This window comes from Rhineura floridana, chromosome 2 (assembly GCF_030035675.1).
Source record: "Rhineura floridana isolate rRhiFlo1 chromosome 2, rRhiFlo1.hap2, whole genome shotgun sequence".
Classification (NCBI taxonomy): Eukaryota; Metazoa; Chordata; class Lepidosauria; order Squamata; family Rhineuridae; genus Rhineura; species Rhineura floridana.
In genome coordinates, this window is record NC_084481.1 from 152,177,047 (window position 1) to 152,310,880 (window position 133,834).

Below are 133,834 nucleotides of genomic sequence, written 5' to 3' on the forward strand. Positions count from 1 at the left end.
TTTGTGGATGAAAATCATGTGCCTCAAATTGGGCTTCTGTGCAGTGTCGCTCTTTCCTCATGCTCTGTGGATGGGTAGGAGGTGATGAGGGAGGAAGCGGAGAGTGAGACGGGGTGGAGGGGAGAAAACGATTGTTTAAAAAAACAGATGGTGGTGAAGAATGGAGTGGAGGGAAAAAGGATCCTGAGGTCAAGAACATAGATAAAGGAGAAGGAGACAGCAGCAGAATGGAGATAAAGAACTGTGGAGGTGAAAGATGACAACATGTTTTCGCACACAAAGTGGTCTCCACCACCCTCTCTGGCTACTGTACTGCATTTGCAGTATTTTAACTTTTTTGCATCTCAGGGGAAAATGTTTACTTGAGTGAGTGTCCCTTAGTTGGTGGCATGGCAGGGTTTGGGAGGTGGTTAAGTGAGAGAGATTATGCTGGCTGGCTAAATGGGGGGGGGGGTTGCACTTTGTTTGACATGCAAAGATCTGAGTAGTGGCCTCAGCTTCCCTCCCCACCACCCTTACCAGCGGAGAGACCATCATTGCTATCTAATGAATAAAAATAATCTACTACCTCTGTATGTGTTTATTTTTAATGTTGTTTTAGGCTACTTAGATGTGAAGCCAAGGCCAGCACCTTGTAGGCATTTTTTAAAAGTAACAAATGTAATTGTAGTGATTACTTTGGAGGAAAAGTAATCAGTTACTTTCAGAGCAATTGTAATTGTAATGGTAAATTACTACTTTTTTGGGCCATGTAACTGTAACTTATTACTTTTTAAAAGTAATCTTCCAAGCTCTGCTGCTAAGCTACTCTGGCCACTGGAGCTCTGTCAGGGAAATAGAATTCTCCTATCAGCTCTCAGCACCCTTCACAAACTACACTTCCCAGGATTCTCTTGGGGAAGCTATGACTGTTTAAAGTGGGGGGGAAAGACTGGTGTGGGTGTGGCCCTCTGATTAGCCAAGCCAAAAGCTGTGAGTCTGGCTTTTAGAACACTGACAGGTGGTTCTTACTGAGCTTGCCTGTTAAACCAGAACTATCACTAGAAGCTACAATGATGAAACTGAGGTAATCATACTTTGGACACATAATAAGAAGACATGATTGACTAGAAAAGACAATAATGCTGAGAAAAATGGAATAGAAAAAGAGGAAGACCAAACAAGAGATGGATTGATTCCATAAAGGAAGCCACAAACCTGAACTTACGAGATCTGAACAGGGTGGTTTATATCAGATGCTGTTGGAGGTTGCTGATTCATAGGGTTGCCATAAATTGAAATTGACTTGAAGGCATACAACATCATCATCGTTGAATTAAATGTTAAATTTCTTAAATTAATAAAAATCAGCCAGGCATTTTTTAAATGCAGAAGATGAAGGTTGGAGTATGGGACAAGGTCAGTAATAGAATTACAGGTACTCTGTGAACATGGCTGATTTTTAATTAATTTCAACAAATTATGAGACCACTGATAGCCAGAAGTCCAACAGGGCTGCATTTTTTTCTCTTGTTTTACACTTTGAACTCTGAATTCTCTCTGAGGGTTTTGTGTATTGCCATGAAAACCTAGAAGGTTGTTAAACAAGCTTTTCTGAATTCAGGATTATAGGTTTAGTTTTGAAATGAGCTTATGGGAAGCAGCAGAATGGCATGGGGTATTTTCAATTTAACATTGCAGAATGCGAAAAACCCATGATTGCTATAATACACAACTCCTCTCATGGCTGTATAAACTACAAGGTGAAATCGTGAAGCTGATTCATTTAAAAAAGGACCCATTGCTTATTGCTTTAATAGCAGCAGAGGAAAGAGCATGAGTAATCTATTCAGTTTTCCTCAGCAGAGCACAACATTCAACTATGTATCAGCTGAACTGCATAAAAAAGGATGAAGTAGGTTCTGGAGAATCTCCCGATTTATGAAATCTTATGTTGTGTAGCAAGTGCTTCACAGATGTGTGTTCACTTGAAGCAGGGTTGGAGCACCTTTTCTGGCCCAAGGACTGAATTGCCTCATGGCAAATCCTCTGGGGGCTGCATGGTTAGGCGGATACAGTTAAATAGTTTATAGTGCATGCCCTGATTTAACAATGCCTTTAAAGTTGCTTTTTAATTTTGTTTCTATAGCTGCTGGCCTCTGTATGTCTCTCCAATCAGTCCGATCAGGAGCACCCTTCTTGCTGCCGATTAACATCACCTGAAGCCAGCCATACAGAAGTGGTTGTGGTGTATGGTGGAGTTGTGATAGAGTTAGATCTTATTGGGGAAAAATATTAAAAATCATGGAGGACATGATTCAACCATTAAAAACTATACAAATATTGTTGGGATACTTGGGAAACATTCAGCCAAATCCTATTCCTTTAATTGGAAATTTATTAAGAGTGATAAAAATATTGCTAGCTGCAAAGTGTCAATCTGTTGAAATTCCCACCAAAAGAAAATGGTTCAGTAAGGTGTGATAGATTACAAATATGGCAAGATTTACAGAACTAGTGAAATTAAGTGATAGAAGACAGAAAAGAGAGCAATTTGTAGTAATATGGCCCCCTTTTGTCAGCTACATGAAACAAACATTTAGTTTGGAAATATTTGATCATCTTTCTCTACTAAAATAATGGAAATTAATATAACATACAATGTAAATAAAGAGATACTATAAATGTTTAAAATACTGATGGGAAGAGATTATAAGCTTATATGAAAAACATGTATGATTTTGAACATGTAGAATGTAACATATGATGTATGCTATTTTGTATGTTTGTAAGAAAATAATAAAAAAATTAAGTTGCTCTTTAAAGTTCACTATGTCCTGATCACAATGAACTGAAAGGAATTTTCCATGTCTGTAAGGTTGATGGATTACCTGTCCTGTATGGGGCTGCATTACTCAAGATATGCAATTTGGGGGTACTCTTCAATTCAGCCCTTTCACCAGCTTTAGTTAGTCAGCTGCAGCCTTTCCTGAGTAGGCTTAGGCAGGCCATACTAATCTGTACTCAGGCTGAATTACTCTGTGTTCTCAAGGGCTGCCCTTGAAAACAGTTCAACAGCTTCAATTTGTACAGAATTATGAATTTTTTAGCTGATTGTCTAATTTCTCTTAATTTTTGTTTGTTTGTGTTACTATGATTTTTAATTTTAAGTTTCTTTCTGTATGCCCTGAACTCTATTTAAAAATAAAACTGCCAGTATCATGCTGTTATAAAAATCTATCATTTAACCACACTTGGAATACTGTGTAGTTCTGATTGTCTCGCCTCAAAAAGGATATTGTAGAACCAGAAAAGATTCAGAGAAGGACCAAGAGGTTGGAACAACTCCCTCTGAGGAACAGTTAGAACATTTGGGACTTCTTAGTTTAGAGATAAGGTGAGTAAAGGGGGGCGGGGAGAGATGATAGATATGTATAAAATTATGCATGGTGTGGGGAGAGTTTTACTCCTTTCATATTAGAACATGGGGCTATCCAATAAAGCAGAATGTTGGAAGACCCTGTCTGATATATAATGGCAGGGAGTTCCAAAGCAAAGGGGCTGTTACTCTGAAGGCCTGATTGTATGGAATGAACCTTCTGATGAGATGGTATCTGCATACTCATAACGTTTACAAGAAAGTTATATTTTTTGTACTGAAATGTAACAATATAGATACACATTACTGTAATGTGCTCGATGTGGGGCTGCCATTGAGGTTGGTCTCGAAGCTGCAGCTGGTGCAAAATGTGGTGGCACGACTGCTCACTGGGGTTAAGAATTTGGGAGGATTGTGAGTGTTAGGCAATTCACACGAACGGTTCTGAAAATGTCTGTACACTACAAATCTAACACAAGAAACCACTTTCTCCCTTGCACAATATATAATTTACCCTGCGGTAGTTATATCTGATATTAGGCGAACCAATCAGTTTTCCTAACTAGTACACAAAGCCTGCTTGCATAACCGTTTACTGGGTGATGATTTCATTTCTTAAGTTTTGCACTAAGCCAGAAAAATATAGACTTGAATACAACCACACACATCCAAGCGCACAAATATTCAAGCATAGTGAAAAAGAATACAACGGGCAGCGTTCACAGCTATGCACATCTCCGCGGGGCAGCCTCTTCCCATAATAGAAGCAACGTTCAGGCATGAGTATCCCACGAGCTTCTTCTCATGATCTTTCTAGGCTGGGTAGACTTTGCCTCCTGCATCATTTCCTGGACATTGGACTCCACCATGCACTGGGTCGTCCGATGCCTTCAATTTAGCCGCCCAAAACGGCACCACCTAGTCACAACGTGGCCTCTAAATAAATGAAGAAGCCCTCAGCCAATAGGAGACAGAAAAATAAGCTCCACCAGATGGGGCGTTAATAATTATGTATACACGCGCGGAGGCGTCTAGGAAGGGACGGACGCACTTAATCTGTTCGGAAGAAAGGCAAATGGTGGCACGCCTCATTCTAGCATAGGACTCCGCAAGCGTGGTCGGTGTGCAGCACAACATCCAATAGAGAGCGTGTGTTGGATGGAGGCAACCAATGGCTGCCCCGAAGGGGCGGGGCTGTTCTGCAGGACTGGTCCGGCGGAAGCCGGGAAGGATCAGTCTTGCAGTGTCTCGTCGTTGTAATCGCGGGACTGGTAACGCCATGGGGGGCTCCGAATCATTTTTATCCTCCTATACTGACTTCTTCTATTGGGCCGGAGTGTTGAGCGTTGCTTACTTCGTTTGCCTGTTCCTTTACCGCATAGCTCATGCCGTCCTCCTGTGGGTGGTGGGAAACCCGACGGCAGTGGGCCCGCACCTGGGCGCATGGGCAGGTGAGTCCGCTCCGCTGTGTTCCTTCAGTGTAACTTGCCCAGGTTCTTTAGTTTGGCTCTTGTCGGCCAGCCCGCTCCCTTTGCTCTTTCGAGGCCTCTCCACGGTCTAGAGCTAGTGCCTTCTCTTTCTAGGCCTCTGTCCCGCCCCATAGTTCTCGGTTGGCTTCGTTTCTTCTGATACGCCCCTCTTGTCAAGCTCACACACTCGTTTCTCCTCAACTGTTCCTGCGCAGGGGCCTTTCTCTAGCCCGTGCATGTCCCGGTGTTATTTGTGTAATGTTTCCAGTCTTGAGTGGAGCCCTCTTTGCTGCCGCCTCTTTCTTGTTAGTGTTTGACAGAAATCAAGAGCGGTACACTGTCAAGGTCACTTATCACGACTTCATATGCTGACCTTCTGTAAATCGCTGCTCTGGCAGCTTGAAAAAAGGGTAAGACTATGTTTAATAGCTTAAAATCCTCTATCCTTGAGGGTTTTAAATAAAGATTAATAACGAGATTAGTTATTCCTGTTATACTAGTTAGTTGTTGCTTTTTAATTACTTTACATCTTTCCTAATATTTACTCCTAGGTGTAATGTTTTTAGTGATGTTGGTTATTGATGTGAGTGACATTTTGGCCGATGCATTAAAAAATGCATGATTCTGTTCCACCATAGTACTTGAGAGTTCAGAAACAGGAACTGATAGTCATTCTAGATTTTCTGATCTGAGGAAAAGGGGGATAATCCTATGTGTCTGCCTTTTCCGTCTTCCACGAAAAATTCATTGTAGGATGTTGCTTAAGTTCATGTAAGATATCTTAGTGATAGAGTGGAGCCTGCTTATAGCCGCCCTCGGCTCCTCTTGGGAGGAAGGGTGGGTTATAAATCAAATAATACATACAGACATACATACTAGGCTTGTTTGCTAGGTTCCTGTGCTCTTAGTCTTAGGCATAAGATTTCAAAGCCCATAATATTGAGATGATAAAGTACTTACTTTAAACCCCACTCTTCTACACTCAACATGTATTCCATATGGCTTGCAAGCTTTGTTAAAGAAAAAGGAACAATAAAGCCAAGGCATCAGAAATGGTAGTTTAAACCAGTATAAATTGAACAGGAAACAAGTCGTTTTTTCTTTAGAGCCAGTGGGATTTTAAAATTGGAGATATAATTGTTCGACATATGTAATTCTTCTTTATAATGTGGTATTCCATTAAGAGCTGAGTAAAAAGATTAGGTGAGTTGTGCTTTTATTTGGTTGCTGTGCAACTGACTTCCATGGGCTTTTGAAAAATGTAATCAGTAGATTTCAGTATTGGCCACTGTAAACTGCCAATGTGTTGTAATATATGCATCATAGGGTCATTGAATAATGTAGCGCTTTTTCATTAAGAAATTAGAAAACAAAGTAAAATTGGTTTTATTGAGCCAGTATCTGTGGTTGTAGGGATATGTCAGCTTGTAGCTCTTCATTTACTCTGAATTCTTCACCAAATAGAACAGGGGTGGCCAAACCGCGGCTTGCGAGCCACATGCATGTATGTATTTGACATACAATGTGCGGCTCCCAGATCAGTGCTGATGTTGCAGGCAAAATGCTTTAAAGAATTCCCTTGCATTCAGCTTTGCTCTTGACGAATCTACAGATTTTGAAAACATTTGGTATATATATGACACGTGTACTTTGTGATTATTGAAACTAATACAAATTAACAGTTTAAAATCTACATACATGAATTAATATTATTACGTACATATATTTCTTAATATTTATATAAAGTTTTGGAACAAAATGTGCATGTAACAATAAAAACGTGTGTGTAATATTTGTTCATGCCTTCCGGCTCTCAAACGTCTGAGGTTTATTGTATGTGGCTCTTACGTTAAGTAAGTTTGGCCACCCCTGAAATAGAACTTGAAAAACTATATCTAATTATTTGGAATTAACAGCTTAATGCTATTCCATGTGTTGGTTTTTATGGGATGGGGTAAGAACAGATCCCTGTGCTGCAGTAGCTAGAATAGCATCCTGTGAGGCAAGCAGGCCTGACCTGTTTAATCATGCCGCATTTGCCAGTGTGGTGTAGTGGTTAGAGTGTTGGACTATGACCTGGGAGACCAGGGTTCAAATCCTGAAACAGCCCTGAAGCTCACTGGGTGACCTGGGGCCAGTCTGCCTCACAACCTCAGAGGAAGGCAATGGTAAACCACCTCTGAATACAGCTTACCATGAAAACCCTATTCATAGGGTCGCCTAAGTCAGGACTGACTTGAAGGCAGTCCATTTTCATTTCATGCCCTCGATTTACAGTCTTGCTGTCATATTTTTCTCTTGCTATATATTTGGGACTGATCCCATTTAGAGTCTGTTGTTAGCCTTTCTTTTTTCATACCTCTATAATACTCTTGTGCTGACACAGCAACCCAGATGGCAGCACTTGCTGCAGAGAACTGGGGTAGTTTTTATTGCCAGATAAGAGCTGAAGTTTTTCTGGCACTGGGAGTTTAAATACCCAACCCAATACTCTTGTGCAGTGATGCATAGAATCATACACTTAACACAATCATGGTAGTTTATACTAAGTGAATTTGTTCTCATTTGTTGCAGAATATACATTTGCCTAATATCACTTGTCATTCTGAAACAAAAAGTTACGGCTTTTGAAATTTCTAGAAGAGGCCCCCAACTGGGTACCAGCAGCATATCTGGATATCAAGTTAAACTCTATAATAACTTTTAAAGCATATGTCTGTTCTATGCATCTATGGTATAATAGGAATTTTCATTTTGCTACACTTTCCTATGTAGATTCTTGCATTAAAAAAATCCTACTGTACATTTTGAGTAAGTAAAAAACCCTTATCTCAAAAAAAGCATTCCACTCATTTCAAAAGAGAAGATTTTGTGAGAGATTTCTTCAGTATTTCTCAAAATTTCCAATTTCCCCTTCAGAAAAGTCCTCTACCAGTCCTCCATATGTCTGGGTATACCATTTCCAGATGTAGAGGTTCATTTAACTGTTAATGGACTGTCATCAGTGAAATTTTTCCGCTTCTTTAGAGCCATCTAAGTTATTGGCAATCATTTTGTTGTAGTGAATTCCATTTTCATGTTTTTTGCAGTACTTTTATATTTTCTGAACTCCCTACTGATCAACTTCATTGGGTAGCTCCCAAATTCTAATATTTTGAAAAATGGGAAAAATTTCTCCAAAAAGGTTTAGAACCTTCTTGTATTTTCCTTCCTACATTAATCTTCATTAGAGATGCTGCAACCCCTTGATCATACTGGTTGCCTTTGTCTGTGTCTTTTCCAGTCTTATGATATCCTCTTCTTTTTCTTTTTCTTTTTGAGATAGAGTGGCCAGAACTGCAGACAGTATTTCATATATGGCTTGTATAAAAGCAATATGATATTTTTGTTTTATTTTAATTCCTTACCTAATTATCAAAACTAAATGCTTTTGGAGTCTTTTTTCCAGCCATGTGAAAATAGGCAAATTCCACATTAGAGATTATTGGAAAAATTTCTGGAGTTTTCCTTTTGGCCATATGGAGCAAGGGGGAGAACACAAGCTCGAGGCTCCCTGCAGTTCAGGGATATCACAATAAGCCATGGTTTGACTTGCTACCAGTGTTGTGGACACCAAACCTTCGACTCCTCTATTTTTCTACTGTCCGACTCCACCCAAAATTGCTTCCAACTCCACAGAGCTGGAAAGCGCTGTAAATGTCTTTTTAAATTGAAGGCTCTCGTAGGAGCATTTTTACCGCTGCCTGAATATGCGCTGATCTTGGAATCACAGCATTTGTCTTCATCTGGGTCCTGTGTCATACACTGAAACACAAAATGTTTTCCATCTTGAGTTATGGTGACATGCTCAAATACAGCTCACTTCATGGGAAGCTTCTTTGACATTTTGAATTTTGACTGACATTTTTTTTAAAATATAAATTTATTTTGAAGTCAGAGTCGGTACATTTTTACCGACTCTGACTCCACCCAAAATTGCTTCTGACTCCACAACTCCGACTCCACAGCCCTGCTTGCTACCATAACCCCAAGATCTTTGGAGTAGTCACATTAAGTTCCTGTAAAATTAGGGTTTCTTGCCCCTTGTGCATTTTATTCTTGGTCTCATCTTCCATTGTGTTGACTACTTTGGAATGATTCTTTTGGAATATCATGAACCTTGGTCTTCCAGAAACATGGTTACCTCTCTGCATAACCCCCTTTCTCCTTTCTGCATCGCGTAGTGTTCGTTCTTGTCTTTCTCCATCCCTATCTTATCCCCCTCCTGTTTTTTTGCTTCTCTCCCCACCTCTTTATTTCTTGAGTTCAGCAGCAGAAGCATCACAACTGACTTCCACTATTCCAGCAGTACTCACTGTCTCATCTGCAGGTAGGTAGTCAGCCAAACTAGTCAGACTGCAACTGGATGGAAAAACCAGTCTTGACTCCACCAATTGCTTCTGAATTCAGGGAGAGAAGAAGCAACACAGAACATAATGCAAGCATATTCCTATCTCTTTACCTCACTTCACATCCCGTACTCTACTGCTGGTCAGCCTGTGTGGCCTGAAGGTTTGCACAAAGATAGGAAAGGGCTGCAAATGGCTAGAGCTGCAAATAGTTAGGGAGAGTACAATGGTCTGTCCCTGGGCCTTATCTTGAAAAGGGCTGTGTTAGTGTAATCTTTTTGTTGTTGTACAGTAAAGGATCCAAATAAAAATATATCCTAGATACTCAAATTTTTCATAGATACCTGATTGGGACAAGAAAGGGGGCATGGTAAATTTTAAAGTAACACTGAGATATTACTGCAAAAGTACAAAATTTAAAATATAAATTTTAACTACATAATTATCATCTTAACATAACTCTAGGACTCAGATGAACCACTTTTTACTCAACTCTGATATCTTTTATAGTATAACTACTATTTCTTTTTTAAAAGTTTAAAGATAAGTTTCTGGAAACAAAATGTACAGCTTAAAGGCTGAGTATAAGAAAACTAATTACATTATCCGTTCCATTGGGCAACTTTTGAAAGCTTTCCAACTTTCACGATAAGTCCATGACTACTTTTCTGCTATACTACCAAAAGCAAATTTCATACTACTAAAAACAGCTTTCATCCTGTTATCACGGATGTGATCTTTCTATCAACCTTTCAAATGTATGTGTCTGTGTTCCATATGTGCCCTGGTCTGTTTCTGTTCCTCTGTCAAGGAACTGCATATAATGAAAATAGTAGTACCTTAGGTGAGTGATTATCTGTGAGAATTGAAACATGGGCATATTGTGTTCAGGGGATACACTACACATCTTATTTCTAGATTTCACTCATGCTGTTAGCAATCCACAAGTTGCTTTTCACTTTTCAAAGAATGTGATAAATTCAATGCCTTAGGCCAGTTGCTCATTCTACCCATGTAATTCCATGCTTGCCTCTTACAGTTGAGAGCAACATAGCATAAAATAAAGAACTCTTCCAAGTAAACCCTCAGAGTATATGACTTTTACCATATAGTGGCCATTACTCTCGAGCACAGTTCTACAACTGAATTAGTTCTTGGTGGAAAACCCTATTCTTACGAAGGAAAACAGGAATTTTCCTCCCTGCTTCCAGCCTGCTTTATTAAAAGGCATGGGGCAACATCCAGTGATGTCCACAAGCTTGCATAATGGCTTTCAATTTCTCTTCTCCTCTGCTAGAACAGATTTGAGGGTCACACTGCCAGCGGAAGGACAGAAGAAGCCTGGTTGTGCAAGTGGACACTTGCTTGCACTATTCGATGTCACTTATAGACTAAAAATTTCCTCCTCCCATTATATCTGAGCCAGGTTTAAAGATGGCAGCAATATCATGGTTAGTGTTCTAAACAGTACATAGACATCTGAGCATGGATTACTTGTTTGGGTTACTATGTAGATTGCTGAGCTCAATTGGGCGTGTGAAAAACCAAACGTGGGTAGTTCTGCCTTTGATGATTTTAAATCATCAAAGGCTGCTTCTCCTAGTTAAATAGCAACCTAGAAAGTATGTGGTCAGTTTTCAACAAAGTTTCTCTGTTTTTCATTCTCTCCTCCACCATCTCAGTTTCTGAATATAGTACATAGTCTTTTAAAATAACTCAATTTTAAGTAATGTACTGTATGAAAAATCCTTATTTTGGTGTTATATTTTTAAAGAGGATTTGACTTTCTATGAGCGCTAAGGCAAATGTTCTATCAGTGCAAGGATTTTTCTTTGCTAAATGGAACATTTCCCCCCCTCCTCCTGTGTGCCCCTACATTTGTTCTGGAGTTTCCCCCAACTCTCCAAAGCAGATTTGAGGATGGAATTGCATATGTGCAAGGAAAGGATCTACTGCATAAGTGGAAATCCTTGCAGTGGCACAATTATTATGTTGAATACTGCTCTTAGATCCTTTGGCTGTAGTCTTAGGCTTAGTAGTAGTGTCACTTCCATAAGATGGAAACTGAGTGCCTACCTCCTCCCATATTTTATGCTTTCAGGTGGTTTTGCGCAGTGTACAAGATGCTACCTATTGCTTTGGCAATTGTGAGATTTTAAATTCAATTACAGGATTATAATATTTTTGCTGTGGCATTTGGAATTAAGTTTAAATTATGTCATTTCAGCCTTTCATGCTCTGCATTCCCCATTATAGGATACAGAAGACTAATTCCTCTTCTATTCCTGATGATGAGCAGAGAAGGAATGAGGGGTGAGGAAGGGGTGGTCTCTTATCAGCCATCAAAGGTCCTCAGGGTTACTTTTACATTTAGCAACCATAACAGCAAAAACTTATCAGACAACTATATTAAAATTCAAACTTGTAAGAATTACTTTGGTCAGAGTCATCCTATCCACATCCCTCTCCCAGTATTTAAGATAGGGTCATGAACCCATTTTTGTTTCTCATAAAACTGTGGTTTGCCTTAGTCCATATAGATGAGCTACGATTTCACTCCTTTAATGAATGCCTTGAGGTGGTTCTGATTTATACTGCATTGAAACACATTTAGTTTGGAAACTTGTTGCATTATATGTACCTGTCTTCCACAAAAAGTAGCCCTCAGTTTTAACAGATGCTTAAGTAAGGAATATGAAAAGCCATTTCAGTTTGTCTTCATCCTCAGAATATGGCACTGAGAACTGGAAATGATAGTCCAGATGAGGAAGAGTGAAATAAAAAGTCAGCCTCGTCTACTCAGCACAATATACAAAACCATCCTTGACATCTCATCCAGAGAGTCTGCTGTGCAGCGCACAGGAAGAACCCCGTCTGTATTGAGACCCAAGCACAGGATACATAAGGGGAAATTATGCACCTCTGGGGGAAATTCATTCACAGGTAAAGACCTTTATATCAGATCTTCCAATCTCACCACAGCAATTGTACATGGAGAGATTCTCTGAGGTACATGGAACCCAGGCCCTGAAGGACTTTAAAGGATAGACTCCAGCACTTTGATTGAGCTCAGAAAGCATACTGGCATCCAGTACAGTTACTGCAGCCCTGCTCTTATCTCCTTGTCCAAGATGTGGTGGAGCCTTTTCAGCAAGAAAGCTGATAGAAAGTGCTTCTGCCTAGCTACTGCAGCTACCTGCTTATCAAAACAAAAATTATTTAGGTGATAAAATATTTGTGTTATTTGGCCATCTGTAATCTTAGGCAGACTCCCTCCAGACATTTCTAATTTGCTTATTTAGGAAAATACCCTTTCTAGGCAAAACACCCTTTCAAACAGTATGGGAAACAAGTCTTATGAGGAAAGTTTGAAGAAGGAAGTAGGTATGCTTAGTCTGGAGAAGCAGGGCGGGGGAGAGACAGGATGGCACTTCAATTATCTGAAGGGCTGTCAGATAGAAGAAGGTGAAGATTTTTTCCTCTGCTTTCTAGACAAATATTCTACTGTTTACACAGGTGGGCACTAGAGTAGTTGAGAAAATAATGTACTCTGTAATTAGTTAAAATATTTGTTAAAAAGTGTTTTTGTAATCTTTTTCTTAGAAAATATGTTGTGTAATAACACTCTGACGTGCAATCTGGAAGGTAGTTTGCAAAGATATATTGGAAATGGGTTTTTATGACTCTTCATATTTGGAACTTTAAAAATTAATAAATGTATAAGAACAAATGTTAGTGTTGCTAAATCGTGCCTATATCTTGAAAAATGCAGAAGGAGCAGCACGGATGCAGCTGCTGTGGCTCCCACTTTTTCTTTATTAGTCTTTTGCCCTCCCACTCTCCAGTACAGTAGGGCCCCGCTTTACGGCTTTCCGCTTTAAGGCGTTCCGCTGATGCGGTGCCTTTCATTTTCAATTTTAAAGGGTTTCCCCCCTTTTGCGACGTTTTGCGTCGTTTTCGCGCGACGCGGCCCATGGGGTTCCGCTTTACTGCGGGGGTCCGGAATGGAACCCGCCATATAAGCGGGGTCCTACTGTATCTCCTGTAGAAATCAAACGAGTTTTTTCCCCCAAGCAGGCAAATGCTTACGGTGAGCAAGGCGGCAGGTTGTAATACAATGAACATAGGCACAATCCATTTGAACTGTCCTATGTAACTCAGTGGAATAGTACCAGTTGAGCACACAAGACTCCAGGTGCTGCAAACTGTGGATGTGGGTTCTCTGAAAAAGGCTAGAAGAAGGTACACCAGAGATAGAGCTATAGCATGGACCAGTAGGCCTGGCTCTTGCATGTCTCAAGACACCTGTGAATTTGCCCAGACTCCTTTTCTCCCCCCTCCACTTTTTGTTTGATTTCTGGGGTCTGCTGATAGTTATTAATAATAAATACTTGTAATATTATTATTATCCTGTGGAGACTTTCACAGTGGCTTATTTAAGTGGATAAAATCATATAACAAGCTCCTACTTGCCACCCTGGGCTCCTACTGGGAGGAAGAGTGGGATATTATTATTATTATTATTATTAATGATGATGATAATAATAATAATAATAGTAAGGGCCTGGGGGACAGCATTCCTCAACACGGATGCCACACCAGAAGATCCTTTCCGTGATCTTCATCCACCTCACCACAGAAGGCAGGAAGAAGCTTTGAAGGGTCTATGAAGATGGTATTTAGATGGTTTGTGTTGGGGAGGTGGCCCACCAAGTTCTTGGGTCTTAAGCTAATTGAGGCTTTAAACGGGAGAACTAGCACCTTGAGTTCTGGAAATTGGCAGTTAACCAGTGCAGTTTCAGACTTGAAAGAAAGGATTCATTTGGCAAGTCCCAGTTAGTAATCTATCTGGTTTTTTATGTTAGCTGAAGTTTCCTAGTAGACTTCAAGAAATGTAATCAGAGCATTAATAACTCTGGAAAAACTATCTCTGAGAGGTTGCAACTGGTACAGCAGATGTAGCTGCTGGAACATAATTTCAGCCACAGACTCCACTTAGGATTCCAAAGACAGGGCTGGCCTTAACAGCACTCCCATGCTGCAAACTAACCCTTTAGATGGGTGCAGAAGCAGTAGCCCATGCAGCGATACGATATGGGAGGAAAAATAGCTTGTAGCTATCAAGTGGTGATGGGGGCAACCATATTTTTTTGATACAGTGTCCATGTAAGAGCTGGTAGGTCATCATGTACTACCCCTTCCGGGGGCATTTCTGGTCCCATTTCAACCTGTGAGGCAGCTACTGTCATTTCTATTGTGCTTTCTAGCAGCCCCAACCTTGTGAACCTGTAAGTACCTGATGTTTTATTTTAAGAATCTTGCACAGCTTTTTTTTCTTCCCCCCCCTTTTTTTTAATAAATCAAGCTTTCTGGTTCAGATCAGACAGGACTGACATTATTTCGGTCATGTGTAAAATCTGCACCAAATTGAGCCCGATTTGCCCCTCCCTACTTGTACCTTCTCATACACAACCTCTCCACCCATTTTCATCCTTTAAGTCATGCCATGGTTACATCAGCAAAATGTACTGATAAAAATCCACTACAGGGGTGAGGAGCTTCCCAACCCCCTGCAGGCCACTTTGACAGGCTGGTAGGTCACCCATCTGTCAATCACCTGATGACATCAGGTGAACCAACTTCAAAGGAAAGAATTAAGAATTCTTCATTTTAGCTGCAGCTTGAAGTTTCTCATGCCAGACGTCTGGAAAGGTGGGAATGGTTTATCCAAAATGGCCTAATCAGGTCAGTGGGATTGGAGGTTTCCCACTACTGTACTACAGTGACATTATCTGTAGGTTCTGCTGGCAAAAGGACAAGTAGGCTAGCACTTGTGGCCATGCCTTGAGGAGAGAGTTACTCTGTAGGTTGTTTAGCAAGAGATGGAGTGTTGCTACTCCTGTAGCATGCCTGAGAGAAGTAGTGATTTTAGTTTCATACTACTTTCCAACATCAAGCTTTTAATATATGCTATTCCAGTACTCATCAATGTTTTGCTGTTTACAGACAGAACAGTTACAGACAGCCGCTCTGAGAGCCTTCATGGGGCACAAATGTATTCACTAATAGGCAAAAAACCTTGCGGTTTAAGAACATACCTGAGATATTGTACTTCCCTACAAATTGAATTTATTAGTCGCCCATCTGGCTGGCTGTTCAGCCACTCTGGGCGACGTACAAAATAGGGATACAATACCTAGGCATTAAAAATCTAAGAACAATGAAGATAAAATCTAGCCAACCCCAAAAGGATTCTCTGGGGGAAGCCATGACTGTCTCACAGGAAATCAAAGTCTGGTGTGGGTGTGACCCCCTGATTAGGCAAGCCAAGCAGCTGTGAGTCTGGCTTTTAGAACACTGACAGTTGATTCTTACTGATCGTGCCTGACATCATCATTCAGTTCAATGCAAAAATTATTAAATTAATTAAAAATCAGCCAGGAATTTTAATTTAAAATGCAGAAGATGAAGGTCAGAGTATGGTGCAGGGTTAGTATTAGGATTACAGGTACTCTGTGAACATGGCTGATTTTTAATTATTTTCAACAGATTATGAGAACTCTGAGAGAAAGAAGTTGAAAAGGCATCTGGGTTTTTTCTTTCTCTCTTTAGACTTTGAACTCTCAATTCTTTCTGACTGTTTGGTTTATTGCCATGAAAATTGAGAGGGTTATTAAGCAAGCGTTTTTGAGTTCAGGACTATAAGTTTTGTAAGGTTTTGTTTTGAAGTGAGCGTATGGGAAGCATCAGAATGGCATGGGGGTTATTTTCAATTTAACATTGCGGAATGTGAAAAATCCATACTGGCTATAGCATACAGCCACGCCCGTGGCTGTATAATTAAACGAATTCATTCATTTGTCTCTCGGGTATGACATTTCTTTAGTGGAGTCTGTTCCATATTGGAAATTGTTGAAAACATGGTCTTAGCAAAGAGGCCAAGAGTAGATCATTTCATTTTTTAAGAAGTGCACATTTGCTATAGGTCCCTTAAAATAAGCATCTCTTAATATGGCATGTGGTGTTTGCTCTATTTGATAGCAATAATTCTTTTAGTTCACCATACACCAGGAACTTAGATTGCCTAAGATGTTTTCCCCCAGGAGCTTGGATTTAAAGCTGGCAGGTATGCTGTTCCTCTTACACTCTTTAAGTTGATATTAATTGGTCAGATTGGGTATCATCCTGCTATTGTGTGTGTTTGTATTCACACACACACACCCCAATCCTAACCATGTGCTAGGACACTTGGGACAAGAGTAGGCTTCTGTTCTGATTGACATTAACTCAGACCTATTTCTGCACCAGGCAGTTTTGTGCATAAATTAGGTAGCTCCAGTTATTGCACACTGAGTTGTGGAGGGTGGACAAATGTGAACCAAAATTGCCATGTGTAGTTTATCTTTTCCTCCTTTGAATCTAGGTCAAGAGGAGGCAGCAGACAATCAGGAAAGCTGAATTTGGTCTCCAGGGGTCTTCCATCTGGGTTAGCATGAATGGCAACAGAGGCTTCAGCAACTTCTGTATGCGCCCCAGCTACCTATTCCCATTGGTCTGCATTTTAATTTATGCACAAGAGTCACCAGTCACTGACTCTGTTGCTGGTTCCATTAGAAGGGGATTAAACTACCACTTACTTGTACTTCACCTTGTACAAAACTGAATTAGTGGGCTGAGTTGATGTTGCTGGACCTTTAGCTCTTGCACAATTCAGACACGGTGCCTGTTAAAAATTAGCTGCTAGAATAATCCCTTAGATCATTTTTTGTTGCTGAAGCCTGCCTGTTCGGGGGGAGTCTCTTGGTGTTATGGCCTTTACATTGCATGTTCTCATGAACATTGTTGCCTTTAACTTAAATAGAAATAGTGTTGATAATCAACAGTGACTGACTGTTGAATAAATGTAAATTTTATTTTTTATTTATTTAATTTAATTTATATACCGCCCTAAGCCCGAAGGCTCTCTGGGCGGTGTACATAAAAGGTAAAAGCAGGCACAATATATAAATACAATAAATATAATAACTCAAAAAAACAAAAACACACAAACAATACGAGAACCAAACAACATCCAGAATAGAACATAGTAATAAAATACTGTAAAAATACACTTTAAAATGCCTGGGAGTATAAAAAGGTTTTCACCTGGCGCCGAAAAGATAGCAGCGTCGGCGCCAGGCGCACCTCATCGGGGAGACCATTCCACAGTTCGGGAGCCACAACCGAAAAGGCCCTATTTCTAGTCACCATCCTCCGAGCTTCTTGATGGGATGGTACTCGGAGGAGGGCCTTAGATGTTGAGCGCAGTGTCCGGGTAGTTTCATATTGGGAGAGGCGCTCCACCAGGTATTGCGGTCCCATGCCGTGTAAGGCTTTATAGGTCAAAACCAGCACTTTGAATTTAGCCCGGAAACAAACAGGAAGCCAGTGCAGACGGGCCAAAACAGGTGTTATATGAGCGGACCTTCTGGTCCGCGTCAACAATCTGGCCGCTGCATTCTGGACTAACTGTAGTTTCCGAACTATCTTAAAGGGCAGCCCAACGTAGAGCGCATTGCAGTAGTCCAATCTAGAAGTTACCAGAGCATGAACGACTGAGGCAAGGTCGTCACTGGCCAGATAGGGACGTAGCTGGGCTACCAATCGGAGATGGTAGAAAGCATTCCATGCCACTGAGGCTACCTGAGCCTCAAGAGACAGGGAAGGGTCGAAAAGAACTCCCAAGCTACGAACCTGTTCTTTCAAGGGGAGTGTAACCCCATCCAGAACAGGATGAACATCCACCATCTGGGCAGAGAAGGCACTCACTAACAGCGTCTCGGTCTTGTCTGGATTAAGTTTCAGTCTGTTAGCTCCCATCCAATCCATTATCGCGGCCAGGCAACGGTTTAGTACGTTAACAGCCTCACCTGAGGAAGATGCAAAGGAGAAATAGAGTTGCGTGTCATCAGCGTACTGGTGACAACGCACTCCAAAACTCCTGTTGACCGCACCCAGCAGCTTCATATAGATGTTGAAAAGCATGGGGGACGGTACCGATCCCTGTGGGACTCCACAATGGAGAGTCCAGGGTGTCGAGCAGTGTTCCTCAAGCACTACCTTCTGTTGACGACCCATTTGATGCATGTAAGACATATTAATAGAGATCCTGTGTAATTTTAAGCATGTTACTGAGTTTTTGCACTTGCTTCTTACCTAACAGATCCTCTTTGGCAGTTTTTCTAAGGAATTGACTAGTATAATAACAAAGTTGCTTCGTTGTTATGTATGTTGGCAAAACATTTTTGGTTTGAAATTGATTGTTCCTTTGAGAATGTTTTAGCTGTAGAATGAGGTTTTCTATATATTGCTACATGGCATCCTCTGTTGGTTAACTTGTGAAATGACTTCCCCGTTTTTATGTGTACAACTGTAGCATTCCTTTAAAGCAACAGTATTCTCTTGCTATCAGACAGTTCAACACAATAATGAAAGCTGGCATTGATATAATATATATGTCTAATGTAGGAATTTCCACTGAACAGTGCTGGAGCAATATTTTAAAAATATATTGTAACAAACATTAGTGCACCATGCTTGTGTTTCCACTGGTGTCTCATCTAAATTAACCCTGTGTGGCTCACTCTCCTATTTTGGATACACCTCCTTGAGCAGGGAGGAGCCACTCCATATATGGAAGAAAACACTGGGGGTGGGGCCTTTCTCTATTTATTGTTCTTGCACATGCTTCAGTGTTAAGCAAAGATGGCAGCAAAGTTCTCCAGAGGCAGATTAATAAAAACGCACCCCAAGCAAGAGGTACACTTTCAAAACACATTCTTTTACAGCTTACATTTTTATCTGAGCTGGAGAGAATTCTTAGCTATTATTGCTAAGGCAATGGCACTCTAGGCACAAAGCATGAGTGGGGCACACAAAAGAGAATTCTCCCAAGGGCTGTTACAGTTGTGCGCCAGCATGATGGGGAGAAAAAGAAGGGGCAAACATTCTTATGTTCTCGCTGCCCTTGCTTTGAGTGGTTGACAAAGGTGACAAGCTAGGCAGAAATGCTCCTAAAGCAGTTTTCATTTGTATGGAAATTTCCCATGGACACCAACATTAAAAAGATTAAATATTTAAACCAGCTGCGATCGATCAAAATATATGAAAACCTGCATCAAAGAAAAGAAATAACCTAACTAGCTATAAAAACATAGCATACAGCTTACAGTTCTTTGACCATAGTAAAAATGTTTTTAAGGCCTATTAGAAATTAATAAGGGGCAGGGCTTGCATGACAGCACTTGAAATTGAATTCAGAAGTACAGTAGGGCCCCGCTGATACGGCGGGTTAGGGACCAGGCCCCCGCTATAAAGTGGAACCCATAGACTATAATGGGGTCGTCGTGCGAAAATGACATGGAAACGTCGCAAAACGTCACAAAAGAGCAAAAATCAGCTTTAAAATGGAAAACGAAAGCCGCCGCATTAGCAGAACGCCGGGAAGTGAAGTGCTGTTAAGCGGGGCCTTACTGTAACTGCTCCTGAAAAGGCCCTGTGGCATGTGCCTGTTAACCTAATTCTCCCACAAGAGGCAGTGATGGCCACAAACTTGTAGTAGACAATCTACTACTACTAGCCATTATGGCTGTTCCCTGCCTCCATAGCTGGAGACAGCATGCTTCTGAAAAGCAGTTGCTGTGGGCGGCAGAAGAGGAGAGTGTTCTTGCACTCAGGTCCTGCTTGTGGGCTTCTCATGGGCATCTGGGTGGCCACATTGTGAACAGGATGCTGGACTACTTGGGCCATTACCAGCAGTCTCTTCTTATGTTCTTACATTTTTGTATTCTCCCACTCATTTGGGGCAGCAAGGTTCGGGCTAGCCATTTTGGCAGTGGATAGCTGAGTTACAAGGAGCACTTCAGCCAGTTGCTACCAAAACGACAAGCCCTTTCCACATGTGTGTGCATTGCTGTTCTCACATGTAGAAAACGTATTACATGATTATTTGGTGATTAATAATAATAATAATAATTTCATCTATATCCTGCCCTTCCTCCCAGAAGGAGCCCAGGGCGGCAACATAACTTTCATAACAACATAACAATGGCAACATAACATAACTTGGGTTATTTTACACATTATACATTTCCTCCATGGAAAGCACTTTTGTGTAGGAAATAAAATGAACTTTACATATGAAGCTGCCTTATGCTAAATCTCATAATTAGTCCATCTAGTACAGTATTGTCTATGCTGAATAACAGCAGCTCTTAGGGATCTTGGACAGAGCACTTTTCCATCACCTGCTACCTGATCCTTTAACTGAAGCCCCTGGGATTTAAATTCAAAACATTTTTCATGCAAAACATTTTCTCTGGCGTTGAGCTGTACCTTTCCCCCATGCGTATAGATAGCTGTAGAGCCAGTGTGGTGTAGTGGTTAAGGTGTTGGACTACAACCTGGGAGACCAGGGTTCGAATCCCCACATAGCCATGAAGCTCACTGGGTGACCTTGGGCCAGTCACTGCCTCTCAGCCTCATGAAAACCCTATTCATAGGGTCGCCATAAGGCGGAATCGACCTGAAGGCAGTATATTTACATTTTTTTATAGATAGCTGCATATGATAATTGACACAGGGCTATCCATTGTTTGCTTGCCTATACAGGTCTGATTTACACACCCATTAAGCTAGGGAAGCTAGACTTAGGCAAGGACCTTGAACGACTGGTTGTGGGCCAACTCCAGACACTGTTGGATGAGACCGATTATCTGGATCCATTTCAGTCGGGTTTCAGGCCTCGTTTTGGCATGGAAACAGCCTTGGTCTCCCTGTATGATGACATCTGTTGGGAGAGAGACAGGGGGAGTGTGACTATGTTGATTCTCCTTGATCTCTCAGTGGCTTTCAATACCATCAACCATGGTATCCTTCTGGGATGACTGGCTGAGTTGGGAGTGGGAGGGACTGCACGGCAGTGGTTCCGCTCCTACTTGGCAGGTCGGCCCCAGAAGGTGGTGCTTGGGGAGCATTGCTCGGCACCCTGGACTCTCCAGTTTGGAGTTCCGCAGGGATCAGTTCTGTCCCCCATGCTGTTCAACTTCTACATGAAATGGTTGGGTGTGGTCATGCAGAGCTTTGGAGTGCATTGCCATCAGTATGCTGATGACATGCAGCTCTATTTCTCCTTTTCATTTTCATCAGGTGAGGCTGTCAATGTGCTGAAACAGTGTCTGGCTGCGACAATGGACTGGATAAGGGCTAATAAACTGAGGCTCAATCCAGACAAGACTGAGATGCTGCTAGTGGGTGGTTCTTCTGACCAGATGGTGGATGTCCAACCTGTTCTGGATGGGGTTGCACTCCCCCTGAAGGAGCAGGTTTGTAGCTTGGGGGTTCTCCTAGAGCCATCTCTGTCACTTGAGGCTCAGGTAGCCTTGGTGGCACGGAGTGCCTTCTACCAACTTCGGTTGGTGGCCCAACTACGTCCCTATCTGGACAGGGATAATCTGGCTTCAGTTGTCCATGCTCTGGTAACCTCCAAGTTAGATTACTGCAGTGTACTCTATGTGGGGCTGCCTTTGAAGACGATTCAGAAACTGTAGCTTGTGCAAAATGCAGCAGCCAGATTGGTAACAGGGACCATACGGTTCGAACATATAAAACCGATTCTGGCCCGCTTGCATTGGCTGCCTGTATGTTTCCAAGCTCAATTCAAAGTGCTGCTTTTAACCTATAAAGCCTTGCGTTTGGATTACTGCAATGCGCTCTACGTAGGGCTGCCTTTGAAGACAGTTCGGAAGCTACAGCTAGTGCAAAATGTGGCTGCCAGATTGTTAACAAGGACCAAGCGGTCCAAGCACATAACACCTGTTCTGGCTCGCTTGCACTGGCTACCAATATGCTTCCGGGCCAGATTCAAAGTGTTGGTATTAACCTATAAAGCCTTATACAGCACGGGACCACGATACCTGTTGGAACGCCTCTCCCGTTACGAACCGGCCCGTACACTACATTCTGCTACGAAGGCCCTCCTCCGGGTTCCGACTCATAGAGAGGCCCGGAGGGTGGTGACAAGATCTAGGGCCTTCTCAGTGGTGGCTCCCGAACTGTGGAACAGTCTCCCTGAGGAGGTGCGCCTGGCGCTGACATTGTTATCCTTTCGGCGCCAGGTTAAAACCTTCCTCTTTTCCAAAGCATTTTAATTTAAGTTAACCTGATTTTCATATCTGTTGTACTGATTTTAGATTGTTCTTATTTTATATGTTCTTATTGTATTATATTGTGTATTTTATTGTATTCTCTGTGTTCACCGCCCAGAGAGCTATTGCTAGTCGGGCGGTATAAAAGTCTAATAAATAATAATAAAATAATAATAATAATACACGGCTTGGGACCACAATACCTGACGGAACACCTCTCCCGACACGAACCCACCCATACACTACTCTCAACATCAAAGGCCCTCCTCCGGGTGCCTATTCCGAGGAGGCTCAGAGGCTGGCAACAAGGGAGAGGGCTTTCTCAGTGGTGGCCCCCAAATTATGGAATGAATTTGCCGACGAGGTGCGCCTGGCGCCAACACTGTTACCTTATTGGCGCCAGGTCAAGACTTCCCTCTTCTCCCAGGCATTTTAGGATGTGTTTTTAATTTTTTTAAGTGTTTTTAAATTTGTATATTTGTATGTTTATTTTTAATGTTTTTAATTGTTGTAAACCGCCCAGAGAGCTTCAGCTATGGGGTGGTATACAAATGTAAATAATAATAATAATAATAATAATAATTTAAGGGTTGCTTCACACTTCACAGAAAGCCTGTCCCCACATTTGTACTGTGGATCTTTTGGCACCTTTTTCTTTTGTATGCTTTCAAACACATGTGGTGTAAACCTACCCCGGGAGATATGATTGGCTAGGACTCCTAATGGCTTGTTTATAGTGTGTTCACATTACATGTGAATGTCTTTGCAGAAAGGACACTGAATTTTAAAAACACAAATATATCTCTTGCTTTTTAACTTGTGAAGGAAACTGAATTCTTGATGTTGAGACACAAAATGAATTCAGGGGCTTTGCCTCTCTGGTTTGTGAAGAGGGAAATATTTAAAATTTGTAATTGATAGGTGTGTCATTTGGTAATCATGTCTCTTTCCCCATTGTGCTTAACTTTATCAGTAAAGTAAGCAACGTGAACTGGCCAGTCTTTTAATTCAGTCACACCATTCATCTGCTGTGTAATGAATGTGTTGTGTTTGGTGAGCAGTGGGACTCAACTGCATGTACAATGACTTAGATGTGACTCAATCTTAAAGGGAAGAACTGTCATGTGACAAGGACACTGTCAAATCCCCATGTTATTTGTCCCAGGGGAAGGGGGAGAGAGTTGTAGAAGTAGCATTTGGATCCCTAAATAGTGTCCACAGGCGCTTCCTCTTTGTTTCAGGGAGTATAAGGTACATCAAACTCTAACAGAAATGTATAAGGAAGTTTGATAATTGTTGCATTGCTGTAGCTGTATTTTTGCAGACTTTTTCAGGGCAAATAGCCTTGCTTATTGTTGCACAGCATTGAACATAACTTTAAAAAATTTTTGTAGCATCCTTCATAGCATTTCTGAGCAAAAGAAGTCAAATTACACATAGTCCATAACCACTGAACAATTCCAGAGGCTTCTTTAAGAAAGCCAAGAATACATCAGATAAGTATTATTTATCACAGTAACTCAGTTCAGACATAATGCCAAACCATGGTGAGCAAGTCTGGAGTAAGTGGATGTAACAGGCTCCCTATCTCTGGTTCTGTTCAGCAGTTTCCCCTTCCTGGTTTCCTATGGCATTGATCCTGGCAAACTAGGCATGGAGAGAAGCACAACATGCAAGGGGAGGAGCATGTGTAACAGGCCAAGGCTTATTCCAGGCTATTTTACATCATGCCAAGAGAATACTGGAATAGTACTGAGAAGATCTGACTTCAAATCTAACTAAGCCATGCTCACTGGCTCTTCATGGGCCAGTCCCTGTCTTTAACTCTAGGCACCAACTATGTGTTTGAATTTTTGCATCCCTGTTTATATAACACCCCCTCTAGGATGCACACCTTAACGTGGTGAGAGGGTTTGAGAGTGTTGAAGAAGCTAAGAGCAGTGCCTTCAGGAGTCTAGACCAAGAGGCTAGACTCGTAGCAGGGACACCGAAGGCAGAATGGTCAAAGCTGAAACACCAGATTAAGATGCATCCAAACTCAGAGGAAGGCAATGGTAAACCACCTCTGAATATCTCTTACCACGAAAACCCGATGGACAGATTATTTATTTATTTATTGCACTTCTATACCGCCCCATAGCCGAAGCTCTCTGGGCGGTTTACAGCAATCAAAAACATTAAAACAAATACACAATTTTAAAATTTAAAATCCAAAATGCAACACAAGATAGTGCTGGAAGATGATCAGAAGGCACTCACCGAGCTACTGGGGAAGAACAATGGACAAGTACGAGTAGTGCTGTGACTAATGACGCAGCTGGGTCAAAGCTGAAAGGAAGCCCAGAGGCTGATGCGCACAGATACGAAAGGAAAGTCCAGAGTTGTATGACACACACAGTGGGAACATTGAATGTGAGAAGCATGAACCAGGGAAAGTTAGAAATTGTCAAGCAAGAAATGGAACGCATCAACATCACAATACTTGGTGTGAGCGAACTAAAATGGACAGGAATGGGACATTTTCAATCAGGCAACAACAAAATATTTTATGCAGGAAAGGAGAAATTAAGAAGAAATGGGGTTGCTTTAATAGTTTTAAGCAATGTAGCAAGAGCAATTAGGAGCTACAACGCAAGGTCTGAGTGAGTTATATCAATAAGATTAAACGGGAAACCTATCAACATAACCATCATCCAAGTCTATATTCCAATGGCAAATGCAGAAGAAGAAGAATTGGAGAGATTTTATGCAGAAGTACAGGAAGAAATGGATCACAAACCAAAACAAGGTGTGCTGATAATCATGGGGGATTGGAATGCAAAAGGGAACAGAGAAGAATTAGGAATTGTGGGGAAATGGGGCCTAGGAGACAGAAATGAAGCAGTAGAAAGACTTACTGAATTCTGTGAAGCCAATAATTTGTTTTTTGCAAACACATTTTTTGAGCAACCAAAAAGACAACTGTACACATGGACTGTACAAATGGTTAATATAGGAATCAAATTGATTATATAATTGGTAGCAGAAAACAGAAGTTTCATACTTTCTGCAAAAACAAGACCAGGAGCAAACTGCGGTACAGATCATGAACTGGTTGTATCGAAAATCAGAGTAAAGCTAAACACGACCAATAAAGCAATCATAATGCCGAAATACAATTTAAATAACATCTCAGAAGCATATAAAGATCAAATAAGGAACAGGTTTGAGGCTTTACACTTAATTGACAGGGAACCAGAAGAACTATGGAATGAAGTCAGAGACGTTATCAGGGAAGAATGCAAAGAGACAATACCTCTAGTTAAAAAGAGAGAAAGATCTCAATGGATGACTGAAGAAACTCTTAAAATGGTGAAAGAGAGAAGGAAAGCAAAAGCAAAAGGACATAGAAACACAGTCAGAACCTTAAATGCAACAATACAGCGACTAGTAGGTAGGGACAAAGAGAACTATCAGAATAGTTACTGTATAGAAATAGAAGAGGACAACAAAAAGGGTAGAACAAGAGCCCTGTTCCAAAAGACAGGGGAACACACTGACTGACCGAGATGAAATAAAAGGAAGATGGAAGCAATACACTGAAGAACTCTATAAAAGTGATGCCAGGATGACAGATTCATTCATGGAGGAACCGTATGATGAACCAGAAATTTTAGAATGTGAGGTGAAAGCTACTCTTAAAGTACTTGGAAGAAACAAATCACCAGCAACAGATGGCATACCAATAGAGTTGCTACAAGCTACTGAGACTGAATCTGTCCAAATTTTGACAAAAATCTGTCAAGAAATATGGAAAATTAAATAATGGCCCACAGACTGGAAGTGTTCCATATACATCCCAATTCCAAAGAAAGGGGATCCCAGGGAATGCAATTATCAAACTATTGCCTTAATATCCCATGCAAGTGAAGTAATGCTCAAGATTCTACAACAGAGGCTCTTATCATATATGGAGCGAGAAATGCCAGATGTCCAAGCTGGATTTAGAAAGGGAACAGGTACCAGAGATCATATCGCAAACATACATTGGATAATGGAACGGAGCAAAGAATTTCAGAAGAAAATCACCCTGTGCTTTATAGATTACAGCAAAGCCTTTGACTGTGTAGATCATGAAAAAGTATGGAATGCTTTAAAAGAAATGGGGGTGCCATAGATTCTGATTGTCCTGATGCACAACCTATACTGTGGACAAGAGGCTACTGTAAGGACAGAATATGGAGAAACTGATTGGTTTGCCATGGGAAGGGGTGTGAGACGGGTGTTTTTTATCACCCTATTTATTTAATCTATATGCAGAACATATCATACGGAAAGCAGGATTGGACCAAGATGAAGGAGGTGTGAAAATTGGAGGGAGAAATATAAATAATTTAAGATTTGCAGACGATACCATACTACTAACCAAAACCAGTAATGATGTGAAACACATTCTGATGAAAGTTAAAGATGAAAGCACAAAAGCAGGACTACAGCTGAACGTCAAAAAGACTAAAGTAATGACAGCAGAAGATTTATGTAACTTTACAGTTGACAATGAGGTCATTGAACTTGTCAAGGATTATCAATACCTTGGCACAGTCATTAACCAAAAGGGAGACAATAGTCAAGAAATCAAAAGAAGGCTAGGACTGGGGAGAGCAGCTATGAGAGAACTAGAAAAGGTCCTCAAATGCAAAGATGTATCACTGAACACTAAAGTCAGGATCATTCAGAGCATGGTATTCCCGATCTCTATGTATGGATGTGAAAGTTGAATAATGGGGGGAAAGTGGATAAGAGAAAAATCAACTCATTTTAAATGTGGTGTTGGAGGAGAGCTTTGTGGGTACCATGGACTGCGAAAAAGACAAATAATTCGGTGTTAGATCAAATTAAACCAGAACTATCACTAGAAACTAAAATGATGAAAGTGAGGTTATCATACTTTGGACACATGAGAAGACATGATTCATTAGAAAAGATAATGCTGGGGAAAACAGAAGGGAGTAGAAAAAGAGGAAGGCCAAACAAGAGATGAGTTGATTCCATAAAGGAAGCCACAAACCTGAACTTACAAGATCTGAACAGGGAGGTTCATGACAGATGCCCTTGGAGGTCACTGATTCATAGGGTCGCGATAAGTCCTAGTCGACTTGGAGGCACATAACAACAACAACATTTATATAACAATAAATTGGGAATCGAAATCTGATCTGGCCAGTGGGCCAGATTCTTATCTCACCTATTCCTCAGGGTCAAATTTGACAGGTGGGTGGAACTGCCCAGATGTCAATCACTTGAGGTTTCAGTAACATCAGGTGATGATTGTCAGGACTTCAAAGAACCATGCACAGAGCCCTATGCAGTCCTTTAAAGTGCCACTGATCAGCAGGCTTGAAGTTGCTGCCTATCATCTGATGGATGGTGACTTCAAGCTGTAGAGATGTGAAGGCCCAGAAAAACAACTGGAAAAATCAGGGAAACATTTTTTACTCTTTTTTCTGTCTCTCCCCCAAGAAAACACAAAAAATTGTGGAAAATTTTTTTTCCTGAATTGTTCCAGTTTTTTCGGTCTTTCACATCCCTAATCAGTTGTGCAGTCAAGTTCCCCTTGTCAGTCGTGTAGCCAAAACATCCATTTCTGCATCTCCCCTACACCAGATGTCACATATGAAATCAGGTGTGGGGAAAGTGGGTGTGGTTTGGGAAAAATGATCTTTAGCCTGAAGGTTGGAGGTTCCCTACTCCTGATAGAAATGAATGGGATAGGTTAGAAATTTGAACAAAAATAAGACATGTTAAATACACATGTAATGTGTCTACCTTAAGGCTTGTTCAGTACTCCACATTAATAAAATGCAATGTAACTTAATATGCAAAGTGAATATATATCTGTTGAGCAAAAGAAATTAAATCATATATGTATGCAAGATGAAAGATGAACTAAAACATGGAGTTCTTAATTATGGTAGTTTTCCCTTTGTATACTGAGCTTTAATCTCTACTTTCTGTAACCATAGTATAAAATAGGAGGGACAATAGAGAGGTATAACAGGCTTATGTATTTCCTCATATAAGATACTTTTTAGGCTGCTTCTGGGAGATAGCTTCTGGATGCATTATTTAAGCTAAGAATAGATGCTTGGTGTATAAAATGGCTTACTTGCATCATGATTAGATTAAAATGATTTTCATGAAGGGTGCAATAGGAAACATTTCTCTGCATCTTAACTGTTGACTCATGAGAGAATTCTATCACAAGTTCCAGATATTAAAAATTAAGGAAAGCATTGATCTGTTGCCCAGAGTGTAAGAAGGAATTTTCCTTTGCAGTATTGGGTATCTCTGGTTGATATTAGCTTTTGTATTCTACAAAACCTAAACTAAATGCACACCACAAATCTAGATATGTGTGTATTCTTTCTTCTTGCAAATAGAATATGTACACTAAAAAATTTCCCCTGAAATTGTGAAAGCATGGTGGCAGTATATCAGCAAGGAATTGCATTGGTATTCTAGAAGCATAGCCCACCAGACAGGTCTGCAGCATACTGGTCTATTTTTAGACTATAGGTTGCCATTTTTATACTGTGAAAATATTCATCAGTGTCTGGGTGACAGGCCATCAGTTTCTGTAAATGTGTCAGAGACCACATATTCCCTTCTGCTTCTCTGTTTTATGCTTTGCGGTATGTACCTTGATGTAGGGGGAGGGGGTTACTTTGAATTTCAATTCATGCATTAAACTTCTCAGTTCACGGATCTTTAACGTCATGCACTTCATTCATCTTTTTCTATACGCAGCTGCTTACGCATCTCTGCTTATTGTCTGTTATGGCTGAACTGTTCTAGTACACAAAGGCTGCAGATATGGGAGGGGTAAATTAATGCATTTAGATGCCTTCCTATAATTTTCAATCTAGTCTCTTTCCTGACATGCTTCAACGCATTGATAGAGCACACTGAATTTAGTATTAGGATAAAGTGTTCTCTTTTCCCAAGAGCACACTAGTACAGGAGATGCTCCTGACAACCAGTGTGGGCTGGTGGATTGTGTTGAACTGTTTGTGCTCCAGCAGTGAGTCCTGAGTTCAAGTTTTTGCTTGGGAATGAAATTTCTGCGTAGCGTTGAGCAAGCTATGTCCTCATTTTCTAAGTGGTATTACATTAATGACCCAAATCACAAAGTGATTGTATAGTTGAATGTATACAGAATGGTGCTATAGGAGTCTGTGTCTGTTTTGGAATTGTTTTTAAAGATTTTTTAAAAAGTTTTTAAGACGTTTTATTTTAAAAATGTTTTGAAGATACTTTGCATTTGATGTTTTCAGATGTTTTTAGTGCTTTGTCCTTTGTTTACTGCTCTGGATTCTTTTTGTGAGGAAGGACAGGGTAGAAATTTAATAATAATAATAAATAAATAATGACCCACAGGTAATATTTTGAGGAAATCTGCAAACAACAAAGGCAAAGTAGTCAAGATAACGTGTGATGCCTGTTTTGTGATTTCCGTCCAGACTCTGAGAAAGGGCAAAGAGAATGTTATCTGTTGTATAATATGGTGTGTGCAGCAATAGAGCAGTATTTATTTTTCTTGGACAACATGCGAACTGAGTATGTTGAAATGCATGGGTAGGTAGATTGGGCGCTATATATTTAACAGTGAACTTACAGCAGGTTTGGTGAACGTCTGGCCCGCAGGCCAAACTTGTCCTACTGGGCCTCGTCATTTGGACCATCGGGCTGTTCTGCAAAAGCCATGTTGACCCAATCTACATCTGATGCCATACATGTTGGATGGGTAAGGATGGAGTTCTAAAGGGAGCTCCCCAATGGCCATTTGCTTAAAGTGGGCTCCCAACTGGTCCTTTGTTGGAGCAAGTTTCTCTCCCAACTGCCGACCTGCTGATGGGTACTAGGAGCCTGCCTTGCTCAAGGAAAGCAAAGCAGTTTCTATTCAGTGGAAACTGTTCCTCCCTCCCAGTACTGCTCTTTGAGGCTGCCCTGCACTGTTCAGAGATCGAAAGGAGCAGTGTGGGAATTTGCACTCATCCTTTCAAATTCCAAATTGGTTTCTAATTTGGAAAAATAAGCTCTACTCAATTAGATAGATACATATCATCCTGAGACATTCTAACAAAGGGTTGAAGAGGTCAAATTCCAGACACTGACAATCTTGAGAGTTTACTCCCTTTGTAAGCCCCATGGAATTGGTGAACTTTTTTCAAAACACCTTTAAAAGTCTGCGCTGTTCTTCATTTAAATTGTAGTGACAATTAAGGGGCTGTGTATTTTACTGACAATATCCAACTCTTTACATTATCACCAGTAATTTCATTACATATCTGTAAGCAAAAACTTGACAAAATTGTATTTTCTGGTCCTACACTTTTTTGTGTTAATTGTTTTCGCAACTGCATTTTTTTTTTGCAGGGCCCCCTCAAAAATAAAAATAAAGGTATTGAGATGTGTACAATTCATTGCCACAAGACATGATAGTGGTCCCTGGCATAGTTTAATGATTACTGGATAAAGGTCTACCATCAGAGTCAATCAGCTCTGGCATATTTTTTTCTTATTAATTGTAAGTATTTTTATACTGCTCTTCAACAATTTTCAGGGCAGTTTACAAAAAGGATAAAACTACTAAAATGTTAATACAAAAATATAATATAGATGTCCCAATCATCAAAGCAGCATAAAACAGCAGGATTAAAATTGTATCTAAAAACCTTGTGGGGACAAAAAGATTTTACCTGGCATTAAAACACAATAATGGTAAGTGCTAGGCAAAGGTGTCACTACCAAAGAAGGCCTGTCCTCTGGTAGGCACTCACCTTGCTGCACGTTGCCCTCTACTGAAGATCTTAATTTACTGGTAAGTACATATTGAGTCAGGCAACCCTTTAAGTACTGTGTTGCTAAACCATAAAAGGTTTTAAAAGTGTGTATGGGAGACACCTTCAGTTTGGGCCCAGGAGTAACTAGGAGCTAGTGTAGTTGGCATAGCATGGCATGATTAAAACATGTTTGGCAGGATTTTAAAAATCTGTTTATATCCATCGAAAAATTTAAAAAGCAGTCTGTAACTGTTCTGTGTTCCTTTTTTGCCTTCATGACAAGGAATCTTCAAATTAAATGTTTCCTGGCTCACTAAGGCAGGCTATACACCAGAACCTAACAAAGGCCAATCTAGTCCGGCATGCTGTTCTCCAGGTGGCCAGCCTATGCCTGTGGGAAGCCCATAAACAAAACATGAGGGCAACTACACTGTCTCCATTTGTTCCTTAGCAACTAGTATTCAGAGGTGTACTTCCTCCACTATTGGAGGTGATACACAGCCATCATGATTAGTAGCCATGGTAAGCTTTATCCTCCACGATTGTGTCTAATCCCATTTTAAAGCCATCCAAGTTGGTGATTATCAGGGCTGTGGAGTTGGTACGCCAGACCTTCGACCCCGACTCCTCTATTTTTCTACTGTCCAACTCCGACTCCTTCATAAATGGCAAATGTATATTAACTAGTAATAGCAAATTTACTGTAGTGAAATGGTAGCACAAGGCATTTCATCACCACCACGTGAATCCAGAGCTTGGAAAAGTTACTTTTTTGAACTGCAACTCCCTTCAGCCCCAGAGATTGGTACATTTCTACCGACTCCAACTCCACCCAAAATTGCTCACGACTCCGACTTGACAGGCCTGGTGATTATCACTCCATCTTGTGGTAGCAAATTCCACTCCTTAATATTGGTTTCATATTCTTTCCGTGATTGTTATAAACAAGCGTTCCGTCCTACGTGATACTGTAGATATTCTGTTGCTGATCATTTTTAAAAACAATTTCCTGCATTTTGAAACAGAGTCATTGTCAAGTGATTGAGTGCTAAAGACAATGAGTTAGATCTAGGGGCAAAAGAAAAGCGAGCATGAGAATTCTCATGCAGTGTTCCTCAGAACAATTGCCCATCCCACAATAGCGCCCTGCAGGGCTGTGGAGTCAGAGTGGTGGAGTCGGAGTCAGAAGCAATTTTGGGTGGAGTCGGAGTCAGTAGAAATGTACTGACTCCAACTTCAAAATAAAATTAATATTTTAATATTAATATTTATTAATATTAATACATTAATATACATTTGCCATTTATGAAGGAGTCAGAGTCGGAGTCAGACAGTAGAAAAATTAATACACATTTGCCATAAGGAGTCGGACAGTAGAAAAATAGAGGAGTCGGAGTCGAAGGTTTGGCATACCGACTCCACAGCCCTGGTGCCCTGTGCCCCATGCCACTCTGTTATGTAGGGTTCTTGAACCCAGAGTGGCTGGCCCAAGGTACAGCAGTGGTTAAAAAAATCCCTTGTGCAAGCATCCTTATGCTTGTGCTTCTCTGGATTCAGCTTCCTCATACTAACATTCCTATATTCTTTCATATGAAATGCATTGTATGTTGGTATCTTTTCATGATTTTGTGGTCAAGGAGAAGTGAGAACATGCAAAATCTGAAGATGTACAGTTCCAATCTGAATGAGAATGATGAGATTTAGAAGCTCATATTTGTCTCATTTCTGCATCAGATTTTATGTTTAGTAAATGTATTGTGTTCTTGCTGTCTTGTTAACTTGCAGAGTCTGCATGCTTATCTTCTTTGTTCTTGTTAAAATATGAGCTGGCATGTGTTAGACTGCATTAGCGTTCACTTCTAGGGACTTCAGTGGCTTCTAAATTTGGCATTGCTATGCTGGTGCCCTGTTTGCTTGAATCAATTGGGGTAGCTATTTTTAGCAACAAAGGGGAATTGAAATAGCAATTTTCTTTCCATGCAGTATATCCCAAGAGGAATACTGATGCAAGCTCTCTGTCATTGCATATCCTCCCCCCTCCTCAAAAACACTCAGACAAAAGGCAGCTGTCACAGTTTGCGGCAGTATTAATCTTTAATCAATTGAGTGTTTTCTGCATTCAGGTGTTCGGGGGGGGGAGAAAAAGATTATGAGGAGAACCTGCCTGCAGCTGAAAGCTCTGCTCACGGCCGGAGTTCGATTCCAACCGAAGGAGGAAGTCGAATCTCTGGTAAAAGGGGTCAAGGTCCACTCAGCCTTCCATCCATCCGTGGTTGGTAAAATGAGTACCCAGCATGTGTTGGCGGTAAAGAAAGGCCGGGGAAGGAACTGGCAATCCCACCCCATATATACGGTCTGCCTAGTAAACGTCGCAAGACGTCACCCTAAGAGTCGGAAACGACTCACACTACAAGTGCGGGGACACCTTTACCTTTTACCTGTTTGGTGGGCAACGGCAGGGAATAGGCAGAGCAGCTAAAAATAGTATTTTCTTCAAGTGTTCCTCCAGTCTATTTTTGATACTTCATTTTGATGTTGATTGGGTTCTTACTAAAAATAAGTTTCCGCCAGGTTAACACACACACACACACTCTTAACCAGCATATGCTAAAATGCTTTGTGGGCTGCAGATAATCATGGACAAAAGTGTTGGTCAAATGCTAGTGTTTATATAATCTCAATTAAATGAGGCATTCCTTGATGCCAAGCAAGGCTAGTATCTGTTCTTGCTAGTTTTTGTTTTCTTGTAGGACTAGTATGGCTTGTTTATCTTTCACAGTGTTGTGTAGTAGAAATTTCAGGATTTTTTCATCTATTATATTCACTTTCTGTTATGTGCCTTGCTTTGGAAGCCTGTTTTGTTAACTTCTGCTAAAAACTCCATTTAATACAGGCTATTATTGAATAATACAATGAGATATTGCTTGAGCATACTTACAACCAAAGAGAGAAATGCTTATTTCCCACATTCCCAGCACAAATTTTGAATTACTCTTGATTTCAGTGAAGTTACACTGCCTTGCAAAAGTACTCAGACCCCTGACCAATGCTCTCATATTACTGAAGTACAAATGGTACGTTGTAATTTCGTACTGCATGATACTTTATTTTGGAACATTGAAACTCAAAATCAATTATTGTAAGGTGACATTGGTTTTATGTTGGGAAATGTTTGTAAGAAACATAAAAAACTGAAACATGTTGCTTGCATAAGTATTCAACACCTGTGCTGTGGAAGCTTCTAGTTTACACATGAAATTGCCCTGTGGAGGACACAATTACCTTACCATTGGCCTCCACCTCTGAACCATTAAAGTTGCTGTCATATTGTCAGGATAAAAACCCCACTGTTGAAGGATCATTGGTCAGGCTATAGATCTGAAGGAAAATGAAGACCAAAGAGCATTTTACAGCATTGAGAGAAAATGACATACAAATGCATAGATTAGGAGAAGGGTACAAAATCATATCCAAGTGTTTGGATATCCCAGTGAGCAAAGTTGGATCAATAATCAGGAACTGGAAGCTGCATCACACCACCCAGGCACTGCCAAGAAAAGGCCGTCCCTCAAAACTCGGTGCTTGAACAAGAAGTCTGGTGAGAGAAGCCACAGAGAGGCCAACTATCACTTTGAAGGAGCTACAGAGTTCAGTGGCTGGGAGTGGAGTAATGGTGCACCAGTCAACCACATCAAGGGCACTGCGTAACACTGGCCTGTGTGGGAGGGTGGCAAGAAAAGCTGCTACTCAAAAAGTACCATCTGAAAGCACATCTGGAGTTTGCCAGAAAGCATGAAAGTGCCCCAGCTGTGATGTGTGAAAAGGTTTTGTGGTCAGATGAGACCAAGATAGAGCTTTTTTGCCAAAACTCAAAGTGCTATGTGTGGCACAAACCTAACACTGCCCATGCCTCAAGACACACCATCCCTGCAGTGACGTATGGTGGTGGCAGCATCTGGGCTGTGGAGTCGGAGAGTCAGAGTTGGAAGCAATTTTGGGTGGAGTCGGAGTTGGTAGAAATATACCGACTCTGGCTTCAAAATAAAAACTTACAATATTATAACAATATATGGTAAATATATCATAATCAGAGCTGTGGAGTTGGAGTCGGAAGCAATTTTGGGTGGAGTTGGACAGTAGAAAGATAGAGGAGTCGGAGTCGAAGGTTTGGCATACCAACTCCACAGCCCTGGGCAGCATCATGCTGTGGGGATGCTTCTCTTCAGCAAGGACTGGGCATCTTGTTAAAATCAAAGGAAGAATGGATGGAGCAAAATACAGGGAATTAGTGCAGGAGAACCTACTTCAGTCCATGAAAAAACTGCAGCTTGGGAGGAAATTCACTGTTCTGCAGGACAGTGATCCCAAGCACGAGGCCAAAGCAACATTGGAGTGGCTCAAGAACAAAAAGGTGAATGGCCTACAATGTCCCAGTCAAAGTCCTGATCTCAATCCCATTGAGAATCTGTGGCGCTCTTTGAAAATTGCGGTCCACAAGCAACGTCCAACCAACCTGAACGACCTGGAGTGAATCTGCCAAGAAGAATGGGCCAAAATTCCTCTAACTCTGTGTTTAAAGCTGGTACACATGTACCCCAAAAGACTTAAAGCTGTTATTGCAGTGAAAGGTGGCTCTACTAAATATAAATGTGTGTGTGTAAAATACTTCTGCAAGCAAAATGTTTCAGTTTTTATATTTCTTACAAACATTTCCCAACAGAAAACCAATATCATCTTATAATAATTGATTTTGAGTTTGATTGTTTCAAAACGTAATTACATTCTGTATGATAGTTTAATGTACCATTTGTAATTCAGTAATATGAGAGCATTGGTCAGGGTCTGATTACTTTTGCAAGGCACTGTAACATTATGATAGCTATTCAGATATATTATTCTCTGTTAGGTTTATGTGGATTAAAAATCATAGTTGTGTTTTAATTGGGGTTGCAGTGATGTGAATGCATGTGTTGGTAAGTCATTTGCACCATTGGTGGCAACTCTGTATACTAGTTAAGAATCTAAGCAAGCAAGTACATGGATGTACAGCTGCAGGAAGGACTAATCTGTGTTGGGTCATGGTAGTAGGAAAAGTTGCTGAATGTAGGCTGGTAATCAGTTAGCATATAATTGCCTCAAAAGGGAAAGGAACACACAAGATGACGCCTTTTTAACTTTGCATTCATTAATTGAAAGTAACTGATACTCACTGATACTCTCCTGTTCTTTAATTTCTTGTTAATGGTGATTAGATCCCCCATTTTATTCTTAAAGAATATGTATGATCGTTCTGGATGCTATCAGCTTAGTCTGTTGATTCCTGCATTTGCAGAATCAAAGCTCCCCGAGCCAGAACCCAAATTTTTGCTGTATGTGATGATTAATACTGAATGTTATTTTTGGTAGATAGATGGAAAATAAGTGGTAGACATGCAGCAACCACATGGTTTGTGTAATTGCCATTTATATAAATCAGATTTAGAGTAAGCCCTGCCAAGCAAGTGATCAACCTGCTTATAGCAACACCAGTATGTGTGTGTGTAAGAGAGAGAGAGAAAATACAAGCCCCAGAATGCTTTGTGTGGTTACCCACATCTCCAGTATAATGTCCTTTGAATTGGTACCGTATCAATTTCCAATCAACACTTTTATTTGTGTAGAGTAGAACACTTTCTGCAGTTTTCAAAGCTATAATTTACTTTTTTTAGAATGGTGTGTGTGTGTGTGTGTGTGACTTAGATATTCTAAAGCTCTTGGCTGTGCTAAAACCAGCATATGAAGAATTTTCAGTGCCTTCATTTTTTCATAAAATGTAATCAATGCTCAGATCATCTACTTGTCATTGGAAAAATTTCTGAGATACGTATCAAGTAAAATTAAGGCAGTGTATTCTAAAGCATTTATTTGCTGGGTATCAGGCAAACATGCTAAATTGGATCTAAATTGATAGACAGCATTAAAAAAAACTAATTTAATTTTTCCAGAAAACCCCCAGAAAACTTCTAGAAGATGAAGGATATATGATATTATGACATAAACCTTTGAAACCTTAACACACACTAATGTCTGTCCCTCCCTCCACCTTCATGTTTTGTAGTGGTCACGGGAGCTACTGATGGAATTGGAAAGGCATACGCAGAAGAGGTAAGACATGATTCGTGTAACACATCATGTACTTGAGTATTCTGACGTGCACACAACTAATTGGAGTCTGTCTGTATATCATATCTTCTTTTGCCTGAATGATAAGACAAATTTCTCTTAAACAGGCACAGTATAACCTTGCAGACACTGTTCTTCTAACACAGCTGACTTGGACTGCCCTACTAACAACACAGATGAATTTTGGGATGGGGCTGGTGCATGGTACAGTCCACATTATTCAAGTCATATGTGCATCATAACTCTGGCTTGCCCTATAAAGACATGACCTTAAGCTAAGCTTTGTAGTCTGGATATTAGGTAGGAAGTTTCAAGGGCCCTCTGTAACATTGCCAACAATTAGTCAGTGCCCTGTGTCCTTGTTTCCTGTTGCTTTGCAAGCAGGTATCCCTTTCAAGCAATACTACTAGTACTTCTCTCTTTTTTTATTCATAGTGTACACCAAAAGTAATTGGTAAACACAATTAAATGCATATCACATAGGAGGGGAAAAACCTAGTTCATTACAACTCTCAAACAGCTAAATTTTGATTGATGAAATATTATCACACCTGTTGGCTGGGTTTTATTTGCTCTTTAATATGGTAGAATTTCTTAAAGAAATCCTAAGATTTGGCAGCCAAGCCAGAGAATATGTGTACCAGTGGATACCTACAACCTTAGTTGAGGATTAACGCCTTTGTTTACAGCAGGGATGGGGAACCTCCAGCCTGTGAACACAATTTGACCCAGCATAGTCCCAATTTGGCCTTGAGGCTGTTTTCCCCAAACCACGCCCACCTGCCCCACACCTGATGTCATATGTGATGTCAGGTGTGCAGCAAGTAGAGATGCAACTGAGTTGGCTGCACAGCTAAGTTCCCTGATCCTTGCAGAAAGCAACCTTGAAGCCTCCTCCTCATCAGCACTTCAAAGCACTGTGCAGGAGGCTCTTTGCAAGCCCTGTATAGTGGTTTGAAGTCCTAGTTATGATCACCTGATGTCATTGTGACATCAGGTGATTGACAGGTGGATGGCCTCACCTACTTGTCCAATTTGGCCCACAAGGGGTAGGTAACATAAGGATGGGGCCGGATCAAGTTCCCTACTCTTGGTTTACATATTCATGAGTGATAGCTACATCAGTGGATTGGTGTCTTTGAAGAGATCTAGAAATAGCTGAATGCCTAGCTTAATTATGAATGGTAGATCTTTTCTTGAACTTGTAATGCTCAGAGTTATTAGTTTCTAGTCTTTGTGTCAAAGCTATATTTGTAATACATTTTCTCTGTTGTGTTAATCCAATATGACCCAAGTATTTCCTCCTCCTGATAAGAGGGAAGTATCTTTAGATCCAATTCTCGGATTTTATTTCTAGTATACGTAGTGATGCTGATCTATAAAATACTACCATGATGTAGCTGGACCTTTGTTGTTGTTGTTGTTACTATTATTATTATTTATTTATTTTTTAGTTAGCAAGGCGTAGAATGAAGGTGGTTCTTATCAGCAGATCTCAGGAAAAACTGGATCAGGTTGCCAGTGAAATAAGTAAGTAGTTTTCTGATCTTTTCTTATATGGAGAGCTAAAACAAGGTAGCCAACGTAATCCGATAGCGTCATGTAAATTCCAGTGCTATTATTCATAATTCTTAAAGGTCTTTAAAGATGTTAATAAGCAACTCACCATCTCAAGTTGTATTGACTTTGGTGCTCCGTGAAATAATTATTTGTGGTATAGTTTGAAAACAATGCATAGTAAATATGTCACTTTGCACTTGTTTATATGAAAACATTGAATACCCTTTCCTTCCAAATACTGCTCCTAAGTTTTAAAAACAAGATCTGAGAATAGTAATGAACACCACTCGTGGTCTGTTGCATGCTATTTAGTTACATTGAATCCAACTAAACATGCTTCATGAATACATAAAAATATGCATATTTTCACTAATACTAAGGCTTTTAAAAAATCACAATGCCTTTGAGCTTTACCAGATTTTACTATTTCTCTCAGAGGCTACCATTCAGCTCTTCTTTTTTAAAAAAGCTGTAGCAAAAATGTCAATATTTTCAAGACACGGGATAGAAAATATATGCTGAAAAACAGTGTAATTTGACTGGTGCCTGAGAATGAAGATGTCACTGTTTTAGCTCATTAAGACAAAACAAAGATTGAACTGGACAATCTAGATGGAACCACAGCTGGTTGAGCAACCATACCCAACAAATGTTTGTTAATTGTTCTGCACCATACTAGAGGGAGGTGTCAGGTAGAGTGCTGTAGGAATCTGTCCTGGACTGTGTGTCTTCAATATGGTTTTACAAACTACTTATATGAGGACATAATAGGGATACTTGTCAAATTTGTAGATGCCACAAAGCTTGGGGGAGAGAGAGCTGACACCATAGAACATAGAAGCAAAAATTATATTGACAGACTGAAACACTGGGCTGAAACCAACAAGACAAAATTCAACAGAGATAAATATAAAGTTCTGTTTTTAGATACAAAAAAATCAAAGGCATAAGTATAGGACAGGGGGAGTCCTGGATTGTACATGTCAAAAATATTTAGGTATCTTAGTCAGCAAACCACTTACAACATATATGCAAGTGAACAATTGCCAAGAATGTTCAGCACAATGACATTTGACTTTAAAAGAGGAAACTTTGGAAAAATGAGGGGACTGGTAAAAAGGAAGTTGCAAGGGAAAGTCAAGAGAGTTAAGTCTCTTCAGAATGCTGCGGGGTTATTCAAAAGCACAGTAATAGAAGCTCAGCTAAAATGCATACTGCAGATCAGGAAAGGTTCCATCAGGGCTAAGAAAATTCCAACGTTTATTTATTTATTCATTATTTGATTTATATCCCGCCCTTCCTCCCAGCAGGAGCCCAGGGCGGCAAACAGAAACGCTAAAAACGCTAAAAACGCTTTAAAAACACTTTAAAACATCATTAAAAAGACCTTAAAATACATTAAAACAAAACAATAACTTTTTTTAAAAAAGCTTTAAAACATATTTTTAAAAGGTTAAAAACATATTAAATAGCAATTTTAACACAGACGCAGACTGGGATAGGTCTCAACCTAAAAGGCTTGTTGAAAGAGGAAAGTCTTCAAAAGGCACCGAAAAGATAGTACAGATGGCGCCTGCCTAATATTCAAGGGGAGGGAATTCCACAGGGTAGGTGCCACCACATGATAAACAAAGAGTCAAGAAAGCTGTTAGAAGCAAGAAGCCTTCCTTCAGAAAATGGAAGTCTTGCCCAAATGTGGAGAACAAAAAGGAACACAAATCTTGGCAAAAGAAATGAAAGCAGACAATAAGGGATTCAAAAGTAAAAGAATTTGAGGATCACATCACTAAAAGCAGTAAAAATCAACTATAAACCTGTCTTTAAATAAGTTAGAAGTGGGGAGCTGGCTTTTGGGGGTGGATGGTTGGAGCATTGGATGACAAGGGAATTAAGGTGTGCTAAAGGAGATTACAGATAAACTACATTAATTACTTAAATCTATCTTCAATGCAGATCTTTAACTTTCTCAAGAAAGGAGTATGAGGAATTATTTATTATAATGTAATATTTATTGGCTGCCTTTCACCAGTAGGTCCCAGGGCAAGTTACAGAAATTTAAAATACAATATTAAAACAATCAAAACACATTATATTCACAGGAATAGGGTGGGTCCTAAAAATATATGTCCCAAGTACCGAAGGCCAGGATAAAGAGGTTATCTTTAGCATTCACTGAAAATTGTACAGTGAAAGTGCCAGATGCACCTTGGTAGGGAGGGAATTCCACAACAGGGGTTGCCACAGAGAATGCCCTCTCCCAGCCACCATTCCCTGAACTTCTGACGGTGGCAAAACTATCAAGAATGCCCCCTCTGCTGATCTTAACACCCAAGAGGGTCTATAGGGAAGGAGATAATATCTAAGATATTTGGGGCGTAAGTTGTGTAGGGCTTTAAACACTAACGTGAACACCTTGAATTGGGCCTGGAAATGAACTGGCCACCAATGCAACTTGCATAGAACAGGGGTTATATGAGTTCTAAAAGCAACTCCAGCAACTTGCATAGAACAGGGGTTATATGAGTTCTAAAAGCAACTCCAGCCAGTAATCTGGCCGCTGCATTTTGGACCAGTTGAAGTGCCTGAATTGTCTTCAAGGGAAGCTCCACGTAGAGCACTTTGCAATAATCCAGATATGGAGTAGTGTTGCTAGGTCATCTCTGTACAAAAGTGTGTTATGAAGTGTGCAGCTTACACTCAAACTTGCGATTCTCACATGCAGTCTGACACTCCATTTTAGGGATCTTTTGACATTGAGACCTGGACCCACTGTAGAGTTTGGCAACCGAAGAATTAGCTTTTTGTCTACAAGGGGAATTAGCACATTTAAACAAAATTAGTAAACAGTACACTTATACTAGGCTGAGTTTAGAAGACCTAAAAAACAATACCAGAGTTATTCTTAAAAAGGATTCCTAGATACACAGGAAAACGAGGATGTGGTCAGGGGAAAAGAGTGGAGGAATATGTTGGCTGAAGGGGAGAAGATAGTATCAGAAGGGGACAGAAGTAAGGGAGGTTTGGATAGTGATTTTGTGGGGCTTTGGGAAAGGTGTTAAGGCAAGAATTAAGAGTTTGGGATATGGCAAGGGGAATAAAGAGCAGGTCACTCCCAAGAAAGTGGAACCTGAAGAGGCTTGAAAAGATTGGGGGGAGGGAAAGAGTGAGTGAGTTTGACTGGCTGGTGGGTGAGAGAAAGCATGTGTTTGATTCCCTTCCATGTTTTGCGAGGCTGGGGTTCGATAGTGGGTGGCTCCGATACCCATCTCATCTCCAGTACCCATCTCATCAAGTCAACTCAGAAGGATACCATCGTCAATGGTATCAAAAGCCACCGAGAGATCGAGTAAGAATAACAGATTCCTATTCCCCCCGTCCTCCCAATAAAGGTTATCCATCAGGGCGACCAAGACCGATTCAGTCCCGTAACTAGACCCAAACCCAGATTGCAATGGATCAAGATAATCTGTTTCATCCAAGAGTATTTGCAATTGCTTTGCCACAACCCTTTAGATTACCTTCCATAAAAGGGGGGTATTTGTGACCAGGTGGTAGTTGTCACAAACCAATGTGTCCAGGGTAGGCTTTTCAGGGTGACTGGGACCACTCCCTCCCGCAAAGATGCATTGACTGCACCATAAATCCATTCAGTTATATCCCCTCAGCAAGGTTTAATAAGCTAAGAAGGGCAATGGTCAAGAGGACACATTGTTAGCAAAATCATCACAAGTACCTTGTCCATATCATCAGACTGAAACTAATCCCAAGAAGTTACAGCAAACGTCACGCTGGACACCTTGCTGGGGACTACAGTAAATGTGGATGGGGCATCAAGATTGCTACAAATGTGAGCAAGTGCCTTACAAACAATTCATAGTGGACCTGTGAAGGGTCTAAAACTCCATTTCCTAACTCTGGACAACACAAAAAAGTCTACTGGACAAATACTTGAGGATGTGATGGAAGTAGAGAAGTGGACCTTCTTTGCCACCCTTATCACCACACAGTAGGCACGGTTATGTCATTTTACTCATGCCTGGTCAGCCTCACAGCATGTCTTCACCGCTTGTGCTCTAGCTGTCATCCAGTGTGTCCATTGCCCTTAGTTCACTGGTGTACCAAGGTGCAAACCAGGTCCACAGTGTAGGAAAGATCACTCAGGGGCAACCATGTCAAGAGCCCAACATGTCTCGTTCCACAGTGTTAGAGGCTTTTTCATCAGCAAGATTTGTTCTTCTACAGTAGGGCCCTGCTTATATGGCAGGTTAGGGACCAGGCCCCCGCCGTAAAGCGGAAATCGCCGTAAAGCAGAACCCATTGACTGTAATGGGCCGCGTCGTGCGAAAATGCCATAAGATCACAAAATCGGCTTTAAAACGGGGAATTTCCCTGAATTGAAAGCCGCAAAACGGAACGCCAATAAGCGGGGCCCTACTGTATAATGCTTGGAAATTTTATCTTTAGTAGTGCTTTCCACCAGTTTTCCTGGTACGGAATTGATGCTAACTAATCTGTTATTTCCCAGATCCCCTCTGCATCCTTTTCTTTTTAAAGGTGTTAACATTGGCCACTTTCCAGTTCTTAGGAACAGGGGCTGGTCTTAGGGACAAGTTACATATTTTTGATAGAAAATCAACATGTATATGATTGCTTTAAGAATTCTTGTGTGGATACCACTCGGATCCGGTGATTTCTTAATTTGTAATCTGTCTGCAAGGACTTTGTCTCTTGTCACCAATATTTACCTTGGCCTGCAGGGGTGGGGGTATTTAGGATCCAGCCTCATGCCTGGACCCAGTTGCCCCCCCCATAATACAGCAAAACAATAGCATATACCAAGGTCCTAACACAGATACCCTGAATATGCTTGGTTGTGTGCTATTGTTTTGCAACTGGGGATCATGTTCTGGAGAGTACTGGTTTGCTCATGTCCTGCTTTTGGGCTTCCCATAGGACTACACATTTAAATTTACATCGATTTCAAATAAAAATGCTGGACTATATAAGTCTTTGGTTTGATTCATGAAGGCTTTTTAAAATTCTGTTCTTATCACAAACTGAGCATGAGCCAGCAGCTCAGTGCAGCTGCTAAAAACCCCTTTGTTGCATTAACAGAGGTTTAGTGTCCAGATCACAAGAAGTAGTAGTTCCACTCTAATCCACACTGATCAGGCCACATCTAGAGTACTATGTGTAATTCTGAAGTGACAAATTTTGGAGTGTCTAGAAGAAGGTGGGCAGGGTAACTAGCAGTTTGGAAACTGCCCTGTAAAGAACTGTTGAAAAAGCTGTGTATGTTTAATCCGGAGAAGAGAAATGTAAAGGTAGGCACGATAACTGCCTTCAAATATCTAAAGGGTTGTAATGTATAAGATGTAGCAGAGTAACACTAGAACCAGTGAGTGGAAATTCCAGGGAAGGAGTTTTCAGCTCATCATTAGGAGAAACTTTCTAGCAGCAAGAGTTGTCTGAAAGTGGAGGCTCTTGCGCTAGAGCTACTGAGGCAAAGCCCTCCCAAGGAGAATGTCAAGCACATTTTTAAAAAATCCCTCAAAATATCAAAGCCACACACTCTTTCGTGTCACACACACATTTTCCTCAGGTAGCCTGCCATCATGTGAGATATAGCGCCATCTAGCATCCGAAGGCAAGAATGGATCGAAGTCAAGACCTGGGGCATCGAGCCCCTCCCACCCCAGTTCATTCTTGCCTTCGTTCGAGGCGTTTGAATCTCTAGTATAGTGTTTTGTAGCCAAGAGTTTTTTGTGTGAGTGATAGAGTGTGTGGGTCTGATTGCATCCTTGTCGTGTCATTCCCTTCCCTCTTTCACTGTTTTTCACTGTTTTTCATTTTTGACTGGGTCGTTTGTTGAGGGGTTTTTTTCCTTGGTTGTTCCCCCCCTCCCCCAGTATCTTTGTTGGGAGTTCTGGCGGCTGCCATTCTCCTGTTGGGATTTTTTAATCTCCCGTGAAATGACCCCTGGCTGGGGACTGCAGTGGCGGTTCCCCCTTTTCAGCTTTTTTCTCCTTTTTTCCTTTAGCTGTTTCATTGGGAGCCGTGGCTGCGACTCCACGTTAAGCTTATTTTCCGTTGCCTTAGCCCGGTCTGAGGCTTCGGAGGCTACCGTTTTGTTTCCTTTTCAGTTCAGGTGTTTTGCCCGAGACATGCCTTGGCTGGGAGCACGCGGCTGCAGCTCCCCCTTGGTACTGTGCCGCTGGCTTTGTTTTTTATCCAGGCTTGGGTGACGCTTCCAGGCTTAGCTGCCTCTCCGGGAGTCTGTGGCTGCGGCTCCCCTCCTTGCTTCCTCTGCCTCCTTAGCTTCTCAGGCGGCAGCGGCGGCACTTATTATTACAGGCAGCGCTCGGAGTTCGCCCTTGTGCCTCCTCTCCTAACTGTTTGCCTGGCACCCACCGCTGCCGTTACAGGTCTGTCCCGACCATTGGAAGCACGCGGAGCCCTTTTGCCTGCCCGCCATTGCTCCTTCTCCTTCCCGGCCGCCATTTCAGTATCAAGTGTCCCGCCCTTTTTGCGGGCGCCATTTTGTTTTGCCCTCTTTTCCCGCCTTTTCTGTTCTCCCTTTGATTGCATTGACTGTACTGTTGTTTAGTCAGGTTCTCCAAGTTTTTTGATTTAAACATATTTTATAGAGAAATCCTGCAAGGCTCATCTCTACAACAGTCTCCTACAGTTCCTGGCATTTGGGCTGTACATCCCCCCCACCTGTGGGCGTGTACAGAAGTTGAAGTGGCCACATCACTGCTGCACTGTGCATTTGGGACTGTACATCCTCCCCCACCTGTGGGCGTGCACTAAAATTCCTTTCCACACCACACACCACACCTCTGTGCATGTGTTGGTGATAGTCCCTTGCCACACCGCACCCCCCACCTCTGTGCGTGTGTCGGTGATAGTCCCTCGTCACACTGCACCCCCCACCTCTGTGCGTGTGTTGGTGATATATATATGTACTGCAACTCTGGGCGTGTATAATGGCGGATCAACATCGAGAGGCACATTCGTCTGGGGCAAAGCAACCCTGCAAGACCCCGCATCACAAGTCTGTTAAGCAGAAACAACCCAGACTGCATGCCAAGTCCGTGGGGAAAATCAAACAACTGTCTAGCCACAGTGCCATCAAGCGAGCACGTTACATTTCTGTTCAGCATTCTGAGGCTGCTGGCCAAGAAAGATTGACAGCCCTCTTTCATTCCCCAGCTGAATCATCTGAGGATGACTTTGAGGGTTTCCCTGACCAGCCCGTGGTCTGCCCCCTCAATCCATTTTGCCACACCAGTCCAGTGAGCCCACTGCAGCTGCACCTCAACCGCCTGCTATGCCTCAACAAGGGCAACCGCCTGCCTCTTTACTAGGACTACAGTTATCTCCTGAATTCCTTCTGCAGTTAAAGGATATGCTGAGCTTTTTATCACAAGAGCAGTCGAGAGCCCAAACAGCTCCATTACTCCAGCACAGTGAGCAACTGCTTTCCTGTGCTCTTGCTCTGTGTGGCTGTACTGATGCGGTACCTCCCCCCTCACCCAACCCATTCGATGCTGTTAGAGGCAGGATTGGAGATGAGATTCCTGGTTTGGAGGATACAGAGTATTCTCTTCAGGCCGAGGGAGATGAGTGGAGCAATGAGGCAGAACTCGAGGAGGACACGTCATATCGCCTATTTGATGCGGGCGACTTTCTTCCCCTCGCTCGTAGAGTTCTGGGCATGCTAGGTCTTCAGACTCCACAGCCTGAATCTACCACCCCTCCTATGAAAGGGGCCAAAGTCCTCAAATCTCCAAAATCAATGAATCACTACCTTCCTGTGCCAGACCCCATCGGCAAACTGGCCAAGGAAGAGTTGGACCACCCGCTGCAGGTACACCACTTTTCTGTTATGGCTAAAGACTGTATGCACTTGCCCTGGACTTTATGAATTGTTTGCATGTCCCAGGCATTGATGAGCTGGTCTCTAGTTTGATTTCGAGATCCCTCCTACCAAAACAAGGGGACTTACAACTAAAGGACCCATTTGAACGCCGCATGGACTATGCTCTTCGTAAAAATCACGAAGCTACCGCTTTCACTATTCAGGCATCTGCTGCAGCTTCCATCTTTTCAAGAGTGTCTATGATGTGGCTGGACGAACTTTTGGATGATCCCAATCCAGACCCTGTAAAGCTTAGAAAGGGCCTGGTGAAGTTACATAAGACTGCAGCATTCATGGCTGATACCACGTTAGATGTCACTCTGCTGGGAGGTGAGCCCTAACTTCACAGGTGGTAGCTCGGCGTACGCTTTGGCTAAGGCACTGGGACGCTGATTCTACGGCCAAGGGCAACTTTTCAAGGGCGCCTTTCTCTAGGTCATTACTTTTCGGAGAGGAAGCCCTCAAGGTGGTGTTGGTAGACCCTAAGGACAGCCGACAACCAGTGTTGGCCACATCCAAGAGGGAGGATCGTAGGTGTTTAGGCATTTCACCCCTTAACCGCTCCTTCCAGCCCTTTCGGGGAGCGCAGCCTGGGGGGCGGGGCCACGATTATTGATCTTCCGAACCTGGAACAGAGAATGATTCCAAGGCAGAATCCAGAACTGTGGAAGATAAGGGGCCTCAGCTTCATCATATGGCAGAGGAGCTCGTCAACATAGACAATACTGATGCTTTCCTGGTTGGGGGCAGATTGCTACGGTTTGCAAGTCACTGGTTGCGTCTGACGGAGGTCACTTGGGTCAGAGATCTCTTCACTCACGGTTATGCTCTGGAATTTTGGCTAACCCCTCCAGACAGATTCATCCCCTCCCTCCTACCCAGAGTTTGAGACAGGCGCCGGATCATGCGGGAAGCCATCGCCCATCTTCTCGACATTGCGGCAATAGAACCAGTAATATTGGTGGAGAGAGTGCAGGGCGTTTATTATTTATTTATTTATTTAAAATATTTATACCCCACCCTTTTTCCAAAGAACCCAGGGCGGCTTACAAAAATAATCATGAAGAGTTAAAACAGTAAATATACAGAATTAAAATAGTTAAAATGAATTAAATCAAATACAAGGTAAGAGTTAATTACCAATTCAATTAAAAGCCCGTCTGAATAGGATCGTCTTCACCTTAGCATGGAAGGAAAGAAGTGAGGAAGCTAATCGTACTTCACTGGGGAGGGAATTCCACAATCTGGGGGCAGCCAGCGAAAAAGCCATATTTTGTGTCTTTACAAGAGAAACTTGTGAAAAAGAAGGAGTAGAAAGTAAGGCCTCACCGGATGATCTCAGAGTCCGGGCAGGATCATAGGGGGAGATACGATCTAGCAGATAACCTGGACCTAAGCCGTATAAGGCTTTACTCTCTCCTGTTGGCAGTTCCCAAGGGAGATCTGTCATGGAGGGCGGTGTTGGACCTCAAATTTGTCAACCGTTTCATGAAATATCGATGGTTCAAGATGGAGTCCTTGGCATCAATTATAGAGGCTCTACACGAAGGGGACTTTCTGGCTTCCATAGACCTGAAGGAAGCATATCTCCATGTGCCCATCTGCCCGGCCCACAGATGTTTCCTGCTATTTGCCTTTGGCCTCCACCACTTTCAATATCGGGCAATGCCTTTCAGACTCTAGTCAGCCCCGAGAGTCTTCACCAAAGTACTGCTCACCCTGGTGGCTTCCCTCCGCCTCCAGGGCATTCACATTTATCCTTATTTGGACGATTTGTTGATTCGGGCGGGTTCCAGGGATCTGGCCCTCTCTCACGTTCGCTCTGCCCTCACGGTTCTGGGCACCCGTGGTTGGCTTGTCAACCTCGACAAAAGTCAATTTCAACCAACTCGGCGTCTGCAACACATGGGCGCCCTTTTAGACACTGCACAGGCCATGGTCTTTTTATCACCAGATCGGATTACGGCCATCACAGAGATGGCTTTACACCTCGCGTGTCGATCAAGCGCGGACATAATGCTTCTGGCAAGGGCTCTGGGGATGTTTGTCTCGACCGTCCGCATCATACCATGGGCTCAACACCACACTCTACCATTACAGTGGGCCTTACTCCCTTTTCAACAGGACATTGCCATGTCCAACTACCGGACAGTACACCTGCATCCGTCTCTGCAAGCCTCCTTCCATTGGTGGGCAACAGTCGAAAATCTCAGACAGGGAACCCCGTTCCGAGAACCAGACAGAACTGTAATAACGACAGATGCCAGTCTGTTGGGATGGGGGGCCCACTGCAATTCCCAATTTGTTCAGGGTGTCTGGTCCACCGTAGAAGCAAGTCGGGATATCAGTTGGCTGGAATTGAGAGCAGTTCATCTGGCCCTTCGGCATTTTCAACCTATATTCCTTCTGGGCCATGTACTGATTCGCATGGACAATACCTGTGTGAAATCACATCTGAACAGGCAAGGGGGAACCAGGTCTCAGTTCCTCCAGACAGAAGCGTCTGGTCCACCGTAGAAGCAAGTCGGGATATCAGTTGGCTGGAATTGAGAGCAGTTCATCTGGCCCTTCGGCATTTTCAACCTATATTCCTTCTGGGCCATGTACTGTTGACGCAGTGGCCAGCAGGCCTCCTATATGCCTTTCCCCCAATACCGCTACTGAGCAGAACCCTGAGGAAGCTATGATGCAAAAAGGCCCATCTGGTCCTGATAGCCCTGTACTGGCCTCGCCAACCGTGGTTCTCCGATCTGCTCTCCCTTTCAGTGATGGACTCTTGGAGGTTGCCTCTCAGACCAGATCTCCTCTATCAGGGTCCGATTTGGTGTTCAGACCCCGAATGGCTCAATCTGACAGTGTGGCATTTGAATGGGGACATTTGATTAGTTCCGGACTTTCGCAGGAAGTTGTGGACACAATTCTCGCGTCTTGAAAACAGTCAACCTCTCGTATCTACCAGAGCACTTGGTTTGCCTTCTCTAACTGGTGTGACTCTCAGAACATCCTACCATCTCAGGCTAATGTTCAACAAGTGCTGCAATTTCTACATAGAGGTCTGAAGATGGGACTTAAACCAAACACCTTGCATCGCCACACCGTCACTATATCATCTATTCTCTCTGTCACATCTCCTAGTGTTCCTATGGGCTCACACCCACTCATCAAACTTTTTTGAGGGGAGCTGCCCTGTTGTCACCGGCAGTTTGTCACCATTTCCCTTCGTGGAGTTTATCGAGGGTCCTGCAAGCCCTGCAGCGGCCTCCTTTTGAGCCCCTTCGATCTGTGCCGTTATTACTTTTGTCCTTCAAAGTCCTGTTCCTTGTGGCGATCACCTCGGTGAGAAGAGTCTCAGAGTTGGGGGCACTGTCCTTGGCCCGCCATCTCTGTATTTTCCATAAGGACTCAGTGGTACTGCGTCTAGATTCCTCTTTCTGTCCCAAGGTCGATTCGGCGTTCCACTGTAACCAGGACAGTGTTCTTCCCTTGTTCTGTCCGGATCCTGTCCATCCATTGGAGAAGGCCTGGCACTCGCTAGATGTCCAGAGGGCCTTCAAGACCTACCTGTCTCAAACCCAGGACATACGCTCAACGGATTCACTATTTGTATGCTTTCACCCTTGTACTCTGGGGGAAAAGGTGCCCAGTTCTTCTATTATTGTTATTATTATTATTATTATTATTATTATTATATTGTGTTTATTAGTCGCCCATCTGGCTGGTTACCCAGCCACTCTGGGCGACGTACAAGATAAAATACATAGATAAAATACATTTGCCATTACAATTTAAAATATAAAAACCCAACAGTAAACTCTAATCAATCTCAAAAGCCTGCCTGAAGAACCAGGTCTTCAAAGTCCGGCGGAAGCTCATCATAGAAGGGGCATGGCGAAGACCATTTGAGAGGGAATTCCACAGGGTGGGGGCCACTATTGAAAAGGCCCTCCCCCTGGTCCTCACCAGTCTAGCTGCTTTAACCGGTGGGATCAAGAGGAGGTCTTCTGAGGCTGATCTTGTTGAGCAGCATCCCTGCCGATGCTGGAGGCGCTCCTTCAGATAGACTGGTCCAAAACCATATAGCGTTTTAAAGGTCAAAACCAACACCTTGAATTGGGCTCGGTAAGCAACCGGTAACCAGTGCAACTCCTTTAGCACTGGAGTGATGTGATCTCGCCCGCGGCTGCCTTTAACCAGACGAGCCACCGCATTCTGTACCAGTTGCAACTTCCGGACTGTTTTCAAGGGTAACCCCACGTAGGGCGCATTACAGTAGTCTAGGCGAGAGGTGACCAGGGCATGTACTACTGGTGGGAGCAGATGGTCGGGAAGGTAGGGGTGCAGCCTCCGTATCAGATGGAGTTGATACAGCGCTGCCTGGCTCACAGCCGAAACCTGAGCCTCCATGGACAGCTGGGAGTCAAGAATGACCTCCAGGCTGCGGACCTGGTCTTTCAGGGGCAATCGTACCCCATTAAGCACCAGGTCCACATCCCCCAGCCTTTCCTTGTCTCCCACAAACAGTACCTCGGTTTTGTCCGGATTCAGCCTCAGCTTATTCCTTCCCATCCAGCCACTCACCGACTCCAGGCACTTGGACAGGGTTTCTACAGCCATCCTCGGTGAAGATTTAAATGAGAGGTAGAGCTGCGTGTCATCCGCATACTGATGACATTGCAGCCCAAATCTCCTAATGATTGCCCCCAGCGGCTCTATATAGATGTTAAAAAGCATCGGGGAGAGGATGGACCCCTGCGGCACCCCACAAGTGAGAGGCCACGGATCCGAAACCTCCTCCTTCAATGCTACTGTTTGGTACCTACCGGAGAGGAAGGAATGGTAATACAGTGCCCCCTATACCTAACCTCTCCAGGCGGTCCAAGAGGATAACGTGGTCAACGGTATCAAAAGCCGCTGAGAGATCAAGGAGGACAAGGAAGGTGCCTTTGCTCCTATCCCACGCCCTCCTCATATCATCTACCAAGGCAACCAAGGCTGTTTCAGTCCCATGTCCAGGCCTGAAGCCCGACTGAAATGGGTCCAGATAATCTGCTTCCTCCAAGTGCGCTTGCAACTGTTTTGCCACCACCCGCTCAACCGCCTTGCCTAAGAATGGAAGATTTGAGACTGGGCGAAAGCTGTTTAAATCTCGAGGGTCCAAGGAGGGCTTCTTTAAGATTGGTTTTATTATTGTCTCCTTGAACGCTGATGGCATTACTCCCTCTTCGAGCGAAGCATTTACCACCAACTTAATCCTCTCACCCAGTCTCTCTTTACAGCTCATAATGAGCCATGATGGGCCAGGATCGAGTAAGCAGGTGGTTGGCTTTAAGGTTGTGAAAGCACCTTGTCCACTTCATCAGAAGGAAGAAGCTGGAACCGATCCCACGCCACCAAAGCAGAACTGGTCACCTCTGGCTCACTCACTGTCTCCACAGTGTGCGGAATAGCACTTTTGATACGATCAATTTTCTCCGCAAAGTGCTTCGCTAATTCGTCACAGGAGACCCTATCATGTTCCATTGGTTCCGGAGCAACTGGACCAACCAGGCTCCGGACCACTTGGAACAGTCTCCTGGGACAGCACTCTGCAGATGCAGTAGAGGTAGCAAAGAAATCTTTCTTTGCTGCCCTTATTGCCACATGATAGGCTGTCGCAGCAGCTCTAACATGTGTTCGATCGTCATCAGAGCGAGACTTCCGCCACCGGCGTTCTAGCCGTCTCACCTCCCGCCTCAGAGTTCGCAACCGTGGGGTAAACCACGGTGCCGTCTAAGCTCTATTCAGGGGGAGAGGGCGTTCCGGAGCCACCTGGTCTAATGCCCCGGTGATTGCGGTATTCCACCCCTCCACCAGGGCCTCAGCCAAGTGGCTGTGTACCTGCTTCAATGAGTCCCCAAGCACATTCAATAATCCATCAGGATTCATCAGACGCCTGGGGCGGACCATCTTAATGGGTCCTCCACCCCTGCGGAAGGGTTGTGGCACTCAAAAGTCTAACTTCACCAAGTAGTGGTCTGACTGACAAGGGGGTGATGGATGTACCCCCAATTTTCAGACCACTCCCTTCCTCTCCCGAGACAAACACAAGGTTGAGTGCATGACCAGCTACATGGGTGGGCCCCATTGAAATAAGGTGCAGCTCCCAGGAAGCCATTGTTTCCATGAAGTCCCGAGGTGCCCCCGTGAGAATGGCCTCCGAATGTACATTGAAGTCCCCCAATACCAAAAGGTTTGGGGACTGTACCCGCACATCCGAGACCATCTCTAGCACCTCGGCCAGGGAGACCGTTGTGCAGCGGGGTGGGTGGTACACGAGCAGAATCCCTAGACTGCCCTTGGGGCCCAACCTCCAGTACATGCAGTCTGCCACCTTAGTCCCACAGAGAGGAGGTCTGGTGAAAACCAAAGACCTTCGGTAAATAACCGCCACTCCCCCTCCCCGACCACCGGCCCTCGGCTGCTGTGCATACGAGAACCCAGCCGGACACATGGCAGCCAAAATAGGAGCAGCAGCAGCATCCAGCCAGGTTTCCGTAATACATGCCAGGTCCGCCCCCTCATCCAGTATCATATCATGGATGAGGGATGTTTTTTGGGCAACATTTCCACCAGCCTCTGCCGCTCAGCCTCGCTATACGTTGCCCCCCCTTCCCCCCTCACTCCCTTGACACATCCCCAATATAAGCTTCCACCACTCAGGCAGGCACCTGTTCTTAAAACAACCCTCCCAAAAGAGGGTGGTAAAGATGGAAGTGATGATCCAACAGAAACGAAACAGCAGACTCTCTTTCCTTAGGTGGTGATGTTCTCCTCTTCCTGCCAGTCTTGAATCTTCCAGGCCACCCCAGTCAGCCGGCTTTTGTGTCCCTCCAGGAGGGGCAGATGGTAAAAATCAGTCACGGTCGGCTGGGTATCTTGGGGCCAATTTTACTGGATACTCGTCTGCTAGGTAGAAATCCCACAGGGAAGGGCGATAATCCAATAGCAGCAATAATAGTAGCAGTAGCAAACTCTTTCTCTCTGTATGACAACGTTCTCCTCCCATACACTACCTGCACTGATGGAAGTCGGCCGGTCTAGCGAGGTCTACATTATCTCGTTGGTTGCGTGCCTGCATTGCATTGGCCTATGAGTCGCTTCAGCTGCCAGTGCCTCATTATATAACGGTGCACCCAACTAGGTCAGCAGCCACTACGGCTCTTTCGCAACCAACGCTCCTCTGGCAGAGATTTGCAGAGTGGCTGTGTGGTCTACCCCAAATTCCTTTATAAGGCATTACCAGATAGACTGTTACGCTTCTGCCGATGTTTCCTTTGGGAGGCATGTTTTACAACAAGTTCTTTACGACAATTAATCAAAGGGTGGTTCCTCCCTATTTGGGGCTGCTTTGGTACATCCCACATGATGGCAGGCTACCTGAGGAAAATGGACCATTGGTCTCACCTGAAGGGTGATTTTCTCAGGTAGACTGCCGTCATGGCCCTCCCTGTTGGAGGCTATTGGGGTTTTTGGTACCTTGCAAATTATCAATAATTATCAAATTATTACCCTAGCGAGGGAGCCTGCTCCACGAGCTAGAGGGAGCCCCAGCTGACAAAGCGTCAAGGCGAGTTAAGCAGCAGAGCGAGTTCGGCAGCAGGGCGAGGAGGCCAGGGCCCCCCACTCTGCCTGTCTGTTCCCTAACCTCAACTAAACCGCGGTCTCCAACCCATTGACGTAATAAACCTTAAACAAAACTATGCAGGCAAGAAGCCAGCAGGGGTGTGGGGGCTTTCCAGTGTTTTGCACCGCCTGCAGCATGTACGACTATCTGCCTGTTGGACAGAAGTCGTGGGTATGCTCTCGGTGCAATGAGCTCCTGGCTCTCCGGGAACGACTTCATTTCCTTGAGGCCAAGGTGGCGGACCTGGAAAAGCTGAGAGAGGCAGAGAGGTGTGTGGAGGAGGCCTTCAGGGACGTTATAGCTGTGTCCCACTCCAACGATGATAGCTCTCCTGCTATCATGGAGAACGATGGTCTCGGGGAAGGAGAGCATCCAGCTGAGGAAGAGGGAAACGATCCCTTAGAAGGGACCCATTCCTTGGGGGATGAGCAGCTATCCTCTCGTGCTGAGGATATATCTCCAGGGGGTGGAGGGATCCTTGTAGTGGGTGATTCGATCATTAGGAACATAGACAGTGGGTGTGTGATGGGCGTGTAGACCGCAAGGTGTTTTGCCTGCCTGGTGCGAAGGTTGCGGATATCGCCCGTCGTTTAGATAGTTTGGTAGACAGTGCTGGGAAGGAGTCAGTGGTTGTGGTGCACGTTGGCACCAACGACATGGGGAAATGCAGCCGTGAGGTTCTGGAAGCAAAATTTAGGTTGCTAGGTAGGATGCTGAAAGCCAGGACCTCCAAGGTGGCTTTCTCTGAAATGCTACCGGTTCCATGCGCAGGACCAGCCAGACAGGCCCAGCTTCGCAGTCTCAATGCGTGGATGAGACGATGGTGTCGGGTGGAAGGGTTTGGATTTGTTAGGCACTGGGGAACATTTTGGGACAAGCCGGGCCTGTACAAAAGGGACGGGCTCCACTTGAACCAGAATGGAACCAGACTGCTGGCACTTAAAATTAAAAAGGTGGCAGAGCAGCTTTTAAACTGACTGAGGGGGGAAACCCGACAGGAGCTGAGAAAGGTCCGGTTCGGAATAAACCTCCCCCCGGGATAAAAACCAAAGAAATGATGAAATTTTAAAAGGGGTAGGCCTAGAAGTAGGCATTGTGAGAGCAGGGGCACAGGATATAAATTCAGAAGAGCAAAATTACCACAGGCCTAACCACAAGTGCCAAAGACACTTGAAGAGAGACACTGCTTACAAGTGCCTGTACGCTAATGCTAGGAGCCTGCGAACCAAGATGGGAGAACTGGAGTGCTTGGTCTTAGAGGAGAGCATTGATATAGTGAGCATAACGGAGACCTGGTGGAATGGAGAAAACCAGTGGGATACGGTTATCCCTGGATATAAACTATATCGGAAGGACAGGGAAGGACGTATTGGTGGCGGAGTCGCTCTATACGTGAAAGAAGGCATTGAATCCAGCAAGCTCGAAACCCCAAAAGAGGCAGACTCCTCCACAGAATCGTTGTGGGTGGTGATACCATGCCCCAGGAGGGACTTAATACTGGGAACGATCTATCGTCCCCCTGATCAAAATGCTCAGGGAGACCTGGAGATGAGATATGAAATTGAGGAAGCATCCAAACTAGGAAATGTGGTAGTAATGGGTGACTTCAACTACCCGGACATAGACTGGCCGCATATGTGTTCCAGTCATGACAAAGAAGCAAAGTTTCTAGATATTCTAAATGACTATTCCCTAGACCAGTTGGTCATGGAACCGACCAGAGGGACAGCAACCCTGGACTTAATCCTCAGTGGGGACCGGGACCTGGTGCAAGATGTAAGTGTTGTTGAACTGATTGGGAGCTGTGACCACAGTGCTATTAAATTAAACATACATGTAACTGGCCAATTGCCAAGAAAATCCAACACGGTCACATTTGACTTCAAAAGAGGAAACTTCACAAAAATGAGGGGATTGGTAAAAAGAAAGCTGAAAAACAAAGTCCAGAGGGTCACATCACTCGAAAATGCTTGGAAGTTGTTTAAAAACACTATATTAGAAGCTCAACTGGAGTGCGTACCGCAGATCCGGAAAGGTACCGCCAGGGCCAAGAAGATGCCAGCATGGTTAACGAGCAAAGTCAAGGAAGCTCTTAGAGGCAAAAAGACTTCCTTCAAAAAATGGAAGTCTTGTCCAAATGAAGAAAATAAAAAAGAACACAAACTCTGGCAAAAGAAATGCAAGAAGACAATAAGGGATGCTAAAAAAGAATTTGAGGAGCACATTGCTAAGAACATAAAAACCAACAACAAAAAATTCTATAAATACATTCAAAGCAGGAGACCATCTAGGGAGACAATTGGACCCTTGGATGATAAGGGAGTCAAAGGTGTCCTAAAGAACGATAAGGAGATTGCAGAGAAGCTAAATGAATTCTTTGCATCTGTCTTCACAGTGGAAGATATAGGGCAGATCCCTGAACCTGAACTAACATTTGCAGGAAGGGATTCTGAGGAACTGAGACAAATAGTGGTAACGAGAGAAGAAGTTCTAAGCTTAATGGACAATATAAAAACTGACAAATCACTGGGCCCGGATGGCATCCACCCGAGAGTTCTCAAAGAACTCAAATGTGAAATTGCTGATGTGCTAACTAAAATATGTAACTTGTCCCTTGGGTCCTCCTGCGTGCCTGAGGACTGGAAAGTGGCAAATGTAACGCCAATCTTCAAAAAGGGATCCAGAGGGGATCCCGGAAATTACAGGCCAGTTAGCTTAACTTCTGTCCCTGGAAAACTGGTAGAAAGTATGATTAAAGCTAGATTAACTAAGCACATAGAAGAACAAGCCTTGCTGAAGCAGAGCCAGCATGGCTTCTGCAAGGGAAAGTCCTGTCTCAGTAACCTATTAGAATTCTTTGAGAGTGTCAACAAGCATATAGATAGAGGTGATCCAGTGGACATAGTGTACTTAGACTTTCAAAAAGCGTTTGACAAGGTACCTCACCAAAGGCTTCTGAGAAAGCTTAGCAGTCATGGAATAAGAGGAGAGGTCCTCTTGTGGATAAGAAATTGGTTAAGAAGCAGAAAGCAGAGAGTAGGAATAAACGGACAGTTCTCCCAATGGAGGGCTGTAGAAAGTGGAGTCCCTCACGGATCGGTGTTGGGACCTGTACTTTTCAACTTGTTCATTAATGACCTAGAATTAGGAGTGAGCAGTGAAGTGGCCAAGTTTGCTGATGACACTAAATTGTTCAGGGTTGTTAAAACAAAAAGGGATTGCGAAGAGCTCCAAAAAGACCTCTCCAAACTGAGTGAATGGGCAGAAAAATGGCAAATGCAATTCAATATAAACAAGTGTAAAATTATGCATATTGGAGCAAAAAATCTGAATTTCACATATACGCTCATGGGGTCTGAACTGGCGGTGACCGACCAGGAGAGAGACCTCGGGGTTGTAGTGGACAGCACGATGAAAATGTCGACCCAGTGTGCGGCAGCTGTGAAAAAGGCAAATTCCATGCTAGGGATAATTAGGAAAGGTATTGAAAATAAAACAGCCGATATCATAATGCCGTTGTATAAATCTATGGTGCGGCCGCATTTGGAATACTGTATACAGTTCTGGTCGCCTCATCTCAAAAAGGATATTATAGAGTTGGAAAAGGTTCAGAAGAGGGCAACCAGAATGATCAAGGGGATGGAGCGACTCCCTTACGAGGAAAGGTTGCAGCATTTGGGGCTTTTTAGTTTAGAGAAAAGGCGGGTCAGAGGAGACATGATAGAAGTGTATAAAATTATGCATGGCATTGAGAAAGTGGATAGAGAAAAGTTCTTCTCCCTCTCTCATAATACTAGAACTCGTGGACATTCAAAGAAGCTGAATGTTGGAAGATTCAGGACAGACAAAAGGAAGTACTTCTTTACTCAGCGCATAGTTAAACTATGGAATTTGCTCCCACAAGATGCAGTAATGGCCACCAGCTTGGACGGCTTTAAAAGAAGATTAGACAAATTCATGGAGGACAGGGCTATCAATGGCTACTAGCCATGATGGCTGTGCTCTGCCACCCTAGTCAGAGGCAGCATGCTTCTGAAAACCAGTTGCCGGAAGCCTCAGGAGGGGAGAGTGTTCTTGCACTCGGGTCCTGCTTGCGGGCTTCCCCCAGGCACCTGGTTGGCCACTGTGAGAACAGGATGCTGGACTAGATGGGCCACTGGCCTGATCCAGCAGGCTCTTCTTATGTTCTTATCACTCTTTAGAGTTATGCTGTTTAAACTATTTAGCCAAGTCAAGACCCTTTTGGAACTGTTAATATGCATGTAATCTTTGGGTTATTATTTGGGACAATGTTTCCTTGCTGGTAGGCCCGTTGGCCTATTTTGTCTTCTCAGATATATCTCACTTCAGTCTCGTCACAAATGAACTGGAGTGGGAGGGGCTCGATGCCTCCGGTCTTGACTTAGATCCATTCTTGCCTTCGGACGCTAGATGGCGCTATATCCCACATGACAGCAGTCTACCTGAGAAAATCACCCTTCAGGTGAGACCAATGGTCCATTTTATACTTCCATTCAGACTCAGTTTATTGGCCCTCATCCAGCCCACCACCGAGTCGAGGCAGCGGTCCAGGGCTTGCATAGACTCTCCCAATTCAGATGTTATGGAGAAATAGAGCTGGGCATCATCAGCATACTGCTGACACCTAGCCCCAAAGCTCCTGATGACTGCTCCCAAGGGCTTCATATAGATGTTAAACAGCATGGTGGACAAGATGGTACCCTGCAGCACCTCACAGCACAGCTGCCAGGGGGCCGAAAGACAGTCACCCAATGCTATTCTCTGAGAACGACCCTGGAGATAGGATCAGAACCACTGTAAAACAGTGCCTCCAATACCCATCTCACCTAGTCAGCCCAGAAGGATACCATGGTCAATGGTATCAAAAGCCACTGAGAGATCAAGTAAGAATAACAGAGTTGCACTCCCCCTGTCCTTCTCCCGATAAAGATTATCCATCAGGGCGACCAAGGCGGATTCAGTCCTATAACCAGGCCTGAACCCAGACTGGGATGGGTCAAGATAATCTGTTTCATCCAAGAGTACTTGTAGTTGCTGTACCACAACCGTCTCAATTACCTTCCCTAAGAAGGAGGGGGTATTTGCAACCAGGTTGACAGTTTTATTTTTATTCGCTTTCCTAATGATCTTAGCATGGAATTTGCCTTTTTCACAGCTGCTGTGCACTGGCTCAGCAAAAGTTGATGAAAGAGTTCAAGATTGCACTTCTGACAGTTTTCACTGAATAGTCTGTCTTTGTTTAACACTTCCTCTGCCAGTATCTGACAAACGTAACTTTGTCCAAGTGTTTGAGGCTGTACTTCTGATTATGCATAACAAAAGGGTTGTCTACTGTAGCTTGCAACTCTAATAGCTTCTGTCTGTATACACAAGGAATTAAATATGCACAATCACTTAATTCCACCCAACTTTTATTATGTTTTATTGTATTATATATATTGTAAATCGCTTTGGGGATGTTCATATAAAACAATGTGCAAGTCCATTTTAGTGGTGTATCAAGTGTGGCTGCTCTTAAGGCAAAATGAACTAATTATTTGCTGTCAACTGACATAGCTAAATGATTCTCTGCATTGTTCCCCATGTTGAGGCAATCCTTTCCCTGAAAAAAAAATTAATTTCCCGCTTAAAGAATTGAACTGGTATACACACTTTATTGGTTTTGCATGCTATTAAGTGTAAGTACTATGAGAAGCAAAGTTTTTGTGATACTCTTAATTTCTATAGGAGCTTTAATCCCCTAGTTCTTGTAATTGAGGGTTTTGGCATCTTATCTTTGTCACATTCTTCATCTTTTGCTCTTGCAACCTTCTGTTTTGTTCCCTTATTGCACTTTTCACCTCCCCACAACTTTAGATTGTAAGCCAGAGGACAGAAACTATTTTACTACTGATCTTGTAAGCCACTTTGGTTAAAGAACAAGGTAAAAATGCTATTAAAAATAAATAGCTATTGGGATCTTATTTGTTTGTTAGTGTATTAATAAATAAAAGTAAAGTATGCCATGTAAAAATTTTGTGCTATATAAAAATCAGATGTTTTCCCCATAGAGAAAGGCATTTGTACTGAAATATCTTATTAGGGGGAAAATTCAGTAAAGCACACTTAATGCGCTTTTAACTTTAATATTAATATTAATTCAAATACATACTTGGGAATTGTTACGATATTTGTAAATGTGTTCCTGAACATGTTTAAAATGTAAGAGTGGAAAAGAAAATGCTAACTACGGTCAACATATTGGCTTGATTTGCATGTTACTTTAAACCATAGTAAAAATTTAACTATAGTTTAAAAGTGAATACACATTGTATAGGTGCTCCAAGCTAATATCATGAGTGTCTCATGCATCCCTCATTCCTGCTGCTGGTTTGGTTTGACTTAGCGTTATGACCAAACTTGGGTTGCGATTCCTTTGTCTCTAAACAAACCCACAAGTATGGAATTATATTGTTACAATTGGTTCTATGTATGTTAATATAAAATCAATAATAATAATTAAAAAACACAATGAGATGTAACCAAGGTTTGTTCTTGGCTTACTGATTGTGAGGGGAACAAGCCGGGATTCAGACGTACCATAAGTCAAATCATGGCTTCACTCGCTGCAGGAGCAGGGGAAGAGTGAGCACCTGCAATTTTAGCCCCATACCCTATAGTATCTTGCACTTTTTCTCTTTTAAACCATAAATGTTTAACTGTATGGTTTAAAGTGACACATGAACAAGGTCATCACTTTTAGCATGCCCAAATTAGTAAGTATTAGGGAATGTACCAAGTAAATGAGAGCCAGAGTATACCCATTTAAATCAACTGACAATTTGGTCACGTCCATTGATTTCAGTGGGTCTGCTGTCACTCAGATGCAGGCTTAGGTATCTGTATGTTTTCTGGGTATAAATCCTCTTTTCATCCTGTCTGTATGTTCAATCAACACATAGAGGGGGAGCAGGATAACACCTTTTTAGGCCTTAGAGGTCTGCCCATTCAGTGAAATGTGACAATGGTTTCTATGTGCATACAACTTTATGCGTGATTGGGAATAGCAGCCCCCCCCCCAGGTATCCTGATTGCAAATAAAGACTGTGTATGCATACTTTCACTGTGGTTACATTAATATCATTAAGTAATTTTATGAAACAAGGCAGTTTTAGAAATTCTTTTGCTTCTGCCAAAAAAAAAAGCAATCTTTTTCTTGGAAGATTTCCTGCTGCTCATATTTCCATGTTGGAAAATGTTTCGTCCTGCATCACTGCAGCTGCCCCGTAGTGCCTCCTGTGATAGGACTTAGTCGCTCCCCACCCCAAGCAAGCTATTGCCGTTCCCTTAAAATCTTTTGTAAAAATCCAGTTCATTGATAAAACCATTTTTGAATGTGCATAGGCATGCATGTTCTGAACTGTCAGTTACCAGTCAGTTTTCCTTACTGCTCCTTTATCAAGCTCTGTCTTCTCTCCAACATCTTTATCCTACAAGTACTCGGGGAAGATTGACTGAAATTCTCTGTTTATATGTTATGCGTAATATATATATATATTATGCCGCCCTGAGCTCCTGCTGGGAGGGAGGACAGGATATAAATCAAATAATAAATAAATGAATTTATAATAGAAAATGGAAGAACCAGACTGGATACTCTTAGTCATAAGGTGTAAAGTAGTACAGTGACATCAAAATACATTATGGAATCTTTCTGAAATTGAGTGCGGGAAAGTTGTTGAAAAGTTAACTAAATATATGAGCATTAATAACTATAAATTGACCAACCTAAAAGCAAACAGAAATAAGTTAGAGTTGGATGATTCTGAAATAGACTTCCTAGAACAGATCTGGGGTAGATAACCCTATGGCTTAAAAACAGCAATGGCTAAATTTATGAAAGATGTTAAATGTAAGTGTACTGCCTTCAAGTCTATTCCGACTTATGGCGACCCTATGAATAGGGTTTTCATGAGGCTGAGAGGCAGTGACTAGCCCAAGGTCACCCAGTGAGCTTCATGGCTATGTGGGGATTCGAGCCCTGGTCTGCCCCATCACTGCTAGATAAATTTGTAGCCTTCCTTCTTCTCCTGTGGTGTAATATTTCTATGGTAGGAGGTGGTGGCTGACGTAGGGATAGCCTTCTACATGCAGGTTAAAAGGAGTAGTCTGAGTAGTTTACTTTTTTATTTCATGTCACACATTTTATAAATTTGGGTCAGGAAGAAATTTTTCTTTCAGTTTTGCTGGTGGTAAGGTGGTGAGTGAATGGCAAGTGGGAAATGTCTTGTAGTTTGTGTCTTTCCTAAATTGCTTGAATCAAGAGGTATGATATTTCTTGAAATAATTCTGTGATTTTTCCGTTTATATATACCCCACATCTTTGCCTGCAAGGATCCCCAAGGTGGTTTAAGTCTTACAACATTATAAAGCAATAAAACATACAGATCAAACAACAAAACAGATCAGAGGCGATGGTCAGAACTTAATCAGACAAATCACCAGAGCCCCAGAACAACAAAACCAGCAAATTCAAAGACCGTGTCAAGTATCACAAAAATACATTAGTATAATTGTAATCAAGCACATCTATTTAATGAGGTATTTCTTAGAAGAGTTCATCATCTCTGCTAAGGATTAAAAAAAAACCTAGTAACTTAGTTCACATTGTGTGTGTTCTTACTCTTCATCATCATCATCGTAGTAGTAGTATTCCCTACGATTCATTTTGACAATCTTAGTGTTAGTAAATAGCTACACATTTATTCATATCTTGTTTTGAAATTTTCTTAGACAGCTTGACTAGCCACTAATAGATTGACATTTTCAATAACTGTTACTATAAATGTTGATTTTAAAAAGCAATGTTCAAAATATAGATCCAGTTTTAAAAATGAGCTTGCAATCTACTATACTAAATATATGGTGCAATCCATGCAGGAACCTCTGGGCAGGTGTTTGCCTTTCAAGAAGGCTAAAAATAACATTCATTACCATAAGCGTGAGGAACACACGCAGGCATGAGCAGCATCACAATAACCTTGTGGGGAACTTTGAAATGAACACAGTATTTTTCTACCCAGTGCCAAATCATTCAAATGGATTCAAGCTACTTGAATGAAGTTAATTTTATCACCTGCCAGAATAAAGTTTTTTGTAGTTATTTTGCACTGGATGGAAAAGAAAAGGATCCCCCCACTTCTGTTTGGGTAGAACTACAGTCACTCTATCCTATCGTGTATGATAAAATGCAGCATAATACATATGTGGTATTAAGTGATTTTAAAAAGGGCTGCTTGTCTTGGAGTGTATTTGCTTTCTACCGCTGAAGGTGATACTTGGTGTTACTGAAGATACTTGGCATCACATTATTATTTTTATTTTATTATTATTTATTAAATTTATATACCGCCCGACTAGCGATAGCTCTCTGGGCGGTGAACATAAAATCACTGGCAGAACACAACTTCCCAATTTTTAGATTGCCAGGGTGCTTGGATAAGGTAGAGGGAGTATTCAGCAAGGTAAAAAGTAAAAAGTAGGCATTTAATTTTAATATCAGTGATGGAACACTTTGTAGAATGCAATGTTCAATATTATGGAAGATATACCAAATTAAAAATTCCAGGAACCCAGTTGCTTTATATTTATCTAAAGAATTCCATAGGCTTTTAAAAAAAAATCATAAGCATGTGCCAATGGAATAAAATGCCAGAAAAAAACACAAGGGGAGAGGAAGGTCTTCACATATGATACTATCCTTGGAAAGGAGCTATGGTCTTTGGGATGAAAGGCTTCACATTGAAAGCCTGAATCAAAAAAGGGATAGTTAAATTTCCTTTCACTGTAGTTACATCAGTGAATTTCGTACTGTGGAGCTGCAACATTTACAGTGGAGAACTTGGATGGAGCACTGTTTAATATACACCAGTTCCGCATAACTCTTCTACACCATCATGTTGCCTTTCCTTAGCATTCTGTCCCTTACAAGACAGATTGCTGGATTCCAGCATTTGTATAAAAAGCAAGCACTCATGCATGTGCGTGTCCATTCTGTGTCTACCTGCTGTCTTTTCCTATGTAGAATAAACAGCGGCGTCAGTAGCGGGAGTGCAGGGGGTGCGGACCTCCTGCGTGCGCCCTCCCAGGGGCATGGACGGGGTGGCTGGCCGTGTGTGTGTGCGCTCTCCACGCGCTCCAGGCTGATGGTGGAAGGCCCGTCCCGGCTTCACTGCCAGCGAGCGGGCGCCTACTTTCGGTGCGCACTGGACCGGGTGCTGGGGGGCCGTTGGCGAGCCACCAAATCTTGTGCTGAGCGTGCATGTGGCCAGCCCCCCCATCCATGCCCCGGGGAGGGCGCGTGCCGGAGGAGCAGGCCTGGGAATGCTGGCGCACCTCCCTCACCCCGCCAACGCTGCTCCTGGTCTCGCCTGCCCACCTGCCTGCCTCCGAGGAGGAGTTGGCTGCTCCGATGCCGACCCGGAGCGCTTCTTGGCTCGTTTGCCGGGCAACGGCGCGGGCGCCCTGCCCCACAATGGGGCGGCTCTGGGTGTCACCCTCTCATGGTGTCACCCAGGTGCGGTCTGCTAGTGACGCCCCTGAGAATAAACTCAAGTTTTAAAAATCTGAATCACAACAGTTAAATACATTTGGAACAAATATGGTTCCTTTACAAAATTATAGTGGGTAGTGTTTGTCCAGATACAAGCAAGACCATTGCGTGCAAAGGATTGCACATACTGTAATGTGTCCTTGACTCTAAATATAGATCTATCTTCAGGTTTTTTTTAAAAGGTGCTATCGAGCAATACTTTCTCATTTCAGTTTTTATTAGTTGCTACCCCTGTATTATGAACCTTTATGAAGCTATTAAATTTCCTAATCTGTTTTTCAAGATGAGTGAGGCTGAGTTGGCTGTTTGCTTGATAGCTTTTTAAACACTGAAGATCAAACAATTGTAGCTTACAGTTTGCCATTATCTGCACTTCCCTACTTCCTAGAACTACACCTTAAATCTCCTTTTCTCTATGTATTCACCTTCTCTTCCATGCAAATTCTATTTCTCCTGGCAAATGAAATGGTGGTGTCACTGGGAAATTACTGCTTAATTGAAGTCTCTGTGTCTAAAATTTGCTGCTAAGATGCATTTTGTGACAAACTGTCAAGTTTAGGGGTACATATACATTTATTGCCGTGTAGTTCCTTCAAGCCCCCTCTAGGATGCACACCTTAACGTGGTGAGGGGGCTTGAGAGTGTTGGAGAAGCTGAGAGCAATGCCATCAGGAGTCTGGACCAAGAGGCTAGACTCCTAGCAGGGGCACCCATGGCGGAATGGTCAAAGCTGAGACACCAGACTAAGATGCATCCAAACTCAGAGGAAGGCAATGGTAAACCACCTCTGAATATCTCCTACCACGAAAACCCTATGAAACCAGTTGGTTCCCCATCAGAAAGGGTGTGAGACAGGGGTGTATTTTATCACCCTATTTATTTAATTTATATACAGAACATATCATACAGAAAGCAGAATTGGACCAAGATGAAGGAGGTGTGAAAACTGGAAGGAGAAATATCAATTTCAGATATGCAGACGATACCATACTACCAGCATAAACCAGTAATGATTTGAAATGAATGCTGATTAAAGTTAAAGAGGAAACCACAAAAGCAGGACTACAGCTGAACGTCAAAAAGACTAAAGTAATGACAACAGGTTTATGTAACTTTACAGTTGACACTGAGGACATTGAACTTGTCAAGGATTATCAATACCTTGGCACAGTCATTAACCAAAATGGAGACAAGAAATTAGAAGAAGGCTAGGACTGGGGAGGGCAGCTATGAGATAACTAGAAAAGGTCCTCAAATGCAAAGATTCATCACTGAAGACTAAAGTCAGGATCATTCAGACTATGGTATTCCCGATCTCTATGTATGGATGTGAAAGTTAGACAGTGAAAAAAGTGGATAAGAGAAAAATCAACTCATTTGAAATGTGGTGTTGGAGGAGAGCTTACGGATACCATGGACTGCAAAAAAGACAAATAATTCGGTGTTAGATCAAATTAAACCAGAACTATCAGTAGAAGCTAAAATGATGAAAGTGAGGTTATCATACTTTGGACACATAATGAGAAAACATGATTCATTAGAAAAGATAATAATGCTGGGAAAACCAGAAGGGAGTAGAAAAAGAGGAGGGCCAAACAAGAGATGGATTGATTCCATAGAGGAAGCCACAAACCTGAACTTACAAGATCAGAACAGGGTCGTTCACGACAGATGTTGTTGGAGGTTGCTGATTCATAGGGTCGCCATAAGTCGTAGTCAACTTGAAGGAACATTAAAAAAAAGTTCCTTCAAGTACATGGAAGTATTCCCTACCTCTATTTGATCATTTGGGAGTGAGGAGGAGGTGGAGGGAATAAGAGATGGATGGAGGAAGGGAGGTGGAAAGTGTGGGAGGAGGAGGGGGAAGGAGGGGATTGGAAGGGGAATGGAGGGCCGAAGGAACGGGCAAAGGGGAGGTGATGGGAGGGCGGAGGGCAGGTTTGATCATTTGCATGCTTATTGAGTTCAATGGGATTTACTCCCATGCGGTCATGCTTAAGATAGCAAAAACTGACCATGAGGGATGAAGAGGGGAGGGCAGGTTTGATCATTTGCATGCTCTTTGAGTTCAGTGGGATTTATTCCCATACTTAGGATAGGTGAAACTGACGTGGTGGAGGGGCAGGGAGGGAAGGAAGGAGGGGGGGAGAGGAGGAGATTGGGGGGTGGGCACTGGGCAGAGGGGAAGGCCATTTCCTTTGCAAAAGGAAAACATTGTGAACTATCATTGGTTTTCAGCATTGCCCCCAACTTGTTATTCTGTAGCAGGTACATGTAGTCCCACCCAATTTTAAACCAAACCTGTCACTGGCCACATCCTTTATTTCACTTTTGACAGTCATGGCTTCTCCCAAAGAATCCTGGGAAGTGTAGTTAGTGAGGAATGCTGAGAGTTGCTAGGAGATGCCCTGTTCTCCTCACAGAGCTTCAATCAGAGCAGCTGAGTGTTCAATCACTCTAGCCACTGGAGCTCTGTCAGGAGAATAGGAGTCTCCTCTCAGTATTGTTCACTAACTACACTTCCCAGGATTCTTTGGGGGAAGCCATAACTGTCTCAAGTGAAATACAGTAAAGGTCTGGTGTGGGTGTAGTCCCCTGATTAGCCAAGCAGCTGTGAGTCTGTCTTTTAGAACACTGACAAGTTGGTTCTTACTGGGCATGCCCGGGTTTATAATTTACTATAATGCTAAATTTCTTAAATTAATTAAAAATCAGCTAGACATTTTTTTAACTTTTAAACTCAGAAGATGAATGTCAGAATATGGGGCAAGGTCAGTAAGAGAATTACAGGTACTCTATGAACATTGCTGATTTTTAATTAATTTCAACAGATTATGAGAACTCTGACAGAAAAAAGTCCAAAAGGCGTCCCCCCCCCTTTTTACACTTTGAACTCTCGATTGTCTCTGAGTGTGTTGTGTATCACCATGAAAATTTACAGGGTTGTTAAGCAAGCATTTCTGAGTTCAGGACTATTAAGGTTTGTAAGGTTTTGTTTTGTAATGAGCTTATGGGAAGCATCAGGATGGCAAGGGGGTATTTTCAATTTAACATTGTGCAATGCGAAAAATCCATGCTGGCTATAGTATACAGCCACTCTCATGGCTGTATAATAATGGCTCCTTGCCACTGGCTTTAGATGGCTTGAAAAGGATATTAAATAGATTTACAGCATATAGGTGTGTCAGTGGGAATGATAGCTAAATTGTATCTCTTATTCAGTGGCATGCTGCCTCTGAACATGCAGTTGCTGGAGGTTAACAGCAGAGGGAAAACTATTGCTTTCAAGCCCTGTTTGTGTTATTAGAAGCATGTAATGGTCCACTAAAGGACATGGGATCTGGATTAGATGGATCTTTGATTAAAGGAGCGGGATGGTTATGCTCCTGACCACATTATTCAGATGCCTGAAAGTGATGCTTAGGAAACACCTCTTCAGCCCTAGCATATTAGAATATTGAGCTCTTTCCAGTTAATGTTGTTTCCTTCCTTAATGAAATGCAAAATCATATCTTCAGAGGAATTGGAAACTGCCAGAAACATTGTCAGCTTTCCTCATAGCTGCAAAGTGTTACTATGCTGCACATGAAGGCTCACATTGGGAAGATGAGTTGCACTCAGCTGTTTCCAATAATACCACTTAAAAGCAGCCCAGTAGTTGTGTTTAAGTGATGTTTTACTTAATCTTATTGTGGGTTATAATCTCTTGTATTTGCACCTTCTATGCCTAATGTGAGATAATCAGGGTAGTATCCCTCATTAAGATCCTGCTTGAAGACTGCAAAGGCAGTAACTAGATTGTGGGTGAATGACTAGCAATGCAAGACTTCTAACTTTCTGCCCATATTTGTGGACTATATAAAAAGGTACACGTTTGCACACATTACATGCTGCCCTCTTCAAATGTTACTCCTTGCATTTTCTGAGAAATGGCAGTAGTGTTGTACATTAAATTGTGAAAGCAAAAGTCCTTGAGTAAAATTGAAAATTAGCTTGTGATGTTTGACTAAAAATAATTTATTACTTGCAACTGTATAGTAGAAGACTGCCACTATACTTTGATAATATACAGTTTTAACTTCTAAATGACAATTTAGTGTCTCAATGACAGCAGTAAATCAAGTATACTTTTGATTTGTAACTATCCTGCCAGAACTCAGACTCAGACACGGCTGTAGGTTTTTTTTTATTGGAGTAAGAGAAGGTTTCCGTTCAGCGCACTTCATGAATCTACATATGGCTTACTTAGAACTCAGCATCCCTCTCTAAGTAGGCACAACTTGGCAGCATAAAGTTGTTGACTCAGCAACTAACCCCCTCTCTTCACCCAGCTGAAGTAGGGCTGGCACACACACACCCCACTTGCACGTACCCTGAGTCATGGTTGGAGGCAGGCGCGTAATCACGAACTCCTGAGCTGTGTTTGTTGAATTTCCCACTGCATTCACCTCCTGGACCGGGGCAAAGGCGGAGTCTCGGCATCAGTCCCATCTTCTTCTATGGGAGAAGAGCTGTCTGGCGATGGCAATGGAGGAGCCAGGATAATGAGCCGGGCCGGGGGTCCTTCTTGGGATCGCTGGAGATGGTCTGTCAATGCCCGGAGTGGCGGTTGCTTCGACTTCCCACCCCTTACTGGGTCCATCCCAGTCCAAGTCTTCCCACCCCCATGCATCAGTCCACCCCCAGCTAGCATGGCTCCGCCAGTAACAGGATTGACAAAATAAGGAGCAGCATTGTATTAAACATCTGTAGCATAATAGGTATCTTGATAGAAATGCCAGCATACCTGTTGTCACAGACTAGGTACATGTAATAATTTAATCTGTGTTTCAATTATATAAATGGCAATAGGGTTTGCTCCACAGTTGGCATTTAACCTCATAGAAGTGCACTGTATCAAACTTGAACACTAAATTGTATCTCCATCATTAAAACCAGTTTGGCTCTATGTTGATCTAGTTTTTTTTTTAAAAAACTAAATGTTATGAAAAGCTGATCATTAATCTCTCAAAAGGTTGTGCTATTACCACAGTAGTATATACTGCAAGAGGGGGGAGAGGTTTTCTTCCTCTGCCCTGCCCCTCTATGACTGCAAGGGTTTGCTGGTCCCCACTTCTTATTTTGCAGACTGGTACCTTGTGCATATTACCATGCTGCTGGCCCATTTTGAACCAGAAAATAAGTTTTTCATGGCTTCAAAAACTATTTATTTATTTATTATTTGATTTATTTCCCACCCTTCCTCCCAGCAGGAGCCCAGGGCGGCAAACAGAAAAGCTAAAAACACTTTAAAACATCATAAAAACAGACCTTAAAATACATTAAAACAAAACGTTAAACACATTTTTTTAAAAAAGCTTTAAAAACATCTTTTAAAAAGGGTTAGAAACATATTAAAAAAAACCATCAGAAATATTTACATTTAATTGGTTAAATTTGGCCAAATCAGCTGTTGGACAAAATTAATGAAATAGGCCATATGTTGAGCATCACTATCCAGAATATCTATTTGAAAGATAAACTTGAAGGATCTAATAGTGGCAAAGTTGAAAGATGTACTTGCTACATTCCCTATCTGTCCTTCATATGGGGTTGGGTCTTTGATCTGGTATCCCTATCTATTGCCTGCCAATAAGCTAAGTTTCATCTACTTTCAAAATTGTTCTACTTTGCAACAGAAGTATGTTACTGTTTAGAGAATTCTGCTTGTGGTGAACTTTTTGTTCCAAGTCGCAGGTTTCTGTTTTCTCACATACCACACCGGCAGAATAATCCAAACCCCACTTTGTGCTGGGCTGGTGGGGAGGGGCTTTTGGGGTTGGGCGATGGTGTCCGTCTGCTCAGCCCTGTCACCCTCCTCCCCCTTCTGTAACAACGTGTTACAGTTGCATCTGTGGTGGAATTACTTTTTAATATGTTTTTAAACCTTTTTTAAAAAAACAATATATTTTTAACCTTTTTTAAAGATGTCTTGAAAGCTTTTTAAAAATGTTTTTCACGTTGTTTTGTTATAATGTCTTTTAAAGTCTATTTTTATGGTGTTTTAATGTGTTTTTAGTGCTTTTGTTTGCCACCCTGGGCTCCTGCTGGAAGGAAGGGCGGGATATAAATCAAATAATAAATAAACAAACAAACATGTATGTGAGAATCCCCAATGCATGAATACCCACCAGGAACCCAGATGCACCCCTGAGAGCATAGCAGAACCTTTTGCTGGAATTAAAATTTTGCTCTTATATGTGTGTAAATCTATCCACAACCCAAGAAAGCACACAAAAGATAAAATAAAGGTTGGTTTACTGAAAGAGGAAACAGGAAAAATATAGTGTTCAATTTACAACACAGGCAGCATTCTGACTAATACAGCCACACACTGAAGCTATGAGAGTATGGGTTTGCTTTACATACACTCAAGCCCAAGACTCGAACCGCAGATAGAAAGAGAAGAAAAACAATGTACCTTTCCTTGAAGAGAGTTAAGGCACAAAGTCAGAATAAGAATTGTATGCTTGGTGAGAGCCAAGTCCTCCTAGATATTGCCACATGGCCAAGCATATCATCCTTACCCAATCCTTGCATGGTGTCTCAAGCTGCATGGTGAAATGATCTTAGGGCACGATGCAAAGCCAAGAAGTTTGTTGGAACAGTGTGCTGCTTAATTCATGAAAAACCTAACCTTAAATATATTTTGGAGTTACATTGGATTACATGTAAGCTAGGGAGGGAGAGAAGTGGGTGATCTAGTGACATGAAAGGATTTTCTTCATCCTGTTTGTCTCACAGGGTAAAGTTAAAGATTATACCTGCAGTCTCCAGAGTAAATGTATGAGTGTAAATTTCTGCTTCTGAGACATAACTTCTTGTCTTGTATGAGTTTCATTAACCTGAACTCTGCATCAGGCAGGGAGCATTGTTTAGTTGAAGGGGTTATTCCTGGGTAGACTTGGAACCTTCCTTATTATTTATTTGCTTAGTCGATACCTATCTTTTTGGAATCAGGAAATCAGTTCTGGTCATCCTGAAACTAGAGTCAACAAAAGGGCCATTTTCCATGGGTCACAGTAACTAGGCTTTCATACTCTGGATCACTAAGATGAATCACTGAGATGAATAAAAGGATGAAAAGTCCCAAAATATAGATATCCTATAACACTTCCACCTGCTATGTGGGTGGAAGAGCAGCAGGTAGCAGGCTTTCTTGGGGCAAAGCTGAGCTCACCGGAATCTGTGAGCCAGCCTCATTGCCATTGTGTGATTGCTTCAGGCCTGATCGATCTGCCTTAACTCCACTTTTTGCCATTGTGCAGGGCTGCAGATGTGATGATGGCCCCATTATTCCATAAAGCCCTGTGGGGCTATTGGAGGAGATTTTAGACTGTTTCATAAGGTCCTTATTTATTATATGATTGCTTTTTATTTTTGGTTTTCACTCAGCTTGGTAACTTTTCTCATTCCAATGCATGTATTTTTCTAATCAAGCCATTGATAACTTGTGCATTAATAAATGGAAGAAAGCTATGTGTCAGTGCATATTAATGTTATTCTTTCTAAACCCTGGGTATATTACTCTTGCTAGCAGTAAAAGCTGCAAATATTTCCTAATATAAAAAGAAGGCTTTGTGTAGTGTCCATTGATACATTTCTCTGCAGATACGTGACTGCAATATTTCAAACATGAATGTGTATCAATTGAACAGATGTTGCTAAAAATAGCAGGCCTCCACCTCCCTCCACAGAGATGTTGAACTTGATTTTCTTCTGACGTGATCACAAGACCACTGCTGCAGTACGGGCTTAATGCTATTTACGTCGTTATTTTGCATAGCAGCATATCCCTGGGGATTTTTAAACAATGCAGTTGTTCTGAAAGATGAAGTAGGAAGCAAACACTTGCATCTGCCATTGGGGATATTAGGAGGGGGAGGAAGAAGTAAGTAACTGAATGCAATTAGGTTCACAATTTTTCAGTTGGAGGTAACCTAGGAATTCTTTTGTGAATGGTTTTGTCCTTTAAACTGATACCTATTTTTATGAATTACTTGAGGTATTTTACCTCACCTATGTCTGTTAAAATGATCATTTTGAATGATGTAGTATGTAGAATTATTGCATCTTTGTCATTTTATGATACTATGGGTTCCATTCAACACTTTGCACAACTGATAGATCCCTTTTCTCACAGGCCCCTGAAAAGCCTCTTTGGGGAGTTGGGGCTCACTCTTGAGCACTATGGGCTGTGTTGTGAAGGGATACAGCGGGATGAGGAAAGACCATGGATGCTGTGAAGGCAAGAACAGTGAGTTTGTTGGATAAGAGAGTGAACAAAAATAGAGTATACAGGGATTTAAGGGATGTTACACTGTTGGTGCAATGAGAGAGGCTGGTTATTTTGTCAGCAGCGGTCCAGATAGAGGATTGAAGTGAAATAGTGAAAAACCAGAGAAGAAGCTTGTGGTAGTCAAAGAGAAGATAAGTAGAGTATGAACCATTTGATTGTGGCCCTTGCTGACAATGTAGTAAGCTATGAAGATATTTATTTATTTATTTATTACATTTGTATACCGCCCCATAGCTGAAGCTCTCTGGGCAGTTTACAGCAATTAAAAACATTATAAACAAATACACAAATTTAAAAACACAAAAAAACAATTTAAAAACACAATTTAAAAAATTTAAAAACACATGCTGAAGCGCCTGGGAGAAGAGGAGAGTGTTAACCTGGTACCGAAAAGATAACACCTCGTCAGGGAGATCATGAAAGAGCAACATGCTAGTGTACACTGGTGAATTGCTCCCACTGTGCTCCTTCCCAAGCATGAGTGGGAGCAATAAGTCACAAGACTTGACTTATTTCAAACCAGCACTCACAATATGTTTCTCTCCAAGCAAACAATGATCTGTTACTTGGTTGCAGCAAAAAAAAAAAAAAAAAAAAAAGTTGTGTAGCACGTGGCTGGTATAGCTCAGTGAGGAGGAGAGCATGGCTGGGAGTCCAGAGTCTGCGAGTTCAAATCCCCGCTCGTGTCTCCTGGGTGTAAAGGGCCAGCTAAAGATCACCCCCACAGTGAGTGGCTCAGGGGTTATGTGCCCTGCCACCTCTGCAGCCGTGGGCAAGCTGCATAGTCCCAAGGAGCCCAGTTGCCCTCCAACTGGCAATTGCGGATAAGGAAGAGGCTGGCTTGCGCAGCTGTGGCAAGCTGAGTAGTCCCTAGCCAGCTGGGAAGGACTAGCCTCAGAGGGAGGCAATGGTAAACCCCCTCTAAATACCGCTTACCATGAAAACCCTATTCATAGGGTCGCCATAAGTGGGGATAGACTTGAAGGTAGTCCATTCATTTATTTATTTTATTTTATTTTATTTTATTTTATTTATACCCCGCCTTATGGCCAAAAGGCCCTCAAGGTGGCTTACAAAAAACACGAATATAGCAATATGTCAATAGAACATAATACATCAATACATCAATAAAATAATACAATTCTCAAAATTAAATAACAAATAACATTATTAAAAAGAAGGGAAAAAACAGCAATTACAAGCTTCCAATAGTAGATATCATACTGTAGGAATTATACTGGATCCTTCTGATCTTGTTGGAAATTCTGGCTTGAGTTGTCATGGCTTCGTCTCCTGCATGGTTTTTATCCAGCTCTTCCAGCTGTATTTCTGCAGTGGAGATAACGTGCTCACGAATCCAGCTCTGGAGTGCGAGATCATTGATGCGCTCAATAAGGTAAATGGCATAGATGTTGAGGTGTAGATGTTAGGGTGCACCGCTTTGAAGCGCCATATCTCGACGTGGGTGGCAGCTGAGTTTGGCTGAACTGCGGCTGTGACATGTTGCCCGGCAACGGGTCCTCCAATGCCACCAGGCTCTGCTGTTGCCTGGCACCATGCATGGGCCTGCACAGGAAGTTCATGGCCAGCCGGCCTGCAAAGCAGGCCCAGGACCAGGAGGTGGAGGCGGCGGTGAAGAAATATTGTACAGCCTGGATGGTATCGCTAAGGTCGTGGCTAGCAGTGCTGCCCTGCAGATAATCCCTCAGCTTCCTGCCGCTCAGGTTGAGGGCACTGCTGGCTGCCGCCTCTTCCAGCACCCGCTCCAATGAGCGTGTCCACAACGACAGGCCCCCCGCCACCAAAGCAGCCATGGTGGCGTCTCCTCCGCCTCTTCCTCCATCGGCAGCCCCTGGCAGCCAGGCTGCTGCTGCTGCCTCCTGGCATGAGCTCCCCAGAGCCCCTGCCAGAGCAACCTCCTCTGCCACCGCTGCCACCCTCCACTAGCACCGCAGCCACCCTCCACTAGCACCGCAGCCGCCACCTGAAAAGCTAAAATGTATGCCATATGCTACAGTATAAAGGTAGTGCCATGGTTTTACTTTGCCCTAAGCAGACTTTGATAACTCAAGTTGGTGATGGACTGAATAGAGGAAACAAATGGGGGAGTAAGCAATAAAGCCAGTTTAAGGTGATGCTAGTGAATATGAAGAGTATACAGTAAGAGGAAAGCTTAGAAGAAAGGATGTGTTCAGTGATGGATTATTGATTTTGAGCCATAGTGAAATATCCAGTCAGAAATCTATCAATCTGTTGTTGAGGGAGGGTTGAGCAGAAGAAAAAATATGGGGTAGAAGTAGAACTTGGGTTCCAGCATATTTATTAGTGGTACTGAACGTCATGGGATTTGATGAAGTCATTCAGGTGCAGCCTATATTGAGAAAATACAACAGAAATCTAAGGATGGTTACCTTGTGTGGTCCTAACTGAAGCAAGAAGGGAAGTAGACAAAGGTCTCTTTGGGCAGATGATGAATGAATTAATATATAGCAACACAGGGAAGAGGAGAATCAAGAACACAGTTCCTCAGTGGTGTAAGTAATGAAGGGAAGTTTTTAGTCCCTTCTGTTTCACAGTTGATTTTCAGTTGAGACCTGTGGATAGCTGTCTCACTCTTGTTCCTTTACAATCTGCAAAATGGGAAGAATAATTTCTCTCGCATAGTGGTTGAAATATAAACCATTATATAGACTGTCTTGCAAGTCCTAAAAACAGGTGGAGAACCTGTGCCCCTTGGCCTAATTTCATTTGGATGGGCAACCCAGAAGGAGAAAAGGCATTGGGGTGGGGGGGGAGAGAGCTGAAATGGGTGGAGCAATACAAGAAGGGGGGAGCCCTTTTCAAGTGACCAGTTCAACCTTTGTTCAGAGCAGAGGGGGGAAGGAAAGAAAAAAAAGGGGTGGTTCCTCCAATTTTTTATTCTGATTCAGTTCATTACCAACATGCATTCCCTGATAGATTACCCCCAAAGGAATGTGGCCCTCAGCTGTTCCCCACCCCTACAAAAGCTTGCAATTGTATGGAAGACTTGACATGTGATCCAGAGTGTTCCCAATTATGGCTGTGGCTTCTTGTCAACTGTTTCTGACATCAAAGCCTCACTTTTTTTTGAGCCATCACCAGGTGAAATTATTGCTATTTGTTTTATTTATTTTTATTTAATAAAACGTACATACTGCTTACTAGAAGAAAGGACCTCTAAGCTATTTTCAAGACAGTCTAAAATATTCTTTTAAAATATCCATTAAAAAACAAACATTAAAAAACAGGTTACAGAAAAAAATTAAAATATAAAATCAGTAATTTTAAAACACTTATACCTACTAAAATCTCTTGTTAAGATGTACATGCCTGGGTAGGCTTGCTAGAACAAAAACATTTTTAGCTATGCTAGGAGGTACAGCTTTCTCTCTTATATCCTGTATATATCCTAGGAATGGTTAAGCCATGTTGTATGGAGGAGCTTTGCATTCTGTGAATCTGCTTAAAGGTGGCATAGTCTTATCTCTGTCACTAGCAAACACCCGGAAACTACTTTCAATTGCCAAAACACCTGAATATTTTGTTCTCATGATGCCATTGGTTAGTGCTTGTTGGAGCTTAATTTGATCCAATATAAGAGATGGCTCAGTTAAAATTGAGCTTAATAACAAAAAGCTAGTAGTTTTGTTCTGGTAAGAATAATGTTAAATGCATGCCATGTGTTGATTATTACTGTCTTTCACCAATTAGGTCCTTAAGAGAAGAGGTTTGATAAGGAATTTTAATGTAAACTTTTGCTAATATTCTGAAATAGTCCATCCTTACCTGTGTGTCTGTGTGCGCTTTATTTCAGGTGAGAGGTTCAAGGTGGAAACAAAAACAATTGCAGCTGACTTTGAAGACCGAGAAGCTATTTACAGTAACATAAAAGGAGGCCTGGAAGGTCTTGAGATTGGTATCCTAGGTTTGTATTTTACTCTTATTTCCAGGTTCTTTCCTATGTTCTGGGAAACTAGGCTCCCAAAGAAAGATAAACTTACTCAATTCACAGCATCAGGTCCTATTGGAATAAACTTTGAAGCTTTGTTGTTCAGACATGGAAAAACTTGCATTGTTACCACGAATAGCTATGAAAGAATAGCTATGAAAAATATTACCTCCTATCTTAAGTCCTTCATGTTTTAGACATCTGTCTACATACCACTGTAACCATTTTCTTGTATCTTTTATCAGGTAGTAAGTTTAACATACTGAGGCTAAAACAGTTTCAAAGCCTAACTCTGAATTTCCTCTTCCATTTTTGTTTTGTTCTGTCCTCCAATGCATGTATAACTGCTGAATTATGACTAATATAATCATGACACTGTCTAGGTCTCAGCCTTTTTTTCCTCTCTGGTCAGATGTGAGTAGTCTTGTCAAGTGGATTAAATTGCTCCTCTAGGATTGGAGGACTTTAATAGAAATCTCTCTTGTTGTCCAGACTCCTGCTTGTCTTGAATACTCCTGAGCTATATTGAGGAAATCCCTTCAGACAAATTTGAAAATTCAACAATCTATCTCCTTTCTAGCTAGAGTACCTTTCTCACTAGAGTATATTTATGAGTTGAAGAATATATAAGTGAATGTCAAGCCACATCTTCACTGAGTGTTAATATGCTAGATTTCTGTTTCTGGAAACTTAATTATTTTGATGCAGTGTTGCAGAAAAATGATCAAATATTAATGAACCCAGATTCAGATGTCATTAATTTGTTGGATTGGTGTATGCAGAGATTACATTACAGGATAGCAAGTTATTTTAGATTGTTCACCAGCTTGAGGAAGAGCTAGAAAAATAAGTTGGTACATCCTTTGCTTGGGCATTGGATGGTCTACCTCTGCCGTGCCAGCACAAACTCCCTGAAGTGAGGAGTGATCTGCTTACATTAGCTGAAATCAATTTCCATGGGCAGTATTCAACAAAATAATTGCATAAGCAGAATGATTTCTATATGCTCCATAGGACTTTCCACCCCCTGTGCACACTGTCCCCAGATCTGCTCCAGAGGGTTGGGAAAAAACCCAGAACAGATTTAGGAGGCACACAAGGGGAGGAGAGGGGAAGGACGTTCTGTTGTGCAAGGAGAAAGCCTTGTGCTGACGGAACGATTGTCTTAGTACTATGTCAAATACAAGCCCATATCTTTCATTCTTTTCTGCTTACATTGGGCTAAGTTAAACGTTTCATTGGTGATATATTGGAATGCTACCATGGCATAGTGACTAGAGTGTTAGACTGACTTGAATTCAAACACTTATTCAGTCACCCTTGGCTGATCTTAGTGATCAGTCACTACTCAGACAACCTATATCATAGTGAGGTTAAAATGGGATAGCTCCATGTATGCTGCTCGGAACTCCTTAGAGAAAGACCTTCTCTTGCTTTCTGTGTTGGTGTTTTATCCATAATTCAGTGGTTCAGGATACACACACTCTGACAAGATCCAGTATGATATGGGGCCACTCTGTGTGGCACTGTACATAATTTTGTGTGAAACTGGAACTGCTCTGTTACTGCCTCCGTCAGCTATGCAGTCAAGTGGGGAACCAATTTGGACACTGCTGGTGAGAGATGCATGGTATGAATACATGGTCTGTAGGGAAGGAAGTGGTCTTCAGATATTTGGGACCTAAGTCATTTAGGGCTTTAAACACTAACATGCGTACCTTGAATTAGGCCCAGAAATGAACTGTCAACCAGTGCAGCTATTTTAAAATGGGTTATATGAGATCTAAAGGGAACCCACGTCAGTAATCTGCTGCTGCATTTTAGACCAGGTGAAGTTTTTGAGTTGTCTTCAAGGGCTGCCCCACACAGAGCACATTGCAATTAACCAATCTGGAAGTTGTCAGAGCATGAAATACTGTGGCCAAGTCATCTCTGTCCAAAGGGGGCTGCAGGTGGTAAACCAGCTGTAGCTGGAAAAAGACACTCCTAGGCACTGAGGCCACATGAGCCTCCAGTCACTATGTTGGATCCAGGACTACTCCCACTCTGTGGACCTGCTCCTTCAAGGGGAGTGCAACCACATCCAGAACAGGCTATCTTCCCAGCTTCCTGGACAAGAACTCTGGACACTTCTGTCTTTTCAGGACACCTCTGTCTTTTCAGGATTTAGCCTCAGTTTGTTGGTTCACATCTAGCCCATGACTGCCTCCAAGCACCAGTCTAGCACCTCAGCTGCCTCTCCCGATTCAAATGGAACAGAGAGATAGAGCTGGGTGTCATCTGCATATTGATGATACCTCACTCCAAGTCTGTTGATGACAGCTTCCAACTGCTTCACATAGATGTTAAATAGCATGAGGGACAAGATGGAACCCTGCAAAACACCACAGGACAGCTCCCATGGTGCCAAACAGTAGCCTCCATAACATTTACCCCTGACATGCTCTCAGACTATAGGTGGGCAAGTTATCCTAGCGGTTAAAATTAATTTAGATCTTCCCAACACTCTCTGCACTTTGGGAGATGGTGGGAAGTTTTCCCTGAGGTATCAGAGGGTATATGTTAATGTGAGTGGTAGGTCTGATAATAAAACTTGTCTACGATAAACTGCTTCATTGAAAAATTAGATTTAAACAATGTTCAGTAAATTTCATGTGCTGCCAATTGCTGGGAGGTGACAGGAGGAGGGCAATTTCACAGATAGAAAGAGTGTGAAAACAGTGTTATGGAACAATTAGATTTGACGAATCTGTATGTAATGGACCGCTGAGTAACACAGCAGCAAAAGTACATTTTCAAAAATCAAGTAATTGTTGGTAAAACTTAGAATGCCTAATATAATAATATTGCCATTAATGAGATTTCTCCTGCACTATTCTTGCAAGTCTCCCTCTTCATCCTCCCCGCAAAATTCTTCAAACACTGCTTCCAAAGTGCAAGTACAGTGTGTTGGTTTATGCTGCCATCTAATGTACTGATGATGATCTGATTTCAGCCTGTGGAAAGAATACTGCCCCTAGTAGATGACGTTCTTCTTAAAATTACTCACTGTACCCCCAGATACCTATTCCACAAACATTTCTGATAAGCAGGATCACAATAGATGCTGTGATACAGTTCATAATTGGAAACTTAGAATGTTAACTGCTAGTATTGTAAGGTCATGTGTACATGTGTGAAATGTTATGAGAACTTGATCTAAGTGGTAGCTATATAATGGACATTACTCATTTCTAATAGTTTTGCATGCTCTATGAAATCACCAAGAAATAAACTATCCCTCTGTATCATAGAAAGAGTGAAGTGGAAAGTTTGTATTCAATGGAGATACGCATGCAGAAAAGGCAAAGCAAAGATGAAGGAATACTATGAAGAAAGGTTTTGCAAAATGGGGTGGAAAAAGTAGAGATCAAATCTATTTACAGCCACGTATATGGGAATAGTAGATGATACTATAACAGGAAATACTGATTTGCAAATAGTAGCTTGAATGTTGCTTATAGTTGTAATGAAATATCAATTCTTAATTTTAGAGTTGCTTGTAAAAAATCTAAACTATGTAGACATGAAGGTATTAAATATTTAGTATTAAAACTGTATATTAGCATTTCTTCCTGAATACTGTTGCTTAATTGTTCAATTCAGTTCTAAAGTCTAATCGCTGAAATAATCACAAGATGAATATGAAATTAAAATTTACAGGACAGTTTTCAACATTAGAGTTGTGATACCTTAAACAGATTTGAATGTTAAGAACTGACCAAACTTCTTATGCTAAAGCATGTATACCATGCCAATTCTGAAAAAAAGGTATTGCTTTTAGAGTTCTCTTAAATATTATTTGTGTTGCCTTTTAGTGCATGGTTTTGATGTAACAGTCTCAATATAATAAGATTATTAAACCAAAAATTGGCATTGTTCCCACACATTGAAAGAGTTCTGGGGTTGTGAAAGCCCAGTTTCCCATTACATCGAAACTGGAAAATGAGGATCAGATTCTGATGTGTAGTCAGAGATAAAACCATGGGTTATTAGATAATCCGAAAGCCCAATTAGTCTTAATTCTATCTGTCATGTATGGAGTTGCCTTTAATAGAATGAGTTGTGTAGCTTTTCCTTTCCAGTTCAGTGTTCTTCTCTGCCCCTATTAATATTGTAAGGAACTTGGGACTTCCGGGAAGGGTGACTTCGCTTGTGCCTGCTTTTGAGACGGGCTCCCACCTCACAAGAAGCTTATTCAGATATAAATCAGTCAGAACATTTTTTTTTTTTTGACTGATGAAATTTCTCCCGGGCAGGGAGAAACGTAGAGATCAACCTCAAAAGCCTGTTAATATTGTAAGGAACTTGGAAGAACTCACAATCTCAAGTGTCAATAGTTATTACCACCTACGAGTTCAGGTATCAAGCTTATTCAGATTATTTAAAATCTGAACAGAGTGATGCACAAATTTAATTTCAGAATGTCGTACCCTGTGTGAACATATCCCAATAAAATATATTTGTTTCAGTGAACAACGTGGGTACTTCATATTCTTATCCTGAATACTTCCTTGAGATTCCGGATCTAGATAAAGTAAGTACTGTCTTCTTCTTACCTGTCTTTAAAAAAAATTTAAAATAGCCTTGTAAAAAATTAAGCACAGGTTTTGATGTGTTAACTACACAATCATGGTTTAAAAAATGGGTAGAATTTGGTAGCAAAAACAGTGCTTTCTACTAAATATTAAAGGTTCACAATGACTATGAAATCCTAATTCAAAGGATTCAGGTTGTCATCATACCTAAATCCTTCCTCCCAAATATTGATTGCATGGTTTTCACCTAACTTTTTTGCACATCTGTTTCTTACAAGGTTTAGGCAGGTGTCCTCTCAATTTTATAGAAATGTTTATTTTGCTACAGTGTCACATTACAAAAGAATCAATGATTGAGGCTACTATGATGGTCACTGAGACCAGAAATTGCTCCATTTCTGTTTTGCAGCTGCTTCATGTTTACATTATCTTGATTGTTTTAACAGCACTTAAAATTTGCAGTTATTTGTGCCATTCATTTCACACGTACTCAAGCAATGCCAGATAAGCCATGGTACTAAATGGGTTATATTGCAGCATGCTATCAAGTTTGTTTGTTTGTTTATTATTTGATTTATATCCCGCACTTCCTCCCAGCAGCAGCCCGGGATGGCAAATAAATAATGAATAAAATCACTTTCCATCCACTTTGGTTTTTCTTGGCTTGGCTTCAAGTAAACCAAAGTATATTCTCAAAAATGGAGAAAAGAGAGGCTTATTCTTAGCTTATCAGAGTTATATTGAATTCTGTCACACTCCCCAGTCAAAGGTTGGAGATGGTGGGAAGGAGTTCTTCTCCAGCTTGCATTAAAATCTGAGTTCCAGAGAACCTTGGGTGGTCATGATTGCCTTATATTTGAGGCAAGTGTTATGGTTTGCTAAGATTTGTATTCTGAACCAAAAAATTATGAAGCCAAGCAACATCTCTAACCTGGACATTTGCTTTCCTTTTACTCTCTTCCTTTTCTAATGTCCTTTTTCTGCACCACCAACCTCAGCCTCCTCCTCTGACACACTTGTTCTGCAATCATTGACCACAAGGAAACTTCCTTTATACTCTTCCCCTGTACCTGTCTGTACCCATTCAAAGGTAGTGTTTGCAGAGGCTTACCATCTAGTAAGAAGTCTACCTCCTAAAGGAACTGTATTTCTGGGGGGAGGGGGTGTCAGTATGTTTTATAATGAAAAAATGTAGTTTTATACTGAAAAAGGAAATTTCAACTTGACATCTGTTTTGACTGCTTTAGAATGTATTAAGAAAACACAGTAGTCAGAATTACTGTACAGTGACTGGCACCAATATCTGAGTGGTTTTAAACCTACATAGGATAGATAACTTTCTCCCACCTTGTTCAGGGCAAACATTAATATTCATCTAAGGGAGCAAACTTGATAGTACCTTTCATGTAGAATGATAAGGGCATATGTAGTGCATTCCTATGAATGACTGCACTCCCAGGCATGCCTTAGTCACTTTAGGTAGATACTTCCTCGAACCCTGTCTGTAGCATTTTTTAAAGTCTACACATGGTTTGATTCTTTTTTTTTATTATTCAAGTAGCTGGGTATATTTTGGTTATATATTTGCATATTAATATCCTATATTGATATCCAAGGTGTTCCCCCCCAAATCCAAATATTAATGTGAATCTCACTAATTTAAATTGGTAAGATTTGTACATAATGCAGTATGTAAATATAATGAACATGGGTTAGATTTTGCATAATAATGTCTTAGAATCTACCAAACATAAAATGTTAATATGTATTACGTTGAGAAAACTCATCCTTAAATTTCAGGCATATGTCAAATGTTATGTGTTTGTACAGGCATAACGTATTTCTAAAAGTATTCAGTTGAAATACTGTTACTATGATCTCTACTTCCTTTAAGGAGATTTGAAAACAGATCAGAACCAACAGTTAAAGAAGCAATTCAGCTATTTCTAATAATATGGTTCTCTCTGTAGCACAAAGTGCTACATAACCTGTGGCCTTCCAGGTGGTGTTGGACTTGAACTCTCAGCCCTACCCTCAAATCAGCCCATTACAGGAGTTTCCACTGACTGATACCAGCAGGGATACCTCCAGCGGGGATACCTCCAGCATGTCTGATTGGGGTCAGGTTGCTTGGTTAGCCACCTCCTGTTGTAGCATATAAAACAACAGCAGACTTGTTAGGAGTAGTTTTACTATTAGCCCCATTTCTCTTGCTATTTTCAATTGCATGGAATAGCTGTTTGTCTTCAATCAATAACTGGATGCCAACTTTCCTGAAATAAGCAATAGATGAAAGCAGTATATTGTCCAATGCTCTTCTTTGCCACATAGAACAGTGTTAGTTACTTAACAGCATTTATTACCAGAAGTAAGGTACTTTGTATGCCTCTTTGGTGTTCCATGATGAGTACAGAAACGGATAGCTGATGTGGTAGTTGGAGACCTTTCTCATCTTAGTTTTTACATTTAAAAAATAACAGACACAAGCTACCTACTTCCTTACCTGACTTAGCTTGATACATATAGAAGTATGTCATATGTCTCAGTTGCTGCAGTTCTTGTTTAAATCAGGAGTTTATGATATCCTGTTGTACATTATAGGATTTTTTTTCTCTTGCAGACAGTTGACAAGATGATAAACATTAATGTCATATCTGTGTGCAAGGTAAGTACCACCTTGGATAGTTTTTTGGGGAGATATGACACCCTTTTTATTTTGACTACTTGCCATTATTGAGTAATTCAGCTATAAACAGGTGTCCAGTGGTGGCTGGTGGTGGTAACACTGCCTTTTGATCTTGAAAAGAAACAAGCAGAGAGCTTCTTGAGGATGCAAGCATTGGATTTTATTAGGGTTTTTTAGGAACCTTGTAACTTTCTCCTACCCTTAAATCCTTCACGTTTGCAGCATTTATACCCCCCCCCAAATTTCTTTACTCGTTCTCTGTCAGGCAATTAAGCAACTCTGCATTTGGGAGAACTTGTTAACCAAAATTGGACACTGTTGTCTGAGTGTGTACACAGTAACGTTTGCTGGATATGGTTTGACAAAGTTATCTTTCTCTTGCTTTCTAAAAACTCAAGGCAATATTGTTGATGTCCACTGATAATGAGCCAATAGTTTCAGATATCACAGTGGTAATTACCTGTTTCTACATACAATTACCCCTGGAAACAGTACTTAGCTCCTGTAGTAGCATAGATGTTGTTCCTAATCACAAGTGTTAAGAATTACTTGAGAATTTATTGAATTCAAAATATAACACAGTATGAACGTAGTCGAAAGCAGGGCAAATGTCGACATCCTTGGGCAGCTGCTGGAGCTCAAGCAGGCTTCATTGTTGACACCTGCTATAGGATACTTGGAACCACTAATTAAGTTTCCTATAGTGCCATGGAGTGACACCACATTGAGGGTGCTCTGGGGCACTATAGGAAATGTCACTAGTGACTCTGAGCTGTCTTGGATTCATTAGAGCGCTGCTGCCTCCTGCCTGCCACTACCAAGTAAGGCCACCAGGCCTCACCAGAGAGCACTCTGTTGAAGACCCCCTCAAACCTGGTGAGGGGCCCAGCTCTGGGCAAAAGCTTTTATTCTGTTGGTCACAATGTTCATTTTTAAATAACAATCTTGGATAATCTGAAGAACAAATATAATTTCTAAAGCAATCTTCCTGGCATCTCTTTTTTCCTCCATAGAATATGAAGTTAGGAAGGACTCCTACTGATGATCATAACCATAGATTTGCAGTGCAAACACTCAGAGTTCCAAGCTCACAGTTTTGATTTTATTTATTTATTTTGATTTATATCCCGCCCTTCCTCCCAGCAGGAGCCTTTCTGAGATTTTTCAGGTGGACACTTCATATGAGGCAGTCATGAGTTCTTGATTGCCCTCCCAACTGTGATTTCATGGTTGAGCCAATTACCACATGAAAATGCTTAACTGAAAGGCTGTAAGTGGTTGTTAATAAGCAGGAAATATTTTTATATTTGTCATATTTATCTTTACGTAGTTAGGCTTCCCTTTCCCTACAATGTACCAATTCCTCAGGTGGAGATTAACAGCTTTTTTTAAAAAAAAGTTGAACATAATAGTTGTAAAAGGTGGCATTAGGAATAGCACTTCCAATATATAAATTGCTTTACAAGTTTGTTCGTTGATGCAACTTCTCATAAGTCATTTTCAGTCCCATTTTAAGGTGGTGCTTACTGTGAGTTATTCTGTTGTGGAAATGTTAATGTCCTGGGTCCAAATACAGCTCTTGGGCCACATGAGTAACACGACACCATTTGGTGTGCAGAAATGGTCATGAGATAGCTGGCGTTAAATATGTAGATAGCATATAGTGAAACATGAAGCTTAAATAGATAGTCCTTTAACAAAGAAAACATTTGAAGAGAGTGCCCTTAAACTGGCAAGGAAATTGTATAGGATAGGATAATATGTAAAATACGTACAAAATGGCTGTTCCCAGTCTGTCTCAACACTTGCCTTCCATTATAATACCAGTGGTTTCTTTAGACCTGGCAGCACAATCCAGTTAAAAAAAAAAAGGACTGCTGCCAGACCACCTCAGTTAATGTCAGTGAGACTTACAGAGGCAGTAGTGGATTGAATGCTCACTTTAGCATTCTGTGATGCAGAATTTTAGAACTGGGGGTGGCTGGGAAACATTCACATCCTTGGTAGAAATTAGCAGTTTCAGACATACTTAATTTTTTTATGAGAGCCAGTGTGGTGTAGTGGTTAAGTGTTGGACTACGAACTGGGAGACATACAGCCATGAAGCTCACTGGGTGACCTTGGGCCAGTCACTGCCTCTCAGCCTCAGAGGGAGGCAATGGTAAACCCCCTCTGAATACCGCTTACCATGAAAACCCTATTCATAGGGTCGCTATAAGTTGGAATTCATTTTCATTTCATTTCATTTTATTAAATTTATATACCGCCCATAGCCGGAGCTCCCTGGGCGGTTCACAACAATCAATATAAAATACAATAAAATACAATGAAACACATATTTAAAACAGATTTTAAAAGCTTAAAATTTAAATTTAAAAACAAACATTTTTACACATACTAAAATGCCTGGGAAAAGAGGAAAGTTTTAACCTAAAAGATAGTAATGTCGGCGCCAGGCGTACCTCATCAGGAAGACTACTCCATAATTCGGGGGACACCACTGAGAAGGCCCTCTTTCTTGTCGCCACCCTCCGAGCCTCCCTCTGAGTAGGCACCTGGAGGAGGGTCTTCGATGCTGAGCGTAGCGTACGGGAAGGTTCATATCGGGAGAGGCGTTCCATCAGGTACCGTGGTCCCGCGCCGTATGAGGCTTTATAGGTTAAAACCAGCACCTTGAACCGGGCCCGGAAACATATAGGCAGCCAATGCAAGCGGGCCAGAATCGGTGTTATATGTTCGGACCGCCTGGTCCCCATTATCAGTCTGGCCGCTGCATTTTGCACGAGCTGCAGTTTCCGAACCGTCTTCAAAGGCAGCCCCACATAGAGCGCATTGCAGTAATCTAGTTTAGAGGTTACCAGAGCATGGACAACTGAAGCGAGGTCATCCCTATCCAGATAGGGGCGAAGTTGGGCCACCAAACGAAGTTGGTAAAAGGCACTCCGTGCCACCGAGGCTACTTGATCCTCAAGTGACAGTGAAGGTTCTGAAGGAACTCCCAAACTATGAACCTGCTCCTTCAGGGGGAGTGTAACCCCATCCAGAACAGGTTGAACATCCACCATCCGGTCCGGAGAACCTCCCACTAACAGCATCTCGGTCTTGTCTGGATTAAGCCTCAGTTTATTAGCTCTCATCCAGTCCATTGTCGCAGCCAGGCAACGGTTCAGTACATTGACAGCCTCACCTGAGAAAGATGAAAAGGAGAAATAGAGCTGCGTGCCATCAGCATACTGATGGCAACGCACTCCAAAACTCCTGATGACAACGCACCCAGGGGCTTCATATAGATGTTAAAAAGCATGGGGGACAAAACTGACCCCTGTGGAACCCCATACTGGAGGACCCAGGGTGTCGAGCAGTGCTCCCCAAGCACTACCTTCTGGAGATGACCTGCCAAGTAGGAGCGGAACCACTGCCAACCAGTGCCACCAACTCCCAAATCAGCGAGTCTCCCCAGAAGGATACCATGGTCGATGGTATCAAAAGCCGCTGAGAGATCAAGGAGAATCAACAGAGTCACACTCCCCCTGTCTTTCTCCCGACAAAGGTCATCATACAGGGCGACCAAGGCTGTCTCCGTACCAAAACCAGGCCTGAAACTCAGCTGAAATGGATCTAGATAATCGGTTTCATCCAAGAGTGTCTGGAGCTGGCTGGCAACCACTCGTTCGAGGACCTTGCCCAGGAATGGGACATTTGCTACCGGCCTGTAATTGTTAAGATTTTCTGGGTCCAAGGACGGTTTCTTCAGAAGTGGTCTTACCACCGCCTCTTTCAGTCAGCTAGGGACCACTCCCTCTCGCAATGAGGCATTTATCACTTCCCTGGCCCAGCCTGCTGTTCCATGCCTGCTAGCTTTTATTAGCCAAGAGGGGCAAGGGTCCAACTTAGAAGTGGTTGCACGCACCAATCCAAGCACCTTGTCAACGTCCTCAAGCTGTACCAACTGAAGCTCATCCAAAGAATCAGGACAAAGCCGTGCTCTGGATACCTCATTCGATTCAACTGCTGTAATATTGGAGTCTAAGTCCCGACGGATGCAAAAGATTTTATCCTGGAAGTGCCTAGCAAATTCATTACAGCGGGCCTCAGATGATTCCACCAAGTCCCTAGGGCCAGAAGACAATAGCCCACGGACAACTTTAAAGAGCTCCGCTGGACGGCAAATAGATGATTTAATAGTGGCAGCAAAATATTGCTTTTTTGCTGCCCTTATTGCCTCTGAGTATAACTTAGTATAGGCACTTACCAGTGCATGATTGCATCCATCAGGAGTTTGCCTCCATCTGCACTCCAGCCGTCTCCTATACTGTTTCATCGCTCTCAGCTCCGGAGTATACCATGGAGCTGCATGAGCTCTACAAAGGAGAGGGCGCGCAGAAGCAATCGTGTCAACTGCCCCGGCCATTTCTGCATTCCACAGTTCAACCAGGGTTTCGACAGGAGCGCCAGCCCTATCAGCCGGAAAACTCCCCAGAGCCCTCTGAAAATCATCAGAAGTCATAAGTCTCTGGGGGCGGACCATCTTAATAGATCCCCCACCCTTACAGAGGGGAACAGCCGCTGTAAGTCTAAACCTCAACAAGTGATGATCTGTCCATGACAGAGGGACAGATGTAAAACTCCCTACCATCAGATCATCATCTCCATGTCCAGTTGCGAAAACCAGATCTAGAGTATGGCCTGCTACGTGTGTTGGGCCAGTAACATATTGGGACAGCCCCATGGTTGTCATGGAAACCATGAAGTCCTGAGCCGCTCCAGATAAGGCGGCCTCGGCATGGATGTTGACATCCCCCAGCATCATCAGTCTGGGGGATCTCAGCAGTACATCCAAGACTACCTCTGTCAGCTCAGTTAGGTAGTCCGTTGGGCAGTGGGGTGGGCGGTACACCAACAGAATCCCCAATCTGTCCCACTGACCCAACACAAGATGCAAACATTCCAGACCAGTAGTAACATGGACAGGGTGCCTGGAGAGGGGGATAGAATTCCTATAGACCACAGCAACCCCCCCTCCCCGACCTTCAGATCTACCCTGATGCTGAACCGAGTATCCCGGTGGGCACAGCTGGGAGAGGCCAACTCCTCCCTGCTCGCCCACCCAGGTCTCAGTTATACATGCCAGATCGGCAGCCTCATCCACAATTAAATCATGGATGAGGGAGATTTTATTATGTACCGATCTGGCACTACACCAGTTGGGGCCCCCTCAAGTCTTCCCACTTGGCTCTGAATCCTCTCTCCCAGGCACATAATACAAACCTAGATTTACATACACAGCACCTACACACACTACTCACCCCACACAGCATACACTCCCACATTCCCAAGCACTTACTCACAACACACACCGCACACTCCCACATTCACACACAGGAAGAGTTGCAAATAGGTGCAGTCCATACATACTCCATACTTATTTTTAAAATTCCTACACCACCTTTTTAACAATTTTGTCCAAGGTAGTTAAGCAATAACAAAATGTTAAAACAAAACAATATAATCAGTAAAATAAAATACGCCAGGACCTAAGGAGAGTGGAAGTATTTATATCACAAGTGGGACCTGCAACAGATGTTAATGTGGAGTGTTCCAGTCAGCCATGCTCTCTTCTTAGATAATTCAACCCTCTTCCCTGTTCCACCTGGTTTTCTGTTTGTCCTCCCAACAGTTAGCATTCTACACCCCCTGAGCATGCTCAGTCCTCATTGGCTGATTTGGGTGAGGAGAATTTCCCTACCTAAGTTTTTTTGAAAGTTTTTTTATATATTACTTTAAACCCAGGCCTGCTGATCCTTCTCTCTTATTCTTGGGGAGTGCCATTTTGGGTACATAAGTAATGTGTCAACAAGCATATAGATCGAGGTGATCCAGTGGACATAGTGTACTTAGACTTTCAAAAAGCGTTTGACAAGGTACCTCACCAAAGGCTTCTGAGGAAGCTTAGCAGTCATGGAATAAGAGGAGAGGTCCTCTTGTGGATAAGAAATTGGTTAAGAAGCAGAAAGCAGAGAGTAGGAATAAACGGACAGTTCTCCCAATGGAGGGCTGTAGAAAGTGGAGTCCCTCAAGGATCGGTATTGGGACCTGTACTTTTCAACTTGTTCATTAATGACCTAGAATTAGGAGTGAGCAGTGAGGTGGCCAAGTTTGCTGACGACACTAAATTGTTCAGGGTTGTTAAAACAAAAAGGGATTGCAAAGAGCTCCAAAAAGACCTCTCCAAACTGAGTGAATGGGCGGAAAAATGGCAAATGCAATTCAATATAAACAAGTGTAAAATTATGCATATTGGAGCAAAAAATCTGAATTTCACATATACGCTCATGGGGTCTGAACTGGCGGTGACCGACCAGGAGAGAGACCTCGGGGTTGTAGTGGACAGCACGATGAAAATGTCGACCCAGTGTGCGGCAGCTGTGAAAAAGGCAAATTCCATGCTAGCAATAATTAGGAAAGGTATTGAAAATAAAACAGCCGATATCATAATGCCGTTGTATAAATCTATGGTGCGGCCGCATTTGGAATACTGTGTACAGTTCTGGTCGCCTCATCTCAAAAAGGATATTATAGAGTTGGAAAAGGTTCAGAAGAGGGCAACCAGAATGATCAAGGGGATGGAGCGACTCCCTTACGAAAAAAGGTTGCAGCATTTGGGGCTTTTTAGTTTAGAGAAAAGGCGGGTCAGAGGAGACATGATAGAAGTGTATAAAATTATGCATGGCATTGAGAAAGTGGATAGAGAAAAGTTCTTCTCCCTCTCTCATAATACTAGAACTCGTGGACATTCAAAGAAGCTGAACGTTGGAAGATTCAGGACAGACAAAAGGAAGTACTTCTTTACTCAGCGCATAGTTAAACTATGGAATTTGCTCCCACAAGATGCAGTAATGGCCACCAGCTTGGACGGCTTTAAAAGAAGATTAGACAAATTCATGGAGGACAGGGCTATCAATGGCTACTAGCCATGATGGCTGTGCTCTGCCACCCTAGTCAGAGGCAGCATGCTTCTGAAAACCAGTTGCCGGAAGCCTCAGGAGGGGAGAGTGTTCTTGCACTCGGGTCCTGCTTGCGGGCTTCCCCCAGGCACCTGGTTGGCCACTGTGAGAACAGGATGCTGGACTAGATGGGCCACTGGCCTGATCCAGCAGGCTCTTCTTATGTTCTTATGTTCTTATGTATGTGGAGAATTGAGATCACTATTAAAGCTGGCTGGACAATCTGCTTTTAAATTTCAAGATAGAAGTTAGCACTTGATTATCTGTAACAAATAATCTATTAATCTCTCTTCCAGTGGAAGCATACCTTTTAAAACCAGAAATGTCAGACTTGATTGATTAATAGCTATTGGTTCTGTCTTTGGGGTAGTGTAAATAAGTAGGCCTCCTTTGACAGGAACAAACTAATGGTTGCTCATTGTTTAATTCACATTTCTTTCTGCTAAACAGCAAAATCAGCATCTTAAGTGTGATTTAAGCCCCACCTATGAAAATGAGATAATACTGTAGATCTAATGCTAGAATTAGGTTTGCTGGTTTAAATGTTGTTTACTCGATAGAAATGGCAACCAATATGTTCCCCCATTCTCTTGTTAACATGTTCACATTCCAATTCCCATTTTTTAAATTCTGGACAAGACTTGGTTCTTGCTAACACTTGAGGTATTGTGGCTTCCCCAAATTCTGTAGAACCTACAGCACAATCCTGTGCATGCTTACTTGGACAAAAGGTTCCATCATGTTCAATAGGATTTACTCCCATGTAAGGCTGTATAAAATTACAACTTTAGATATTTCCATGGCTAACATTTTTCAGCCAAATATTTTTGTAACCATCTATGATAGTGGAAAAAAATCTGGCAATAATATGTATACTCAACTGTACAATCACTGTGCTCGGCAAGCGAGGGCCTCCTGTGGATACCATCTTATCAGGAGGTCCGTTCCACACAACGTAGCAGGTGGACCTTTAGTGTTGTGGCACCTACCCTTGGAATTTCCTCCCCTTAAATATTACAGGCAACATCTTTTGGCACCTATTGAATACCTTCCTCTTTCAAATAGCCTTTTAAGTAGAGACTTTATCCCAGTCTTCATCTGTTGGAATTGCTTTTTAGATGTTTGTAAAGATGTTTTGTTTTGATATGTTTTTAAAGATGTTTTAGAGTGTTTTTGTTTGCCTCCCTGGTCTCCTTCTGGGAGTAAGGGTGGGATATAAATTTAATAAATAAATAAATTTTTACACACAAACATAAATATGATCACATATAAGCTTTTGTGTAGAGAAGGGTGAGAGAGGGACTCCTTGGATTAAATCAGAAGTGATCCAAGTTGTTAAGAAAATAAATTAGAACAACTCTGAACATTTTTTCTGAGCCATCTCCCTTCTACTTACCATCAAACAGCAACATTGGGAAAAGAGGCAGTTGAGGTGTCCCCCCCCTTTGTCCTGGTGTTCTGGGAGACAATAAGTTTGGACACAAAACATCAGAGGGGTCATGGAACAAGGTCTTCTCCTGAAAGCTGCTGGTGTAGTTTTCCATGGTGCCCCAGGCTTTGCACCTTGGCATCATGTTCCACAATGCAGCAACCACCAGGAGGGAAGCAATAAAATCCCTACACCCACTTACCACTGCTGATTAGCAGGTAAATAAAGGCAGGGGACAGTGTTTTATGGAGGCCTTCTGGGAAGAAATTTGGGGACAGTGAGGAAAAGGCAGCAGGAATTCTCTAACTCAGGTTTTGGTCCATGTGTTCTAAGAACTTGCCTCTAGTTTGAGGCAGGCTTTTATGAGCCCACCCACATTTTTTATCCAAGCCTGGCTCAGGAGAACTTTGCTGGTGCCTCTGTTAAGAAGAATTATAGAATCTGTTAGAATGGAGCTAACAGAGCACCTGGTTTCTCCTTCTGCCTTTAAAACACAGTACCTTGCTGCCATCATTTGAATTTGGCGGTATGGTGGTGGTTTAACTAAAATTCTTATACCTTTACCAAAAATCAGAAGGTAATCAGTGCCTAGATCCAGTATTATGAGATCCAGGACATTTGGTTGTAATTCCACCAAGATATTTAGAAGCCCCTGATAAATAGTGCTGAGCAGTGCAAATGAGAAAGGAGAGCAGACTAGGGATGTGTGGAATAGCACGTGCAGATGAATTTGTCTGATTCACTGCACATGCTTTGTGGAAGAATCAAGTGATGCTAAAAAATAAAAATATGCTGCTTCTACAAATGAAGGCCTTCACTTCTCCTAGACTATTTTGAGGTGAAGAGGGGTCGGCTTCTTTATGAGGAAGCAGAGAGGCTTCCCTCAGTCTGGTGTCTGCATCCCACTCAGTCACCAGGTTTTGTTTCTTATTTATTTTTTCAGATGACACGATTGGTGCTGCCCGGCATGCTGGAAAGGTGAGTCACACAAATACTATCCAGACAGTCATAATTATTTATAGAGGAGAATCCTTTCTTTGAAAAATTCATTACTATGACTAATCAGCCTGGCCTCCATGTTTTAGTGGCAAAGTAATGCCATGTGAGTCATGGTTTTGGGTGCATGAATCATCAGAAGTGGAAGCCTATCTACACTTGATTCCCTTTTTTATTTTCCCTTTTGCCTTCACTGTTGTGGTGATTTCTTTTAAAATGGAATTTTAAAAACCCCTCTGACTCATCAGTGCGAACTCAACAAGCTGCAATTCTGTGGGGGTGGCTATGGCTACTGGGATGTTCCTGGGAATAACCTTCTTTAAGCCATTTTGAGTCACTGGAAGCAAAATGGGTATAGAGAACAATCTCTAGTTACATTGCAGGTAGGAAATTGAGGAAAGTGTGTGAACAAAAGCAGGAGGCTCCTGGAATAACATTTCAGTGTTTGTCACCTACAATACATTCTTCTATAATGGTATTACAACAAGACATACAGAACTCCTGTTGGGGTTTCCCAGTCATTTAACTGCTACATGAGACAGGTAGTCCTTCTGAAAATGTTAAACTGTCACTTCCTCAGTTCCTTCCAAGTGGATTAAAAGAAGAGACTCAAAAAGACACCCTGCCAGCAGTGTCTTCCTTACCCTGCTTTAGTCTGGCATAATGGTGGTTTGCAGCACCATGTCTTACTCAAAATTAAAAATTGTCTTCCATCTTTCCAGGATTCTTCCACGGCAAAAATGGGGAACCTGCGGCCCTCCAGATGTTGCTGGAGTACAATTCCCATCATCCCTGACCATTTGCCATGCTGGGTGATGGCAGTTGGAGTCCAATAACATCTGTAGAGCCACAGGTTCACCACCCCCTTCTACAGGGATCATTCCCCCTTGCTCAGTTGAGGCACATGCTGAGTCTCACTGCTGGTGATCCATCTTGTCACCCAAACTCATCTGTTTCAATCTTCATTCATGATGGGGTTTCCACTTGCCTCCATATGAATTCTATCCACCCTCTTTTACTCACTAGCAATGACTCAATCTACAGTTCAAATAATTGCTAATGTATATTTCACAAACTTATTAATATCTTTACTTCAACCATAGTTGTTGCAGATAGTTCAATGCCCTTTTATATGTTTTCTCTTATATGTGTTTATGTCATGCCTGACACTTGCTCAGAACTTCTCTGAGAGTGCAGTAGTTTTTAGCATCCAGTTTAACCCTGCCATACCACTTGTTGTAGCTCCTAAGCATAATACAGCAGAGATCCTCTGTTCACTTCCTGTAGATGATGGCACACTATCCTTCCCAAGAGCCAAGGATGATCAAGAGTTGTTGAAGTATCCAACATTTTAGATGATACAAGTTTTCTAAATTACTCAATATTTTGCATGTTGCACATGAGATGATTATGGTCAGTAATGCCTCTCCTCCTTCTCTAGGATGCACACCTTAACTTGGTGAGGGGGGTTGAGAGTGCCGAAGAAGTTGAGAGCAATGCCATCAGGAGTGTAGACCAAAATGCTAGACTCCTAGCAGGGTCACCCAAGGCAGAATGGTCAAAGCTGAGACACCAGACTCAGATGCATCTAGACTCAGAGGAAGGCAATGGTAAACTACTCCTGAATACCTCTTACCATGAAAACCCTATGAATAAAGTATCCAAAATGCATCATGAGATAGTGCTGGAAAATGAGACCCCCAGGTCAGATGGCACTCGGCGAGCTACTGGGGAAGAACGGTGGACAAAGTACAGGTAGCACTGTGACTAATGACGCCACTGGTAGAAAGCCGAATGGAAGCCCAGAGGCTGATGTGCACAGATGCTAAAGGAGAGTCCACAGTTGTATGACGTACACAGTAGGAACATGGAATGTGAGAAGCATGAACCAGGGAAAGTTAGAAATTGTCAAGCAAGAAATGGAACGCATCAACATTATAATACTTGGTGTGAGTGAATTAAAATGGATGGGAATGGGACATTTTCAATCAGGTAACTACAAAATATTTTATGCAGGAAATGAGAAATTAAGAAGAAATGGGGTTGCTTTAATAGGGAGAAGTGATTTAGTAAAAGCCATTAGGAGCTATAACACAAGGTCTTAGCAAGTAATAATGAGATTTCAAGGGAAACCTATTAACATAACCATCATCCAAGTCTATGCTCCAACGGCAAATGCAGAATAGGAGGAGTTGAAATGATTTTGTGCAGAGGTACAAGAAGAAATTGATCACACACCAAAACAAGATGTTCTGATAATCATGGGGAGATTGGAATGCAAAAGCAGGGAACAGAGAAGAACTAGAAATTATGGGGAAATGGGGCTTAGGAGATAGAAATGAAGCAGGAGAAAGACTTATTGAATTCTGTGAAGCCAATAATTTGTTTCTTGCAAACACATTTTTTGAGCAACCAAAAAGATGACTCTACACGTTGACATCACCAAATGGTCAATATAGGAATGAAAGTGATTATATAATTGGTAGCAGAAGATGGAGAAGCTCCATGCTTTCAGCAAAAACAAGACCAGGAGCAGGCTGTGGTACAGATCATGAACTGGTAATATCAAAAATCAGAGTAAAGCTAAAGAAGAAGAACAAATCAATCATAACGCCAAAATACCATTTAAATAACATCCCAGAAGAGTATAAAGATCAAATAAGGAACAGATTTGAGGCTTTAAACTTAGTTGATAGAGAACCAGAAGAACTATGGATTGAAGTCAGAGACATTATCAGGAAAGAATGCAAAAAAAATATGTCTAGTTAAAAAGAGAGAAAGACCTCAATAGATGACTGACAAAACTGGTTAAAGAGAGAAGGAAAGCAAAAGGAGACGGAAACAGGGTCAGAACATGAAATGCAACCATACAGCAACTAGTACTTAGGGAAAAAGAAAACTATTACAATAGTTACTGTATAGAAAATGGAAGAGGACAACAAAAAAGGTAGAACAAGAGCCCTATTCCAAAAGATTAGAGAAATGAAAGGGAAATTTAAACCAAGAGTAGGGATGTTGAATAATCAACAGGGAAACACACTTACTGACCGAGATAAAATAAAAGGAAGATGGAAGCGATACACTGAAGAACTCTATAAAAGAGATGCAAGGATGACAGATTCATTCATGGAGGAACCATATGATGAAGAACCAAAAATTTTAGAATGTGAGGTGAAAGCTGCTCTTAAAATACTTGAAAGAAACAAATCATCAGGAACAGACAGCATACCAATAGTTGCTACAAGCTACTGAGACTGAATCTGTCTAAATTTTGACAAAAATTTGTTGACAAATACGGAAAATAAAACAATGGCCCACAGACTGGAAGTATTCAGTATACATCCCAATTCCAAAGAAGGGATCCCAGGGATTGCAATAATTATTGAACTATTGCCTTAATATCCCATGCAAGTAAAGTAATGCTCAAGATTCTACAACAAAGGCTCTTACCATACATGAGGCAAGAAATGCCAGACGGCCAAGCTGGATTTAGAAAGGGAAGAGGCACCAGAGATCATATTGCAAACATCCATTGAATAATGGAACGGACCCAGGAATTTCAGAAGAAAATCACCCTGTGCTTTATAGATTACAGCAAAGCCTTTGATTGTGTAGATCACAAAAAAGTATGGAATGCTTTAAAAGAAATGGGGGTGCCATAGATTCTGATTGTCCTGATGCGCAACCTATACTCTGCACAAGAGGCTACTGTAAGGACAGAATATGGAGAAACCGATTGGTTCCCCATAGGAAAGGGTGTGAGACGGGTGTATTTTAACACCCTATTTGTTTAATCTATATGCAGAACATATACAGAAAGCAGGATTGGACCAAGATAAAGGAGGTGTGAAAACTGGAGGGAGAAATATCAATAATTTAAGATATGCAGATACCATACTCCTAGCAGGAATCAGTAATGATTTGAAACGAATGCTGATGAAAGTTGAAGAGGAAAACACAAAAGCAGGACTACAGCTGAACGTCAAGAACACTAAAGTAATGAAAACAGAAGATTTATGTAACTTTAAAGTTGACAATGAGGACATTGAACTTGTCATGGATTATCAATACCTTGGCACAGTCATTAACCAAAATGGAGACAAGAAATCAGAAGAAGGCTAGGACTGGGGAGGGCAGCTATGAGAGAACTAGAAAAGGTCCTCAAATGCAGAGATGCATCACTAAACACTAAAGTCAGGATCATTCAGACCATGGTATTCTCGATCTCCATGTATGGATGTGAAACTTGACAGTGAAAAAAGTGGATAGGACAAAAATCAACTCATTTGAAATATGATGTTGGAGGACAGGTTTGCAGATACAGTGGAATGCGAAAAAGACAAATAATTGGGTGTTAGAACAAATTAAACCACTAGAAGCTAAAATGATGAAACTGAGGTTATCATACTTTGAACACATAATGAGAAGACATGATTCACTAGAAAAGACCATAATGCTGGGGAAAACAGAAGGGAACAGAAAAAGAGGAAGGCCAAACAAGAGGTGAATTGATTCCATAAAGGAAGCCACAGACCTGAACTTACAAGATCGGAACAGGATGGTTCATGACAGATGCTCTTGGAGGTCGTGGATTCATAGGGTCGCCATAAGTCGTAATCAACTTGAAGGCACAACAATAACGCCTCTTCTATTTCCAGCACTTAGTTTTCTTGTTCTCCACAGAAAGAAAAACACTTAAGTGTTTTGTTCTCAATAAGGATTTTAAATACGTATTTTCCCAACCTTTGTAACATCCATGGTGGCCTTCATGTGGTGGCCTTGTTGCATATATCTCTGGGCTAATTTTAAAAACTTTGTATGATCTCAGTCATTTTCTCTCCATCATTCAAAGAGCAACTTCTGCTACTTACCATACATGGTGCATGGGTTCATGTAAGTGATCATTTATTTATTTATTGAATTTCTTAGTCGCCCATCTGGCTGGCTGTCCAGCCACTCTGGGCGACGTACAAAATAAGCATACAGATACAATAAACATTAAAAATCTGGAACAAGATAATAAAATCTAGCCCACCCCAAAAGCCTGCCTGAAGAGCCAGGTCTTCACGGCCCGGCGGAAACTCATTATAGAAGGGGCATGGTGGAGATCATTTGGGAGGGAGTTCCACAGGGTGAGAGCCACAATTGAAAAAGCCCTCTCTCTAGTCCTCACCAGTCTGGCTGTTTTGACTGATGGGATAGAGAGAAGGTCTTTTGAGGCTGATCTTGGATGGCATAGCTGATGATGCTGGAGTCACTCCATCAGATAGACTGGGCTGAAACCATATAGGGATTTAAAGGTCAAAACCAACACCTTGAATTGGGCCCGGCAAGCAACATGAATCTCAAACACCACACAAAGTGTCATTCTCTTCCAGTTCCTTTTGCTCAGGACTTCAAGGCCTCCATTGGTCTGTCTCAGATCATATCAGGCCAGAGATCTGTCCACATTTAACAGAGCATATACATATTTTAGGGTTCTGTTCACGTTACGATAACTCATCTTCTGATGGGGGTGCTTCATTAGTTTCATTGCCATTACCAGGCTAGAACAGGGCTGTTGGAGACATCTGCAGAGGTAAGAGACTCATTACATTGGCACATCCCTTGAAGGCTCATGGATTTGATTGGATTCCTGGTGTGTATTGGATTTTCCTATTTGATATACTGTTTTGGTTCTGTTGTAACCCTGATTGATCTCTAGAAGACACAGGCTAATGACACAGTTTGCTCCTAAATGCCCTCTCCGTATCCATAGATTTTGGCTATCCCTTTGGTTTTCCTGAAGAGGTGAAATAATGAAATGAAAGAGAATGCTGTTGGTGCACAAATGGCAGAAGACTCAAGACAAATCAGATCAAACACAAGCTTAAATCCCGTACTAGGGTCAACTCTAGGATGGTGATGACAGTGAAGAGTCTTACCTCTGACACCATTTCATCTGTCCAGAATTGTCCAGCGGACCACTTCTGGATAGTGAAAGGCCTTCTTCAATCTGACCAGTATGTGAAAATGATAACACCATTATCTATCAATCTGATCTACTCTAATTTGATTTATATCCCACCCTTTCCCCCGTAGGAGCCCAGGGCTGCAAACAAAAGCACTAAAAACACTTTAAAACATAATAAAAACAGACTTCAAAACACAACAACCATTAAAAACATATTAAAACAACACATCTTTAAAAACATTTTTTTAAAGGTTTAAAAACAGAAAGGTTTAAAAATATATTAAAAAGCAATTCCAGCACAGATGCAGACTGGGATGAGGTCTGTACTTAAAAGGGTTGTTGAAAGAGGAAGGTCTTCAGTAGGCACCAAAAAGATAACAGAGGTTGTGCCTGTCTAATATTTAAGAGGAGGGAATTCCAAAGGGTACGCTCCACTACACTACAGGTCCGTTTGCTATGTTGTGCGGAATGGACCCCCCTCATAAGATGGAATCTGCAGGAGGCCCTCACCTGCAGAGCACAATGATTGACTGGGTATATAAGGAATAAGACAGTCTTTCAGGTATCCTGGTCCCATGTGGTATAGGGCTTTGTACACAAAAACTAGAAGCTTGAACTTAGCCGCATTAGTGCCTATTGCAGTCATTTTGCAGAACATGTTACAAATAATTGTTCACATCCATTCCAACTTGGATTCCACTTCAAAAAAAAATCAAACAAGATTTGAGGATGCTGTGCTGCTGCTAACCAAGCTTAATGGATACCTTGTAGACTGTTCCCCTAACAATGTGGGCAGACCCCTCAGAAAAATGAAATTAACCACGTGTATGCTTGAACCTTGCACATCTTGGATACTTAAAGTGGCATTTCTAACTGAGTCTCAGAGTCTCAGTGCGTTCCTTAGAGAGTGGGTTTCCCAAACTTCTGAAGGAGGAACTTAGTGATCTACCTTTGATCCTGACATGATTAACTCTGTTGCTTTGTATCCAGTCCTTCATACCTTTAGTAACGTGTTCAAGTATGCAGTTGCATCTCTGCTCCAAAGTCTTCTGAATAATCCTGATTATTTGGATCTATTCCAGGCTGGTTTTAGGCCTTGTTTTGGAACCAACTGCCGTGGTGGGAGGCTTGCTGAGAGATGGACAGGGGAAGTGCTAACCTGCTGATTCTCCTGGATCTCTCAATAGTTTTCAGAACCATCAACCATGATGTGCTTCTGGGCAGGCCGGCAGGGGTGGATATATGTGATACCCACTCTTCAGTGGTTCCATTGCTATCTGTCCAACTTTCACATCTATACAAGTTAAGCTGAAATTGAATTCAACCAGATGGAGATATTATTAGTTAAGAACACTAGAGACCTAGATGAGGTGGTTCAACCTGCCCTGGATGGGGCTGTACTGCCCTTGAAGAAGTTGATGCGTAGCATAGGGGTATTCCTTAATACATAATTTACTCTGGATGCTCAGGTGGTAGTTACTAGGTTGCCTTTTGTCAGCTTCGGCTGATACTCCACGTGTGACTTTGCCTGGGGAAGGTAGGCTTGACTTCAATCATTCATGCAAAAAACCTCCCACCCAGTTTGGTATATAATATATATAGTGTCAAATAATAAAATTAATATGTACCCTTAATTTTATAAAATGTTTTATAGCCACAAGTATTGAAAAACAAAAAGTTTTATGTATCACTAAACACCAAATACATTGCAACCATAAATAGGTGGTCTAATATTTCATCAATCAGAATTTCACATATACACATTGAAAATAATCCCGTCTGTCAGCCAACTCTGTATGGTATAATAAAACTACAGTTGTATTAAATTAATGTCACCTGTAAAATAGAGAGAAATTGATTATTAAAAACAATTAATAGTTGCAACATAAAACAATCAAATACATAAAGATTCCAAATATAAAAATAGCAGTATACTGTGGTTACCAGAAAGTGCACTGAAATAAAAATGTCTTCATAGTCTGTTTTAAGGTCAGCAGAGACCACTCTGACCACTCATAAGCAGCATATTATGCAGGTAGTTGGTTGCTAGAACAGACTGACACTCCTTGAGAAATAGAATACTGTGCAGTCTTTCCCCAGGGGCTAGAAAATATTCCAAACCTCTTAATAAGAAAGATCAACATTCTGTGGTAAGGTTACTTACATTCTGCATAAAGCCAAATTCATCACTTCTGTGTATACTATATCCATGGCCATAGTGCACAAATATAGGAAGTACACTATTTAGCACAACAGCACAATCTTTGCCTAGAGCAATGGTACCCAATTCAAATCAAACCAAACATTAAACTATTGCCCCCCCCCAAGTTAATTGTATCACAATGGCAGCTTGCTTTTTACCACTTTACATAGAGCAGAGGCAGACGAGGGTTGCCATAACAACAATGGGAGAGCTAAATATAGCATGTTTTTCTACAATATTGCTTAAGGTAGAATGCTGATGAGGTATGAGGGTGTGTTCAGCCAGTCACTTTTTGAATTCATGTTAGACAAATCTGATTAGAGAAAGCTAAAGAATGTATTGTAGAATTCTATGTGTGAAGATACCGCTTGCTGACTTTCATTTCCAAGCTATTGTCCAATCTATCTCACCTTCCTTCAGCCTTACCCTACCTGCCTGATGGCTGAGCAAAATCTTCCAAGCTGCTGTGGTTGATCTTATAACTCTTATCTCTAACCTTTCTTTGAATTAAGGTGTATCCTTGACTTCTACAAAGGAAAAACATTTGAATGTACGCATTGTTGTGTGGAAAATGTTCTGCTTTGGCATTGAATCTGATCATGCTGTTGCCCCACTTTGTCTTTGTTGGAGAATGCATTAAGTCCCTAGACTTAGGGGAAATTTTGCAGCAACTAGGAATGTAACATTACATCAGGTGAACAAAAGTTTTTTTTAATGTATTAATCCAACTAAAATTTGGGCAGGACATTTTTAAGTTTCGTATTCTAGTAGTGGTAATAACTGCAGGTGGGAGGTACCATGTTAAAAATAAGCATATGAATGTGAAAGTTGGATAGTGAAAAAAGTGGTAAGAGAAAAATCCACTCATTTGAAATGTGCTGGAGGAGAGCTTTGCAGATACCATGGACCGCGGAAAAAGGCAAATAGTTGGATGGCAGAACAAATTAAACTAGAACTGTCACTAGAAGCTAAAATTATGTAACTTTTGAAAAGTAAATTGCCAGTGTTTCAAGGAGGCATGATGTAGTAGTAATGGAGGACTTTAATTATCCCGATATCTGCTGAGAGACAAATTCTGCCAAACACGGCCCCTCCAAGAAATTTCTGACTTGTGTTGGAGATAACTTCCTCCTACAGAAAGTGGAGGAAGCAACCAGAGGATCAGCTATCCTGGACTTGATTCTAACCAATAGAGGTGATTTGGTGGATGAAGTGGCAGTTACGGGAACTCTGGGGGAAAGTGACCACACCATACTTGAATTCTTGATTTTAACAGAAGCAAAAGCTGAGAGTAGCCATACGCGCACCCTGGACTTCAGGAAAGCTGATTTTAATAAACTCAGAACAATTGTAAGTACCGTTCCATGGCAAGCAACCCTAATGAGAAAAGGAGTCCAAGATGGGTGGGAGTTTCTAAAAAAGGAAATTCTAAAAGCACAATGGCAAGTAATTCCAACAAGGAAAAAAGGGGGGAACAGCAGGAGAAGCCAATGTGGCTTCACAAAAAGCTTAGAGATGACCTGAAAACAAAAAAGGAAGTGGAAAGAAGGCCAGGCCACAAAGGAAGAGTACAGGCAGGTATTACGGAATTGCTGGGATGGTGTCAAGAAGGCTAAAGCTGAGAATGAGCTGAGGTTAGCGAGGGATGCTAAAAGCAACAAAAAAGCTTTCTTCAGGTATGTCCATAGTAAAAGACAGAGAAAAGAAATGGTGGCACAGCCACTCAATGAGGATGGCAAAATGATAACAGATGACAAAGAAAAGGCAGAAGTGCTCAATTCCTACTTTGGCTCAGTCTTCTCCCCAAAAAGGGTCTATGACCCTCCTGGGAAACATGAAGTAGAAGGCGCAGAATTGGAGCTTGAGATTGATAGACAAATGGTCAAGGGATACCTAATCACTTTGAACGAGTTCAAATCTCCAGGGCCCGATAAACTGCATCCTAGAGTATTGAAGGAACTGGCTGAAGAACTCTCAGAACTGCTGTCTATTATCTTTGCAAAATCATGGAGGACTGGTGAAGTGCCAGATGACTGGAGGAGAGCTAATGTTGTCCCTATCTTCAAAAAGGGCAAAAAGGAGGAACCGTGGAACTACAGACCAGTCAGCCTAACATCAATCCCTGGAAAAACTCTGGAGCAGATTATAAAGCGGTCAATCTGTAAGCACCTTGAAAGCAATGTAGTGATTACTAGGAGCCAACACGGATTTATGAAGAACAAATCCTGCCAAACTAATCTTATCTCATTTTTTGATTGGGTAACCTCCCTGGTACAATGTGGGAATGCTGTGGACATAATATATCTCAACTTCAGCAAAGCTTTTGACAAAGTGCCCCATGATATTCTGATTTGCAAGCTAGCTAAATGTGGGCTGAATGGAACAACTATCAGGTGGATCTACAGTTGGCTCCAGAATCGTTCTCAAGGAGTGCTTATCAATGGTTCCTTCTCAAACTGGGCAGAAGTAACGAGTGGGGTACCACAGGGCTCGGTCGTGGGCCCAGTGCTCTTCAACATTTTGATTAACGACTTGAATGAGCAGGTACAGAGCATGCTTATCAAATTTGCAGATGATACAAAATTGGGGGCTAATACTGTGGAAGACAGAAACAAAATTCAAAGGGACCTTGATAGGCTGGAGCATTGGGCTGAAAACAACAGAATGAAATTCAACAGGGATAAATGCAAAGTTCTGCTCTTAGGAAAAAGAAACCAAATGCATAGCTATAAGATGGGGGGTACTTGGCTCAGCCATACGACATGTGAGAAGGATCTTGGAATTGTCTTTGATCAGAAGCAGAATATGAGCCAACAGTGTAATGTGGCTGCAAAAAAGGCAAATGCTATATTAGGCTGTATTAACAGAAGTATAGTTTCCAAATCACATGAAGTACTAGTTCCCCTCTATTCAGCACAGATTAGCCCTCATCTTGAATACTGCGTCCAGTTCTGGTCTCTGTACTTCAAGAAGGGTGCCGACAAACTGGAACAGGTTCAGAGGAGGGCAACAAGGATGATCAGGGGACTGGAAACAAAGCCCTATGAGGAGAGACTGAAAGAACTGGGCATGTTTAACCTGGAGAAGAGAAGACTGAAGGGAGATATGATAGCACTCTTCAAGTACATGAAAGGTTGTTACATAGAGGAGGGCCGGTATCTCTTCTCGATCGTCCCAGAGTACAGGACACGGAATAATGGGCTCAAGTTGCAGGAAGCCATATTTCGACGACATCAGGAAAAACGTCCTAACTGTTAGAGCCATACGACAATGGAACCAATTACCTAAAGAGGTAGTGGGTTTTCCAACACTGGAGGCCTTCAAGAGGCAGCTGTACAGCCATCTGTTGGAAATGCTTTGATTTGGATTCCTGCATTGTGCAGGGGATTGGACTTGATGGCCTTATAGGCCCCTTCCAACTCTACTATTCTATGATTCTATGATGGTAAGGCTGTTTATACAAATAATAAATGGATACGGCTGTTTACAAGAAGCATATAACACTATTCTTAATAAATGCTTACATATTTAAGGCACTGTACACTGATTGCCTTACTAGGTAGTGAATTGTTATAAATCTGTTAGAGCCAGCTATGTGCTGCTGTAACCCTTTTGTTACCAGTTAATGCTAGCTATTTGCCTATCTAGCCCATGTGATAAAAGATAGAGCTTGCTTGAATATTATGTCCTGGCTTTGGCCAGCAATATATGGCTGCTTCACTATTTAACTTTTAAGTTACTGGCTAAGGCCACATATATAATCATATATGCACAATTTCTGCAATGGCTACTACTAGCCATTGAAATACAACACCTACTTGTATTTCTACTCTGAACCAGAAAAAGTAATATATTTTGATTTTCTGCTGTGGAACTGTATTATTATATTTCCTAATACATCCTTAGCCCCAAGGAGTAACTTGGGTAGGATTTCTTTTTCTAGCCAGTCATCGGCACTCAATAACAGAACTCCGTTGAGGACAGAGTTTGGCATATTAGACTCTGTTTAGATATAAACCTAGAAAGAACGTGTAGAACCCTCATCCTTGTGCATCTGTGAGACGAGAGTACAACCAGTAACAAGGAGTTCAAAAAAGGGCTTGTGTATATCCTTTTGGGTGAGGTCCCTAACCTTGATTGGTGCTAATGTATTGATCCACCAGTGATTTTCACTACGTTTCCTCTATGGTATGTTCCTTCTTTAGGGCTCTAGGAGGCTAATCAATGGATATGCTATAAGTCATGATTAGATGTTAACTTACCGAGAATAAGGCACATACACCTTACAGAGTCCTGTGCCTGCTAAATAGAATATAGTGGCCACTCTGTTGATGTCAATAGAGAGAAACTAGGTGCATTTGCAAGTTTGTTGCCCTTAGTGACTAGTCCTATATTGGCTCACCTTTTCAGGCAAAATATAGACTGTTAGTCAAGGTGAGGGGGAAACACTCAAAATGGCAGAGTAGTATGCTTTCTTGGCAACAGTCTTTTGATAAAAATCTATATCAGGGGCTCTGTAAAACAATTCTGTGTTCCGTATGCTCTGTTTTAAAGTGATTCTTGGCTGTACCTGATTAGACATCTGACTGAGAGAGCCTTGCCCAAATCTCCAAAAGCCTGAAGCTAGTGTTACATGGAATACCACTCAAAATGGTCCTGCTAGGGGTATCTTCAGGGGGAGCACAGGACCAGAAGGAGGCTGAAAATCCCCTTTGTATGACTCGAGTCGCTTTGGAAGCCTGCCTTGAAAATAGTATTTGTAAACCAAACTTGGGGCAGTATTCAACAATTACATCCCATCAGCACAAGGGTTTCTGCTTGTGCAACGGGACTTCTCCCCTCGTTTCCCTCCACATGCACTTGACCCCCTTTCCAACTCTGCTTCAGAGGGTTGGGGGAACCCCTAGAACGGATTTAGGAGGTGCATGGGGGGATGAGGGGGGAGAATATTCCATTGTACAAGCAGAAATCCTTGCACTGATAGAACGTTTAATGCTTAACACTACATGACATATCACCTTCTGGGTTCTATAATAATCTGTTTCATTTCTTCTGTTTCTAGTGGTTGACTTGATATGTTCTCTTTACCTGTTTAGGTCCAAGGGAGTTATAGTGAATATTTCCTCTTTTGCTGGGATTCACCCATCTCCATTCCTGACCCTTTATTCAGCAACGAAGGTAACTTTATTTATTTGCTGCATTTTATGTACCATCCATCCCACCAACCTCTCTGCATGGTTTCCATAGACAATAGAATAGAAAATATAATTTACAATAAAATCCCTTAAAACCAAAAAAAATTCAGAAAGCCCAGCAAAGAAGCAACTACAATGTGCATAAAACCAGCATGAAACAATTTTTTAAAAATCTGAAATCTTGTATGAAACACCAGTTAAGAAATGATGTAGTCATATCTGGAATCCCTTTCTTTGCAGCTTAGTTTCAAGAGATTTCAGCTTTGTGAATAGTGAGTGCATGTTTTTATATATGAAATAAAATTGGGGAACTTTATTATTAAAGGGGTATAAGTCTTGGGGCAGTATATTATCCTCGTTCAGTTATATATACCAGGGGCAGCTAACATGGTACCCTCCAGATATTGTGTACAGCTCCTACCAGAAGTTACAAATGTTAACCAAGAGGTATCTGATAGGTAGTTATTCTATTTTGTAAGCCAGTTTAGCAAATGAACTTGTTCATATCTCAGATGTTTAGAGCAGGAGACAGTAGAGCGGTTTTTAGAAGTGTTTCATCTGTTTATTCATTTGCTTGAACAATTTATAGACCACTTAGTATAAAAAACCTAAGCAGTTTACAAACTAAAAACCATAAAACCACAGAGCTAAAACACAAATAAAACAAAATGTGTACTGTCAACACTAAAATACGTAGCAGTGCAGTCTGCAAATAAACAGGACAAACAACTTTTTAATAGGCATCTCAAACACATCACAGTTGATGCCTCTCAGATTGCACAGGGGAGAGTGTTCTAGAGGGCCAGTGTCACCATGGAAAAGGCCTACCTCCATGCTAGCCATTGCACAGCCAGCAGGGCTACTTCCAATGAATATAAAGATTGGCTGGATCTGTACAGGGAAAAGAGTTCCACCAGATATCCTGTCCCAAGTTAGATACTGGTGAAACCTGTGAGAAGTATATGGGTTATAGGCATTGGGCTTAGTTTTGAAAGAGACTTTTTTAAAATAGCACATTAAAAGTAAAATAATCCATTCTGGAGTCTTTGACAATAATATTGCCCCAAAGCAATAATTGTGGTGCCCTGGTAATCCAATTCCTTACCCTACTGACATATTTACCACTCCTTCCCCAGTCCTCATCTGCCCATCTCTTTCCCTTTTAACAAGCTTCTTTCTGGTACTTATACAGCACCCAAAAGTATAGTATATCTATTTAAAATTAAAACAAAAAAGTTTGAAGTTTTATAGCTGAGATTCTTTTTCTGTTATAAATAACAAAAAATCTAAATATTGATTATGGTTGAAATTGTATACATATTTACCTCTGAGTAAATCGCATTGATCATAGTGGGAATTAATTCTAAGCAAACATGCATAAGATTGTGCCGTAAGTAAGATGATTTTCTTGAGAAAACCAAATAATAGACGATTCAAAGTTTAGTGCATTTATTTTTGTTTTAGCATTTCCTCTTCCACACATACAAGGTATATGATACTGACTTCCACCATGCTTTGTAAGTTTTGTGCTAAATTAGGTCAAATTATTTTTCAAAGCAATCCAAATTCTGTGGCTAGTATCAAAGTGCTCCCACTAGAGCAAGAATTTCTGTCTTGCGCAATGAAACTTTCCCTCCTTTTCCTCTCACCAGTTCTTTTCCAGAAGATTGGAGGAAGTCCCAGAACAGATTTAGGGGGACTCCAGGGGCACTCGAGGAAGGAGAAGTTCTGTTGCGCAAACAAGTCCTTGCACTAGCAGAACTACTTTGCTGGATAAGCCCTGTGTTTTGCATAAACTCTGGAAGTGAAATCCATGTGTATTTTGGAATCGCTCTGCATTTCTTTCTTTTTTTGTATTTTGAATTATTTATTTTGGGTCAGTTAGCTCTTTGTCCTGTGACTATGCCAGACATGAAAGCCCTGTATCTGATCACTAGGAACCTTATTTAGCCCCTTCTCAGGAAAATATTTCAGCCAGTATTTACTTGCTTATTTACTTATTGAATTTATCTCCCATCATACCTCCCAGAAGGAGCCCCAGTGGTTTGGACATAACAGTACACCATAATTTAGTGTTACTAAGACAAGCTGCAGTGAGCCTTGGGCTCACACACTTCCTCTTCCATCACTAACTATGAGGAGTTAAGAAACTTTTGCTTCCAGTTGAGATTAACCATAACTTGCTGTATCATGCAAAACAAATTGTAGCAATTCTTAACTGAGTTTAGTTGAAACAAGCTAATTTTAAACTATAGTTTATGAAGATGGCTTGTTTCAACTCCCCTTAGTTAAGGTTAATAATAGTTTAGGAATCAGACAAAATGCTAACCTGTGTTTAATCTGAAACAGAAGTGGGAAGCTTCTGATCTTGTAGCTACCTTGGAAGAGGAGAATGTTGAGGACAGCACGCAAGCCTGTGCCATCCTCATAATGCTACCAGACAATAATCTCTAAAATCTGAGATTCTCCAAAAATTGAATGTTAAGTTTCTAGGGAATTGTGGCATATATGTATATATTTAAGACATAATACTTACTCAGCCATTTCTGCTCTGTTTATTTATTCAATTTATTAATTTGTTCATTATTAAGGAGCCCAGGGTGGCAAACAAACAATAACACACTAAAAACATCTATAAAACATCTTAAAAATCTTTAAAAACATCTTTTAAAACATCTTACCATCTACCATCTGATAGTGGTAGATGTGAATATAGTTTGAACACAAATTGATGGCTACGAATACATTTTAGCTGTTCAGGATAAAAATATTTAAAGACCTAACGAAGTATATAATTCTGGGAGCTGTGGAGAAAGGAAAGCATCTACACTAGCATCCTCTTCCTGATAAGCCATGACTTGGTACCAGTCCCCTTGTGTAATTTTCTTCCCATATACACAGTGCTCTGCTTAGAATACCATGTTTGTAGGATTAGGTGATGTTTAGCCTTTTTTGAACAACATGTATAAATTGTACTATAAATTCATCTGCGTATAGTACATTCCTAACACTTTCCTATTGCACATCTTTAGGTGTTTGTGGATTTCTTCTCTCAAGGTCTCAATATAGAATATAGAAACAAGGGTATCATTTTTCAGGTGAGTGGAATTGTTCCATTCAGATAGCTCTGCTATTGTGTAATTAACTTGGCAACAAAGGTAATGGTGACAGTCAATTCATTCAAAAATGTAGCAACAGCTGAGGCTTAGTGGGTATTGACTAAGAGCAGAGATGTGAAAGCCCAGGGGAGATTTTTTTTGAGAGAGCTTTTAGTTAAGTTGGAGCAGCTTCTTACATTTAGTTGCTTTTACTGTGCTTTTCTGTGACCCATTTTTGTATGCTATTGGTATATACTAGATCAGTGGTTCCCAACCTGGGGGCCGTGACCCCCAAGGGGACTGTGCAGTAATCCAAGGAGACCACGAACAGTAAAGAAATGAATTATTAATTATTTTTTTTTAAAAAGTCTTCACTCCCTGAATGCTGTCTGCTCCCCACTGCCGCCGCAGACACCTCTCCCTTGCTCCGAACAAGAGGGAGCACTTTTGCTGAAGCAGCAGAGCATCTTTCAGGCATGCTGAGGGCAGGCGTCTGCCTATAAAACACATGGCAGATGCTGAAGTAGACTGAGGATTGAGCTACCAGGAAGAAGAGAGGATTACTTTCCCGTCTTCTTACGCTACCGCTGCTGACAACGCCCTTGCTCAGAACGAGAGAGGCTTTTTGTGAAGCAAAAAGAAGCAAGGCTGCAAGGAAAGGATGCTTTCCCCCTGCCTTCCTGGCAGCCAGCGTGCTTGCCTTTCTTGGCTCCTGCTTCACTGCCACCTCCTTTAAAAAATTATTCTTATTTGTGAGGCTGCCCAGATCTCCCCTTCAGCCCAGATAGAGCCAAGGAGCAGAGAGGATGCTCAGGATTTGCTTGTGCCCCCCCATCTCTGAGGCTAAGTGTGTGTGCCAGCGTAACCCCTTTCTTCCACCTACACTCCCCAATCTCTCTCTCCAAGGATTCTTTAATTTACCTTAGCCATTCTGCTTCCCAGTCTTCTCTCAGCAGCAGCCGTTAGCCACTTTCTGTTCTCAGTGGTCCCACTTCCTGCTCAGTCCACTGCTGGATGTGTCTGTGTGTGTTGCTTGATGCTGTTTTTATGATGTGAACTGCTTTGAGTATCTTTTATTAAGAATACACATTTTTAAAACGAAGAAGTTCCATTTTGTGGGAAGAGTCCAGTGTAGCAGATGTTTTCTTAGCATATTTCATTGAAGAGCTACTTCTTGGCTATATTCGATTGGATAGGTCTGTTCATAAAGCTTGTGACAGGCTCCTGTACTTCATGGGGTGTGTGAAAACTCAAGCTTCATCCATGAGTTCATAAGTGGAAACACAATTTTTAGACGCTGATTACTGCTTATGTTGGTGAGCCTGTGAGAAGGCACTCCATGCTTCTGAGCCCAATTCAAGGTGTTGGTGTTTACCTTTAAAGCTCTAAACAGCTTAGGACCAAAAGTACCTGAAAGAACACCTCATTCCATATCAGCCTATCTGAGCATTCAGATTTTCAGGTGAAGCCCTTCTCAGAGTACCATCAGTGGGTGAAGTTCCTTACAAAGGAGAAGGCCTTTCCTGTGGTGTTACCCCATATTTGAAATATATTATCTCCGTGGAAGTTCAATCTGCGCCAACAGCACAATCTTTTCAGTACCAGGGCGCGATACATTGTTCTTTGCTCAGACATTGTATAGCCCCTGTCTGCTTTGTTGCCTCTCAGTTTTATTGTTATATAAAGATATTTGTAATGTGGTGGTAGTAGTTGTCATCATTGTTCCTGGAATTTATCAGGGTGAAGAGTGGGCTAGACATTTTAAAAATAAAATAGTATGTAATAAACATTACATAAAGCAATTATTTAAAATTACTTGCAGCCTTGTCCAAAAGACAATTTTTTTCTCAGGCATGTGCCTTTTAACTGCTCATTTCTCTTAGACCTATAAATATTTCCACTATTCTTGTCAGATGTGTTTGACATATAGTACACTCAAGAAAAGGAGCTAATTTTGCTCACATTTAGGGATGGATGGGTCAGTCTTGGGTCCACATCACTTTTGCATGTTTTCATTGATCTGTTCCAGTTCATTTCTTAATTAATTTGCAACTTTGTTTTTATGTGCTTGAAAATTTACATTTAAATGTGTATTTTGGAATGGAATTCGCATTGCGTGCTAATTCCTCAAGCATCCTTACTCATAACTGTTATATTTCCATGTTTTTAATGTTACCCATTTTTTAAAATTAGATAGCATTGCTAAATGCAGGGCTTTACTTTACTTTGGGGAAAATGTAATGTACCTTAGAAGACTAATGAATACAATATTTAATTGGGGAAAGGCAGCATAGAAAGGTTTAGCACTAAAGCATGTCACAGACAAAGGCAGCAGTTCAATACATCTATACTCAGAAGTAAGCTCCATTGGGTTCAATGGAACTTACTCCCAGGTAAGTGTGTACTGGATTGCAGCCTTAGCCCAGTTTTGAGACCAAAATCTGTGTGCTATGGCTGTACTACATTTAGTTCAATTGCCAATAGTTCATCCTTTGGCGCCACCCACTGTTGTAATTGAGCAACACAAAATGAAGACTGTTCTAAATACTGGAGCAGTTTGCATATAATACTAAACGTTGGTTGGTTGGTTGGTTGGTTGGTTGGTTGGTTGGTTGGTTGGTTGGTTGGTTGGTTGGTTGGTTGATAAATGGCTTAGATTAACTCATTTCCAGGCAGACCTCACAAAGTGGTTTATATTTATTTTATTTATTTATTTAGTTTAATTTATATACCGCCCTAAGCCCGAAGTCTCTCTGGGCGGTGTACAAAAAGATAAAAACAAGCACAATATATAAATACAATAAATAATAATAATAATAAAAAAAACAATAACAAACCAAACAACATCCAAAATACGGAAATGCTGTTTAAAATACACTTTAAAATGCCTGGGAGTATAAAAAGGTTTTCACCTGGCGCCGAAAAGATAGTAGCGTCGGCGCCAGGCGCACCTCATCAGGGAGACTGTTCCACAGTTCGGGGGCCACTACTGAAAAGGCCCTGGTTCTAGTCATCACCCTCCGAGCCTCTCGATGGGATGGTACTCGGAGGAGGGCCTTAGATGTTGAGCGTAGTGTACGGGTAGGTTCATATTGGGAGAGACGTTCCACCAGGTATTGCGGTCCCATGCCGTGTAGGGCTTTATAGGTCAAAACCAGCACTTTGAATCTAGCCCGGAAACAAATAGGAAGCCAGTGCAGACGGGCCAGAACAGGTGTTATATGAGCGGACCTTCTGGTCCGCGTCAACAATCTGGCCGCTGCATTCTGGACTAGCTGTAGTTTCCGAACAGTCTTCAAGGGCAGCCCCACGTAGAGCGCGTTGCAGTAGTCCAATCTAGAAGTTACCAGAGCATGAACAACTGAAGCGAGGTCATCACTGTCCAGATAGGGACGTAGCTGGGCTACCAATCGAAGATGGTAAAAAGCATTCCGTGCCACCGAGGCCACCTGGGCCTCAAGAGACAGGGAAGGATCGAAAAGAACTCACAAGCTACGAACCTGTTCCTTCAAGGGGAGTGTAACCCCATCAAGAACAGGATGAACATCCACCATCTGAGCAGAGAAGGCACTCACCAACAGCGTCTCAGTCTTGTCTGGATTGAGCTTCAGTCTGTTAGCTCCCATCCAGTCCATTATCGCGGTCAGGCAACGGTTTAGCACGTTAACAGCCTCACCTGAGGAGGATGAAAGGGAGAAATAGAGCTGCGTGTTTTATAAAAATAGTTATATACCACCATTTGTTTTTTAAAAAATCAAAGCCGTTTACAACATACACAAACAGAACAAAACCATATAAAAATTTAAAATGAGAAATTAAAGAACTACTGCAGAAGGATACCGTTTCCAGCAGGCATCCAAAATTAGAATAGAAGGTATCTGCTCAATCTCTATTGGCAGAGCATTTCACAGGGCAGGGCCAATGACACTAAAGGTTCAGCTTCTTGTTGTCACATGAGCCTCGCTAACTTGGGGAATGTTGTTGTTGTTATGTGCCTTCAAGTCGATTACGACTTATGGCAACCCTATGAATCAGCAACCTCCAAAAGCATCTGTCATGAACCACCCTGTTCAGATCTTGTAAGTTCAGGTCTGTGGCTTCCTTTATATAATCAATCCATCTCTTGTTTGGTCTTCCTCTTTTTCTACTCCTGTTTTTCCCAACATTATTGTCTTTTCTAGTGAATCATGTCTTCTCATGATGTGTCCAAAGTATGATAACCTCAGCTTCATCATTGAGGAATAGTGATATTCCAGCAGATGATCTTGTGTTACCTGTGTGAGCTAAAACAATCCCAAGCGAAGCCTCAGGCTCACGTGCTCATCTCTTTCCCTCTGCTCTTTCAGCATAGCTGGGGAAATGACTTTGGCAGTGTTTCCTTTGTTTTCCTGTATCTCGGCTTGTTTTGTCATGCAAACTGGGGGTCATGGTTTAGTACAAACTCTGCTTAGTTAAACAAGCCAGTTTCATAACTTGTAGTTTAAAGTTGGTTGTTTTGATTCTGCACAGAGCTTGCCATGAACCACAATCCCCAGTTTGGACAATACAAGAAGCCAAAATTCTGAGAAAGTGAAAGTAAACATTGACAAAGTCATTGTCGTGCCTCTGCAGGAGGAGGATTGGAGAGGGCAGCGAGCATGCAAGCCTGAGGCTTCACTTGGGATTGTTCCAACTCATGCTCATAGCATTAAACCATGGTTTAGTATTAATGAAAAAGAGGCTACTGTCTGCAATGGAAATCAAAGATAGGTCAGTGCCCATATCAAGCCACTTCGAACTGTATAAGCTCTCATTGTGTCATACCTCTGAGTAGCATCTTGCATACTCAAATCAGAGTCAAACTAAACCAGTATGTATTTGAAAATTCTCGTTTCTAGCTATAAGCAAGATCAAAATATGTTATTTCAACAGTTTAAATAAATTTCCTGGAAATCTATAGCAACTATTGATTTTTAACTACCTAAATGATTATATTTCCATAGGGGCCTAGTTACGACAGGTCTGTCACAGCTTTTACAAACCAGCAGCAGAAACCAGAATACCTGAGCTAGGCAGACAGTTACTACCTCATGACTCCCCCTGCCCTCAAGCCCTTTCTGCTGATTTGGAGTCACTGGGTTGGTGGGGGGGAGAGCAAGCAAGCAGCTGGCAGCACATATGTGATTCTTTGGAAGAAAAGCACCATATCCCTGTCAATTGTTATCTGATACAAAGTTTTCTGGTGGCTATTTTAGCAGAGATAGCTAGCTAGATAGATAGAGGGGATGGAGTAGAATGTCAGTAAAGAACTGGTAGCTGTGTCTGGAGAAGAATTTACATATCATGATTTACTGATTTTATGTAAACTACTTTGTGAGGTCTGTCTGAAAAGCAAAATGTGATAAAATTTCTAATGTTAAATCATCTGTAGGGAAAGGTTTGCATATTGGTTCATTTCATATTTGTCATGATCTTTGTTTCTTCATGTATTAACCATCCAAGAAGCCATCTTTTAGAAACATGCTATCTCTTTTCTTTTCAGAGTGTTCAACCATATTTTGTAGTTACAAAATTGTCTAAGCTCCGTAAATCATCCACCTTTAGGCCTACTCCTGAAGGGTATGTAAAATATGCCCTCAACACCATTGGCCTTGAGTCCCAAACTTCTGGATGCCCAGCTCATGCCTTTGTGGTATGTATTGTTCAAAGTTGATTGCTCAGTATGTTTGGTATTTGGGAAGAGAAAATTATGACTTTAGAACAGAATGGGGAACCTTTTTGACTCTGCAAGGCAGAACCTTATCTGGCCCCACCCTTTGCCAACTTTGACAAGTGGTGGGGCAACCCACCTGTCATTCACACAATGTTATTATGACATCAGATGATCAACAGGTGGGCTGTTCTACACACTGTCAAAATTATCTGTGCAGCTGTTCCCAAGTACATGACAGCCACCTGCCTGTTGGTTACTTGGTAACTCCAGCACAAAGGGCTTTGCCAGTCCTATGCTAGGTGCTTTAGGAAGTGCTAAGCATAGTGCTGGCAAAACATTTTGCATGGCAGTTTCCACCTGATAGCCAGCTGACTGTCAGCAGCCGATGGGGAACCTCTGCACAAAGTGCTTTGCAAGCCCTGCACACCTGATCCTGATGGGCAGGAGAGCTGAAGCTTGCTTTTTGCAGATATTGGCTGCAGGAGTAAGTTCCTCATAGGGAACTCTTTCATGCAGCTGAAGTCTTCCCTTGCTGCCAATACACCATTGGGAACACACTTCCTGATGGATGCTGTCAGGCATGGGGCAGATGGCTGTGGTGTGGGGAATATGGCCTCATGGGCCAAATTTAAATCCCTGGTAGCGCAAGTTAGCCAAGCTCCCCAACCCTGTTTTAAGATATCAGAACCTGCTTGCGGACTTCCTCGAGGAATTTGATAGGCTACTGTGAGAACAAGATATTTGACTAGATCAGCCGTTGACCTGATCCAGCAGGGCTCTTATGTTCTTTTGTTATGTTAATATCTGAGAATTAGTGTTGTACTTTGGTTGCCCTCAATGAGCACTTTGAAATTTTGGTATTTAGAGATTTGATAATGAAACTTTTTCTTCCTCCATTTTTTAGGTTTGGTGTAGCAGGTTGCTGCCCTGGTGGCTTTACACAAAGATCGTGGTAGATATGTTCGTGAAAGGAAGAGCTTATCATTTGAAGAAACTAAAAGAAAACTGAATTGCATAATCATGACAAAATTCTTGGTAGTTTTGCATCTGTGTTTAAGAACCAAATATTTGTCATGTCTTAAAATTCTTTTGAATGGGTTACTATTTTGGGACCAGAGATGAGTGTGAATTAAGAGAAAATTCAGTGAAGAGCATGGAAAAGGCAAACAGCTACCTGCAGATTTTGTTTGCTGTTCTGCACCATTGTTTTAGATGTGCTGTAGATGTGACTTGAACAATAACTGATACTTGTAATTACTAGCTTTACTAAAATGTACTTAACACCAGTAGGGTTTGGGAAATTATGTCAGTCAGAGAAATTTGTCTGAACTTGAAAGAGATCACTGTTGTTGTTGATGATAGAGAACAGCACCAACATTGGTGTTGAACTGATCCATGCAGTATTTTTTTCATTAAAAATCTATCATCGTTCATTGATTTTTACACTGCAAGAAATCATGCAGTGATACTTACTATGAGTGGATTTGGACACGTTTTTCCTCTTATCAAACAATGGCCATAAGATCTTGTCTTGTTAGCATGGATATCTTCAGGCATTCTACTGTCTTGTAGTTGATCTCCTTTGAACCATTTGGTGGTGTTGCGGGAAGGGGGAGATAGTAATCTTAATCCAGGTGACTAACCTCTGGTCCTCCCAGTGCTGCTGAATTACAACTTTCATCACTGACCATTGGCCATGCTGGCTGGGACTGATGGGAGATGGAGTCCAACAACATATGGTCAACAGTTGACCACCTATTTTATTCTTTGGGTGATTTAGGGGATGGTGACAATTTTTCAGGCATGATAAAATTGAACTGAAAAAAATGTGTTTGCAGATGCAACTACTGCCCTACTTAAAGGACAGTAAATGTGAAATTGTTGCAGTCTACTTGATGAAAGGTTTTAATGTGATAGTTGTATAGATTTCATGTGCTGGCAATACTTTTGCTTACTAATCCTTTAGTAAAATGGTATCTTGCGGGAGGTGGGTTATATCAAAATGCTGGAAGAAAAATGCTACAGGCTGCAGTAACAAACATTGCTGGCTACCCCGATAGTGATTATCCTTAAATGACTATAGCTTGGATTCAGCAATGTGTTCATACAACAGGGCTTTCCTGCACTGTTGGGTGAGATTCAATATCAATCTCACTGTGCCTCCTTCCCCTGGTAAGGCACGAGCTGGATTGGACCCTGAAGCTAACTTAGGAAGGAAAACACATTTACACACAATGAGATCTTTGGCCAAAGGTTCCACCCGCACAAAGCAGCTCTTGGTCCAACTGGGAGACAGCAATGGTCAGATGGACAACTTTATTTAGGAAGAAGCAACAATTTATAGACCACTAGGGCACGGTGAACAGTAAACAGATGAAAGATAGAGTCATCAAACAAAGTTGTAATACAGAGGTAATAAAAGAACAAAAGGTGCGTTTTCACTCTTCCTGTCTTCCTGTCCTTAAAGTTATCACACACACCCTTTGACACCCTTCATGACTTATTGGAAAAGAACAAACATGTTTGTTCTTTTCAGGATTAAATGCGTCTCTGCAGGGAACACATTCTTTGCCTATGTGCTAGATACACAAGGCAACTTCAGCAGATTCTAAATGCCAGTACTTTACAAAGAATCAACATATACTTAGCTCAAGCCTAAAGGAAAGGCTAAGGAGAGATGCATTTTAGAACACTCATAAGCCTACAAGGGGATAGTTTAGATCAATTTGGGGTTGCTACTTGAGGCATTCATATTTTCCACGCCAACAATCCACCTTTTGGTGCTTATTGCGACCATAGAGAGCCAATCTGCACCATCACTACATCTTATGAAGACCATAGGCTTCATTTACTGCTTCCCTGAAGGTGAGGTGTTCCAGCGCATCCATAGTATAGCCTGGGTCCGCCTTTACCGTAGTCTGAGGTTTACATAAAATGGAAAAGCATGAAGTAATAGGTGAAACAACACATTACTAGAGATATCATGGCAAAATATGAAAGACCAAACAACAAATATTTCACCCACCCCCAGTTGGGTAACCAGGAAGTGAGCCAGGAAAAGAGATCCACGTTACTTTCACTGATTCCAGATATAATGTCCCTTAAACTAGTAATTTTTTATTCAATCTGATGTGAAGTGTCTGTTAGATTAAAGCAACATGCTTTTGAATTCCTCATTTGGTGTTCTAATGAATTTGGCAGTGTTCAGCACTTCACATGAAAGCACTTTCACAGTGACCCAAACATCCCAGCCATTCTGCAATTCTTTCTACATCCTAGAGGTACCGAGATATTCAGCACAGTGTTATCAGTTGTTTTGGGTACAAATGGTTCCAAACAAACCAGCACGGTGATGGAAGTCAGTTCCAAAGAGAAAAAGATCTGGTTTCCTACTAAACTATTAAAACGTTATGAACCTTTATAGCTTTATAGCTCTTTAAAAGAATGTTTTTGCATATTGATTATGTATTGATTAAGAAAAGAATAGCATTACAAAATTACTGGGTGCATGGTAGCATTAATCATTAATCCTAACCCATTCATAACTTTAAACTAAAGAGATCAAAGAACCCTATTACTATAAAGAGTGACAGGTAAGAGAGAAAGATTACCTCTTCTAAGTCCTGAGTGGGCAACTGAATACAGTTGAAGCTATGTGAATTTCTGCTGGAGCTATGTGAAAGAGCTGTTATCCAAATCCAGGAATGAATCTCTTGGTCTCAAGGTTTTGCACTGAGACCCATAGTCTCTCCTTGGTTCTGTCCTTGCAGTCCCTCTTTTCAAGCCTTGTTTTAAAAGACTTTTTCCTCTCTCCACCTCCTGCAAAGGAGGGGGTCTGGGCATCTGGTGATTGTGTGTGTATCTGCATGTATATTTCTAACTGACCCTGAAAAAACTAAGGCTCTTTCTAACCAACAATGGAATTCACTGTGGGTGGGGGGAAATCTGCCAAAGAATAAGATAACATTTATGCAGAACATTTATGTAGTAGCTTTTCTTTACTCTGCCCTTGTTTTTCTTCGCACAAAACCTCTGGAACGCATCACCAGCCATACCATCAGGTGGGGGGGTGAGAGTGGGGGGTGGGAGTTATAGCTCTTAGCCTTCCACCTCCTGGATTCCACTTGAACCAAAATGGGTTTAGCCAAGCTGTAACACTCCCCCCAGTTGAAAGGCATACTTATACAGATGTCCTTTCACACCTCAGTTACGGTCTTGCCCCAGGGCTCTATTGCTGATTTCCATTTGGTGTAACTGTGCCATTTGAGATCGGATCTATATTACAAGGGCCATTAAGACAAGGACCAGAATTATTTGAAACATCAAAATCACCACAAAGGGGTGCATTATAAGGGTTAAACCTCCTTTGGCATCCTCTCCCTAACCAAACAAGGAATCTCACCATCTATGTTATCTGAAGTGTAGCTTGCTCTCCTAAGTGTTTCACTACTTCTAACTTTTTCTAAAACGGTAAGAAAATAAATAAAATGGGTGAGAAAATAACTATGCAATGGTTCAAGATAAAGAACAAAGGCGATAAGGCTATAAAGGTCCAAGATTCTACATTGGCAAATCTCATATCTTAAAACAAATAGCCAAATATTGCAAAACCCTCAGGTAGGAAATCACTCAGAGGGATTTGTAAAGCAAAGCCATCCTATAATCAAAAACATTCTTAACACTTAAGTTATGTAATGAAAAATAACAATGATTAAATAATCACATCCTTAAAGCACAATGTATGAGTATCAATTACATTCAATATTACAATGAAAAATAAAACAATTGTTGTGATCTTGAAACATACTGCAGAGTGGCTTGTACATAGTTCATCCTCAGGAGACCAGATGGTTATGGTCTATGGTTTGCTGATGCTAATCAGAAAAACTTGAATGATAAAAAGAACAATTAATTATAGCATCTTCCTTTGGAAATCTGAAAAAAAAAAAAGCACGGAGACTTTATTTCTCAAAAAAACCCTCCCACCGAGTGACTTGAAATGCCTTTTCTTCAACTGACGTGGGTGGAAATTATAACAACCTTGGAATCCTTCATTGATATGAGTGGGGAGTTCTTCCAACAAATGCTGTTGATTAAACCGCTCTTGGAAAGGTGCCAAGTCTGATTCCAGCATGTCGGGACAGGAATTCCTTCAGATCCTCCAAGCCTTGTCCAAACGGTCTGGAAATTCTCCTGTAGCTGTTACTTGGGAAATCAAACTTGAATCAACGCTGTCCTTTATCAAAAAGCCTTCCTTTTTTAAACATTTTAGCAATATCTGCATCTGGCCATCAGGAAGACACCTGAGGAGGAATTAAAGGCTTTTGATTTACAGTTAGTAAGTTCCTTACATATTTCCAACGCCTCTTTCTGCTCATCCTTAGGATATTTTCAGCCAGTCTCGCTAGGTCCTCTATAGACAATTCTTCTAAGGAAAACAAAGCATCAGGGTCCCACAGTTGGGAGAGCATCCAGTGGATGTAATGTCCTTTGCACATGTGCTGTGTGTATCCAAGCCTCCTTTTTCTTTGCTTTAACTGCTATATTGGTAGATACAAGAACTGGAAAAGGTTGAACTCAAAAAAAATTACTTCTCACACATAATTCCCCCCCCCTTGCTCATAACAAGGAAACTCATTGGGAAGAGGCTGTGCTTCTTTAACCCTAGACTGATTACAATGCTATTCATAAAGTTCATTGAATATAATACAATACATAATATATATAACTTCGATACCTTTCCCTGAGGACCTTTTTCCTTTGGCCTCAGAGATTTACATATCCATTTGGTCATAATTAAAGACAAACCCTATTTCAAATACTCTTTTATAGTTGATCTGGGTGAAATTACGATTGAGTAGACTGATCACAGCAATGAACATCTGTTTGAGTAGCTTTAGCATGACCCACAAAATCAGTTTGAGTTGCACCAGAAACAGTGACAATATAAGGAAATGGAGAGACCTGTTTGGACCAAGAGGTGGGGGATATCCATGATATCACTGAGGTGACCTTTACTCTCACATACAAAAAAGGAAAACGATTGGGAGCAGTGACCACAGTGCTATTAAATTAAACATACATGTAACTGGCCAATTGCCAAGAAAATCCAACACGGTCACATTTGACTTCAAAAGAGGAAACTTCACAAAAATGAGGGGATTGGTAAAAAGAAAGCTGAAAAACAAAGTCCAGAGGGTCACATCACTCGAAAATGCTTGGAAGTTGTTTAAAAACACTATATTAGAAGCTCAACTGGAGTGCATACCGCAGATCAGAAAAGGTACCGCCAGGGCCAAGAAGATGCCAGCATGGTTAACGAACAAAGTCAAGGAAGCTCTTAGAGGCAAAAAGTCTTCCTTCAAAAAATGGAAGTCTTGTCCAAATGAAGAAAATAAAAAAGAACACAAACTCTGGCAAAAGAAATGCAAGAAGACAATAAGGGATGCTAAAAAAGAATTTGAGGAGCACGTTGCTAAGAACATAAAAACCAACAACAAAAAATTCTATAAATACATTCAAAGCAGGAGACCATCTAGGGAGACAATTGGACCCTTGGATGATAAGGGAGTCAAAGGTGTACTAAAGAACAATAAGGAGATTGCAGAGAAGCTAAATGAATTCTTTGCATCTGTCTTCACAGTGGAAGATATAGGGCAGATCCCTGAACCTGAACAAACATTTGCAGGAAGGGATTCTGAGGAACTGAGACAAATAGTGGTAACGAGAGAGGAAGTTCTAAGCTTAATGGACAATATAAAAACTGACAAATCACCGGGCCCGGATGGCATCCACCCGAGAGTTCTCAAAGAACTCAAATGTGAAATTGCTGATGTGCTAACTAAAATATGTAACTTGTCCCTTGGGTCCTCCTGCGTGCCTGAGGACTGGAAAGTGGCAAATGTAACGCCAATCTTCAAAAAGGGATCCAGAGGGGATCCCGGAAATTACAGGCCAGTTAGCTTAACTTCTGTCCCTGGAAAACTGGTAGAAAGTATGATTAAAGCTAGATTAACTAAGCACATAGAAGAACAAGCCTTGCTGAAGCAGAGCCAGCATGGCTTCTGCAAGGGAAAGTCCTGTCTCAGTAACCTATTAGAATTCTTTGAGAGTGTCAACAAGCATATAGATAGAGGTGATCCAGTGGACATAGTGTACTTAGACTTTCAAAAAGCGTTTGACAAGGTACCTCACCAAAGGCTTCTGAGGAAGCTTAGCAGTCATGGAATAAGAGGAGAGGTCCTCTTGTGGATAAGAAATTGGTTAAGAAGCAGAAAGCAGAGAGTAGGAATAAACGGGCAGTTCTCCCAATGGAGGGCTGTAGAAAGTGAAGTCCCTCAAGGATCGGTATTGGGACCTGTACTTTTCAACTTGTTCATTAATGACCTAGAATTAGGAGTGAGCAGTGAAGTGGCCAAGTTTGCTGATGACACTAAATTGTTCAGGGTTGTTAAAACAAAAAGGGCTCCAAAAAGACCTCTCCAAACTGAGTGAATGGGCAGAAAAATGGCAAATGCAATTCAATATAAACAAGTGTAAAATTATGCATATTGGAGCAAAAAATCTGAATTTCACATATACGCTCATGGGGTCTGAACTGGCGGTGACCGACCAGGAGAGACACCTCGGGTTGTAGTGGACAGCACAATGAAAATGTCGACCCAGTGTGCGGCAGCTGTGAAAAAGGCAAATTCCATGCTAGCGATAATTAGCAAAGGTATTGAAAATAAAACAGCCGATATCATCATGCCGTTGTATAAATCTATGGTGCGGCCGCATTTGGAATACTGTGTACAGTTCTGGTCGCCTCATCTCAAAAAGGATATTCTAGAGTTGGAAAAGGTTCAGAAGAGGGCAACCAGAATGATCAAGGGGATGGAGCGACTCCCTTATGAGGAAAGGTTGCAGCATTTGGGGCTTTTGAGTTTAGAGAAAAGGCGGGTCAGAGGAGACATGATAGAAGTGTATAAAATTATGCATGGCATTGAGAAAGTGGATAGAGAAAAGTTCTTCTCCCTCTCTCATAATACTAGAACTCGTGGACATTCAAAGAAGCTGAATGTTGGAAGATTCAGGACAGACAAAAGGAAGTACTTCTTTACTCAGCGCATAGTTAAACTATGGAATTTGCTCCCACAAGATGCAGTAACGGCCACCAGCTTGGATGGTTTAAAAGAAGATTAGACAAATTCATGGAGGACAGGGCTATCAATGGCTACTAGCCGTGATGGCTGTGCTCTGCCACCCTAGTCAGAGGCAGCATGCTTCTGAAAACCAGTTGCTGGAAGCCTCAGGAGGGGAGAGTGTTCTTGCACTCGGGTCCTGCTTGCGGGCTTCCCCCAGGCACCTGGTTGGCCACTGTGAGAACAGGATGCTGGACTAGATGGGCCACTGGCCTGATCCAGCAGGCTCTTCTTATGTTCTTAAAACCAGGGCATATGGGCATCTGTAACATTCCCTCAAATTATAAGACTCACTATAGAACCAATAATTGCTTTGAATGAGGTATGGGAACATGTGTATGATTCGTGTATGTTCTCACATAAACAACCAAACACTAAGCTGCAATGTTATTTTACCATGGAATTTTGCACGTATCTGTACAAACCATACAACCATATATGCCTACCTACCCCCCCTTTTCCATGGCAAAACAGCATAATCAAGCACAAAATTCATAGGGGATATACATATACATGAAAGGAATAATACCCATGGCAATGTACCACCTGCCAGATGGGCAAACACCATAACTTTTCCTTTACCACTCTCACCTCTAGCTACATTCATAAATCACCAAGGTAAACTTATGCCCATGAATCAGACAGCAGAAAACTTCTTAATTTCCTAACATTATACCAGAGTGAAGAAAAAGCTCCAAAAAGTTTATACACAAAAATTAAAAAGATAAACAAGGACAAATCAGCAAAAACTAAATAGTTCAAAAACTATGCCTCCTTTTCAAAGTGCCAAAAGGAGGAAATTCCCCTGCTATACAGGTGTAAAAACAAAAACAATTCAAAACAAGCATTGTTAATGTGTAAAAATTTAACAAACAAGGCGGGCAAATGAAAAACCCTTAATAACAACAGATTCATATCAGATAATTGGAGGAAAGAATTTGGAATTATGGCTTCTGTGTCTTCCTATGATCGAAAAGTTAAATGTGATAAAAACATGAGCTTTCCCCTTGCAGGTGCCAGCAGAAAATCTTGGGTCAGTCGAGAACTGATTCCTGTAATTAAATTATAATTTATACATGCTTAGAAACAAATGCAACCATACAATAAACCGAAAGATATAATAGAATCATACCAATTTGTAGTGTCAGGCTGATTTCTAACAGAAAAAAATAGAACGGGGGGGGGCAGCGGCTGCGTTTTCCTTTTGGCTGTTTATCTTTAAGTTGGGGAAAGGAAGGAGGGGTTGAAATGATAAAAGGAATGTTCCTTCGCAAGCCTTTTTGCTTGCTTTTTGAAACTAGCTCCATCAATTAACTCTTTAAATGGCATAAGAAACATTACTCAGTATCATGCTGTTTTTCAACCACTCCAGCTGAACGAGAATGCATGAGTTTATTTATCCACTAAATAGAAGGGCAGAGGCTGGCAGAATAGTGGCACAAGGGTTGGGACGAAATCTACTCTCTAGTCTTAACCAGCACATAACTGGTTAAAAATACCAGGGCAGTTTGCCAGGGAAAGGGTTATCAGAGAAGACGGAAGTACTCATTTTGAAAGGGATTACTTGCTCGGAATACAATTAAAAAAACGGAAAGCAGAAGAAGAAAAGGTAGGAGTGAATATTATTTTTAACCAAGTGAATATTGCATATGATTGCAGGAGGGGTTGAAATTTTAAACACACACACAAAAACAAAGCTGCAGCAATAAAAACAAAACCCAGAACTGTAGTGATAAAAGAAAAAGAACTCTGACATTATAAAACAGAAATTATTCTTCCCCCCCCAAGTCAATCCATTAATTTGCTCAAGACATTCCTTAAACATTAATAAGGCCTTTACAAACACCCTAACTTCTTCATTGGTTATGACTTGGCTGAAAAGAATAAGCACAGTTAAAGTACAATTAATAAATATCACTGGAAGAAATGGTAAACTGAAATGGGAGAAATAGTAAACTGAAAGGGTTGAGCTAGCTCAAAGCATGACAAATGTTTTTCAATTTGTATTACTTAAATGTTCTTCAGAATCAATTGAGAAAAAATATATAACCATACTGTTTTAAAACGGACTAGAGAAAGGAAGGGTTGCATTTACTCTCCAGCCTTGAGTTTCAGAGAGTGGGAGAAAGAGGAGGGGTTGAACTGTTGGTATTAACTCGTTCGTTTGCTGTCTCTCAGTTAACGTTTGCCAATAAAAACATTTATTTCAAACCTTTGTTTTCTGCAAAGATAAGCAGAAAAATAGTCATTTTTTTTCCTAATCCTTCAACTCAGCTCTCCAGCCTCCTCTACACACCTTCTTCGCAGCATACTATATTCCAACATGCTCAGTAGCCTTCCCTTCCCTGTAATGGACACATGGGGCTTTCTTTAGAAAATACCTAGCTTTTGCACTTCTGTTCTTCATAGTTCCCTGGTGTCTAACTCTATCCATCTTTACACATGCTCTCACCTTCACATTCTCTACCTCTTTTAACCACTTGCTTAGACAAACAGAGCAAATTTCTTCATACAAACCTTTAAAGACTATTAAAGGACTACTAAATGAATGATTCAAAACAAACAAATAAAAACAAAATAAAATAACTTCCTTGCCTCTGACTGAAATACAAAATGGGCTTAAATTCACAAAAGCATTTTCGCAATCAATAAAAGAAACAGCCCTAAAATTCACAAAAGGCATTTTCAACAACATGGGGTTAAATGTTCAGAAACAGAAAAGCATGTGCTGTGCCAAGGGTGGTGAACAGCATTTTGTAGGGAGATGTCCTTGAGTTCTATTACGTTGGGGTGCACCCTGAAATAGAAAATGTTACAAGAGAACGTGGGGACTAGCAGGACTAGCAGCAAGGATAAAAACATATTTTGGGAAGCAACAGCAAAAATGAGACTCCAGATATTAGGACATTTGCAAAAAGCAGCAACAAGCAGGCAATATTAGCAACATAGAAGAAAATGCAAGCATTATCCTTTTCCTTTTTATTTTGTTTTCAAAGTTAGACAAAAACTAAAAATGAGAAAGAGGAGCTCCAAAAAAGGTTTATAAAATAAAAACTGAATGATAAACAAACCAAAAACCAAAACAAAAATAATTCAAAATTGAAGCTTCTTTTTCAAATTAAATTTAAAAGCAATCAAATGATGTTTTCTTCTGCAGAAGAAAGGAGGGGGGGAAGTCTCCTTTAAAAAGAAAAGGAAGGGGAGATGCCCCCCTTTTTTACACCAGTATTAAAATTAAACAAGCAAACATTAATTAAACATTTTTACTACATAACAGACAAGAACCTAAATTGTAGTAGATTTATCATAAGTGTAACCATTTTACCATTATTATGCCAATTCGATCATCCTATTTAATTTTTAAACCTGATTTTCCAGATTGACTATAAAAACTTTATCATCTTTTCCAAGGGTGATAGCATGGGTAGTATGTGCAGCCTTTTGCGTGCAGCTACATCCTCCCACAAATCCAAAAAATCGATTTGCCTAGGTTTGTTTTTTTGTTTTTGTTTATGTTTTTGTTCTTTTTTTTCTTCAACAATCTGGCCGCGGACCCCTTTTAACGGTCCCGGCTGGAAAGAGCCCCACATGGGCCATCTTTCATGGGTTTTCTCCAAACCCACAGTGTACTCGGACCACTCCCGGGTACACAATACGAGCATGCTTCTTTTTCATGCCTACTTGCACTGGGAACTTCCCTTCATCCCAGAGTTTACTCATGATGCCCAACGGGCTGGTGTCAGGGATGCTCCCTCCCTGACCCATCCTTCCTAACCAGGGGTCCCTCAGCTAACACTTACCCCACTCTGTTGCCCGGCATTCACCTCAGGTGGAGACAGAGGGTAGACTCACCCTTCTTTGCGCGCTGTCCATGTTCAGATGAGGCAAGAGCCGGGAGAGGAGGAAAACATGCCACAGAATCCCGGACGAGCCCCCAAATTGTTGGGTGAGATTCAATATCAATCTCACTGTGCCTCCTTCCCCAGGTAAGGCACAAGCTGGATTGGACCCTGAAGCTAACTTAGGAAGGAAAACACATTTACACACAATGAGATCTTTGGCCAAAGGTTCCACCCGCACAAAGCAGCTCTCGGTCCAACCAGGAGACAGCAATGGTCAGATGGACTTTATTTAGGAAGAAGCAACAATTTATAGACCACCAGGGCACGGTGAACAGTAAACAGATGAAAGACAGAGTCATCAAACAAAGTTGTAATGCAGACGTAATAAAAGAACAAAAGGTGCGTTTTCACTCTTCCTGTCCTTAAAGTTATCACACACACCCTTTGACGCAGACCCTTCATGACTTATTGGAAAAGAACAAACATGTTTGTTCTTTTCAGGATTAAATGCATCTCTGCAGGGAACACATTCTTTGCCTATGTCCTAGATACTCAAGGCAACTTCAGCAGATTCTAAATGCCAATACTTTACAAAGAATCAACATATACTTAGCTCAAGCCTAAAGGAAAGGCTAAGGAGATATGCATTTTAGAACACTCATAAGCCTACAAGGGGATAGTTTAGATCAATTTGGGGTTGCTACTTGAGGCATTCATATTTTCCACGCCAACAGCACTACCCTCCCAAAGCTGCTACTAAGGGTTGGGGAAACCCAGCATGCTCTGGAGTTTAACAGAGAAGACTACAATAGGAAGGGGAAATTGGAGGAAAGGGAAGAATCTTGTGCAAGCAGACATGCCCTCTTCTTGCGCAAGAACCCTTTTGGATCCAAGACTGTGTTGTTAACTTCAAATACTATGTTAGAGATTAGATACTGATAGAAACATTTGACGAGTATTACAGATCCAGTGAAATAACTTGCATCTTTGAGAACAATTTTTATTTTTTAAAAAAGGCTGCCTTTATATGCAAATGAAGATTTCAGTGTCTAAGTTGTGCGTTTCCTCTGCTCAAACATTACCGTCGGTTTTTGGCTCAAATAAAATGAAAATGCTGTGGCCTTAGATCAGGGAGGAGGAACCTTTCCTATGTCAAGGGCTGCATTCTGTCAAAAAATCTTTGGGGACTTTTATATCGGGTGTAGCCAGAGTTGGCAGCAGACCACTCGTTTTCTTTCTGTCAACCTCTCTCACCCCTTTGTTCTCTCCCTCCCTTTCCAAAACTCCCTCCTCCCAGCACAATTAGGCTTTGAAATAAAGTTCCCATTAGTGCAAATGAGACTTTTCCCCTCAGCCTAACTGTTGGGCAAGGCTGAGGGGAGACCATGGGTTGGATCCAAAGGTGCAGCAATCTGACAGTTCCCAACCCCTGCTTTAGATGCTTTTCATTGCTTGCAGAAAAACACCACTTTTTTTTTCACCACAGCACATGGCCAGTTGTAAATGAGCTGTGATGAGAGCAAAGAATCCTAAGGCGCTTAACCAGTGGTGGCTAGTGATAGCTGAAGAACCTTACTCTGAGGTGAATGGGGAAAGCAGAAGTTGCCCACCATTGCCTTTATCAGCAGTGTACAGAAGAATCACTTGTGTGCATGTGTGTGTTTAAACACATTTATTGATGCTAGAAACTATAATCTCAGTTTCATCTACTGCTCTTGGAGCAGTAATTTAAGGCTCTGATTTGGAAGTAAATGAGTGTTACATGTCATTGTACATAGAAAATAAAAGAAAACCGATGCAATGGTGCTGATCGCAATTGAGAAACAAGTGTTCTCCCAAGAATGGGCTTGCATTGTTTAAAATAGAGTTATTTGGAAGAGGATGGATTGTGTCTGTAAAAGGACTCTTGTGACCATTTGGAAGTCAATTGCAATGCATGAGGTACAGTGCTGCTGCTGTGCTGCCCTCCTGGCTGCAGCAGCATTGCTGCTCACCAAGATGGGATGAGGCAGGTCAAGGACAGTGGCAGCACCAGGTTGGCAGCAGCATTCATAGATGCAGGCACATGTACATCCATTGCCAATCCAGTGTTTCCACTGCCCAGTCCAGCAAGCAGCAGTGGAGCCACAGCCAAGAGGGTGGTTCTGTGGCAACATGCCACCTCACAAGCCACATTTGAAAAGGAGGGTGGGGAAAAGGTTATTTGAGATTGCTGGTATGCCTATGTAACTGAGTACTTTTTTCCTAACCCATTCTGTAAAACCTTCAATCTAAAATAAAAAAGTTTTCTTACTATGTTTATTGTTCATTTATTTAGCTAATCTTCCATATCACAGGGCAAAATGTGTTTGGAACTCTGCTCCTCCCAAACATAAATCAGTGGAACAGACTATCTCAGAAGGAGGTAGGCTCTCATTTGCTGGAGTTATTTAAGCAGAGACTGGAAGATTGTCCATCTGGAGTGCTGTGGTAGTCATATCCTGCATTGAGCAGAGGGAAGAGGAAGTGTTGGACTAGATGGTCTCCAAGATCACTTCCAACTCTGATTATATACAAAGGGGAGAAGAAATACACAACAAAATGCTGCAGTATATCTCTGTTCAGATTCCTCAGCTGAGAATATAAACCATATAAACTATTCAGGCCTTAAAGATGAGATTAATGCTTCAGGGGAGTGAGGAATGAATACCATTTTTCTTTTCAACCCTTCTGAAACCTTCCCTCACTGAAAATCTGGTTTGCGGTCAGCCATAGACTCTGTTTATTAGGCCCATCACATTTTAGAATCTTTCTTCAGGGGCACTATAGACCTAAACAGTACAGAACCAACAACACACGCATAGACAAAGACTTAGTGGTAAAACTTTACACATTCATGTCACCAAAAACAAGAAACAGGACAACCAAATTGTTGTCATTTAGGAAGTTCCATTGATTTGGAAGTTTTACATCTAAATTTATGGTCATACATGTGTATCATAGTTTCACACCATTTACGTTTGGAGGAACCCCGAAAAAGGCTTTATTTGGGAATGGGTCAAGCTGAATAAACCTTTTGTGTACCTGGATGCCTCTTCCCTTTTTCTTCCTGTGACTGATACCTTCCGGTTGTTTTCTCCTCCAGAGTAGATAAAAACAAGTTCACACAGAGGCGTCCTTGTGGGAACCAGCTCAGGACTTCATGGCCACCACAAGGCTCCCTCGATCTGGTTTTCATTACAGGGGGAAATCCGATGTGGGGTTGTGTGTGTATAATTCCGTTGTCGTGGATGGATCACTCCCTGGTGAGATTTGAACTGACTGGCTTGACCCTTGCGGGGGGTGGGGGACCTTTTTAGAATGGCCCATCCCCAGAGAATTATGGAATCCAATGAACCTTTATCAAAATATAGTGGGGTTCCTGCTTTGTTTATTCTCCATGTCTTGGCAGCATTTGATACCATTTGTAAGATGTACTCTTTACATGGAGGATGGTGACCAAACGTTTATATTAGAACAAACTATAATACAAACTAGGCACAAGAAAAGCCCACCAGTAGTCCCTCTCTTTAACTGCCTCTGAGCATAGTGTCTAGAACTCCTGAGCTTTGTGTAAATGTAAAAACAGTATTTGAACCAGTAGTTGTCCAGTGTCACGGGAGTCATAGACCCATTACTTTTTTGGGAGCAGGGTCCCAGCCAGGTCCCTATGTACGAGCCAATCAGTATGAAAATGGAGTGGGTTAGCCACTAAGAAGAGTCCTTGTCCTTTTGTGCTGACTGGAGCCAATCAGAGTGAAGTGAGTCAGCCACTGAGAAGACTCTTCTCAACTAACACAGTCTCTTCTTTCATGCTGACTGGCTCCTACGGTTGTCTTCGTAGTGGACTGTGGACTCCTGAAAATGACAGGGAGACAAGGAGAAGTGGGGAAAGTGTGTGGCTATGTGTGGGTGTGGTGTGACTATCGTAAAGGGACCCTTCACTTCTGAATTTGCCACTACACTACTGAGTGGAACTGCTCTAAGCTGTTGTGAACTGGAATGCACAAAACATGGACTGGATTCCCTTAACATTACACCACTGACCATGATATCTTCCTGAAGAAGCTCTATGGGATAGGGGCTGTTTTACAGTGGTTCCATTCCTACCTGCAGGGTGGCTTCCAGGTGCTGAGCAAGTGTCTGGAAGTTGTGATGGGCTGGGAAACAGCCAATAAACTGAATCTGGATAAGATGGTGATTCTGTGAGTGAACGTTCTCTGATCTAGGAATTAGGGAATTAACAAGTTCTGGATGGTATAGCACTCAACTTTGTATTCTGGGGGTATTCCTCAATGCTAATCTGTCCTTTGAAGCACAGGCGGATTTGGTGGTGAGGGTGTCTATGCTCAGCTCCATGTCAGCTATGCCCATTTCTGGACCATGAAAGTCTGTTGAATATGGTCATCAGATTGTATATTTTTAGCTACACTGAGCATCCTTTGGGGAGGAAGAATGAGATATACATTTAATAAATAAAATCTTAAGGGTGTAACTGGGGAGGAAAGGGTAAATCCCCTCTCCTCCCCCCCCCACATTTTCCAGGAGAATCACTCCAACTTCCAGTAATTGGACTTGTGAAAATGTATTTTTCCAAGCCTAATTGCTGGGATGATGGAGAGCATGAGTCTGTATATATGCTGTAATATTGTGACGGAAGTTGTGGGGTTGCCAGTTCCATTCACCTTTGTCTACATTCAAATTCTGTTTGCCTGTCCTCTGGATACCTTCTGAGACAAACATCTTGGGGCCCAGTGTCATCACTGTAAAATGGAATTATCAGTGACTTTGGAAGAAGCCCGCCTTTCTAAAGGTGAATGAGAGAACATGAGATGATAACTGAACACCACTTTTTGCACTAAAAATAATCCAGGATTATGGGACCAAATGTTGAGAACTCCAACTGCTTTGTTTGCGTTTTATTTTTTTTTAAAGAAACTTAAGTGAAAGATCAAAATCCTACAGAGATTTATTGAGCAGTAAGATCCAACATAATATCAATAATTTAAGATATGGAGACTAGAAAATACAATAATGCTGGGAAAAACAGAAGGGAAGTAGAAACAGAGGAAGGCCAAACGAGATGGACTGATTCCATAAAGGAAGCCACAGACCTGAACTTACAAGATCTGAACAGGGTAGTTCACGACAGATGCTCTTGGAGGTCGCTGATTCATAGGGTCGCCATAAGTCATAATCGGCTTGAAGGCACACAACAACAACTTTGGTGAGAAAGGTTGTCTTGTTTTTGCTATTGTTAGAAAGCTGGGAGTCAGAAACCCTTGCCAGCCTACTGCAGATCCACCACAAGATCCTGATCTACCTTTTGCCCACTCTTGCACCAACCTGGCTTGGGCTGTAAAGGCGCAACTCTAAAGGTGGTTTATTTATATTTATTTATTGCATTTATATACCACCTCATAGCAGAAGCTCTCTGGGTGGTTTACAACAACCTCCTCGAAAACCTTTAACAGAAATTAAACTCAGCAATGTAAAATCACAGTAACA

General features: G+C 41.7%; 1 protein-coding gene across 1 annotated transcript; it reads left to right on the plus strand.

The window, feature by feature from the left end:
* The first annotated feature begins 4,535 nt into the window (after nucleotides 1-4,535).
* Nucleotides 4,536-118,724, plus strand: HSD17B12 (hydroxysteroid 17-beta dehydrogenase 12). Its single transcript, XM_061610825.1, has 11 exons — nucleotides 4,536-4,809; nucleotides 37,319-37,365; nucleotides 38,838-38,913; nucleotides 77,316-77,426; nucleotides 81,962-82,026; nucleotides 84,648-84,692; nucleotides 94,090-94,124; nucleotides 107,395-107,476; nucleotides 110,526-110,591; nucleotides 116,113-116,262; nucleotides 117,188-118,724. Exons 1-11 carry the CDS (start codon nucleotides 4,638-4,640, stop codon nucleotides 117,290-117,292), a joined length of 954 nt encoding a protein of 317 aa, XP_061466809.1. The 5' UTR covers nucleotides 4,536-4,637; the 3' UTR covers nucleotides 117,293-118,724.
* Nucleotides 118,725-133,834: the final 15,110 nt, after the last annotated feature.

What these genes read in the sequence shown, in the direction of transcription:
- HSD17B12 (XM_061610825.1), top strand. Translation starts at nt 4,638, where the DNA reads ATGGGGGGCTCCGAATCATTTTTATCCTCCTATACTGACTTCTTCTAT. An exon ending in GCACCTGGGCGCATGGGCAG is followed by an intron (nt 4,810 to 37,318) that starts GTGAGTCCGCTC and finishes CATGTTTTGTAG; the next exon opens with TGGTCACGGGAGCTACTGAT. An exon ending in ATGTCATATCTGTGTGCAAG is followed by an intron (nt 84,693 to 94,089) that starts GTAAGTACCACC and finishes TTATTTTTTCAG; the next exon opens with ATGACACGATTGGTGCTGCC.